General features: G+C 35.3%; 6 protein-coding genes across 8 annotated transcripts; 2 read left to right on the top strand and 4 right to left on the bottom strand.

Moving 5' to 3' along the window:
• Positions 1-22226: 22226 nt before the first annotated feature.
• On the bottom strand, positions 22227-37588 carry LOC128211940 (E3 ubiquitin-protein ligase MARCHF5-like). Its single transcript, XM_052917094.1, has 7 exons — positions 37522-37588; positions 35632-35777; positions 33936-34141; positions 32278-32408; positions 31161-31347; positions 29452-29615; positions 22227-25673 (listed from the first exon to the last, which is right to left on the bottom strand). Exons 2-7 carry the CDS (start codon positions 35664-35666, stop codon positions 25536-25538), a joined length of 861 nt encoding a protein of 286 aa, XP_052773054.1. The 5' UTR covers positions 35667-35777; positions 37522-37588; the 3' UTR covers positions 22227-25535.
• Positions 37589-42758: 5170 nt separating this feature from the next.
• On the top strand, positions 42759-87290 carry LOC128211407 (cytoplasmic polyadenylation element-binding protein 2-like). Its single transcript, XM_052916162.1, has 8 exons — positions 42759-43698; positions 48985-49087; positions 51792-51971; positions 52631-52720; positions 58445-58563; positions 61712-61826; positions 77404-77585; positions 78779-87290. The coding sequence occupies exons 1-8, from the start codon at positions 42826-42828 to the stop codon at positions 79004-79006; spliced, it is 1890 nt and encodes a 629-aa protein (XP_052772122.1). The 5' UTR covers positions 42759-42825; the 3' UTR covers positions 79007-87290.
• Positions 87291-90337: 3047 nt separating this feature from the next.
• LOC128212549 (transmembrane protein 128-like) lies at positions 90338-99714 on the bottom strand. Its single transcript, XM_052918042.1, has 6 exons — positions 99600-99714; positions 94973-95103; positions 94497-94582; positions 93768-93881; positions 93164-93217; positions 90338-92789 (listed from the first exon to the last, which is right to left on the bottom strand). Exons 1-6 carry the CDS (start codon positions 99697-99699, stop codon positions 92684-92686), a joined length of 591 nt encoding a protein of 196 aa, XP_052774002.1. The 5' UTR covers positions 99700-99714; the 3' UTR covers positions 90338-92683.
• A 228-nt stretch (positions 99715-99942) lies between these two features.
• Positions 99943-116033, top strand: LOC128211603 (sideroflexin-1-like). Of its 3 annotated transcripts, XR_008257319.1 has the most exons (12): positions 99943-100034; positions 101189-101357; positions 103856-104026; positions 105140-105238; positions 107190-107265; positions 107620-107705; positions 108057-108184; positions 109674-109723; positions 110170-110219; positions 111497-111544; positions 112846-115260; positions 115307-116033. XR_008257319.1 is itself a non-coding variant. In XM_052916585.1 (11 exons), the coding sequence occupies exons 2-11, from the start codon at positions 101197-101199 to the stop codon at positions 112940-112942; spliced, it is 966 nt and encodes a 321-aa protein (XP_052772545.1). In that variant the 5' UTR covers positions 99943-100034; positions 101189-101196; the 3' UTR covers positions 112943-116033. The 3 variants fall into 3 exon arrangements, 2 of the variants coding, with proteins under 2 accessions (XP_052772545.1, XP_052772546.1); XM_052916585.1 differs by having other exon boundaries at positions 112846-116033; XM_052916586.1 differs by having other exon boundaries at positions 101176-101357; positions 112846-116033.
• A 683-nt stretch (positions 116034-116716) lies between these two features.
• LOC128211605 (acylpyruvase FAHD1, mitochondrial-like) lies at positions 116717-119918 on the bottom strand. Its single transcript, XM_052916587.1, has 3 exons — positions 119821-119918; positions 117568-117664; positions 116717-117290 (listed from the first exon to the last, which is right to left on the bottom strand). Exons 1-3 carry the CDS (start codon positions 119886-119888, stop codon positions 116802-116804), a joined length of 654 nt encoding a protein of 217 aa, XP_052772547.1. The 5' UTR covers positions 119889-119918; the 3' UTR covers positions 116717-116801.
• A 1018-nt stretch (positions 119919-120936) lies between these two features.
• On the bottom strand, positions 120937-122959 carry LOC128210788 (homeobox protein vex1-like). Its single transcript, XM_052915139.1, has 3 exons — positions 122464-122959; positions 122063-122238; positions 120937-121479 (listed from the first exon to the last, which is right to left on the bottom strand). The coding sequence occupies exons 1-3, from the start codon at positions 122957-122959 to the stop codon at positions 120937-120939; spliced, it is 1215 nt and encodes a 404-aa protein (XP_052771099.1).
• Positions 122960-136001: the final 13042 nt, after the last annotated feature.

The raw sequence follows: 136001 nt of genomic DNA, 5'->3' as shown, positions 1-136001 counted from the left end.
ACGTTGTTCAACTGCATTGACGTTGATCCTTCGTAAGGCCTTTAATAGAGTGGACAATGTTTGGGGTTCTTTTCTATTTATATGAACATACACCAGTGACCCTGCGGGTTCCATAATAAATACATTTTTGTAGATGTTCACATAATCAACATATCTGTTACCAGTACTTGTTCCAAGTTTGATTTAGAGTAGATGTACAATGCATGTTGTAGTCATCATGGAGCCACCACCCTGCCATTGGACGTCCGTCCGACATCTATCCGCCCGTCTGTCTGCCAGTAACAATTGGTCTGCTTATGTGAAAGGTTTATGGAAGAAACTAAAACTCTTCACGGGAGCTCAGTAAACCTATTGACTTTGCCATGCAACAGTTCTTTAACATGGATACATTTAAGCTGCACTCTCACAGATTTACTGTTGTGACAACTTTTTTTTTTTTTTTTTTTGTCTTGGAATGAGTCAATTTTGCGTAAGTACTGCAAACCAGTGATTGAAGGCTGCTGGCAAGAGATTGCAGATTTTCATATTTCCGTTCGAAATTAATGCGTTTTGGCTTAAATCGTTGGTATTAAAATGGTTTAAGAAAAATGCATAATACATCATTTTTTACCTTAAAGTTAAAAATCTGCGATCTGATTTTTGTCAGCAGACTTATATCACTGGTTTCCATGATTTTTCGCATAAATTTGCTCGTTCCAAGACAAACTAAAAAAGTTGTCAAAACGATAAATCTGTGAGAGTGCAGCTTTAAACCTCTTAGGTCCAACTTAAGAATTGCAACAAAAATCTGCTCTGTGCCTACAATGTTACATTTTATTTTGTTACACTGCAGTTGCGTACCATTCATGCATGACGAGTACCGGGTCGGGGCGACCGAGGGTGAAATAGTAATACCGAATTTATCATAGTAATTACTGTATAATGCATTTTAATTAATGTTATTTTGTAATTAAAATAATGATGTCGAGCTGCCTTGCACGTAGACCTGGCGCCATGTACGAAAACACGCTATTAAAAAGGTCACCGGCTAAAAAACAAAATACCATAACTTGTTTTGCGTTGTTGATGATATTCACAAGAGCAATTATGCAATTAATCTAAACTGGTTAAATGTTAAGTGTCCCCGAAAGAATGCTGTTCTGTAGTCATTTTCTCTCGACATGTTGGGTTTGCTTAGTAGTACTTCGAACAATTCGACTCCTTGTTCCTGTTTGACCACCGACCCTGCTGTATGTAGGTGCTTTATTACGCTTGAAGAAAAACTGTATCTATAGTTTTATAAGTGAATACATATTGTCCAATGGCTCTGTTTGGCCCGGTTACACACATAGATGATTTGATTGGTAAATAGCTATAATTGGATAACTTTTGACCAATCAATAACCATTATGGTTATCTTTGACCCATCCATGGACTTTACCAGTTTTATTGACCGCAGACAAAGCAATAGAGCAGGTTAATTCGTCGATTCAGTCAAAGTTAGGCCAAAATATATTGATTGTCAAATATTCATCCAATTAACCAATCGATTAATAATATATATATATATATATATATATATATATATATATATATATATATATATATATATATATATATATATATATATATATATATATATATATATGTATTTCAATCTGCAAACTGGCCAAAAACAACTGTGGACAACTTATCAGACAGACAGACAGACATACAGAGATGTTTATTGTCGTAAACGTGTTATTTAACAGTTTCTTGACAACATATAGCAAATATAAACACACATATATATATTCAGTATGGTCACAACGATTCATGGCCTAAATACAAAGAAAAGAGAACAGTATCAAAATTTTACACTAAAGGCTGCAGCAAATGGTCAATATTTATTATTATAATTAAATTAATAAAGACCTTGAGGGTTCGAACTAGCCTTATGATTACCTGTTGACAAGTTATTTAATTTTTCTACAATTGGCTTCAGGTGATTATTAGAAGTACGTTATTACAAAAGCCGTGCTCAACTTTGAAAAAAAAAAGCATTCATAAATTAATGAATTGTCTCAAAACAAAGATTAATATACATTAACAACTCATCTCATTTACAACCGATTGGGCTTCAATTAATTAGGCCAAAATTATTATTTTTGTTTGTTTCGGGTAACATTCCCAAAATTTCTAGGTAGGGTAGGTAGAGATTTTTTTTTTCAAAATCTGTCGTAAGTTCAGAGTGTTTTCTTGCACATGGCAGTCTTTCCTACATTACTGTCATTGCCTGACTTTGATTTATCATATAAACAATAATTCTGATTAAAATCTGCATTTATCCGCCCTTCGTAACTCTCTATTCGCTAACGAATATTTTGTTTGCTCTGAAACGGAAAAAAATAGTTAGGGTCGGCGTATTTTTATAGGTAGGGTCAGGTTACCCGAAACAGACATATTTTTTTAGGCCTTAAGAAACAAAGGCACCGCTCGGTAACTAACCTAAATACAAATAAGCAATGAATCGAGACACTTGTGTTTATCGTTCATCACGTGGAGTGTATAGCATATTGTTTATATAGCGAAAATAAAGCTTGAACATTTTACATGCATTAATGTATTTTTTTTATATAATATATTATAAGAATCAACTTGACATTTGAAAAAAAACGGCTCGATTTCGAGCTGTATATGTATGATGTGAATCATCGACAAATATGATCAGCAAGCAGGGCCGTAGCTAAGCCAAATAGGACGTGCATTCAAAATCTATATTCTTTAATGGCCATGGAAACGTTTACGGTATATCTTGACCTGTATGACTAATGCAGAACTTTTTTCCAGAATGATGTAGAGACCAGTGGTGGTATTCAATATGCAGCTCAAGTCAACCTTATGGTCATACACCATTGACTGAATCGACTGTATAGATCCGTCATTTAGATCGAGCAGTCCGATTAGCTACATCGTTCTTAGATCCAATTAAGACCAGTATTACATACTACCCCGAGCCCATGTACAATGCCGCTACACCACTGTACACGCGGAGCTTCGCCAGTGTCAAGAGCCGCATGTTCCCACCGCCAATAGTTTTTTCCTGCCATTTGAATAAAGAATTCGGTCTTACGGACACTATACTACTTGTAGTATGATCTTAATCAGAATGCTTTGTAAAATACCACGGCGTCTATTGAAAACAGAATTTAAATTAGGTTTATGAACCAGACAAAATATCCGATTATTTGCTATCAGCATGCACCAGATGTAATACAACCAGAGATGAAATACATGTGGTATAATAATAAATTAGAACGCCAACAGAACTAGATAAAACCAGCATTGGTCTCGTTTTTATATCTGCATTATAAAGTGCATGAGTGCAAGGTTGCGTTGTTTTTAACTGTTCCATTTAATACGCGTTCATGGCCGTCTGGATTATTTGAATAACGCCGTTAAGTTGCCGAAATTGTAGTTGGGGACAGGAATAAATATCGGCTATATATATCTTCTGTTGAAAATAAATCAGGATTTTTTGTGTATTTTTTAAAATATTTTTTAAAGAGCGCAACTTTCGTTTCTTTTTTTTAATGCTGTGTCTATCCAAGATACATTGGTAATCATATTAGGTGCATACCACACTATATTATATAAAGATATGAAAGTAGTATCAACACTTAAACAATAAAAATCGTACGTTAGGGCTCATTCAATAGCGTCAGAATTGCCTTTTCTGCCAAAGCTCATCTGTTGCTGTCTTTTTTCAGTCAAACAAGGGCATCACTTGACAAGTATTCAAATCAGAGTTATGGGCCTTGCTACACATGTGCATAATTTGTCACAGGTAACATGTATACAACGTTTCATAGAAATACCATGAAAGTAATTGAGTGATGGCTAATAAAAGCTTTTGCATGACTATCTAGGGACATAACTCCAGAACCAGAGTTATGTACCTTACAACATGTGTGTATTGTCACCAAACCTAAACCATGCAATGTTTTCGAAATATCCAATTGATATTTTCACTGTTGTTATTTCACTGTTAAAACCCCATATTTCATCGTAAAGCATGAAAGAAAATGAATTATACTAGTTTTAGCTAAATACTAGTAAACGCTGAGTATGTATCATATGTGTATGGGCTGGATGTACGTGTTATGTACGTGTTATGGCACACTAAATCATGAATATATAAAACCCATGAATTCTACCACAATGCATTGTAATGAAGGATTGAAAATACATCAATTTCAGGTCCTTGCAATGTGTGTAAATACTAGTTCTCATATTTCTCATCCTCGGAAACCAAGCTATTTTATTCTCATTACAAAATTTATTTGATGCAGTTCTATGTCATGCGAGAATATATTTATCTTTAAAATTGTCATATCAAAGTCAATGATCTTTCAAATATACCTTGGGGTGAGAGTAGTCTCGTGGATAAGGTGTCCACCTCTCACCCAAGAGGTTGTGGGTTTGATCACTCAAAAAGAACACACTACTGGTTTCTGCCCTTCTCATGGCCTCTCAGAAAGGACACAGATATGGTTTCCGCCCTTCTCATGGCCACTTGAAAAGGACACAGAGCTGCTTTCCGCCCTTCTCATGGCCTCTCAAAAATGACACAGATCTGGTTTCCGCCCTTCTCATGGCCACTCAAAAAGGACACAGAGCTGGTTTCTGTCCTTCTCATGACCTCTCAAAAAGGACTCAGTACTGGTTTCTGCCCGTCTAATGGCCACTCAAAAAGGACACGGTACTGGTTTCTGCCCTTCTCATGGCCTCTCAGAAAGGACACAGATCTGGTTTCCGCCCTTCTCATGGCCTCTCAAAAAAGACACAGATCTGGTTTCCGCCCTTCTCATGGCCTCTCAAAAAGGACACAGAGCTGGTTTCCGCCCTTCTCATGGCCACTCGAAAAGGACACAGAGCTGGTTCCCGCCCTTCTCATGGCCACTCGAAAAGGACACAGAGCTGGTTTCCGCCCTTCTCATGGCCACTCGAAAAGGACACAGATCTGGTTTCCGCCCTTCTCATGGCCACTCAAAAAGGACACAGTGCTGGTTTCCGCCCAGAAAATTGACCGGAGAGTGATTCATATCAGCCATCAACTATTTTTGAAATCAGACTTACCGGTAAATTAGTATAAACCAAATACAATGACTTTAAAATGACAGTGCATTTTTCATTGATTACTTTTACTGGTCATTAGATAATGGTTTCTTGTCCTGATGTTTCATACAGTTCATAAATTATGTTATAGACACATGATGTACTATCATTAAAATGATTGATAGCGTGTTGTTTATCTATTTATCAATAGTATGGACTTATCATTGCAAAAACAACCTCCATCTCATTTGATCAGCGTGCATGCAGGCAAGGATGTGAGTTGGTGGTCACCAAGCCTGACAAGTGGGGTTTTCTGAGCAACCAAGTTTCCCCCACAACATAAGACCACTCTCTCGCGGAACACCATGCCATCAAGCGCGTCTTAGCATAAGTTGATATAACTTACTTCCTAATCATCGTTAAATAACTGGTTTAAAAAATAAATAAGGATGACACAGTTCTATGATGTGTTTTTGTATAAGCAAATTATCAAGTTAATTCATGACAGTGCATGTCATGAGGGAGAATAATACACATATACAGAGAGATAAGCTGACGCTGCAATTTAACATTATTTATTTAAAAAATATGCCAACAAACAATGAATAACATAACTACCGCACATTGAATAAGTCTTTTATGATAACATTTCTCATTCAAAATAAACAACAAACAGACCAAAACACACGGTGATGATGCATAGCGGATTCTTTCCGTCCACATTTTTCATTTACTGGTTCTATCCGGTACCGGTGCGGATTCTATCCGTTTTGTTTATATTTTACAATGGTAAGCCGATCAATAAATCGTTTAAATAAACAGCAAGTGATGTAAGTATGCGTGTGATTTGATTTCTAAAGAATAACTCCATTTAATATCGACTAAAAAAAAAATGAAAGTCCCATATCTTTTTATTTATCTAAACGAATGAAAACAAAACAGCGATCATGATTCCGACAGCTACTACCACGCAAAAGAAACGTTAAAATGTATGTATTATGAGATATTTGCATACTGATAAATACGTTTAACTGTTGAAATAAGGTATCGAAGTAGGTATTATTTAATTTCTTGCTTTTGCATATAATATTTGGGATAAAAAATGGAAATGCAGTCCTCCCTTATCGGTTTAGGGAAGCTCCGGATTCTATCTATTATGAGCGTATGTATAGAAATTTGAGCACCGGATACACGGTGATGATGCAAAGCGGATTCTTTCCGTCCACAGTCTTCATTTTCGAGTTCTATCCGGCACCGATGCGGATTCTATCCGTCTTGTTTACATTCAAAAGTGGAATGCCGAAATGTGAATCGGTGAAAATAACAACAAGTGCTGTAATTATGTTTGTGATTTTATACCTAAAGAATAACTCAATCAACTATCGACAAACAAACACAAAAATGAAACACCGTGTCCAATCGATACTGGTAGCGGTGGCTAATGTAACGCCTGTGTAGTGGCTAAATAACGCCAGTGTGCGGCTAATTTTCGGAGGGTAAGGTAAGAAAATTGAAAAAAGTAATCGACAAAGTTTTTCTAATAAGAATAGGTGGAGGATGTGGCCATACAATCATACTTTCAGGTCATATGTTTCTTTTTGCCCAGACTTTTGAGTGTTTCCATATCATCGTGGAAAACCTCACCCTGTTTGGAGTGATATTTCGATTTTCAATTTTAAAATCAAGATTCTAGCATATCTAACCATCTTAGGATTCAATTAAACCCTTTATTTATGCAATGTTTTGCATTGTAGTTATCAATTTGGGAATAGTATACGAATAAATGCACATAAATGCGTTGAGATTAAAATGATAAATTCGTAAATAAATGTCATCTGGTCTTTAACGGGCATTTGTTTTGAGAAATCTATGTAAAGATTGGCGTTTAAATGGAATATTTGACAAAAAATTAAGCTATGGAGTGCAAATATTTGCACCACCTCCTCAGGCGTTACAGAAAAAGCGCACCACTTCACATGCGTTACCACCGAATCGTTATTTAAAAGGGTCTGCCGAAGTAACATTATATTTTATTGGACAATCAGAATGTTGTTTAATGTTTACAAGTATAAATATAAAAACTTTAAAGGGTTTAATTGAATCCTAAGATGGATAGATATGCTAGAATCTTGATTTTAAAATTGAAAATCGAAATATCACTCCAAACAGGGTGAGGTTTTCCACGATGATATGGAAACACTCAAAAGTCTGGGCAAAAAGAAACATATGACCTGAAAGTATGATTGTATGGCCACATCCTCCACCTATTCTTATTAGAAAAACAAAAACTTTGTCTTACCTTACCCTCCGAAAATTAGCCGCACACTGGCGTTATTTAGCCACTACACAGGCGTTACATTAGCCACCGCTACCAGTAACGATTGGACACGGTGTGAAAGCCTTATATCTTTTTATTCACCTAAACGAATGAAAATGCAACAGCGATCATAATTCTGACAGCAAATAGCATGCAAACGAAACCTTAATATTTTCTTACTATCAGCTATTTACATCCTGATAATTACGTTTATCTTTTCAAAGAATGTATCGAAGTAGGTATAGTTTAATTACTTGCTTCTGTATATACTCTTTGCGATAAAAAGTGGAAATAAAGTCCTCGCTTGTCGGTTCAGCGGAGCTCCGGATTCTATCTTGTATGAGTAGTTGTATAGAAATTTGGGCACCGAATATATTTTGACACTCGCACCAGGTTCTATCCAAGATTTGATGTTTTTTTTTATTTGTTTGTTTGTTTTCAGCCGGAAAAGAAGATCAAATCAACACGTATATCATTCCCATGCATTCTAATGACATAAACAACAAAATATACTTAATTATTACTTGTTACTCTTAAGATACGGGATTAGATCGTCTTGTATGAATAAATATGGAGCAAATTCCAAATTCCTTAATTCACATATGAGAGTTATAAAGTCTTGAGAATTATTTGCTTATACAATTTAAAGTAAATAATAATTTAATGCTTCTTTGCTGTTGCCTGAAAACAAATGAATATTTTTGTTTGGTTTAGATTGTTGCAACAAGACCGTTATTTTTGGAGCATAGATGCTTATTAACAAAAGTCCTGAAAAGAAACAAATGGTTGATTAGTTTTAACTACTATCCATTTAGTCATTAATTGGTTTTATTACGTGAATCTAGAAGCTCGCGCATGCGCATCTGCACGGGCAAATATAAAGGCATGCATGAGACTTGTACGATTTCTACATTGCAATACTCCCTGGGCCGTAATCTGTAAACTAAAATACTTCATCCCTACATACAATAACGCACTTTTATTGATTACTTTCATTTTGCATAATTTCAATTCATCTTCCCTTTAAATGACTGTTTCCTATATCAGGAAAAGGCATCATGATTATAAAATTACAGTATCAATGTATATGAATATAGAACTCATACCATATTTGCGACATAAATGAACAGTGAGTTAAACTAATACCTTAAATACACTTCTAAGTATCAGACTAAGACTAAAGAATTGTTTCTGTGTAAAAGGCAACCTGATATACATAGCACCCCCACTCCGGAACAAGGAGTGCCTTCGAGTATATGATAAATGTATGTTTTGCAAACGTTATATTTGACCTTAGTGTCACGACCCTTCTTTTATGTTTGAGACCGCTACGATAAACACAGGTTTTTCTTTTTCGGCCTACTCTAGGCCCAAACCTTTATTCAGTCGAGCATACCAGAGTATACCCTTACTAAATACACACACAATCCTCTAGCATTAACTTCTTACAGACTCCAAAACAATATAACATGTAACGTGCCAGTAGAATCCGGTGACCACAAACGCTAGATTCCGTTGCCGTGTTAAATCGAAAAAAAAGTTCTTAAAACATGATTAAACAATGAATTTAGTTTAACTTGAAGCATGATTCTAAGGATAAAACTGCTATGCGTTAATATAATATGTTAGAATAAGTATTATTTCAAAAATAAAAACAAAAAACACCGTTTCTGCTCGTCGCCTACGTTTTTCATGCGAAATTTCTTCATTTTTTTGGTTAATTTGACACGACATCCCTTAAATAAAAATAGATTTACATTCACTTATAATATGGTCATTCTTTAAAATAAAGATATTTTCCTAAATCCAAAACGATAACAGTAACAATGCGAAGAAAATGCTGAGATGTACTGAACTTTGTTGCGATTATTACGGATAGAATCCGCATCGGTGCCGGATAGAACCAGTAAATGAAAAATGTGGACGGAAAGAATCCGCTTTGCATCATCACCGTGAAACACATTGAAATAAGGGAATTAATCAAATTTTCAGCAACAGCAAAACAGCGTGCTTCAAAATTAAGGACAGTCTTTTCATCTTAAAAGCAACATGGCTACTTATTCAAAGACATCACAAAATAGAAATAAAATAAAAGTATCTCTGTTCGTAAGCCTGAGAAATTGTACATGTCACAGGTTAAGTGCAAGAAGGTCGTAACTCAATACAGTCTTCCACTAAGCCCACGATGTGTTGTCAGGCATTTATTTAACAAATAATTACTTGTCTAATTAAATACTTTATGACTTCATAAAAACAACTTTTTCCACATTATATACGGTACCTGTTTATCAGATTAAATGTCTTCGAATTAAATACTTGATGACTGTCATAAAAATGGCTTTATTTCATGTTATATACCTGTCTATCAGGATTAAATGTCTAACAGCTACAGTGGGAAGATATTTTCTTGAAAATGCAAGTCGTCATCAAGGTACAAGGCTTTGTACAAGAAATATCACGACCATAAATGCACTTTTCAATAACGCCAGTTCATCAGTCGCAAAAAAAATAGTTCTTCCCAAAAGACAGGTTTATGACAGATAATGTATGAAAGAAATTAAATATATTTTAAAATAATAATACATGGTATTAATTTTACAAAGACAAGTATTCTTATTGTATATCTGAAATAATTTTTGTAAAAAACTCTTACTGTTTATTCATGTACTCAATGAAACTGTACAGTAACTAATGGGGAATTGTATTTTTTTTTTTTAAATATAAGCACTTAAGAATCCAATGAACTTAATGTAAATTAAATTACAAGCATGCACTAAGATTAATTATAAAACAACAACCCAAACTAGTCTCAATCTCCGTTATTTACTGAAATGGTGATTAAACTTTGTTTCATAGATCTTAATCACCACACCCTCTTCTGTCTTTTGATTTTACTACAACTAAATAACACATAGAGAATAAAAGAAGCTGTCGAAGCTCAGCTGTTGCTGTCTTTTTTCAGTCAAACAAGGGCACAACTTGACAAGTATTCAAGTCAAGAGTTATGGACCTATGTGCATAATTTGTCACAGGTAACATGTATACAAAGTTTCATCTAAATACCATGAATGGTTATTGAGTGATGGCCAATAAAAGCTTTTGCATGACTATTTATGGCCATAATTCCAGAGCCAGAGTTATGTGCCTTACAACATTTGTGTATTGTCACCAAACCTTAACCATTCAATGTTTTCATACACCGATGATACCAAACCTTAACCATTCAACGTTTTCATACACCGATGATACAAAACCTAAACCATTCAACGTTTTCATACACCGATGATACCAAACATAAACCATTCAACGTTTTCATACACCGATGATACCAAACCTAAACCATTCAACGTTTTTATACATCGATGATACCAAACCTTAACCATTCAATGTGTTCATACACCGATGATACCAAACCTTAACCATTCAATGTTTCATACACCGATGATACCAAACCTTAACCATTCAACGATTTCATACACCGATGATACCAAACCTTAACCATTCAACGTTTTCATACACCGATGATACCAAACCTTAACCATTCAACGTTTTTATATACCGATGATACCAAACCTTAACCATTCAACGTTTTCATACACCGATGATACCAAACCTAAACCATTCAACGTTTTCATACACCGATGATACCAAACCTTAACCATTCAACGTTTTCATACACCGATGATACCAAACCTTAACCATTCAACGTTTTCATACACCGATGATACCAAACCTAAACCATTCAATGATTTTCATTCACAGATGATACCAAACCTTAACCATTCAATGTTTTCATATACCGATGTTACCAAACTTTAACCATTCAATGATTTTCATTCACAGATGATACCAAACCAAAACAATTTATAATTATTTACGCTAATTATTTGCATAATTTGTCTGTGATAATCTTACTGAGTTTACAACTTTAAAACCATGCTTTAATGACAGTTAAACATCATATAAATTGGCTGTATGAAGAGCTGGTTCATTAATATTGACAATTATTTCATCAACATCACATTCAAGTAAAAGAATCTCAACACACATGTAAATACAAGAGAATGAACATTACCGGGTATATTTAAGGAATTAATTGCGGGGTTGGTGTCATTATCGGGGTATGAACGCAATTGGGTTGGTCAATGTGTGTGGAGTCCGAAGGATACTTTATGTATCTTGGCATGAACTTAGATTCCTTGTAGTTGTCTTTAAAAACTCCTACACTTACACAACTGAAATATGTATGTCGCCTGTTTCTTACATATGTTCTTGGCCAGTTTAACCCTTGAACTGCAAATTGCTCAATGGCTTATGACTCCTGCAGTATTCTATGATATTTCTTCTTACCGATCTGTGTGCGTATTTGATGCATAATGATAAATGCACATAATTATCCACATACAAATTCATATTTTGGTTCAATCAATCTCACATTTCACTATAAAACTTACCATTTTGTTATTATCTTGTTTTTGTTGATACTGATTTACCCCATTCATACATGTACATGAGCAGCTTTAAAAATGAGCTTTAATCTTGCATCATTGCTGTACACGATTGTGTCTAGTAATGTCATTGTTGCTTTAATGCATAGCTTTATTGAACTAGTATTTACTGTTTTGTGTTTTGTAATTTCTGTAATCAGATTGTATAGACTGTGTGATATTTTGTCTGTGTTTTGGTGCACCTATATATATAGATAGATCATGATGTGTATGTATGAGTGCAGTTGGACTATGTATTTTAGTTATCAACAAAAATGCATAATCTTTAGACTGAAAGTTCATACAGGGATTGTATAATACACCCAATTCCATGTTTATTATACTAGTTCACTAAGAGAATCTTCGTTCAAACAAACGCCTGAATGCCTGTACGTGTTCGAAGTTTGCATTTGTAGAGAAAATATATGGTTTAGCATGGAACCATTGAAGCCAGTACAATATTGTCAGTGTCATGATTTGAAGGGTTTTTAAAGAATATTTTAGTTTATTAATATGTACATATTTTAATATGTAGGATATATTTACTGTGTTTGAGAAACAATCTGCAATCATCAGAGTTTGTTGTTCTGTTAAAGATCTGTGATGTATGTGGTTGCTTCTCAAATCTGTTGTTATTTCTGCATAAAATGCCGTATGTTTTCAAATCACTCGTTTTCATGTATCATTTTGTATTTGATCTTTTTTAAAAAAGGATCTGATACTGCATATGTACATTGTTAATTTTTAAGAAAATATATATATATATATATAAGAAACTTGATATGACTTTTTTGTTATCTTCAAAGAGTTGTTGTATTGTGACCAGCTTTAATTTCTTCAGGCCGAAGCGTCTGTTACATGGAATTATGTTTCTGCGGTTATGAGAACTGGGGTTACGAGTCCACTCAATATTAATGCATTTCATACTGTAAATAACATGCTGTACTAAGAGTAAGTTTATGGCATATATAGGTGATTGTACTAGAATTTTGCAAAAAGGGTCACAACAAGGGGGTGTTAGGCGCGCACCAAGGTCGAAGAATAATACCAAGGTCAATTTTAAAGTCATTTGTCAAATAACATTGTACTAACATTGGTATCCTGCACAAGACTGATCTGAGTGTTGTATGTCAAGGTCACATTATCAGAGGTTTAAATTACTTTCACTGTAACTGATCCTTTGTTACTGCAACTCGGTAATTCAAGTACAAATGTGCATCGTCATGAGACAGAGTGTTGCTCAAGATAAGCCATGCCTGTTGGTCAAATCAATTTTGTTGGGTTATGGCTATTATCATTGCATAAATAGTGGTTTATCAAGCCATAGTTTGTATAACTGACAAACACAGCAACTACAGTGTAATGCAAGTGTCAGCTGATGTTTTAGCTTGTCTGGACAATAACCTGGCCATGCTTTGGTTGACTGTAGCCTAGTCATGCATTGGTGGAGTGTAACCTGGTCATGCATTGGTTGACTGTAACCTGGCTATGCATTGGTTGACTGTAACCTAGTCATGCATTACCACCGTAACCTAGTAAAACATTAGCCGGGTAAAAGATTCAAGGTCAATGCTTGTAGGGATGCTACTTGTGACACAGACTGCTAGGAATTAGTAAGCCCTACTCGAAGTGTCGAACTTATGTTTCATATATGAGTTGTTAGAAGAATGGGACGGCCAAACGTTTTTTTCTGTTTAATGAAAAACCGTAACAACCGATTCGAAAAAGTTGACACATGTGCAATTTTTCTACTAAGTACAGATCTGTGCAAACGGTTAATAAAAGGTAGAAAATCATCGTGTGCCTATTTTTAGTAATAGTTATGTTAATCCAACCCTTAGATGCCTGGTTGAAATGTTCATTTTGACATCTTCATAGCAACTAATCCTACAAGTTATCATTTGGAGAATAACTTGAAAACTACTGGATGGAATTCAATTAAACTTCATACAATGATCTGGATTTATTGGAGAAAGTGAAGTGTACAAGAATCATAACTTTGTTGTAGCTAATTGAAGAGCAACTGCCGTTTCTTACTTGTCCTTGTCCTGAACATAACTTGAAAACTACTGGCTGGAATTTTATTAGACTTCATACTTTAGTAAAGCACAATATAAGGAAGTGCAGTACACAATAGCCATACATCTTTTACAGCAAATCGCAGAGGCATTGTCCTGTGTTATTTTCCGTGCCCTGAACATTACTTGAAGACTCAAAGGTGGAAATTAAATACACCTTATAAGGCTGAATGAAAAAGCACAATGACTGGAAGTGCAGTACACAAAAACCATACCCCTATATCCGTTATTACGGTAAAGTTGGAAGGTAGTTGGAAGTTGGTAGTTGGGGATTCGAATGATCAACTACTTACCAGTTGCCAGTTGGGGATTCAAATATTCAACTAACTGCTAGTTGCCAGTTGGGGATTCGACAAACACTGTTTTCATTCACTTTTATTCGTATATTCGCCAGTCGGATATTCGACCATTTCCAGTCGATTATTCGCGAATTTTCAACTGCAAACCAGTCAGTAGTTGGGGATTCAGTTTATGTCTTTATGTATGGTTTTAAAGGTCACATATGGGAAAATTAATCGCCAAATGTTTCTGTATGCATGTACACATATGTTTCTTTGCGACAAACACTGTTTTAATTTACCTTTATTCGTATATTCGCCAGTCGGATATTCGACCATTTCCAGTCGATTATTCGCGAATGTTCAACTGCAAACCAGTCAGTAGTTGGGGATTCAGTTTATGTCTTTATGTATGGTTTTAAAAGTCACATATGGGAAAATTAATCGCCAAATGTTTTGTTTTTTAATGCATGAACACATATGTTTCTTTGCGACAAACACTGTTTTTATTTACATTTATTCGTATATTCGCCAGTCGGATATTCGACCATTTCCAGTCAATTATTCGCGAATGTTCAACTGCAAACCAGTCAGTAGTTGGGAATTCAGTTTATGTCTTTATGTATGGTTTTAAAAGTCACATATGGGAAAATTAATCGCCAAATGTTTATGTATGCATGTACACATATGTTTCTTTGCGACAAACACTGTTTTAATTTACTTTTATTCGTATATTCGCCAAAAATAAAAGTAAATTAAAACAGTGTTTGCCGCAAAGATACATATGTGTTCATGCATAAAGAAACATTTGGCGATTAATTTTCCCATATGTGACCTTTAAAACCATACATATAGACATAATCTGAATCCCCAACTACTGACTGGTAAGCAGTTGAACATTCGCGAATAATCGACTGGAAATGGTCGAATATTCGACTGGCGAATATACGAATAAAAGTAAATTAAAACAGTGTTTGTCGCAAAGAAACATATGTGTACATGCATAAAGAAACATTTGGCGATTAATTTTCCCATATGTGACCTTTAAAACCATACATATAGACATACTCTGAATCCCCAACTACTGACTGGTTTGCAGTTGAACAATCGCGAATAATCGACTGGAAATGGTCGAATATCCGACTGGCGAATATACGAATAAAAGTAAATTAAAACAGTGTTTGTCGCAAAGATACATATGTGTTCATGCATACATAAACATTTGGCGATTAATTTTCCCATATGTGACCTTTAAAACCATACATGTAGACATAATCTGAATCCCCAACTACTGTCGCAAAGAAACATATGTGTACATGTATACAGAAAAATTTGACGATTAATTTTCCCATATATATGTGACCTTTAAAACCATACATAAAGACATAAACTGAATCCCCAACTACTGACTGGTTTGCAGTTGAACATTCGCGAATAATCGACTGGAAATGGTCGAATATCCGACTGGCGAATATACGAATAAAAGTGAATTAAAACAGTGCTTGTCGCAAAGAAACATATGTGTACATGTATATAGAAACATTTGGCGATTAATTTTCCCATATGTGACCTTTAAAACCATACATAAAGACATAAACTGAATCCCCAACTACTGACTGGTTTGCAGTTGAACATTCGCGAATAATCGACTGGAAATGGTCGAATATCCGACTGGCGAATATACGAATAAAAGTGAATAAAAACAGTGTTTGTCGAATCCCCAACTGGCATCTAGCAGGTAGTTGAATATTCGAATCCCCAACTGACAACTGGTGAGTAGTTGATTATTCGAATCCCCAACTACCAACTACCTTCCAACTTTACCGTCATATTTCCGTTTTGTAATTTTGCTTGTTAGCAACGTTACTTCTAAATTACTCATGGATTGTTATATAATTTTAACAACACACATTGTGGTAATCGTGATAAGTTGAAATGCATTTTACAATAATCACGGAGTTTTGGCATCTTTTCAAAGAAATCGTTTACTGTTCCAGTGTCCATGTGGCGTTCGGGGTTATTCCTCACTCATGTGACGGCTCGTGTTCTTTAATAATGTTGTTCAACTGCATTGACGTTGGTGCACAGTAAGGCCTTTAATAGAGTGGACAATGTGTTGTTGTTGTTTCTATCAGTTATATGAACATACTCCAGTGACCCTGCGGGTTCCATAATCAATATATTTTTTGTAGATGTTCACATAATCAACATATCTGTTACCAGTACTTGTTCCAAGTTTGATTGAGATCAGATGTGCAATGCATTTTCAAGTCATCATGGAGCCACCACCCTGACATTGGACGTCCGTTCGACATCTATCCGTCCGTCTGTCTGCCAGTAACAATGGGTCTGCATATGTGATAGGTTTACGGCAGAAACTAAGAATCTTCACGGGAGCTCACTAAACCTATTGACTTTGCCATGCAACAGTTCTTTATAATGGATACATTTCAGTTGCACTCTCAGATTTACTGTTGTGACAACTTTTTTGTTGTATTTTTTGTCTTGGGATGAGCCAATTTTGCGTAAGTATCTGCAAACCAGTGATTTAAGGCTGCTGGCAAAAGGTCAGATCGCAGATTTTCATATTTCCGTTCGAAAATTAATGTTTTTTGGCTAATAGCGTTGGTAATGGTTAAGAAAAATGCATAAAACATCAATTGTTGACCTTAAAGATGAAAATCTGTGATATGATTTTTTGTCAGCAGACTTATATCACTGGTTTCCATGATTTTTCGCATAAATTTGCTCGTTCCAAAACAAACTATAAAAAAGTTATCAAAGCGTGAAATCTGTGAGAGTGCAGCTTTAAACCTCTTGGGTCCAACTTAAGAATTGCAACAAAAATCTGCTCTGTGTCTACAATGTTACTATTTTATTTTGTTACACTGCAGTTGCGTACCATTCATGCGTGACGAGTACCGGGTCGGGGTGACCGTGTGTGAAATAGTTCCAGCACATAATCATATACCGAATTTATCATAGTAATTACTGTATAATGCATTTTAATTAATGTTATTTTGTAATTAAAATAATGATGTCGAGCTGCCTTGCACGTAGACCTGGCGCCATGTACAAAAACACGCTATTAAAAAGGTCACCGGCTAAAAAACAAAATACCATAACTTGTTTTGCGTTGTTGATGATATTCACAAGAGCAATTATGCAATTAATCAAAACTGGTTAAATGTTAAGTGTCCCCGAAAGAACGCTTTCTGCAGTCAATTTCTTTCGTCATGTTAGGTTTGGTTAGTAGTTCTTGAAACAATTCGACCCCTTGTTTCTTTTTGACCACCGACCTTGCTGTATATAGATGCTTAATTACGTATGAAGAGAAACTGTATCTATAGTTTTATAAGTCAATACATCTTGTCCAGTGGCTCCTTTTGGCCCGTTTGCACTAATAAATGATTTGATTGGTTAATAGTTATAATTGGTTACTTTTTGACCGATCCATATTAAACCATAATGGCTATCTTTGACTAATCCATATTAAACCATTATGGCTATCTTTGACCAATCCATAGACTTAACATTTTTTTTTTTTTTTTATTATTATTATTTTATTATTTTTTTATTTATTTTTTTTTTTTTTTGGGGGGGGGCGCAGACAAAGCAATACAGCAGGTTAATTCGTTGGTTCAGTTAAAGTTAGGCCAAAATATATTGATTGGCAAAAATTCATCCAACAATTTAAATTAACCAATCTAATACTTTAAATCTGCAAACTGGCAAACTGGCCAAAGAAAACCAGTGGACAACTTATCAAAGTTGTACACTAAAGACTGCAGCAAATGGTCAATTTTTATATAAAAAACCCACACACACTGAAAGGTTCAAACTAGTCTTAGGATAGCCTGTTGACAAGTTATTTAAGTTTTCTACAATTGCCTTCTGATGATTAATAGAAGTAAGTTATTAAAAAAGCCGTGCTCAACTTTGAAAAAAAAAACATTCATAAATTAATGAATTGTCTCAAAACAAAGATGAATATACATTAACAACTCATCTCATTTACAACCGTTCGTGCTTCAATTAATTAAGAAACAAAAACACCGCTCGTTAACTATCCTGAATACGAATAAGAAATGAATGGAGACAAATGTGTTTAGCGTTTATCACGTGGATTGTATAGCGAATTATTTATATAGCGAAAATACAGCATGTTATACATGCATTAATGTAAAAACAATTGATTTATTTATGTTATTAGATTCAACATGACATTCGAAAAATGGCTTGATTTCGAGCTGTACATGTGAAACATCGTCTAAAAATGGTCAGCAAGCAGGACCGTAGATACATTTTGTATGCAAAATAAGACGTGCATTCAAAATATATATTTTTAATGCTCATGGAAGCGTTTACGGTATATCTTGAGTTTAAAACTGTATTAATGCAGCAGTTTTCCAGGCTGATGTAAAGGCCAGGCCCAAGTTCGGTGCCTACACGAGGAGCTACGCCAGTGTTAAGGGCTGCATGGTCCCATCCCTGCCAAACTTAAAGTACACGGTCTTACGTACACTATACTATTTGTAGTACGCTCTCAATCAGAATGCTTTCACGGTGAAATACAACGGCGTTCATTGAAAACGGTATAATGAATTAGGTTTATCAACCAAAACAAAATACAGAAGACATTACCCGATTTTCTTGCTATCAGCATGCACCAGATATAATACAACCAGAGATGGAATACGTGTAGTATTATTAGAACGCAAAAAACACTAGAAAAAAACAAGCATTAGCCTCGTGTTTGTAACTGAATTATAAAATGCACGAGTGCAAGGTTACGTTGTTTTAGCCTTATCCTTTTATTCGCTTTCATGGCCGTCTGGATTATTTGAACAACGCGGCTAAGTCGCCGATTTTGAATTTGGGGAGAAGATATATCGGACAGGAGTAAATATCGGCCGGTCAGGATTTTTGCTTTGTTTTGATATAGTATATTGTGCGTTTGTTGAAAATAAATAAGGATTTTTTTTGTGTATATTTAGTTTACAGAGTTGCACTTTCGTTTCATTTGTTTTGATGATGTGTTTATCCAAAAGAGAATGGTATCCATAACTAACAATTAGTATTGAAAGAAGTTACGACACATACAAAATAAGAATCGAACATTGGCCCTTGCAAAGTGCCCCATTAAGGCTCATTCAATGCGCATCAAGCCTTAGGTCTGTTAGAAGGCATATTTTCTGTTTAACAATATAATTTCAATGGCAGTGAAGTGCTCCAGATGTACTATGAACTGTTTTACATAAATGTTAAACAGAAAAAATCGAAAAAATATTGCCTGACGTCGTTTCAAGAAAATGTCCGTGAACTTCTTCTCTCACGCTAAAAATGATAACATTTGCTATGAATTTCAACATCATATTGAACCTAAACAAATAAACTAAAGAAACAGAAACATACCTGGTTTACTGTTTAAAACAAAGTAACTTATATTTCATCATATCAAAACAGAACTAAAAACGTGTCCGATACCAAAGCTTTCTTTTCAAGAAAGAAATGTACTAGTATGTATGACAAACATGGACTATATATCCAATTGATATTCCGAAACAAAGCTTTGCTCTGGAAGCAAATCTTTACAAACAAAACTAGCCTCATTCACCTGCCCCTAACTACATGAACTAGTCGAGATCAAAAGCGAAAACGAATGGACGGTTACATATATGTCAACGACTGGGCAACTTATTGTGACCTCGTAGTCGGTCAAAGCGAGATAACTCAATGTGATACGGTGTTACCTGTGGAAGGAGACCTTATGGAAGTTATATTGAGGATAATTGTTTGTTTCAGTATAAGGTCGTTATATATTTCACCAAAATGTATATTTAATGAGTGGCGTAGCGATATTACATTTGAACCAACATTTTTTTTCTTGTTATTATATGCCTTAAAACGACATCTAAATGACTGTTTAGTGTGTATTGTAGTTTTCAGAAAAACGCGCAAAATTTTATGCAAACGTAACGTCATTCCAGAAATGACGTCGTTGAAATCGTGTCCTGTGTCCTGTGCGCGCTGACGTTTGATTTGGAACGGAAAACGGGTTAAAATTTCAAAACAGTTAAATATATCAAATTCATATTTTCACTGTTTGAAAGCATATAATGATTTATAATAGTTTTAGCTCCATATTAGTATACGTCGAGAATATATTATATGTGTATGGGCCGGAGATCTTATAGCACACTAAATCTTGAATATTTAAACCCATGAATTCTTGGGAGAGAAGTGGACATCAATATCCTCCTCATCCCCACAGTGCATTGATTTGAAGGACTGAAAATACATAACTTAGGTCCTTGCAATGTGTTGAAATACTAGTATGGTACTCTTCTTTCTCATCCTCGGAACCTAAGCTATATTATTCTGATTACAAAATATATTTGATGTAGTACTATGTCATGCGAGAATATATTCATCTTCAAAATTGGCATATCAAAATCAATGATCTTTCAAATATACCTTGGGGGTGAGAGTGGTCTAGTGGTATAGGTGTCCGCCTCTCACCAAAGAGGTTGTGGGTTTGATCCCCAAACAGGGGTACTTTCTCATGGCCTCCAAAAAAAGGACACCGAACTGGTTTCCACCCAGGAAATTGACCGGAGTGAGTAATATCAGCCGTCAGTTGTCTTAACAATCAGATTTAAATCAGTATAAACCAAATACACCTTGCCTTTAAAATTACAGGGCATTTTTCATTGATTACTGGTCATTAGATAAAGGTCCTCAAGTCAATGTAACATACAGTTCATAAATTATGTCATAGACACATGCACTATCATAAAAATGATTGATAACGTGTTGTTTATTTATTATTTATTAATAATATCAACTTATCAAAGCCAAAACAACCTCCATCTCATTTGATCAGTGTGCAGGCAGGCTAGGATGTGAGTTGGTGGTCACCAAGCCGGACAAGTGGGTTTTTTCTAAGCACCCAAGTTTCCCCCACAACATAAGACCACTCTTTCACGGAACATCGTGCCATCAAGAGTGTCCTAGCATAAGTTAATAACGTTCTTCCTAATTATCGTTAAATAACTAGTTTAAACAAGAGGGCCATGATGGCCCTAAAACACTCACCTAAGCAAAAGGACACAACACAGAGATGTTTTTTAAAGCAAAACAGAAAGTTGGCCAGATGGTTGTTATTGTTGATCAATGTGATCCCTTGTTGTATTTTTGTAGAAGGTTACCTAAGGAAGCTTCCTGCAAAGTTTCATTGAATTTGGACTGGTAGTTTTAGAGGAGATGTTTTTTAAAGCAAAACAGAAAGTTGGCCATTTTGTTGTTGTTGTTGTTGTTGTTGCTGATCAATCGTGACCTCTTGTTGTATTTTGTAGAGGGTCACCCAAGGAAGCTTCCTGTATAGTTTCATTAAATTTGGAGTGGTAGTTTCAGAGAAGATGTTTTTTTAAAGCAAAACAGGAAGTCAGCCATTTTATTGTTGTTGCTGTTGTTGTTGTTGTTAATCAATCGTGACCCCTTGTTGTATTTTTGTAGAGGGTCAACCAAGGAAGTTTCCTGTAAAGTTTCATTGAATTTGGACTGGTAGTTTAAAAGGAGATGGGTTTTTTAAAGCAAAACAGGAAGTCAGCCATTTTGTTGCTGTTGTTGTTGATCAATCGTGACCCCTTGTTGTATTTTTGTAGAGGGTCATCTAAGGAAGCTTCCTGTGAAGTTTGATTGAATTTGGCCAGGTAGTTTCAGAGGAGATGTTTTTTAAGCAATTGTTGACGGATGGACTAACTGACTGACGGACGGACTGACGGACGGACGCCGGACAAAGACTGATCACAATAGCTCACCTTGAGCACTTCATGCTCTGGTGAGCTAAAAAATAAATAAGACAGGCACTGTTCTTTTAAGTGTTTTTGTATTAAGCACATTAACGAGAGAAATCATATCACTGCATGTAATGAGGGAGAAAAATACACGTACGCAGATGATAACTTTCCAGAAGATAAGCTGACACTGCAATTTAACATTTTTATTTAAAAATTATACCAACAAACAATGAATAACATAACTACTGCACATTGTATAAGTCTTTTATGATAAGGTTTCTCATTCAAATAAAAACAAACAAACAGACCAAAACAAGTTGAAATAAGGTAATTAAGCAACTTTTTATTTTATCAGCAACAGCAAAACAACGTACCTGAAATTAAGGACAGTCTCATCATCTATAAAGCAACATGGCTACTAATTCAAAGACATCACAAAATAGAAATAAAATAAAAGTATCTCTGTTCGTAAACTGGAGTCATTGTACATTTCACGGGCTAAGTGCAAGAAGGTTGTAACTCAATATAGTCTTACACTAAGCCCACGATATGTTGTCAGGCATATTTTAAACAAATAATGACTTGTCTAATTTAATACTTTATGACTGTCATAAAAACAACTTTTTTTCACATTATATACCTGTCATTCGGGATTAAATGTCTTCTAATTAAATACTTGATGACTGTCATAATAATGGCTTTATTTCACATTATATACCTGTCTATCAGGATTAAATGTCTAACAGCTACAGTGGGAAGATATTTTCTTGAAAATGCAAGTCGTCATCAAGGTACAAGGATTTGTACAAGAAATATCACGACCATAAATGCACTTTTCAATAACGCCAGTTCATCAGTCGCAAAAAAAATAGTTCTTCCCAAAAGACAGGTTTATGACAGATAATGTATGAAAGAAATTAAATATATTTTAAAATAATAATACATGGTATTAATTTTACAAAGACAAGTATTCTTATTGTATATCTGAAATCTTATTTGTTAAACACTTTAACTCCTACCGTTTATTCATGTACTCAATGAAACTGTACAGTAACTAATGGGGAATTGTAAAAAATTGTTCAAATATAAGCACTTAAGATTCCAATCAACTTAATGTAAATGAAATTACAAGCATGCACTAAGATTAATTATAAAACAACAACCCAAACTAGTCTTAATCTCCGTTATTTACTGAAATGGTGATTAAACTTTGTTTCATAGATCTTAATCACCACACCCTCTTCTGTCTTTTGATTTTACTACAACTAAAAACACAGAGAATAAAAGAAGCTGCCGAAGCTCATCTGTTGCTGTCTTTTTTCAGTCAAACAAGGGGCATAACTTGACCAGTATTCAAGTCGGGCCTTGCTATACATGTGCATAATTTGTCACAGGTAACATGTATACAAAAATTTATCTAAATACCATGAATGGTTACTGAGTGATGGGTAATAAAAGCTTTTGCATGAATATTCATGGCCATAATTCCAGAGCCAGAGTTATGTGCCTTACAACACATCTGTGTATTGTCACCAAACCTTAACCATTTAATGTTTTCATACACCGATGATACCAAACCTTAACCATTCAATGATTTTCATTCACAGATGATACCAAACCTTAACCATTCAATGTTTTCATACACCGATGATACCAAACTTTAACCATTCAATGATTTTCATTCACAGATGATACCAAACCAAAACAATTTATAATTATTTACGCTAATTATTTGCATAATTTGTCTGTGATAATCTTACTGAGTGTACAATTCTAAAACCATGCTTTAATGACAGATAAACATCATATAAATTGGCTGTATGAAGAGCTGGTTCATTAATATTGACAATTATTTCATCAACATCACATTCAAGTAAAAGAATCTCAACACACATGTAAATAGAAGAGAATGAACATTACCGGGTATATACATGTATGATTCTAACATAACACAACTATCTTGTATATACATGTATGGGTATATATGTGTGGGTATTTACGTAACTGCAGACTAATGCACTCTACAGCAATATTAACAAAATATCACTTTTCCAAAACAGACAACATCCTAACAAGTAAAGTTATAACCTAATTTAACAAGAATTTAGCATGACTTAGAAAACCAGGAGAAGTTTCTGAATCCTTACGGAGAAGTTTCAATCAAGGCCTTATTTCTCTTGAGACCTTGAAAAAACATTTGAGTATAGGGCAACGGGCTCAAAAATGCTAGGTGGGATAGGGTTAAAACTAGAAATGTGTCCATAGGACACGGATGCCCCCACTTCGATTTTTTGTCACAGAAAATAAGCCATAATGATTATTCAGGATAATCTGCACATATAGGATAAGTTGAGTTGAGTTGGGTTTTACGGCATCGCAAGACTGTATAGGTTATATGGCGCCATTCAGGCAGGAAAAAACTTGTTGGATCCACATCTCATTTACATCGAGATAAAAATATGGGGTATGGATCCAACAACTTAATATCTGCTGGAAAATTAGATCGGATAAGATATTTTTTAAGTATTGTTGGGAAATAAAGGGCCCTAACTCCTAAATGATTAAAGCGATTTCCATGGCTATCGAACTTGATCAAGATATTATGGTCACAATCATGTATGTAAAGTTTGGTGAGGATTGGACACATACTTTTCAAGAATTAGATTGGAAACATATATTTTTGAAGTATTTTTGGCAAAAAAGGGCCGTAACTCCTAAATGACTAAAGCGATTTCCATGACTATCGAACTTGATCAAGATATTATGGTCACAAACATGTGTTTAAAGTTTGGTGAGGATTGGACAAACAGTTTTCAAGAATTAGATCGGAAACAATCTTCGGGACGTACGTACGTACAGACAGACAGATGTACGTACGGACAAGGGCAACCCTATATGCCGCCACTTTGTGGGGGCATAAAAATTCAAATGAAAACAGCAAAGCAAGTTGCGAATGGTTACCATAAAATTTTGTATATTGTGTATTAAATAATTTATATCTTATGTTTTTAATTGAAATTAAAACAAATGGCAAACAACTAAAAATCAGATAATCAGATTTTTTTTTTATCTAGGGTCCAAAAAACCTCTAGCGTCAAGGAATTTTGCTTGGTAGGGTTGGGTTTCCCTAAACACAGGTAATCTTCTTTTAGGCCTAAGTGTACAAAGAGAAAAACTCCTTCCATAGCTCCAAATTGGGAGAAGTTTGAGTGTTTATGCTTGCTTTATCCCGTGAGTCTCCCCCTCCTTGATCACTGCACTGGCAGTAGAAAGATACACATTAGAATTGTACCAGGCATGTTCGTTAGTATTCACTGCATTCATTATGGCAAGTTTTTATATCTCATCCTGTAGCACTCAACAGTTTTAAAGGTCTAACACCAGCAGTTAAAAAATGCTACTCTTCACTGGCCAAGTGATGGTAGATCTTAAGAAGAACACAGTAATACATTCTGACTAAACACATGAAAACAGAATCCATCCCAAAGCCTGGGGTATCACGAATTACTGACTTCGGCAGGCGAGGTTTTTGGTTCCTCATAGTCTTTAACAATCCTGTTGGCCTGGCGAATGTACTGAACTTGCTTGTAATACATCTTCAATGCTCCTTTGATCGCGACAAATGCAAATCCTCCCTGCAAATGGAGTTGATTGAAATATTACCCTTCTTTCTGACAAAATATATCACAATAATTCATTTTTTAGAACAAACATACAAAATAATTGTATTAAATTACATTGTAAAGCTGTGTGATTGGGCCTGATTAACTATTTTATCTATTCAAAACACAGCTTAGGGAAATACAAAAAGTATAATGCAAGGGAGACAAATCCAGTTTGTTTGAAACCTAGCAGTGTTATTAGTGTTTTTTACTATACCTTAGTTCATTTATTTTAATCACATGCATGTAACATGCCTTGATTATAAATAAATATTGAATCTTGCTTAATACCAACTGTTTGACAAATTCTTAAGATAAATGCAGTTTTATTGCAGCATTTTTAAATGAAAATAAACAGGAAGCATAAATCCAGATGGATGTTGGTTCATGATCTTTATAATACATCAAATAGAAGATTGCCTACTGAGAGCATCATTCTATCACAAGAGCAGCACACATGAGATATTTCCACAAGCTATTTATTTTGCTTTGCATGCATAGTAGTATAATATATTCATTGACCACTCTCTGATGAAGCATTATTCTTAAGAATGTGAATGATCCCAGTGTATTTATCTTAAGTAATATCTCTACAACACTGCGTCTGGATTTTGCTCCAAGCTCGTCAGTGACGCATTCTCTTGCGCTTACCAATTCCTTTACTCATTTAATTTCCTGTGGACATATTATTCCTAAAATAAATTTGTGCACCCTGGGGATACACTGTGTCTTAAGTTATACAGTAAAACTGTGATCGCTTGAGGACGCCGGGGTCCGAGCTGAAACCTCGAGGGAACCAATGTTTCGACCGACCCGAGTTTCAATTTTCCAGTCTGTTATGAAATATCTTTCAGTGTATTTTAAGTTTGAAGTTGTTAAACCGACTGTTTTCTACGACACCGGTTATATGTTGTGTTATGGGAATCGCTCATATTTTCAAAGGCTGTCGTATACTAAATGAAAAAACAATTATCAATGAATAAATAGTTATGTTTAATTTTTCAAAAAGCACATTTTCTAAACAAGCAACATTTATATATGACAGTACATATTATGGCCTTAGTCAGATTTAAGTTTCGCAAAATCAAGAGTTGATGATTGGCGCATCTTGTCAGTCTCGCGAAACTGTCTTGTCTGTCTCGCGAAACTGTTTAAACTCATAATTATCTTCTCAAATGCCCATATCAACTATAAGCGGTTTCGATGCAGCATCGGTATATTTTATATGAAAATAGAAGTGAAAATGTTCGGGACCAAGCTCCGACCTCAGGAACCGCAGGTTCTTGAATGACCGCCTGTTCGAACGACCCCAGTTTTACTGTATGTGCGCCCAGGGGATGCACTATTTAAGAAATATAACACACCACTGAGGATCATATGACATTATAAGGGCCGGCCAATTAGCCACCGAAGGTGTATATGGACCGAGGCGTTAGCCAGGGTCCATTCACCTTCGGGGGCTGACTGACCAGTCCTTATAATGCCATATGACCGGAAGTGGTGTGTTATATTTTTATATTATACCGAACACTTTTCATTACAATCCAATATTTTTAAAGCGATTTAAATGTGTTTTATTGAACAAAGCTAATCATGTTTACATGCGACAAGATTTCGCCGTTGTGAAAATAGCAAGTCCACTTACAAATTGTATGACGTCAGCGGTCCATATTACATTTTTAGCGAGGTCTGGACCGGCCAAAAATATAATATGGACCGCTGACGTCATTAAACTGTGTTTTAAGTTATTTGTGCACCCTGGGGATGCACTGTGTTTTAAGTTATTTGTGCACCCTGGGGATGCACTGTGTTTAAAGTAGCATGTGCACCCTGGGGATGCACTGTGTTTAAAGTAGCATGTGCACCCTGGGGATGCACTGTGTTTTAAGTAATATGTGCACCCTAGGGATGCACTGTGTTTTAAGTTAATTGTGCACCCTGGGGATGCACTGTGTTTTAAGTAATATGTGCACCCTGGGGATGCACTGTATTTTAAGTAATACGTGCACCCTGGGGATGCACTGTGTTTTAAGTAATATGTGCACCCTGGGGATGCACTGTGTTTTAAGTAATATGTGCACCCTTGGGATGCACTGTGTTTTAAGTAATATGTGCACCCTGGGGATGCACTGTGTTTTAAGTAATATGTGCACCCTAGGGATGCACTGTGTTTTAAGTAATATGTGCACCCTGGGGATGCACTGCGTGATATGTGCACCCTGGGGATGCACTGTGTTTTGAGTGATATGTGCACCCTGGGGGTTGCACTGTGTTTTGAGTGATATGTGCACCCTGGGGATGCACTGTGTTTTAAGTGATATGTGCACCCAGGGGATGCACTGTGTTTTGAGTGATATGTGCACCCTGGGGATGCAGTGTTTCGAGTAATATGTGCACCCTGGGGATGCACTGTGTTTCGAGTAATATGTGCACCCTGGGGATGCACTGTGTTTTGAGTAAAATGTGCACCCTGGGGATGCACTGTGTTTGGAGTGATATGTGCACCCTGGGGATGCACTGTGTATTAAGTGATATGTGCACCCTTGGGATGCACTGTGTTTTGAGTGATATGTGCACCCTGGGGATGCACTGTGTTTTGAGTGATATGTGCACCCTGGGGATGCACTGTGTTTTAAGTAGTATGTGCACCCTGGGGATGCACTGTGTTTTGAGTAATATGTGCACCCTGGGGATGCACTGTGTTATGAGTAATATGTGCACCCTGGGGATGCACTGTGTTTTGAGTAATATGTGCACCCTGGGGATGCACTGTGTTTTAAGTAGCATGTGCACCCTGGGGATACACTGTGTTTTAAGTTAATTGTGCACTCTGGGGATGCACTGTGTTTTAAGTAATATGTGCACCCTGGGGATGCACTGTGTTTTAAGTAATATGTGCACCCTGGGGATGCACTGTGTTTTAAGTAATATGTGCACCCTGGGGATGCACTGTGTTTTAAGTAATATGTGCACCCTGGGGATGCACTGTGTTTTAAGTAATATGTGCACCCTTGGGATGCACAGTGTTTTAAGTAATATGTGCACCCTGGGGATGCACTGTGTTTTAAGTAATATGTGCACCCTAGGGATGCACTGTGTTTTAAGTAATATGTGCACCCTGGGGATGCACTGTGTGATATGTGCACCCTGGGGATGCACTGTGTTTTGAGTGATATGTGCACTCTGGGGGTTGCACTGTGTTTTGAGTGATATGTGCACCCTGAGGATGCACAGTGTTTTAAGTGATATGTGCACCCTGGGGATGCACTGTGTTTTGAGTGATATGTGCACCCTGGGGATGCAGTGTTTTGAGTAATATGTGCACCCTGGGGATGCACTGTGTTTCGAGTAATATGTGCACCCTGGGGATGCACTGTGTTTTGAGTAAAATGTGCACCCTGGGGATGCACTGTGTTTTAAGTAGCATGTGCACCCTGGGGATACACTGTGTTTAAAGTAGCATGTGCACCCTGGGGATGCACTGTGTTTTAAGTAATATGTGCACCCTGGGGATGCACTGTGTTTTAAGTAGTATGTGCACCCTGGGGATACACTGTGTTTTGAGTAATATGTGCACCAAGTAATGCTTTGGACTCTTAGATTTCAGGACTCATGGTTGTGAATAATGGGAGTCCTGAGTGATGAACTCAAGCAGATTTAAAAATGACTCCCTGAGTCTGATGGTTATGAAAATGTGTGAGTGTAAGTGACCCACTCAAACAGATAATTCACCAAGGTTTAGTTCCCATACCAGAAGTGTACGTTGAAAGTTAGAGGAGACATTTCCGAACATCGCTTTTCCAGCCATGGTTGCAATGGTCGGCAAAATGAGAGCGCCACACAGAACACGAGTGGCTGACACAGGGTCGGAAAGGGGCATGCTTTCTGCGGGGGTCCTCGACAGCTGGGAAGTTGCTGGAATACACAGACATGAAAATACAGTATTATGTATAAACAGTATTTTCATTGATCCAAATGTAGTATAAGGATGCCAAAGGAGGAGTGCTCTCTGATATAGTATATGAAAGTAGATTTGCTGCTTGTAAACATATAACTGCAGTAGTACCTACAACACAGTCAGAAGAGTTAGTCTTCCCAGCTCCTACATTCTAGCCCCCTGTACTTCCCTACCACCTACACACTCCTTCATGGTAGTTACATTTAAAGAAGAGTTTACACAGTTTGTGTCATCTACAAGAGTACTTCAGCCACAGTTGGAGCAGGTAATTTTCCCAGCCCCAATACCAAACTCTCTCCTGGTACTCCCTATTCCCTACACCTTGATGCTCCATTTATCCTACTATCCTTCCCCTGGTACTCTCCTTTAACTACTAACCACACACTGGTACTACTATACCTACTATCCACCCCCTGGTACTCTCCTTTAACTACTAACCCCACACTGGTACTACTATACCTACTATCCACCCCCTGGTACTCTCCTTTAACTACTAACCCCACACTGGTACTCTCCTATACATACTCCCCCCACACTGGTACTCTCCTATACCTACTACCCACTTCCTGGTACTCTGTTAAACCCTACTACCCTCATCCTGGAACTCTCCTATACCTACTACCCTCACCCTGGTACTCCCCTGTACCCTACTACCCTCATCCTGGTACTCTCCTATACCTACTACCCTCACTCTCGTACTCTTCTTCACCTACTCCACCCTCCCCCTGGTACTCTCCTATACCTACTACCCTCAACCTGGTACTCCCCTGTACCCGACTACCCCCATCCTGGTACTCTCCTATACCTACTACCCTCACTCTCGTACTCTTCTTTGCCTACTCCACCCTCCCCCTGGTATTCTCCTATACCTTCTACCCTCCCCCTGGTACTCCCCTATACCCTACTACCCTCATCCTGGTACTTCCCTATACCTACTCCACCCTCAACCTGGTACTCTCCTTTACCTACTACTCTCCCCCTGGTACTCCCCTATACCAAACTAATCACACCCTGGTACTCCCCTAATCTATTACTGTCATCCTGGTACTCCCCTCATCTATTACTGTCACCCTGGTACTCCCCTATACCAAACTACTCTCACCTGGTACTCTCCTATACCTACTACCCTCACCCTGGTACTCTCCTTTAACTATTACCCCCCCCCCTGGAACTAATCTCACCCTGGTACTCCCCTATACCTACTACCCTCCCCCTGGTACTCTCCTTTACCCACAAATCTCCCACTGATACTCTCCTTTACCCACTACTCTCCCCCCTGGTACTCTCCTATACCTACTACCGTCCTCCTGGTACTCCCCTATACCGACTTCTCTCCCCGGGTACTCCCCTATACCTACTACTCTCCCCCTGGTAATCTCCTTTACCTACTACCCTCACCCTGGTTTTCTCCTATACCTACTACCATCACCCTGGTTTTCTCCTATACCTACTACCCTCACCCTGGTCCTCCCCTATACCTTACCACCTCCCAAGTTACTTACAGCTAGGGAAGAGTTTACACAGTATGGGCCATCTTGAGGAGTACTTCCGCCACAGTCGGAGCAGGTAGTCTTCCCAGCGCACCATTTTCCCGAGGATAAGGAAGAGGGGAATCATGGGAAGGCCTATTAATAGAAACAGTGGATCTGCACCCTCCATTACGTTAAGTCCCTCCTTGTGTCCAAGCACCTTGTATAAAGAAGGTAACAGTGGTTGTAAATACAAGTGATTACATACATGTATCAAATATTCAGTAATGATTTGATGTCAGATGAAGGGATTGGTGTAATAAGGTCCTTCTTCTACCAAGTGACATTAATATATGTAACTTACTAAGGGTTTGGTACTTTCCACCATTAAATGCCCTTGAAATACTCAGATTTCAGGAGAAAAAAAATTCAGGAGAAAAAAATCATTTATCTGTAATGGAAACTTGTGAAACTATGATGGAATATATTAAGACATAATTAGTTTCATCCTTTAATTTGCAACAAGTAGCAGTTAATAACTATATCAGGATGAACCATATTCCTACTTATTAATTTTACAAAAGATGATACCTGTGTTTTCAAAAATTAATACAACATATTGGTTTTATTAACACTTTATCTTCATTGAAAGGTTTAATGGCCAATTACCTTCATTTACTGTTAACTAACCAAACCCTTACATAACTGTATGTGTTATATTGGTCATGGATAATTAAGATGAAGTTTTTTTGTAGCTAATTTTAGGTGATTTATTTAACCCTTACCACGATGCAATGTTGTAATTGTAGTTCAGTTTTTGTTACTCAGACCTGCCCACTGATTTCTTTTACTATTTTCAAATAATCAGAAAATTCCATTAACAATAGTTTTTATTTGATAGTCTGTATCGGCAAAGATTTTTTGTACATTCTCATAAACATTTAAACAGTTATAAAACTTTACATTAACTTGGCAAAATCAAATAACAAAATGATGATTCCCACTGATGTTAAATATCAAAACTTTTCACCTTACAGTTGTAAAATTGTACAGTAAACTGGCACAAAATGAAAATTATTGATTTCCCTTCTCCTGAGTGACAAAAAAACAACAACAAAAATTTCCCTTTTGTCAAATTTAATCTATTTACCTGCATAACAGTTACAGCTCCATATGTTACTGACGTCCAGTAGACAGTTCCAAAGAAGATACCCCCGGCCATATAGGGGCAAGTCTTGTAGATCATACGGTCAAGTATGTCCAGTATCTGGATGATACCTCCTGTGGTAAAGAATATCAAGTTATGAACCTAGAAATGGCACAATTGTGCAGCCACATAGTGACAGGTCTTGAAGATCATTCAGTCCAGGATCCTGATGATACCACCTGTGGTAAAGAATATTATACAAAAGCTGTCAACATAAGTGACGACTGCGACCCAAAGTGCCAGACAGATCAAAGTTATATCCCTAAATTATGGAAGGGCTAATATAAACTAAAAGAATATATGTTAAGTGTGGGGGTGTGTTGAACTAACAGGTAGTGACCAAAAAACAGGTCGAGTAGGTGGGCTTTTTTTTTACCAGGGTATGCTTTTTGTTAGAATAGTATTGTTATCATTGGAGAATGATGCTAAAGTCATATTCTGTATAACCCTTCAAAGGTTTTAATCTACTTATTTTATTTATTTTGCCAACTGACTATAAAAATGGTAGGGTCAGTGTCAATTTTGCAAGTAGTGTCGGGTAACCCAAACCAAATTCAAACATCTGTGCTAGGTTATTTGAAAATCCCTCTACGTATGACAAATTTACAGCATGGACACCACATCCATTCTCTATTTCTATGTGCATATACACAGCAATCCTTAAGGAACAACTTCTATCAGTGACCTTGACCTTTAAGGTAGGGAAGATGGTTTGGCACCCAAGACATCGCCTTTATGTACTGTACATCTTTGCAAATTTATTTCAAAATCCCTCATCGCATGGTTACAGTCTGCATACACATATAATCAGCATTCCATTATGATAAACCTCTTAGTCTGACCTTGACCTTCAAGGTAGTAATGTAGGTCTTGCACGCAACAAATCTACTCTGTGTGCTAAACATTTGTGGCGTGTTATATCAAAATCCCTCCATAAATGACAAAGTTACACCCTGGAGTGGACACGCATATACACATATATGCAGCATTCAAAATAATTAACCTCTAAGTGTGACCTTGAACTTTGGGGTAGGGACTTTGTGTGCCTAACATCGGAGTTCGGTTATTTTAAAATCAAACAATGCATGGAAAATAAATGGATGGAAGGACAGACAGATGGACGCATGACAAATAGAAATGGCTCTATGGAATTCTGCTGAACAGGAGAAAGAAAAATCAAAAACATTTATTACTATATTAATAGTTAACATAAATATGCATACAATTTAACTTTTATAATGCATAGAGATTCTGTCTGAAATGTATGAGACTGCTAAACAGCAAAAGTAATAGTGCCACTAAAATACCTTATTTTACTAACAATGGATTGTCTACATATATTTGATTGAATTACTGCAAACTCAAATTTGAAATGCACATAAAAATGTTGGTTGTAAAACAATTAAAAATAAAAAAAATCTAAAATTATTTTGGAAACTGAAATAATATAATATATATATATATTTCAATGCTACATGTCTGGTGTATAACTATTTTTTTTACTGACAGTAATAACTACACAATAACACACTATTAACAGTACTGGGGATATCCATCATAATTTCTGTTTATAATACACAACTCACACAGTAAAACCCTACCTAGTTTGGGAAAGACAATGATGTATTCTGTGTTACATTGCGGACAGGAGACCTTTGTGGTGCTGTTACCCTTCTGCTTTTCATCTATCCAACGCTGCAGGCAGCTCTGATGGACCCACATAGTTGTTCCTCGACACCGGCACGGTCGAACCCAGGCCGCTGCACGGTCATCCTCATCGGTTGCAAAACACACCCAGCAGGATCGCCTGGTTGAGAGGGATTATAATTTATTAAACCAGAAATGCCTCAATCTAATGAAAACCAGGTTTTCCTAATTTCTACAAGGAGAAGGTATTGGCGAATTAAATAAGTGATGGATCAGAATACAAATGGAGAAGGAAGGCAAAAGGTTTGTATGCTTTCCCAAGTTAAGACTAGAGCACCTTGGTGCAAACTCTGGTGCTTGTCTGTTATTTTACCGTCAGTTTATATATTTCCTAGGTAGAAACCAGAACTATTGTCCATTTTGAATGGTCCTGAGAAAGTACCCCTGGTTGGGCTCAAACCAATAATCTCATGGGTAGGACTTAGAGGTGGACACCAATACCAATAGACCACTCTCGCCATATTTAACAGTTGAAAAAGAGGCACAGCTGGATAGTTATTGAAGCAAATATTAAAGGTCCTGATATACATGTATATACACGAAGATGATCGCAATTTAAATTTTTGCACATTTATACTGTCCTCTAAGGGGTTTTGAAATAATAATTATACAATACAATTATTTCTTACAAGAGTTGATATGGTTTAGTTCTTTTTTGTTATTTGACCGTCTTCTTAAATCCATGAATTCTGACCTAAGTCCCTTAAGTGTGACCCTGACCTTTACTGTATAAGTATGAGTGTTGCTGGTACAAGATTTTTTGACAAATGTCCATTAAGTGCAACTTTGACTTTTGACCTACAGACATGGGTCCTGTATGGAAGTCACGGTGAACATTTGCTATTTTAAAATCCGCCAATGCTTGATGAAATTACAGTCTGGACAAGAAAAAAAACTAGGGATTTTGAACAATGACCTTTAAGTGTGACCTTGACCTTTGACGTATGTGACACACTATCTTGTAATGGCAACCATTTGTACAAAGTCAATGTCACAGTCCAAACACGAAGTACAAAGTATTTTGACCAATGACTTTTAAGTGAGACCTTCACCTTTGATGTACAAACCTAGGTCTGCAATACACCATCTTTTCATGGAGAACATTTGTGGCAAGTAATTTTAAAATCCCTTTATGCATGGCAAAGTTACAGCCTGAACACAAATTGTTGATGCTGCATGCCCGGTGATATATCCAAATCAAATATCATGGTCTAGCCTTCGGAAAAAAAGTGAGACGAAGTGAGATTGGTTTATATGTCCACCTCTCACCAAAGAAGTGGTGGGTTCAAACCTTCATGGAGAATGTTTGCTTGGCCTCATTGTGGACATAAGCTCACAGCTGTTTTCACAATTAGGTAAAATCTGTTTAAGAAATTCATATTAAAGAGATGAAGTTTTTAACATATCTATTCATTTGTCAAGTGCAAGGCTTGCAGGTTTGGCTTATTTAACATACAACAAAACTTTAAAATTAACCATGTAAAGCTATGACTTGCTTTTTATTATTGCATATGTGTGCAAAAAGAGTCAGCTATAAAAAAGAAAAAAAAAACATGACAACTGATGGATTGCTTCACACAAAAGTGTTACCCTCTATCATCCTCTGGCAGCCGTCTTGTTGACATTGTTTCAGCAAACAACAACTCTGTCTCATAGGTTACAACCAACTTTTAAATATCATCTCCACATCTTCAAATTCTTCTGATCTGTTTTTTCATTGTAGATGTGTCCTTTAACTGCAAAAAAAGAAACAAGAAAAAGTAAGAAATTAAGTAATCACTGAGATTATAACTACACATGTTCTATTTCTCTTTAAATATTCAACCAAATAATTTAGACAACAGAATAAAAATTATACCACTGGATTGGAAATTCATTTACCTACAAACTTAATATTGAACTATAATTGATTAAACCAAAAGAAATACTAGAAAAATAAGTTAGAAATGCATAGGGGGCAATTTTTCAATATTCTCCAATAATCTCCTATGCAGTAGGGGTACTTATAGGGGCTTATTATCTATTGGCTACTGGTTATCAATGTACTGATAAGCCATGCAGTGGCAGGCCTAACATGGCTGATTTGACATGAGGGAAAGGGTTAAGACTGATATAATAGAATGTAAACACTTATGTAAATCAACTATTGTGTTTTATAAAAAAAATAATGTCCAAAGCCCATGTCTCCGCTAATGGAATTTCCAGACAGATCCAATTCAATCACTAAGAAGAGCTCTAACAACCAAAACTCCTATAAGCAAATTACAATTTCCATTTAGTAACAAAATAACCGTCAAATTTCCAAATAATCCTGAATTGTTTTTTGTTGGTGAGTTATTTCAAAGCCAGCGCATTCAAACTGGGAAGTATACTGGTAGATGCATTTAATAGACATTTTAAGCTAAACACTTAAGAAAGTTAGCATGTATTTTGGCCGTGCTCTGTTACTGTTGCTCCTATTGTTGTTCAACATTAAAAAAAGTTGTTGTCTTGATATTTCTATTCATTGTCATTATCTTTTCACATCTGATATTGTGTAAAATACTACAAAAAATAATCTGCAAACTATAAAAAATACCACCACTGAATAACACCAGTATGATGACATTACCTGGTTACATCATCATTGGTCATCTATATCTAAATTACATAGGGGTATTATCGCACGTACATTATTTATTATTATATATTTTATAGATTATCATAATACAAGTGACATGATCATCATCAGTGAGCATTCACATACAACTTGTAGCTACAATAATGAGCGATCAGGGATACTCTTTTTATTATTTAGACATTTCTTATGTATCCCTGTAACGCTACAACTCTCTACCATTTAACAACGGGCGAAATGATATACTGTAATAATATGCATTGATGTTGAATAATAATGACAAAGTTGTTCAATTTTTATCCGACAGTGATCTGAACTTGATTAAATTGGTCATTAGAGTTGTTATTTTCACATTACTATATTATGGGTCACGAATACCGTTATACATGTACACAACCAGTCAGATTTGTCCCAGATTTACCGATATCGGGATACTTGATAAACAATCGACACTTGTACGTGTTTTATGATAACTACACATGTTTTTTGGGCATACTGACATAACTTAATATGTGTTTAATAGTAGGCAATAATATTTTCGTAGAAATTTGAATTTATAACGGAGATAATTTAAAATTGTGGCCGCGAGGATTCTCTGCGCAAGGACCGCTTGCTACTTTTTGCTGGGATGGTGGACGTCACGAGTCTGCCATATTAAACAAATCGTCAAAAGACTCGTTGACGGCCATTTAGGTGGACTAATACAACTTGATACTGATACACAATCAGGACACAAGTGACAGATTCACAAGCATCACATCCATGGCTACGTATTCGACAATTGATGAAACGGTCTTTGAAAGAAAACGTTGGTATGGGTCAATAACAATTATTTGATTATCGAAACGATGCCATATGCTCACCATTTCAGTATAAATTGAATGAAAACTTAAATCGAAACGTCAAAAACAAACACCGGAAGTGCCAATCATCTATGAACGAATGAACGCGTCGTAGTCGAAATTTCTTTCAATGAATTAATTTTCTGAAAACCCATCGTTATCGTTCAGGCTACATTCCCATAATAAGCGCGTCATGGTTGCCAAGGTGCACTTGAAGATGTTTAGATCCCTGACAACAGCACACCGTGTGCCACCGCCGCCGCTGAGTTAGGTTAAGTATGGTTTGGCCGCTTTTTCATGTTACGTTTTGTAGTTTGCAACCGGCGGTCGCTGGGTGGCATGGAAGTCGCGCACGTCGCTCAGAGCAGATATATCCAGGGACTTTTCCATAAAATTGTCCCTTTCCAGGCCTATAATCATGCAAGAACGTTTCGGAATCGGAAGCGGTGGGGACATGAATGTAAACTTTATAGCAAAATGATAATAACATTCATTAAGGTATCCGACCTATGTACAATCACTGAATTTTAAACGCCTGGTGACCGGCATATTAGTTTGGTTTCATTTGAAATGGTTTTGTGTGTAGAAAAACATAAAATGTTAACATATGAATAAAAATAATAAGATTTTTTTGATCTTTTAAGTCGTTCCGAATTTAGTTGAAAATAAGACGAATTATTCAACTGTTGTCTGGTATTAAAGCACTTTCGATCATTTTACATAATTAGTAATCACGGTAAGCATGATATCTTGGCGTTGTAATGATACCGACAATATATGGCATCAAAATTTAACATAAATGTAAATGTGGCTACCAGAGAACTAGCTTATTTGTGGGCCAAAGTCCTAAAATTGAAACTGTTTCACGATCAAAGAGGGTGTAAAGCCCCTCCGAGTCAACCCTGCTTCCCTAATAATTCTTCATTTTCGACCCGAATCCCGCGTAATGTTTTTTTAAACTAATCCGAGAGTCTGCCTTTTGAATGGACTACCATTTGATTAATTCAGCTTGCCGCGTCCGCTCTTGATTCCCGATTGACTGTTTTAACAACTTTTTTTGTCAAGGAATGAGCCAATTTTTGCGTAATTGTCTGAAAACAAGTGATATAAAATTGCTGACAAAAGATCACAGAGATCGCAGTTTTAAATACGTTCGAAAACTGATGTTTTATAGCTAAAAGCTTTTCTGTAATGCTTATATGTTTTTTTTGGCAGTTTTCCAAACAACTGAAAAGGCTTTACTGTGAATTGTCTTATATGACTGAATTGAAGGCATTGAAGTCAATATACTGATTTAAAAAACAACAACATATAAAAACTGTTAATATGTAAGAGTGCAGCTTCAAACCAAATTAAACATTTGCTATTTATAGACAATACACATGTAGTTTATTTTATTTAATCACAACGCCACAGTGGCGTTTTGCCGTCTGGGTAATAAAACAAGACTTAAATAAAACAAATTTGATTTGATGTTTTAGAATGCCACTTTTCAGTAAAAATCAAAATGCCATTGGCTATTTACAGTTAAAGAATACATGTCTGAATCGTTAAAGTGACATTGCCAGCGATAGTGCCATAGGAAACTTGAAGTAAAATATAAAAAAAACACGTTTAGTTTCAGTTAATTTGATGACAAAATGGCACTTCTTTGTCTAAAACCCTTATATATATCTGAAATCCAAATCTCATCAATATGATGGTGATAAACTTGCATGTTTTTGGTTTGTCTTTTTTCTAAATTTGTAAAAATTAAAATTCATGGATATTCTAGCAAAATTATAAATACATATAATATTCATATAATGTATCTTGATTGATATTGGTGTATGTGACACATGCATCATGTTTAATTTAATGATGTTTATTGTATATTATATATTGGTGAATTAATGATTTTTTTTCATTTTTGGACGGGACCGGAAAGGGTTTTGTCATGGGTATATATCGTTCTTTGTCTTCACACATATACACCATGCATCGTTTCCATGCATTTAACTTGCTAGCTTTTTACACGCAATACTGTGCCCGAGTTCAAACCTACAACTTCATAGATCTGTTTTAATGCATAGAAATCCACCGAAATGGATATAACAGAATGCATCCCGGTTTCCATTGGTTCTTTCGTACGTAGTATATATATTACCAATGTGACCTCGGTTTGAGACCATTTATATGAGCGGGGATGGAACTAGCGAGTCCGAGCGTGTTTTAATTCGAACACATGTACATAAGTAAACAAACGCGCAACTAATCTCTAGCCCCAGTGTTCTCAGATGAACGTATAAAGTAGATTTTGTACACATTTATTATGGTTATCCTGCGGTTATTTTCGAAACATACAGGCGTGCAGGACGAATTAAATAAAAAAAAAACCCTGTTTATTATATGTATAAACAATTATGTAGACAGCAATTCATGTGTGTAGAGTTATATGTCCTTATTTTAGTTAATCCTAAAAATACTTTCAGGTCATGGGAATGTATTGGTTGTTCAATTGACATAGAGGTTGTTTTTTTTAAAACGCTCTTTATATACATTCAGCTTCGGCAAACAAACAAAGGTCTACCCAAAAAGGAACCTACAGTTACCAAATTTGACTGAACCGGGGCAGGTCCAGGAATTGGCGTAAGGGGGCGTAACTAAAAGAGCGGGCGAAACAAAAACAAGGAACAACAACAATTTTTTTTTATTTCTCAGTGGGATTTTTAGCAAATAACCAATGGACTTAATCTTTTATAGATCTGTTTCATTCTTACGGGTTACAGGACATGCTTCTGCGTTGTTCGATGCCCTACAAGTATTTTTTCATGCATTTTTTCCGATTGTTTGAATGATTGGACTAGGGCACTTGTGGCCTAGTTCATAGCCGTAATCGCGATGTCTGCATTTTCAAGCCGAATCTGGGGGTTCACTGACGTAATGTATTCATACGCTGTATTTTGATTGGATTGCCGTTATTTTTAGAATGTGTTTGTTCAATTTGCTGTGGTCCTAAGAAACATATTGATAGTATGCGGATTTGCATTGGTGAAAATTACATATTTTGAATTTTGGACCACACAAAAAAAAACACATTCACCGTAAATATCTCTTAACATACAACAGAACATAATTCTCTAAATTAAAGTTTATTTTCAAACATTTTCATAAGCCCAAAAGTACTTGAATTCAATAAGTTCAAAGCAACGTCACCAGGGGCGGTTTACGGGTTGACGAAGTCTCCCGGTCCGATAGGATAATATGTGAAAACGTCAAATGGAGCGGAACACGTTATTATCGGGCTATTCTTTATGCGTCAAGGGGCTGTTGATTAAAGTCATAGAATGCAACTGTAAGTTGTCAACCGAAAGTGCAACTGGGCCTAGAGCCAAAGCAATAAAGACATTATATTTTAAACGCGTGGTCCATAAATGTTGAACCATATGTCTATCGGATAAAAAAAAATGTTTTTAAAACAAAAAACGATAATTTATTTTAGGAAAAATTAATAAAAGGAGCATGATTTCTATAAAGTCAATCATCAAAATGAAAATACTCTTTAAAAAAACAGGCATGTTGAGAAATGCAAAAAGCACTCTTGCCTAGAGTATAAGGATCGATTATTATTTAAATTGTAGAAATATTTTATTTAGTTCTCTATGGACCTATTTTTTATTATTTATGCAATTCAGAAAAAAAAACCCAGAAGGTAAAGAGAGTTTTGCTTCGAGCTTTGATAGTTCTAAGACAGTTTAACAAATCTATGAACCCTTCTACCTCTTGAAATAGCTTTACTGTCGTTTGGCAAACTTTTAAAGTCTGGAGTGCAGACTGAAATGAGAATAAGACTTCTTCGTGGGATAAAAACTTACTTCGTGCCAAAATTCATGAAAAGGTTAAATCATTAAACTTTAAATGCTAACCTATTTCGTCAAACATTGGAAATGTTCAGCTAAACTTGTAATTTTGTTAGATAATACCCCGTAGTTCTACTTAGTTGAACATAAATCATTTATTAAACATATTTACGGTCAATGCCCCAAGCTCTCACTTAAACATTTAATATGAGGAGCTTTATTTTGCTAATTAACATATATGCCCTCACGGATAGTCCTAAATACCTGGTGATAATGATGACTGATGCTGCTGCTGCTGATGATGTTGATGATGATGATGATGGCATTGTTATTCCTGCTACTTAGATGCTGCCCCTGATGATGATAATGAAATTGAATTGTGGATACTGGCGGATGATGATGATGATGATGATGATGGCATAGCTATTCCTGCTGCTGATGATGATGATGGTGAAATTGAATTCAGTTTGGATACTGGCGGATGATAATGATGATGATGATGATGATGATGATGATGATGATGATGATGATGATGATGACATACGGCTATTCGTGCCACTTAGATGCTGCTGCTTCCGATGATGATGGTGAAATGGAATTGTGGAAATTGGCGGATGATGATGATGATGATAATGATGATGTGGTGATGATTATGATGGCATAGCTACTCCTGCTGTTAAGATGCTGTTGCTGCTGATGATGATGGTGAAATTGTATGGTGGTAATTGGCGGATGATGATGATGATGATGATGATGATGATGATGATGATGATGATGAAATTGTATGATGGTAACTGGCGGATGATGATGATGATGATGGCATAGCTACTCCTGCTACTTAGATGCTGCTTCTGCTGCTGCTTATGATGATTATGATGATGATGATGATGATGATGATGATGATGATGATGATGATGATGATGAATAAGTAATAAATAAATAAATAAACAAACAAACAAACAAACAAACAAACAAACAAACAAACAAACAAACAAACAAACAAACAAACAAACAAACTAACTAACTAACTATCTAACTAACTAACTAACTAACTAACTAACTAAAATAACTAACTAACTAACTAACTAACTAACTTAAATAAATAAATAAATAAATAAATACTAAACTCGGTCAGTCACATGGCACATGCAGCGAAGCTCCGCCCACACCGTTAAAATATGCCCTGAAACAAGGATAATTTTATGCATTTATGTAAATTAGTTTGGAGATTATTTATATGATTGTTGCTCTAATATCAAACATTTCATGATAATTTATCATGTTTTGTAAAGTTTCATCAGTTATAAGTGAAATATGTATTTTCTAATATGCATTTGTAATGTATTGGTTTCATAGCTTGAAAAAAATCATTTTTATGATTTTGTTAAAGACCACATCCTGTTACAAATTTCGCACAGTTCAGCGAAGGACGTGGCGAAGCAGAACAATATTTTGTCCCCGAATTTGTGGAAACTAACTAATCTTAATGGGGGAGTTCGGTGTTGGATTGCAATCTCTTTCGCCAGTGGATTTTAATCGGTTTGTGAATAACCAGTCGTTATTTTCTCCAGAAAATTCACCCCGTACGATGCAAGATGAGGTCTCTGTCGAAAAGTCGGCTGCTAAACAGCAACTTTCACCTTCAGCGAACCATATTTTTGATCAAAACTGTGAATCTACTGGTTTAAATGAACATTTAATTGTTAAGTCCTCACAAAATGAAGGTAAATCTGTTGAAAATAACATTTTGTCTTCATCCTCACACTCACACTATGAAACAAATTCACAGCTGATAACATCCTTGGCAAACGCCAGCCAAGGATTATGGACGCCCCCACAGGGTGTTCCTGAAGACACATATGGGCAGGGTACATTTCAGAATGTGAATGGCACTGTGAATTTTCAACATATCCCTGCTACTGCTTTGATTAATTCCAGTAACTTAATGCAAAGTCACGTCTCCATTCCTACTCAAAGCCTAAGTCAAAGACGGGCAATAACTGGACAGCACAATTTTCCTCAACGACCATTACAGCAAGGACTTGTGTTTAATAATGCCAAAAATTATCAACAGTGGAGTAATGCACCAAGTCACACTACATTGTCACCATGGGCACAAGCACAGCTGCAACAGCAGCAGAGAAGATCTGTGCCTAACATGAACATTCCAAATTTCGCACAGATGAAAAATATGAAGGGATTTCCTCACACTCAGCAGTCGTTATCTGTTATTGCCCCGTCCAAGTTCAGAAGAAGTACCTCATTTCCGAGCCAGATTCAACAGGCAGGCTATACGAAACCCCAGATGGACTTTGTTGGTCTTGATGAGATTCAGAGGGATAGCATGTTGTCATATCCTGTAAGTTGTGAATCAAGATTTATTGTAAAGATATGTATATATTTATCATAGTCTGCGAAACAAGTTGTCCTGGAAACTTTTTAAGAATGACTCGGAATAAAATATTTAAATGTCAATTTGTGAGTTTTACAGACTCATTGGTTCAATGTGTCCAAATACTATGAGGGAAAATAAAGGAGTGACTGAAGGTTTTGAACAACGTTACTTAATTGAACAAATTTTGTCACAATAATTGAAAACATCCTGACGTCGAAATTTAATTCAGAGTTTGAGGGAGTCTAAATGCAGTGGGGTTTTTTTTGGAATTATTTTTACTGGCTGTACCTTGCAATTTGGGAAAAAAAGTTGACTGGGAAAAATACAAAAATCGGGCCAAAATAGCTAATAGAATGGCAAAAATACATACACTTTTTTATGCGTACACAGGGCTTTTTCTATAGTACCCACGGGTCCGACTATCGGACCCATTCCCAAAGCTAAATAAAAGATATTTTTCCCAATTTTCAGAAAAAAATCCCAATCAAAATAAAATATATATATTTTTTTTTTTTTTTTTTTTTTTTTTTTAGAAAGTCTTTTTACATGAACAGTACTGGATTATTATCAACATCATATCAATTATGTGATGTTAAGTTTTTTTGATAATTGAATTTGGAAATCATTCACAGCGCTCCAGCCAGGATTTGAAAAGGGCAGGGTGGAGTTTTGAAAAGGGCAAGCTACATGAGTCATGTAGAGGTTGGGGTGGTTGGGGGGGGGGGTCCACCCCTGTCACAAGGTGGTTTTTTTTTGGGGGGGGGTCTCATCCTAGAATTTGTTTTGTTTTTATACTCAATTTGAATCATTTTCCATGATTTTCAGACTTATACAAAATGGTGTTGTTTTTTTCTCAAAATTTAGAAGGGTGTGTTTTAATATCAAAATTAAAATTTGTCTTTTTGTCTGTGGTAGTATGATTGTACTTGTTTGGCATCTTCATTAGTGCAATGTCACATATTTCTTTTAAAAGTTTGTAAGATGAAGACAAAAACAAACACATTTAAACATCAAATAAATAGATACACACAAAAAATAATAATGTAGGGGACGAATCTTAGTTTGGTACGATCGGGTTTGGGTACGAATGTTACATTCAGCCTGTTTGTTATTTAATTGTCTTTGGTAAAATAATGTTTAATATGCTGATGTTTTAGAATAAAATGACAATAAAAATCACTACCCTGGTTTAAAAAATCACTTATTAAACATAGAACATTGATAAAATAACTCCGAAAATCGTTCTGACAAAATGGCGGTTTCGGCGAATTTTGACAAGATCGTGGACATGATAAGTAAATACTAAATAAAGCATCAACATAATTTTGTGGATTACAAAGAAATTTTCATCATGAATATTTTATAAATAAAGTTTCAAAACATTTACTGAAAAGGTGATGTATTTGATTGTATTAGCGCCACCTTTCTTATGTTTACATATCGGCAGTGACCGTCTGCTTCAAATCAACAATGTTTAAAATGGCAAGTCTCGTCTGTACAAAACAATAAACAATTATTTTAAAAGATTTAATTGTGCTTCACAACATTTTTCACCATCCCTTCGCATTTTCTATCGCATTTTACGAACTGCATTTTACGAACTTTCATCATTGATTGAACGGGTTCTCAATGTATATTCTGATTGGCTGACATTCAATAGGCACGCCTCCTGCCGATGTTTCCCTATTTGGCTCTTCCTAATTATCGGATTAGTAGATGACCGATTATGAATACACTGGTCGTCTGCTCACTACACAAATAGCTGTCATATGACTTGGTCAAGGCACATGGAAAGATGAAAGGGCAGTACGGCATATTTTAAGCAATCAATGGGGGCATGGTGACACCTAGCGGGAACACTATTATCATAAGTATTACGTAATTTGTCTCAATTATGACAGCGGATTAAGGGCTGTCAATCTTTTTTAATGATTCCAACAGTAAAAAGGGCACTAACGGGATATTTGGGGCTAATAGAGCATTTGTGAAAAGGGCACTACTCAAAAAGGGGGCAGGGCGGTAAGAAAAGGGGCACGGGCGCTGCGCCATTGAAAAACGGGCTAGCTGGAGCACTGATTCATTTTCATCACATTCAGATATCTGTATAAAATATTATCTGTCATGATCGATTTATTGCAATAGATATTAACACCCAAGGATTGATATTTCAGCCATTTTGGGTATTTTAAAGGGAAATAAACTAATATAAAACCATTTCCTAATTCGCTGGAGACTAGACAGCTTTTTCTTTTAACTGTAAAATTTCCCAATTTCGGCATTTTCACGACGCAAAATTTCCCAAAATGTCAAGGGTCTTTTTCCCAAATTGGGCAGAAAAAGCCCTGGTACATTATGCTGTAAACGAGTAAGTCTTGTCAAGGTTTTGTTTATATTTCAAGAAATTCATTGGTTTTTTTAAATCATGAATGTAATCTGCATTTATCATATTGGAAAAAAATGGGAAAAATTGACATTTTTCGCAAGGGGAACAGCCTTTAGAAGGCAGTAAATTGCAACAAAAATATTACTGATTAATGACACCTATATTTTCATGCACTGAATATTTTTTGATTATGAACATAATTTGTCCGACAAGTATTTTTCAGAACTGATTGATTTCAAATTTTGACTCAAAAATTTATAATTTGGTAGTATGTAGTATATATATTATAAATTTGAAATGAAACAATTTGTGAAATAGAGAAATTAAAGTTCTAGAGATAACCTAAAAACTGCATGATTTCAGGGAAATGTTTAAATGGGAGCCCGTCTCTTTGGATTGTGATAAAAATACCATTGTTTTTATTTTAATTATAAAATGTCTATTTATTCACCTTGAATTTTTCACATATGACATATATGTACCAGTGCTCCAGCTAGCCCGTTTTTCAATGGCGCAGCGCCCGTGCCCCTTTTCTTACCGCCCTGCCCCTTTTTTGAGTAGTGCCCTTTTCACAAGTGCTCTATTAGCGCCAATTATACCGTTAGTGCCCTTTTTACTATTGAAATCATTATGAAAGATCGGCAGCCCTTAATCCGCTGTCTTAATTGAGACAAATTACGTAGTACTTATGATAACAGTGCTCCCGCTAGCCTCTATTGACAGCTTAAAATATACCATACTGCCCTTTCATCTTCCCATGTGCCTTGTCCAAGTCATATGACAGCTAATTTTGATTTGTGTAATAAACAGACGACCTGTGTATTCATAATCGGTCATCTTCTAATCCGATAATTAGGAACCGCCAAATAGAGAAACATCGCCAGGAGGCGGGACTATTGATTGTCAGCCAATCAGAATATACATTGAGAACTCGTTCATTCAATGATGAAAGTTCGTAAAATGTGATAGCAAATGCGAAGGGATGATGAAAAATGTTGTCAAGCACAATTAATTCTTTTAAATAATTGTTAAGTGTATTGTACAGACGTGATTAGCCATTTTAAACATTGCTGACTTTTAGCAGACGGTCACTGCCGATTTGTAAATATAAGAAAGGTGGCGCTAACACAGTCAAATACATCACTTTTTCAGTAAATGTTTTGAAAGTTTATTTGTAAAATATTCATGATGATAACCAACAAAAATATGTTGATGCTTTATGTAGTCTTTACCTATCATGCCTACGATCATGCCAAAAATCGCCGAAACCGCCATTTTGTCAGAACGAATTTTGGAGTTTTTTATCAATGTTCTATGTTTTAAAAGTGACTTTTTAAAGCAAGGGCAGTGATTTTTATTGTCAATTTATTCTAAAATATCAGCATATTAAACATTGTTTTACCAAAGACAATTAAATAACAGCCAGGCTGAAAGTTACATTCGTACCCAATTCCGATCGTACCAAACTAAGATTCGTCCCCTACATATTTTTTTTTTGTGTATTTATTTATTTGATTGCTTTAAATGTTTAACTGTCATGGTTTTTACTTCATTTTACATGATTTGTAGGAGAAATATGTGACATTGCAATAAAGAAGACTCCAGACAAGTACAATCTTACAACCACAGACAAAAAGACAAATTTTAATTCAAACACACCCTTTTAAATTTTGAGAAAAAAACACATTTTGTTCAAGTCTGGATATCATGGAAAATGATTTAAATTGAGTATGAACACAAAACAAATTCTAGGGGGAGACCCCCCTAAAACCCCCTTTGTGACAGTGGGGGACCCCTCCCACAACCACCCTCAATCGCCCTTACACGACTCATGTAGCTTGCCCTTTTCAAAACTCCACCCTGCCCTTTTTAAATCCTGGCTGGAGCACTGTGTACGAATTGTGATTGGTTGTTTAACCTGGCAGAACATTTTTGTAGTAAAAAACACATTCTTAAATTTATTTGATCTCTGTCATGTTTGACTGTATTGGACTCTACCACATATCATTCAGATGGAAATTAAACCCTGAACAATGCATGGTTTCAGGGAAATGTTTTGAGGGGTGACCTTGCTATTCTGATTGTTATAAGAATACCATAAAGAAAGTCAGTCATATCCATGTCGATGAGGCCTAAAGGTCGAAAACATTGAGTCTTTGCTCAGTGTATAGGTGTTCATATTGATTTCTTTCTATGCAATACATGTTAGAGAGTACAAGAATATAACAAAGTAGATGCAGAAGCAACAGCTGACTATTGATCTTATCAGTATCAGCTGCCAAAATCAATAATCAAATTATCTCTTCCCAGCTGTTGTACAGTTACATGGCCCTTGCTGTACTAGTGGGTAAGGGGCTGCAGCCCTTCAGCTATTTTTTTTTTTAGTTTTTTTCAACTCATTTTTTATCTGCAGGAATAATAACAAAAAGCAACAATTATTTTTAATTTGTCTATGTCCTGTAGAGTTTGCAATATGATTGCAAATGGTGGTCTGGTCTAATAAAAAAAAAAATCAGTTTTTAAAACACATTGATAGTACGGTAAGTGCCTCTGGAGTTGGTGGTATGAGGGCAATTTGTGTTCCCTGCCAATTGCAAGTGCATGCCATACAATAATGTTAACCATGTATGATTCCTTAATTATTATACTGGCCCTATTCTTTATTGTTTCATAGATTATTAGTTGTAGATTGGTAATTCAATACAGTTTTGAAATGAGTTTTTAAACTTTTTTCTTGAAGAAGCCTGAATGCTACAAATAAGGCCCAATATAATTTTAACAAGACAATGCTCCTGCTAATTTGGATGTCATTTATTGCTTTCTTTTACCAGTTTTAAGTGTTCAGAAACATGATTATATGTTTACAGGATCGGCATAGTTCATGTGACACCATGAAATTTACCAACTTTGAAAGTCAGCTGATGGAGATTATGAGAACAACTGGTATGGACCAAGCTGATCAAATTAAAGGTATGTTTTTTTTTTAAAGATTCTAAATATTGTGATACTTTGAACACTTCAGTACACAAGTCAGTTGGTTTTTATGTCTCCAAAGGGAGAAGTTATTAAGTAGTTGCACTGTAGGATGTCTGTTTAAATCATGTCTCAACTGTTACTTCAATATTTCCATCTTATTTCGATCAAACTGTAGATCTATAGACATAATGGTAAGGTAGGTCACTCATACCATTTGTGCAGTCATTGCAAAGGTCAAGGTCACACTTAATATTCAATGAAACCTGATAGGGATTTCTAAGAAATAATTGATCCAATTCAGACTTCATAGAATTGTTAAGCAGCATAGAAAGGGTGTGTCATACATAGTATCCATGATCTCGGCTCAAAAGTCAAGGTCAAACTTAGTGCCTGAAATGGAGCCAAAGAGTGATTTCTTTGGATTATCTTCTGTTTAAGATCTACAGAATGTGTGTCAAGATGATGTTTACCATAAAAGCAATTTGACCTAATGACCCTTTGCCACTCTCTTATTCTCTTACAATCTGTTCAAATTACTAACATACTATTATATATATATACAATATATATATATATATATATATACAAATGGCTTTTACTCTGACGGAGTCAATTCAGGGGCATTTGTCATATTCCTGTGACAGCTCTTGATGAAAGTACTGAGTTAAGAATGCCAGAATTGACTGTACATGAACACTTAAAATTGACTGTTTCAGCATTATTGTACATTTTTATGGCACATGTACATGTACAATAACTTCAAATCACTTTATGCATTTATAAGATCCCATAATGTATATACAAGTATATTCATGCGCATATACCACACTACAAAATGTTATGAAACTAGATTTGTTACATAATTTTGATGGTGGAATTTACGTTGGATGAACAAAATGTGTAAAAATAAGCATCAAACATTGGAGAAGTATCAAATATGATTTATTTATATAAAATGATCATATAGCCTTGAATAACCCATTTCCAATGGGGAATACGTTTGTATTAACATAAACTGTATGAGGCTTCCATTTTTTATTTAATTTAGTTAACTACTTTTCATTTGTTGTAGTGTTACAGGGTTTCCGCCAGGAATTTCATAAGGCATGTCGAAACGGGAGGGTTTGGGAGGGGTGTCCCCTCCCGACGTCGATTTTTTTTTATTTTCGTATCCAAAATGGTGCAATTTCCTGCATTTTAAACAAGTTTACAGTTATGTTCCTATGATTTAGAATTACCAACTCCTCTTCATTAATTATTGGTATTTCTCAAGTTTTCCGACAATACAATATCGACGATATCGATCGACTCATGTTTCGTTTAATGCGGGTATTATTTTTATTGCCACCGTTGACGTCACAGCAAAACGTGTAAAGCACGCTGCATGCTGGAACACAGAGCCCGGAGCAAAGCGACTGCTCGTGGGTGTATTCGTATTTAAAGCTGCAACAGCTTATATTTTAAAAGCCGGGTCCGCTAAATAATAACTTAAAGGGAATGTAATGTGTATTTTCAGATTTATTTATCTTTTTTCTAAATAAATTAAAAGAACGATAAAATAATCAAAGTTTAATAATAAGCAACACAAAACATAACTTTACACTAAACTAAAGACGGGAACGCGACTCAATTACATACGACGACATAGCATAACCCTTGTTTATAATAACACAGATATCTTAACACGGTTCTCAATAACAATTTAATAATTGGTTAACAAACGGACTCTGGATTAAGAAACAAAATAAAACGACACAGGATTTATGTTACCGAAATCAATTAACACTTATTGTTTACTTTGCGTTCATAGATGATTATAGGGATGAAGGTCGCAATTACGACAGTGGTGTTTTTCACACATTCCCATTTTGATAAAGAATAGGAGTAGTTTGGTTAATTGCACTGTTGAACCTCACCGACACGCCTTCATGCTGTCGTCAATCCTGAATGGCTGATACAAATGCCGTAATAGTCCCGACACGCCTTCTGGCTGTCAGTCAACCGTTGCAACCGTTGCAATCTCAACAAAATTGTGTATTGTCAAAACTGATGATTGTTTTGATAAGGATTGTCGCTACGCAGATTAAAGCATGTCGGCCTAATTAACGCGTGTCGGTAATTAGCCTTGCCAGCGGAAGGCACGTCAGGCCCGACAAGCCATAAAGGGCTGGCGGAAACCCTGTGTTATGAATGTATTATTAATAAGACCCTTTTGTCCTATGTTCTGTAATAGCAAGAAACTTCAGGCAAAAATTGGGTATGAATGTGTTTTTTATATTCTGTTATGTCTAATATGTTATTTTTTGTAGTTTTATTTTTGTTTTTATTGTTTTTACAACTGTTACTATTTTCTTCCATTTGTTTTCTGAATTGTTCTTGATCCAATTTTACTCTATATTTTATTGTTTGTTCCTTAAAAGTGCCAACATACACTCAGTTCATGCTTATCATGGTCGTGAACTATTTTTATAATTAGTGTTTTTACCATGTGTACATATAATATGCTTCTAAAGTAGGAATTATTTGATCAAGTATTAAAGTTTTGTCATAATAATGGATTTTTCATCTCCAACATAACCAAACAAAATTTTGTCATTGCGCATTTCGAAAACATCTGTATTCAGGCAGTGTATTATCTTGCTATAATTTACAATATTTTAATATATCTTACATCAATATGTGTATTCTGCCCTACCAGCCGGCAAAGTTCCTCACCTTCTGTTTGGAGAGGATGGGGCTGGGCTTGTGGAGGATGGTGCCCTTGACCAGACGGTGCCCAGCCTCGGTTCTCCTGCCAACACCTCCCCTGGTAACGAACGCGTAGAGAGGTTCTCAAGGAAAGTCTTTGTCGGAGGTCTGCCTCCTGACATTGATGAAGGTAGGAAGAATTTGGTCGTTTTGATCAGTGATTTGTTAATGAAAGACTGTTCATTATTCTTGTTAAAGGATGCATTTATTAATTGGAAACTGAGAAAAAATGCTAAACGTATGGAATGATATGGGTACATGTATAATACAATGTTCTCATTTCAGTATACGTTTTTATTCCACAATCTTTATCAGCTAATCTTACAAAATGAGTTTTCATTTCTATTTTATAAGAAAGTATTCAATAATACCCTGTATTACAGTTTCAATGATTTTTTTTTAGTTTTCACATTTGTCATCAATTATTCAAAGTCACTGTTATCATTGAGGCTGCCAATTAAACATTTATCACCTCGTCATTGGCTCAAAGTCGGTGGATAACAATGATTCATGGACAAAATGATGCATACCTTGCAGCATCAGATCACTATTGCCTGTAGTCTTTGAATAAGCCTTTATCATTTTTGCATGTTTTGATTAATTTATGTTGGAACTTTACACATGATTGTCGTATAATACTGTCCCCTGGTTCAACAAAAAGGATATTCCTTTTTCTCATTATTTTCCAATTCCATGATCATGTGAAATTCTTTCAGAATATATCTTTGTTTTACAAGAACAGATCTTTTTATGATATTGATATTGTAATATACAAATTACAATTTCCAGAGGAGATAACACTTGCGTTCCGGCGGTTTGGCCCTGTGGTAGTGGACTGGCCCCATAAAGCAGAGAGCAAATCTTACTTCCCTCCCAAAGGTAGGTTTTGCAGACTTTTGGATTTACACGAAAGAATTCTTTCATGACTACCTGGGTTTGAATTGGTAGTTTGGCTATATAATTCAAAGTCTAAATGAACAACCCTTTAGAGGTATTGAACTTGTGCCTTTGTTGGCCAGAAGGCTAGTGTTAATTTTGATCACTCAGGGGGTGTGCATACCTAGGGGGATGGTGAATACCAGGGGGATGCTTGTTCATGACATTAATAATGATTAAAACTATTCATGAATTAAGCCTATTTATTACTATTAGGTTTATTTCTTCTAATTACACACTGAAAACTAAGTTTCTTTGACTAATATTGAAACAAAGTGAAGGCATATTGAACTTAATGAACCAATACTAGGAAATCAATGATTCAGTAATTCAAGTGATTAAAATTCTTCTCAGTTAGTGATTACTCTCAGAGCAATAAAGGTACTCAGACAACATGACTTGTGTCAGTGAGTACAATTTGTGTGCACATCCACCTAGAGTTGTCAGTGAAAGAATCAGCATTTAATCACCCCATGTTGCACTGTTATACTTCTTGATTGTGGTTTCAGGAAAAGCAGATTTCAAATAATTTTCTAATCTTCAGGCTGGCACGGAATTTGTATAGAAAATCAATATAAATTACCCCCAAGTGAAACTGGTGGAAAATACAAATATTTGTATGATAATATCTTCTCATCATTAGCTCAACAGTTTATATTCCAAAGTTCAAACTGTTTTAATGGCTGTGCTATGTGTGTACTTAATATATTTATGCATTTTTGATGTAAATGTATTTGCTGATGCAACCTATCTCAAAGATTTTGCTTTGCAGTCTTCACGAAATTGTTCAATGTCTGCTTTGCCACCGACAGGCAAGTTGGAACTTTTAGTCTGTCCAAAAAAATGTTTGCCTGTCTGAACAAACATGTTATTATATAGTTTACAATAAAAGTAAAATATTGAATATAAACTGGTTTTCTGAGCCTGCAAGCCCTACACTGGTAAATGTCTTCCGGGCTTGCTCAATTTCAGAATTTTATATGGCAGGACTTGTTAAAAAATTTGATGCCAAACAATAGTATAAGAATTCGGGCTTGTTCATCCAAAAGTCTAATTTCAATGACTGTGACATTGAAGCCAAAGCAATTGAGTGTTGACAATTTTGACTGGGTCTTGTTGCAAACCAAGAATCAATTAAATCAGTTGTTCTAAAATGCCGTCTAGGATGGGATCAACTAACTAACAATAAGGAAAATAAACAACGAAAAGGCAAAAGTTTCACATTCATTTCGCTTTTAGGAACCTTTTTTATATAGTCATCTCAAATTATGCCAATGATCTGTCAGTCATTTACGAAAGATCTGCCAGACCCTTACAAAATTTGCCAGACATGTCATGTGAACCGGCACATTGTGGGAAGACTGAATTGTATGATTGAGATTCTTGCAATAGTGGTTCTCAGACTGTTGAACTGCAAAAATACTAAGTTAATTCAGTTGATGTATATTGTTATAAACAAGTGGATAATTATATTTGATCCATTCGCCATGCCAGGGCTTATTAAATTACAACAATTGGACGAAACCAAATTGAAATTGTTTCGCTGTAGCATTTGCATATTAGCTTGAATTTCTTCAGTTCTCTCCTATTGTCCTTGCATGACATGGAATAGATATTGCCTGTGGTTTTGGGTTGAGCTGTTTTGTCATTTCAGCATGTATTGATTGATTGTGATGGTTTCCAGAACTCAGAAGGTTTAGAAATGTATTTCCTGTTTAGGAAGGACTTCCTATAGAACAGGTTCTTTTAGTCAATTGATTATGAACTGATACCACTGATGTATAGGGTGTATCAAATGTGAATTATCCAGTTTTCTATATGGTTGTTTGACTCACTCAATATTTATGATATAGCTGACAAGTCGTTCTCTCTATTATGCAATCAAAGAGCTCATCAGTTGTTTACTGGAATATTTGTCCTCAAATTATGTACATGAATATAATTTGTTTTAGAGTTAAGTTATACACAAGCTTTAAATGGCCAGTCATCAAAATAAGGCTTGGATGAATAAGGTAGATATCTTTCAATTAAATTCTGCTTTCTGAAATCTTGATTTTGAACTAGGTCATAAAACATTTTCCCAGTGTCAGTATTACCGGCTAGTGCCAGTTTTGTGCATTGTCTGATATTAATATAAATATAGTTTTATCATCTTGTTTGTCTCTGTGTCAAAATAATGAGGTTTTAGCATCTAAAATGTAGTATTATGTCTATGAAATTACATTTCCTTGAAATAAAGATCAACCTCTAGGGATGTTGTCAGGAACTGTCTGTACTGCAGAAAATATCAGCCAAGATTATGCAATGTTTTTAAACATACTGTAGGAAGTTTTCCAAAAAGGAATGAACATTTGGTATCAAAGTCAGATGATTGTGGTCCTTTGACTGGAACAAATTGAGCATTAATGTTCAATTTAGCATAACAGTTCTGTTTTCCTGTCCTTTTTATTATTCTCTTGACTATTTGCTTATTAATATTTTAAATCATGCTGTCTTGGGTAACATATGGCAGTAAGAAAAATCAATTGTCGTAAAATCATGTGCAGCACAATCAACAGATTTCTGTCTTTGTAGTTTAGTAATGGCTTCTATCCTTTGACTATTGATTGGTTTGGCAAATGATGCAATAATCACTTTCAGTTGAGGAAATAGTTGCCTTCTCCTCCAAGAATTTTTGTCATTCATTTCTAGAAGTCTTGTCTGAAGTGAAAGCTCAATTTAGGGGGTTTATTTCCCAACAAATTGAATGTCAGACACTAGGGGGTGATTTGACTGCCATAATGTATGCAGAGTTACAAATAGAAAGCTGCATTGAGACTGTCTTATTTCTTTTTTTCTTTTTTTGAAGACTCATGTTTTTCTTTTTTTGAAGACTCATGTTTTTCTTTTTTAAAGACCCATGTGTTCTTATTTTGGAGGAGGTTAGGATAGCAACTTAAAGACAAGTTGTATTATAATATTTTTGTTTGCATGCTAGTTTTGTCCTTTTCACTGAAAAAACAACAGTCATTCTGAATGTCAATGGTTGAAAAAAGAGTAAATGCAAAACATCAAAACATACTTTCTTCTGAAGTTGTTTCAACCCCTATTCAGTTCTGTATTAATATTCAACTAAATGTACCAAATGGTATCTGAGACAGTAAGAACATGTTCCTGTCAAGCCTTAAGCCTTCAACATTAGAATTAGGCACATTCTGGGCAGATTGTTCAGAAATTTGTAAAAGTTAACAATATATTGTAAACATCAAGTTGAATGAAAGTTTAATGAATCTGCCATATTTCTAAAAAGATTTGAGACAACTTTCAGTTGTACTTGTTTATATTTGAATATTTGAGCACATCATCAAATATTTCACATGAAAATGTTAACCAAGATGTTAATCACGTTGATAACTTTAATGATGTTCTGAACAGTTGGCCCATCTTGTTGTATAACTTGTTTATCATAAAACTCTAGCAATGTCCCATTGGCAAGATAAAAAGTATAGCAAATACAAGCTAACAATCCAGAGCAATTAAGAACGTGACTTATTTGGCATGGGGTCCCTGGAGGAGCTTGCTCTTAGAGATATAATTGATTCCTTGCAATTGATAATATTTCTGGTGATATATGGCGGTGGCAGATGAAAGAGATTATGCACTTACAGAAATCTTTGAGGAGAAAAACAATTTTTTCCATTAAAGGAGTGAAGATAACAAATGAGTTTTGAATTTCAGAGAAATTATTTGTTATAGGTGCCATTAAGTTTTTGTTTTATTTTGTGAATGGTTTGCAGGATCAGCAAATACATCAACTTTGATTTGCTCTTCCAGTGTACTTGAAATGGTCAATTCAATTATTCAATCACATTGCTGATGTCTCTGCTAACAACATACCGTAATTCACCTAAGAGTTCGGACACCTTAAAATAATTATTTTTTTCGCTGTCCGAATACATAGAAAATTACCATTTTTACATTTTATTTACATGTTTGTTTAACCTGCCTTTTTTTCTTCATGTTTGCATTTTACCATTTATTAATTTATCCGTAGTAATCAATGGTCATAAAGTTATTTATTACGCCTATAAGTGTAAATCCTTCATCAAGTTAATTAAAACACCATTTTGTACATGCATTGAACTGAATAAACACATTCTATCGGCTTCAGATCAAAGAGTCACACTGTGTGACGTCACATAACTTACAGTTATACCCACGAGGATCTCGTGGAGAGCATGGACATTGCTATGCAGGATTAATGTATAACTGTACGATTATTGATTCTTACAGTCTATAAGTGAGGTACAAGTTTGAAAGTTTATTGGCAGATCGTTTTACAAACATGTCATGTCTATGTTTTCTTAATCCCTTGATTGCCCTTGTTGTTTCTTTAATCCTCCAATAAATATATCACACTTCCTTTTCAACAGGCAATAAATCGTTTAGGATGGGTAGTAACTAATTAACTTGTCACAGTGGTGTATACGGTTAGGTAATCTAGCCAGGCAGTGTAAAGATAAAAATCAATAATCTTCGTCTGTGAAACTTGGTAACTGTGAAAGTTATGATTGAAGTCCTTTGGGTGTCCGAAAATTAGGTACGCAAAATAAATTATTTTGGAAAATAATTGTGGGTGTCCGAATATTTAGAGTGTCCGAACTCTTAGGTGAATTACGGTAAAGTTCTCTGCCTTAGCAACAAAACAATTGACAACATTTTCAGTGTTCTCAATAAGAACTGGCTCGTGGCCAAAATGGACGGCTCAAATAGCAATATGGCTGGTTCAAATTTGGAAAAATAAGTGAATAAGTAGAGCAAGTAGTAGCTAGTCAGCTACTTAAGTATTTTGACAGTTCAACCATAAATTATTGAGAACCCTGCACTTTTTACAGATTTGTCAACAGAGAAATAACCTGTTAGAATGATGCACATCTCTTGTAAAACAGGTAGAGGATGAACATGTTATAAATATTAGAAATCATTACTATTAATACAGCAACTGAATGATTTTTAATAAATTTGAATTTTTCTTCACAAAACGTTCTCACCTAAGCAATGCAGTGTACCCTGCTGAAATTCTAAAGTTTATATAGCAGGGCTTTTTGAAAAAACTTCATGCCAAGAGTTTAATTAAAAGTGTAAGTCCTTCTTAATGTCTGATTTCGATAACTGGACATGTAGAGGCCAAGCATCTACTTTCTGACATTTATAATAACTCAATTGATAGGTGATAAAAGTGTCGCATAATTGATTAATGACGTAATTTTGGCAAGGGTGTTTGGTTAGGGCACTATTTTCTCACCAAGGCGACCCAGTTCCGATTCCCAGCCTTGGTGCATGGGAGTTTGCTTTGTGGTCACCAAGTCAGACAAATGTTTTTTCTCCGAGTATTCCTGTTTCCCCCACAACACAAGACCACACTCTTGCGGAACATCATGCCAACGAGAGTGACTTCGTATTAGTTACATAACCTTCTTCACAGTCGGTGTAAAATATATATTGTTTAAACCAAGTTTTGGCAAAATTTATTTATTGACATATTTCATTGTGATTGTGAATGAAGTGTTTTTTTCCAAATTGAAGCTTCCAACTTTGTGCCAAAAATCCTGTATTTGGTGTACCTAAGAGCCTAAAATAAGTGAACACCTCTGCTGCAGATTCTTTTATTTTCATTTACATTTTCAGGTTACTCCTTTCTGCTGTTTCAAGAAGAGATATCTGTGCAAAATCTGATAGAAGCCTGCATTGTGGATGAAGACAAACTGTACTGGTGTGTGTCCAGCCCAACCATGAAAAACAAACCAGTAAGTTTTCTGATAATCAAGCTTGTCTGTCTTCAAAGTCAAGGCCATGGCTGTGGTGTCATAAACTATGTAGCTCTATTCATTGTAAATAAGTAAGAGCATTGATGTTCAATGAATATAAAGACTTCACAAGTGTTATGTGAAGAATATGAAGAATTTGTGTCATTGGCTATATTATATGTATTAGATTCTCTTTTCTTCGAAGAAAAAAATCTAGTTGTCATACCCTTTGTATTGCCATCGTTGTTAAAGGAAACTTTGAAAATAAGTTCATGAAATTTAAAACACATGTTACTAATGGTGGCTTTTGAGAGTAGAGGAAAATTCAAAAAAGAAATTGTAGACGTCTTCGGCATTCCACAGAATATGCTTTCAACTTGGTTGAAATTAAAGACCAAATAAAGAGTCAGGTTCCTCACAGGTGGCATATAGCCTGAGCACAAGCTAGCGAGGGCGGTGAAGTGACTGGAATTAAATAAATGTGCTGTCTTTATATTAAAACGTTTCATGCTGTCTTTATATTTTATGAGGTATGTTTATATGTTATTCGCTGTATGGCATATTTATTGTTTTCGTATGTATGTGTTTATATTGTTATATTTTATTGCTTGAATAAGTTATAAAAAATCAAATGGTATTGTCATAGTATAGAATGTGTCATGCTGCGAACAGTACAACTTGGGTCCAATAAATACTCTTCAGCTGCAAAGATAACGTTTCAAACAAGGTAGACATGTCTTAATTTAATGTATAAAAAAAAATGAACATTCAGCAAGCATTCTTGCTTGAATCGATATTTGCGATTCTCGGAAGTATTTTTGCCGGTCCCTGGAATATCAAGCTAATGGGTATTTACCCTGCTTTGGCATGCATCCTTCTTACTCAAACAGACCCCAGGTTTGACAATTATCAGTTGTTAGAATTTTTGAGTTTTTAAATGTCCCTTTATCAAGTAAAAAAATAGTTGAGCGTTGGCTTCCGATTGCGGTGCTCTTGTTTACAGACCCTTGGCCATGTCATGCACTGTATTATTGGAAATGTTTGTCTGTTCTGCACTGGGTTCTTTATGTACCTTATGACCCTTGTATGAATATTGTTGGCTAGACTTTTAATGATGTGGGTTTTTTTTTTTGGGGGGGGGGGAATTCAGGTAATGTTTTCTTCTCTGGGAAATTATCTTGTGTTAAAAGAACACATACCAAGACAAACAATTATTTGAGGAATTTTACTTATTCAGTTGATTGTTTGTTTTAACCTGTCAATCAGAAGGATTAGCAAAGAATAGATTTGTGTAAAGTACATTTTAAACCTTAAACTCATTTTAAGCTGCCTTGAATGTCATCAAACCTATGCAGTGCTTTGTAAGTGCCTAACATGTGTACATAGACAAGTTGCATATTGATAGGAAGTCCAATTAGTATGACCAATATTTTAGTTCCTTTATGTCTGTTTGTCAATCAAGCTGTTACATATCAACTCATACTAGCCCAAGTTTGCAGGATTTTGTTCACTTATTTGCAAAGACGTAATTGACACACTTAGAAGCATGACGTCTGAATCCTTTCTTTACCTATTTTTCTTTAAAAAATTATAACAAATATGGCTATTGTTGCGCCGAAATAATGATATAGAACCTATGATTTCGTTTTTCATTTCCCCTTAAATCAAAGGCAAAACTTGGCAATGAAAGACCACAGTGTTTTTAACAGGAGGCATTTTTCCTTTATTCAAAACCTGATCTTTAAGATATACATTGATGAAAAATTCCTACATTGTATTTTTAGCTGGATTTACATTGAAAAATAACAGGTTATAGAATGGCGAAAGCTGGGCGTGCGGGCGGTTGGGCTGGTGGGCATGCGTTAACAATTTTGCATTAAAGTTTTCATTTTATGTAATAAAATCAAGAGTCTTTATCCAATGGTAATCAAACTTCATACCATGGTAGAGCATAATGAGAGGAAGTGCAGTGTACAATAACCATAACTCTATTCTTGCTTATTACTGAGTTATTGCCCCTTGTTACTTTTTTTGTCCGGAGTATAACTTGAAAAGTACTGGATGGAATTCATTGGAACTTCATACAATAGTAAAGCACAGTGAGACGAAGTGCAGTGTACAATAACCATAACTCTATTCTTGCTTATTACTGAGTTATTGCCCCTTGTTACTTTTTTTTCTGGAGTATAACTTGAAAAGTACTGGATGGAATTCATTGGAACTTCATACAATGGTAAAGCACAGTGAGACGAAGTGCAGTGTACAATAACCATAACTCTAATCTTGCTTATTACTGAGTTATTGCCCCTTGTTACTTTTTTTTCCAGAGTATAACTTGAAAAGTACTGGATGGAATTCATTGGAACTTCATACAATGTTAAAGCACAGTGAGAGGAAGTGCAGTGTTCAAGAACCATAACTCTACCTAAGCTAATGAGTTATTGCCCTTTATTTGTTTTTTTGCTGTCATTTTTTTTTCCAGACATAAACTTGCAAACTACTAGATGGAATTTATTAAAACTTCATACAATGGTAAAGCACAATGAGAGGAAGTGAAGTGCACAAGAAACATAACTCTATTTCAGCTTATTACAGAGTTACTGCCCTTTGTTACTTCTTTCTTGTTTGGAGCATAACTTAAAAACTATAGGATGGGATTTAATAAAACTTCATATAGTGATAGATCATAATGAGAGGGAGTGCAGTGTACAGGAACCGCAATTCTATTTCAGCTTATTTCATAGTAGTGCCCTTTGTTACTTTTTCTTGTCCGGAGCATAACTTGAAAACTATTAGATGGTATGTAATAAAACTTCATACAGTGATAGATCATAATGAGAGGGAGTGCAGTGTACAGGAACCGCAATTCTATTTCAGCTAATTATTTTGTTTAAAAATACTAGGTCACTAGCTCAAATCCTCGGTTTGCAAAATTTCATCGTCAAATAAAAATGCTCAAATCCTCGGTTTGCAAAATTTCATCGTCAAATAAAAATCTGGCTTTAATGTGGCGTTGCCGCAATGGCGTCTTGTTATGATATATGTTAATCAAAATAATTTGATGCTCAAAAAAACAATTTGGATCAATCCAAATAGCATTGTCAAACATTCAAACACTGCTTTAGAGACATGTTTATTGTATTTGCAGGTACAGATCCGTCCCTGGAATCTCAGCGACTCAGACTTTGTGATGGATGGGTCTCAGCCCCTTGATCCAAGAAAAACCATCTTTGTTGGTGGTGTGCCACGCCCACTCAGAGCAGGTAATGCAGGTGTACATGATTTTAAAGTTCAAGATGCTACAACTTTATTTATATATCACAAAATGGTCATTGGCACCAGTAATAGGTTTAGTTTCCTTGGGTTTTGGGGCATAATTGCAGAGACATAATGTGACTGTTCATTAGAGCTACTCCTGGCTGCTCAACATAAACGTAACACTGACTTACAGGACAGAAGTTTAGGCTCATTTCTGTAAGACCATTTAGTCATAGTAGTGTTTAATAAGTGATTTGAACTGGCAAGTTCAATTGATATTATCAACCTCAGGTCTGCAATAATGTAATTAATAAACAATCTTCACTTAGGTCACATTTTGTTTGATGCATACATATTTGAAGTTGTCAGTGTCAATGAGTTCTGTTCAGGAAAAGTGACATTTTCATTTTTGTTGATTTCGTGCCGCATAAGCAGGCAATCATCGCCATAATTGTACATAATATCGAAAAGGTTCTTTAGTTAAATTTTACATATTGTAATAAGTTATGTTGGTTATCATATCTTTTGGTTAAAATTTTTTTTTGTTGTTTACGAAGGATATCTTGTTGTTTTTATTAACTTTGGAAATGCCCAAGCAAACACAGTGAGGAGTGAAGAATACTTTTAGAGAAATAACACAGAGAGGCATGCTGTACAGTATAATTATTCCAGAAATAGCATCCACAACAAACATTGGACCAAGAAAATGTTGATCTGAGGCCTTGTTCGGTTATGTGTGTATGTGCTTTAATCTATTTTGTATGACACAGTCGCATAACCATTTGATTTTGGTAAATCCTTAAACCAGCTTAGTGTTCAAGTTGAAATATTGTCTACTGGCCAGCCTCTGTTTATTTCTACTGTTTGACCTGATGACAAAAAAACAAAAAAACTCCTGATTATCAATTTAACCCTTTAGCGCATGTATACGAGATTGGCCGACATAGCTCATTACCAGATGTATACGCATTTGGCCGACCGTATCCATTACTGGATGTAAACGCATGGCTCGCATATTTCAATAGGGTCATTTCAATATTTCAATTTTGCATCTTTCTTTTTGTAAACAATATCCCGGATGTTTATAAAATTAAAGTTTAACCTTTTGTGTATTGATTTACCCTTGAAAATATCGTCTGCTAAATTGAGAAGGTGTTTATACTCCCAATCGCAGGTGTGATATCCCATTGTGACGTAATAAGACCACGAGCTAAGTACTGTATGGAATTTCCCCCAAATTCATTGATGCGTAAATCATTAAATATATTACGTCAGTTCAGTTTACCATTAAAATCAATTGAGATTATATTTACTTAAAGGTAATATTTTGTTTACAAACAAAAGAAACAATTAGTAAATGAGAAAATGATGGGTAAATTTTCTGTGAAGCTTATATAATGTCCATCATAGTTTTGGCTGTAAAATAGGTCATGTGCAAGCGTTTTGTTTGATCTAGATCTTTTTATTCATACCGGAAAATCATTTATCGGCTTTCTTTTTTTGTAAACAATTTTATGAGGGGGTAATAAAGTTAAACAGACACCTTGGACTGGATCTCTCAGCTGGATGACACCGGATATTCCTGACATATTTCTGTGTATTAATACACAAGAACATAAATTGTCGGCTTTTTAATCCAGATGGGTCTTTTTTATGATAGGGGTAATAAAAATTAGATCGATCCCAGCATTTTATTACCCTTTGATTTAATGCAATTATGACATTTCAAAGAAATGTTACAAATCCATCTTGAAAATACATTCACAGCTGAAATAAAATAATTTAATATTTCATCATTGACACCATTTATTAGATAATTTAATTATCTATAAAAAATGAATTCACATAAAAAAGATTTGGACACAATTATTTGGAGTAACATTGATTTTAAGGTCATACTGCTGTATTCATTTTCTCATTTTCAAATATCCAGAAAAGTACCTATGCAGATAAGGACTGCTTATCAGTAAGATGGCTATTGACTGGGAGGTGTAATCTGGCCACTTTTCTATGTGCTAAAGGGTTAAATGTAACCCAAATACTGCTATCCCATTGGACAACTTTTCAATTCAAACACTAAATAACTATGAAACTATCACTCTTTTTGTCTTTTTTTTAAAACACACTGTAAAACCCCTAGATAGCTTTTGAACAAGCCCTGCTATATAAAATTCAGAATATGAGCAAATTAACACAAGCTAGTAAGCCCTGCACTGGTAAACTGTCTTATGGACTTGTGTTAGTTTCGACCACTGAAAACCTGTTTAACTGTTAAGAACATAGGATTTTATTTGGCTAACATGTCTCATACTAGGTTGTAGGTTGCTAGTTTTTGGACTAGGGCACTTCTGGCCTAGTTCATAGCCATAAAAACGCTATCTGCATTCTCAAGCCGCATCTGGGGGTTCACTGACGTAATGCATTCATACGCTGTATTTTGATTAGATTGCTGTAAGCGAATTTGAATAATCGAAGTTGTATCAGAACTGATTACAATGAAAACATCCAATAAAAATAGTTCTCCTAACAATTCAATAATATGAACATATAGGAAAAGTATGCATCGAAATTTTTCCGTTCAATGCTCTGTATTAGACTGGTACCCTCTTTCTCTTTTGTTCGAAAAGAAACTACTATCAGCTAACCGCGTTGCGCGTCGCGCATTCGAAATGTCTTGTGAATTCATACGTAAAGCGAATAAAACGTGCGGTCTAAGTAGAAAACAACCAGGAAAGTTGGTTTAAAAAAAGTATTGTTATCCTTTGTATACAATGTTGGTATTCCGATGTCGGTCCCTGTTCTTTTTTCCGACATAATTTGCATGTTTCCGTGATATTTTCTTTTCGATACAAAGTTTTTTTAACTAATCATCGCATGGCACTTAGCACTTTTTTTAAATACAACATGATTTTTTTTTGTATTTATTGTTCAAATACTATTATTGTTAACTAAAAACCATATGCCGCGTACCTGTATAACTTTATATTTTTGAGGAAAAGTAAATCAGGGTACCAGTCTACTTATTGACCTCAAATTTACAGATCAGAGTGGCCGAATGATTCAGACATGTATGTTATCACTACTTCAGGATGCTAATGATGTGAATTTCATAGTGTTTTATTGAGGAAATTTACCAATAAAGCCGCCATTGAATGATTACCACCATCAAACCAATTTATTTTCATTTTACCGGCAGCATTTTTAATTTTACACGTCAATTTTCAAGCAATACAAGTTCGATTGAAAAAATCATGTGATTTCAATTTTGCAAAATGGAGATAAAAAAATATCAAATATGCGCATACTTATTTATGAAGTTTCATTCTAAATGAAGCCAAATGTATATGTGCACAGCATCTGTGAATAAGATGATTGTTTACCTATGTGCATAGAAAAGTCTTGGAGCCACTCTCAGTGTTAGTACATGACATTGTGATAAACCATCGCCATTGATAAAACAATCTTGCATGCTCAATTTTGATTTCCTCTCTTATAATACACCAGTCAATTGTTACCACCGCCCCCTCGGAGATATACCGGGGGGAAAAGGGCTGTGTTTTTACCTTTCGGGTGTTCTCGTAGCTAAAGAACTTCAGCGAACACATTATATATTACCTTTTTTGACGTGTTGTAAACATCAAAAAAAATGAATATCAACATTAAAGTTATGGAAGCCAGAACTAGTGTCCTCATGCCCGGTGATTGCGGTGGTTTTGTCTTCCCTCAAAATATATCAGGGAATTGCTCTTACCTTAGATCCCCGGGTTGCAGGGTTATTCACGTGATTTTACCACCAGTTCGTTCTCGCAGGGCAGGGATTTTACCGGGGATTGGCTGGACGGAAAGTCGGGGGAGGGGCGTGGTTACAATTGACTGTTGCATACTTTACAAATTCTTTTTCTGAAGACGCTTTGTGCTCACTTTTTGTTTTCTAGCCAAGAATGAAAATCAAAAATCAGTCAGAGATACAGTACTGTATGGTGATGCATTGTTGTTGATAGATCAATATAAATTTGTGAAATATTTGAAGGAAATGTATTTGGTTAAATAATTTACAAGTGTAACTTTTGAGTTTTATTTAACAATGCAGTGCCGAATATAGAGGAGATAGAATTGAATTTGTATTAATTAATCAGTTGACTTGTGGCGTTTAGGGAACAAAATTAATATCAAAATATTCATTAAAGTTCCCTTATCACCCAATGTTGTGGAATAGTAAAGTAATGAAGATTTAACATCACTACAGTCTTTCTCAAATGCTGTCCAGGCTTTTTTATGCTTAAGAATAACTAACCTCGCGATGTCAGACCAGAAATCATCTTGGCATGAGATTGGATCACTATGGATCACTATGCACCAGTCAATTGTAACCACAGCTCTTACATCCGGGTGTATACCGGGGATAGCCAGCGAAATGGGCCATGTTTTTACCTTTCAGGTGGCCCCGCAGTGCCAGGTCTTCCCGGAAAATACAGTGTGGATTGGGCTTAACCTAATGTCCCTTGGGTGCGGGGCATTTGGTGGGGACTTTACCATCAGATTATCTCCGCAGGGCAGGGATTTTAGCTGGGGTTTGCTGGACCGAAAGTAAAAGTGCCCGCTATTCCGGGACCGGGGGGCGGGGGGCATGGTTACAATTGACTGATGCATTAGCTTGTGTATTCAGATAAAGTTAAGACTATATATTTATTTATATAAGTTATACTTTGCAATCTAAATCAAAGATTTGAAAAAGGTATTCTTTATCAATAAATGCAAGTATACATAAATGACTAAGCAAATCTTTATGTATCATCCAAATATGAGTAACTTGCAGGGTGAATGTTATTTGTAAAAATTATAAGTGAGTTTTCAAGATTACCCTTCCAATCGCCAACACAATTCAGTTTGAAACCTGGATAATTACAACAAAATCTTGGTTGTAGACCATTACTATTAATTATTTGATAAGTCACAGACATTATAAGGTACAGTTTAAAAGTCTGTACTCGGTTAATGATGAAAAAGCAAAAAATGAAAGAAAATTGTAGAAAATTGACATAAACTTGGTATCGATGTGTACAATTAATGCATTGAAACTTACTAACTGATGATCCCCATAGTTTACAAATGATTTTAATTTTATTAATAGCAGTTATTTCGTGTTTTTCCATTAAAAAAAGATTACTAGGTATGTCTACCGAGTAGAATTCATTCCTTATGCGTGATCTGCCGTTGATGTTATTACATGATATTAGCGAGTTAAGTATATATCTGGAAAATTCCTCCCAGTAAAAGTAAGTCTTCATAGCAAAGTGGATACGACACTTCACTGCATTTTTTTTCATTTTGGTATTTTATTTACAATAACGATATCAAAGAGTAAAATATTTTATTAAAAAAGTGTCCTTAGATTCGTTACAGGAAAAAAACTTTTTTGGTGCCAATCTGGTGTACAGTCCCTTTCATAAACAGCAAGTGAAGCCAGTGCTGTATTAATTTGAGACAAACAAAAAAAGACAGCACAAAGTTCAAAAAGTGTGACCAATGTGAGAATACCTTACATTATAAATTTTCATGCGATTCAGACAATTTTAATGCTAGAAATCACAAAAAATCATTCCCTTGAATTATTCCTGTCATAGTTTAAAGCTACCCTCTCACAGATTTACCGTTTTTACAACTTGTTTTTGTCTTGGAAAGAGCAATTTTTTGCGTAAACATCAATGATATCAGATTGCTGACAAACAATCAGCTCGTAGTTTAATTGTCATATTTCCGTTCGAAAATTAATGTTTTATGGCTTAAACCGTTACTAACAGTTTAAGAATAATGCTTAAAACATCAATTTTTTAACTTTAATATAAAAATCTGCCATCTAAATTTTGGTCAGCAGTCTTATATAACTGGTTTTCATGGATTTTCGCAAAAATTGGCTCGTTCCAAGACAAAAAATAAAAAAGTTGTCAAAATGAGAGTGCAGCTCCTCATACCGTAATAAAATTTCAATGCACTACATTTGACATAATTTTAAACAGATGAAAAAATGTTATTTTTTTAAAAAGCACAATATATCCTTTATGTAACCTTACATTATAATGAATTTATTCAGATCATAATTAAGTGACTTTTCTTGCACTTAAATTGAACAAGAAAGCTCGGGATTGAACACTAAATGAAACAAGAATGAAATTAAACGAATCACAAACTATCATCAAAATGATACACACAAATGTTCTTTGATATACAAAAAAATGAAACTTTGTAGACTTTCAAAAAATTTAACATTTACTAAATACTGTTATATAAAATGATGAATACATTTGTAGGATTTGATATCCTACTAGATGTAACTCAGCTTCGTTTATTTTTCTAAACTTTCTCTCAGTGATGAGGAATAAATTTTATTCACTGCAGTTGTTTTCTAAGTTTATGAAAATAAGAACAATTGAAACAATTCATTAACTACTGTTGATCAGTGCAGATTGTGGGAGGTCATGGTTGATTTCAATGAACCACCAATAAGCCCTTCCAAAATTGGATACTGATTGGTCAGTCAGGTGCTTTTGGTAGGCATGATTAGCATGAATGTTAATTTTAACCATCATTTATGAATGTTTACACAATCAATGGATATTGAAATAACAAGCGAAATGTTAGTTTGAATGATGAAAGCCATGAAATATGTGAAGTATTCAAAAAGAGACCATTTTTTCAGCTTGTGGAAAAAATGAGAAAATGGTTAAGTAACATTATTTATTGTTTATCAGGAAAATGTTGAAATCTCATGTTTAGGCCTATAGTGATCATACTTGATTGCTATGTCATTGGCACTTATTGCAATATGTTTTATTCATTGCAATATTTATGTAAAACATTAATTATTATGTTGACTTAAGTTTGTAGATAAGAACTAATGGTAAAGGTGATGTGAGAATGATCTCGTAAGTCTTTAAAACCCCTTTTGGTATTGTGAGTTCTTTGCTCCAGTCTTGTTCAGTTTAGCTTTTGAAGATTTTCAAAGTAACTGCAAAACAAGTCCAGCTGTCTAGAAAGACTATGTCAAACCCTGACCAGATATAATTTCTTGTCTTTTCAAATTACCAACTTGGCAATGGTTTTATCATAACATAGGATATTGGTTTTAAAGAGCATGTTAGTGTTTATGTATGTGGAATGAAATATCATAAGTGGCACTAAATTGAACATAATTTATAGTTCTCATTGATATTACACATAGCCCCAAGTACATGTTGATCTAAGATTTAAGGCTTGGATGGAGTCAGGGCAAGAAAAATACATGTTTATACATTGTACTTTTCAACGCAAGAACTGTTTGTTTATTTAAGTAAATAAAGCAATCCCCACACCAAGGAACTGCAGTATTGCATAACCAGCTTAATTGACATTATGAGTTGGAGTTCAAATTGCTGCAATTAAAGGCACATCTAGTTTTCAGAATTATTCAAACTATGATTTAGCAACCTTAATATAGTTATATGAACTACTTTTGCGAAATGAAAGCTTTTTTAGATTTAGAAGGACGGATGAAAAGTATTTGCCAAATGTACTGCAACACCTGATACTTGTTGCCTAGGAATCCAACAAATTCTTGGCACTCCAAATGTTACAGTAATATTCAATTCGGAGTGCCTGAAAAGAAAGCTTCTTGATTCTACATTCAACATCTTCTTTCTGTATGACATATTGGACCAGGAGAATCATGAACCTACAACCTTTTGCATCTATTGAGATAGGGAGCTCTCAGGACAGTGACAGAGGACAATACAAATGGCCAACTGCTGCATTTATTGAGTTATCTAATGCATACAAACTATGACGGAGAAAATAATTCTTAATTTTTCCAAACTACTTCCTTAAGCATCTTGTACATGTATGTAGTTGTCTTTTACAATGATTGTTCAAAGTTACAATGGCCCTGTGTGTTAAAGATGCTCTGTCCACGGGGTAACAGGTTTTGTACATAATAGGGTTATAAGTACTGTGTTTTGATCCAGGAGGTTGTATTCGACTCAAGTAGATTTTTGCAGATTCGGATTTCACAAGGCACAAGCCGAGTAAAATCAAAATCTACAAAAAACTACCAGAATCAAATATGACATTCCGCCATATCCGGATCAAAACGCAGTACTAATAACCCTTTTATTACATACATTTAATACTGATTAGATCACTTAGAAGCCACATCTTTGCATAATAAATTTCATTTTAAGGATGGACTCATTGGTTTAATGACGTCAATTTAATATTGCGCAACATACTTGTTATGACGGACGTCACAAGAGCGGTATATGGCCGTATTGCACCGGAGCGGAATATGGGTTAATGTATTTTGTGATTACATCATTGAAAATCTTCTCTGAAACTGCAAATAACAGGCCTTTGATATAAAAAGATTTGATCAAATTAAAGAAGTATGTGTGCCAACCACGTAAATTAATTTGTACAAGTCTTATTTAACGACTTTGAGAAATTCAAAAGAACTATGACGTTATCTGATTTAACGCTTTAGCCCCCCCCCCCCCCCCCCCCCACTCTACACACACTTAACTAGATTTTTCAAATTACCTTTGCAGCTTGCAAGCAGTTTTAGTCTAAAGTTTAAGCTAGCCCATTAAACAGTGACCCCTTGTGATGTGAGCCGATTTTTTCAATGCTTAGAACATGGTTGTCAACATTCCCCTGAATGAAGCCCTAGTTCATCAGTGCTTTCAGCACTTTGATCCCTAACAGCTTGATGTCTTATAACAACCATAATGCAAAATTAACTTGGCTGAATCTTGATCAACTGATTTAATTCCAATTCACCCTGAACTTAAAGTCCTATCCACAGTGCTGTTGTTTTATACCACTGCCTCACAGAAATCATTACAGTAATTACTAGCAGCTCCCTGTACTTATGAGTCAAGTGGTTGTACTGGGATAAATCTGTAATAATGGCAGCATGCATAAAATGCCATTGTTACAGTGTAATTATGACATTGATTGTTTGCATTGCTTGCATATGTCAGATTCCTAATGGGGAGGGGGGGGGGGCAAAGATTCCTATTTTTTCTGATCCATGCCAATGACATTCCTCCCCTTGAGACTTCTTGTTACACAATTTTGTTACGTAATTTTGTTGTTGCACTTGGATGATTGATTCTTAACATTTTTAACGCTAATTTGAAGTTAATGTAAGGAATAAAGTGTCTGTAACCTGTATCCTGTAGGCCATTCCAACAAAGAAATGCATTATTTTTCTTTTTACAATGCCATGCAAGGAATTTCATTTGACCTATTTTGTATCAGACCTTTTAGAATGTTTGTAAATAGTGCATAATTATGGCAAAAAACATAGGTACATAACGAAGCATTACATATACAATAGTATTCTGGCAATAATGCATTTATGTATCATTGCACCAGCTATTATAATCTATCAAAGAATCATTACCTAGATCACCATTGTCCATTGTCTGAGTGCCAGACTTGACAGTTTGTTTCTTGTAGACTTGCAGTTAGTACATTCCAGTCATTCAAGGAATTTTTCTTAATGTAAATACCATACTCTCTCTCTTCCATGCTGTTCTCCAAGAAATTATGGAACCCCCAGGCATGCTCTTCTGGCAGTTGCCTAATGTTCGTGTGTTGGAATTTTAATTCCCCTGTTGAAAATGGAGAAATTCTGCCAACAGTCTAATTTCTGCTACTTTAAAAACAAGCAAAAAAAATACTCACACATTGTGATTATAATTTTCGTTTCATGTGAGACATAAATTTTAAGCATCGTCTGTTAATGCTGAAGCCTTATTGATTGTATAAATGGAAATATTGTTACCAGTTTGTAAAGTTGTAATTAGCATTCCTTGATACATCAGGGAAACATTTGCTTCTAATTGTTACCAAAACATGTTGGCATGCAGCATCTTCGCTCGATATGTTTCTTATCAAGAAAACATTATCACAATAAAATGGCTACATTATATTTAATGTTTATTAGTACTTTTGATTTATCGTTAAAATGCACATAGCGTGTTATGTATTTCCTTAAATTTTATTTGATGTGTCGTCGTTTTGATGCTAATAGTTGATCAGTTTAATAATAGTTGTATATACACAAGATTATAGTCAAAATCATAGCTTAACTATGTAAAATATATATAAGTTTCTTCAGAAGTGTTCCTTAAAACATGATTAAAATAAGTTGGATGTTGTGAGATATTTACAATATTTACACTTGATGACATTACAAGTCACAGGGATACTGCTGTGCGGTTTTACTGAACATTTCATGTTATTGATGCAAGACATATGTTTTGCCTTTAAGCAGATTTATACATGTACTAGATTGTGTGTTCCGCGTGTAAATTCAAACAATATCACTACATGTATGAAATCAATGTATACTCTATTAAACAGATGTCATTATTGACAAAAATATAAACTTTCTACAACAATAAAAGGTAATTAAAATAATATCAATAAACTTTCTTTAGGCATTCTTTTATCACCTGTATGATCATTAGCAGTATAGGTATATTAGCAGTATAGTTATATAGCTTTATTATTAAGTGCAGATGTGTGACAATGATTGTTTCGACAAAGCTAGTTTGCAGATCGAAGAGGTCACAGATGTTAAAGGGACTGTGTCACAGATTGGCACCAAAAAAAGATTTTTTTCTGTAACGAATTTCAGAACAATTATCTAATAGAATGTGTTACGCTTTGATATCATAATTGTAAAAAAAGTACCAAAATGTAAAAAAAAATTGTGTCGGGAGACCGGATTCGAACCCGTATTGCCAAAATTGAAGTCCAGTGTCTTATTCACTGAGATACAAAGGCTTATACTAATCGGGTAACATAATTAAGCTATGCACCTACCTCGGTAATAACACGTGATAACACCGACTAGCCAATCACACATTAGGAATGAATTTTACCTGGTAGACATACCAAGTAATATTTTTTAATGAAAAAATACAAAATAACTGCTAAACTTAAATAAATTCTAAACTATGTGGTACTTCAGTTAGTAAGTTTCAATGCATTGTACACATTGATGCCAAGTTTATGTCAGTTTTTGACAATTTTCTTTTTCTTTCGCTATTTTATCATACGTGAGACAGCCCCTTTAAATGTCCATCTATGACTTTTCTACATCAGTAAGATAAGCGCAACAAGCAAGCCCTGCATTTAAGTTTTTTTTAGAAGAATAAACATGCTTGCCTAGTGTTCAGCCAAGATTAGGAGAAGGTAGATAAGTAGTATTTAATGGACTGAAATTTTGTAATTTGCATGTGGTCCATGGTACAGACTGACAGTCTTACAAATAGTTAATATCAATACATGCATCTTATATTGTGTGTGCTTATTACACAGGTAATAAAAAGCATCATAATGTGTTGCATAATGTATTAATGTGGTAGTAAGCCTTTTAACTGCATAGGAGGTGTGAGTTTAATTCCCACTCAGAGAGTTTCTGGCAGCATAAGAATACAAACCACCTCAACCTACACTTCCACTTTTACAGTGTACAACATTGACCTACCTAATACATCATACAACATTGACCTACCTTATACAACCTCAGCCTACCTCATGCCACCTCAACCTACGCTACCACTTACATCATACAACATTGACCTACCTTATACAACCTCAGCCTACCTCATACCACCTCAACCTACACTACCACTTACTTTATACATCATTGACCTTCCTTATACAACCTCAGCCTACCTCATGCCACCTCAACCTACGCTACCACTTACATTATACAACATTGACCTACCTTATACAACCTCAGCCTACCTCATGCCACCTCAACCTACACTACCACTTGCATTATACATCATTGACCTACCTTATACAACCTCAGCCTACCTCATGCCACCTCAACCTATGCTACCACTTACATCATACATCATTGACCTACCTTATACAACCTCAGCCTACCTCATGCCACCTCAACCTACCCTACCACTTGCATTATACATCATTGACCTACCTTATACAACCTCAGCCTACCTCATACCACCTCAACCTACACTACCACTTGCATTATACATCATTGACCTACCTTATACAACCTCAGCCTACCTCATACCACCTCAACCTACACTACCACTTACATCATACATCATTGACCTACCTTATACAACCTCAGCCTACCTCATACCACCTCAACCTATGCTACCACTTGCATTATACATCATTGACCTACCTTATACAACCTCAGCCTACCTCATGCCACCTCAACCTACACTACCACTTACATCATACAACTTTGACCTACCTTATACAACCTCGGCCTACCTCATGCCACCTCAACCTACCCTGCCACTTACATTATACAACACTGACCTACCTTATACAACCTCAGCCTACCTCATACCACCTCAACCTACACTACCACTTACTTTATACAACATTGACCTACCTTATACAACCTCAGCCTACCTCATACCACCTCAACCTACACTACCACTTACTTTATACAACATTGACCTACCTTATACAACCTCAGCCTACCTCATACCACCTCAACCTACCCTACCACTTACATTATACAACATTGACCTACCTTATACAACCTCAGCCTACCTCATGCCACCTCAACCTACACTACCACTTACATTATACAACATTGACCTACCTTATACAACCTCAGCCTACCTCATACCACCTCAACCTACACTACCACTTACTTTATACAACATTGACCTACCTTATACAACCTCAGCCTACCTCATGCCACCTCAACCTACCCTACCACTAACATCATACAACATTGACCTACCTTATACAACCTCAGCCTACCTCATGCCACCTCAACCTACACTACCACTTACTTTATATAACATTGACCTACCTTATACAACCTCAGCCTACCTTATGCCACCTCAACCTACGCTACCACTTACTTTATACAACATTGACCTACCTTATACAACCTCAGCCTACCTTATGCCACCTCAACCTACACTACCACTTACTTTATACAACATTGACCTACCTTATACAACCTCAGCCTACCTCATACCACCTCAACCTACACTACCACTTACTTTATACAACATTGACCTACCTTATACAACCTCAGCCTACCTCATGCCACCTCAACCTACCCTACCACTTACATTATACAACATTGACCTACCTTATACAACCTCAGCCTACCTCATACCACCTCAACCTACACTACCACTTACTTTATACAACATTGACCTACCTTATACAACCTCAGCCTACCTCATACCACCTCAACCTACCCTACCACTTACATTATACAACATTGACCTACCTTATACAACCTCAGCCTACCTCATGCCACCTCAACCTACACTACCACTTACTTTATACAACATTGACCTACCTTATACAACCTCAGCCTACCTCATACCACCTCAACCTACACTACCACTTACTTTATACAACATTGACCTACCTTATACAACCTCAGCCTACCTCATACCACCTCAACCTACACTACCACTTGCATTATACAACATTGACCTACCTTATACAACCTCAGCCTACCTCATGCCACCTCAACCTACACTACCACTTACATTATACAACATTGACCTACCTTATACAACCTCAGCCTACCTCATGCCACCTCAACCTACACTACCACTTACATTATACAACATTGACCTACCTTATACAACCTCAGCCTACCTCATGCCACCTCAACCTACACTACCACTTACTTTATACAACATTGACCTACCTTATACAACCTCAGCCTACCTCATACCACCTCAACCTACACTACCACTTACTTTATACAACATTGACCTACCTTATACAACCTCAGCCTACCTCATACCACCTCAACCTACACTACCACTTACTTTATACAACATTGACCTACCTTATACAACCTCAGCCTACCTCATGCCACCTCAACCTACCCTACCACTAACATCATACAACATTGACCTTCCTTATACAACCTCAGCCTACCTCATGCCACCTCAACCTACACTACCACTTACTTTATACAACATTGACCTACCTTATACAACCTCAGCCTACCTTATGCCACCTCAACCTACGCTACCACTTACTTTATACAACATTGACCTACCTTATACAACCTCAGCCTACCTCATACCACCTCAACCTACACTACCACTTACATCATACAACATTGACCTACCTTATACAACCTCAGCCTACCTCATACCACCTCAACCTACGCTACCACTTACATCATACAACATTGACCTACCTTATACAACCTCAGCCTACCTCATGCCACCTCAACCTACACTACCACTTACTTTATACAACATTGACCTACCTTAAACAACCTCAGCCTACCTTATGCCACCTCAACCTACACTACCACTTACATCATACAACATTGACCTACCTTAAACAACCTCAGCCTACCTCATGCCACCTCAACCTACACTACCACTTACATCATACAACATTGACTTACCTTATACAACCTCAGCCTACCTCATGCCACCTCAACCTACACTACCACTTACTTTATACAACATTGACCTACCTTATACAACCTCAGCCTACCTCATGCCACCTCAATCTACACTACCACTAACATCATACAACATTGACCTTCCTTATACAACCTCAGCCTACCTCATGCCACCTCAACCTACACTACCACTTACATTATACATCATTTGACCTACCTTATACAACCTCAGCCTACCTCATGCCACCTCAACCTACACTACCACTTACTTTATACAACATTGACCTACCTTATACAACCTCAGCCTACCTCATGCCACCTCAACCTATGCTACCACTTACTTTATACAACATTGACCTACCTTATACAACCTCAGCCTACCTCATGCCACCTCAACCTACACTACCACTTACATCAAACATCATTGACCTACCTTATACAACCTCAGCCTACCTCATGCCACCTCAACCTACGCTACCACTTACTTTATATAACATTGACCTACCTTATACAACCTCAGCCTACCTCATGCCACCTCAACTTACCCTACCACTTACTTTATACAACATTGACCTACCTTATACAACCTCAGCCTACCTTATGCCACCTCAACCTACCCTACCACTTACTTCATACATCATTGGCCTTCCTTATACAACCTCAGCCTACCTTATGCCACCTCAACCTATTTCCCCATGGTGACAATTGTTAACATGAGAAACAATATGCGAAGTCAAATTCTCTTTGATGTTATAAAACAGCCAATTAACACAGAGCTAAGTTATCGCCCTGAGAAAAGTTAGCAAAGTCTCTGTGATATAATAAAACAGTGTATTTAACAGAGCAAAGTTATGCCCCAATCACCCTGATTATATTACATTTTGGTTCCTTCAGCATTGTCATGGCTCCTGCTGAAGCTTTGTACTTGGCTTCGAATGGACATTGTCATTTCAGTCATCAGAAGGGAATTTCTGAAATATTTCAGTTGAGCTTGCAAACAGTTATGGACCCTCAATATGCAGCTGTCTGCTCACATTTCTTGACAAACAACTAATTGAATTATTACAATGATTGCATTGCAACACTGACATAATGACCATAATGTTATACTGTCTTATCTTATCTAAAATGGTCTTTTTCAGTTGAGCTGGCTATGATAATGGACCGTCTGTACGGAGGTGTCTGCTATGCAGGCATTGACACAGACCCAGAACTCAAGTACCCGAAGGGAGCCGGGCGTGTGGCCTTCTCCAATCAGCAGAGCTACATTGCGGCAATCAGTGCAAGATTTGTGCAGCTACAACATGGAGATATTGATAAAAGGGTAGGTGAAAGGTTATGAACGCCATTTAAAGGCAGGTTTTTTTCTACAAAAAGTTTGTCAATTGAGATAAATGCCTTTTAACTTTAAACTCTGTATTCTGTATAATAGCTGAATATATTCATGAGGGGGTAGAGGGAGTCATTACAGTTTAAGTGGCCAGCTTTAATTTTTATTTTGTGTTTTGCAAAAATATATATATCACTGTCTTTAAATGCTTATACAAAAAATGATTTAAACACATTTCGCCAGTGGAATCCGGTTCCAGTGAACTCTTGTTTCACTGACCATTTAAATGCGGTTATCCCATCAGAGCGGTAAAGCAATTTTGATGAGTGTGTGGAGTTTGTATTTGTGTATATGGTGTTAATGTTTGTGTCCCTAGTTCATTGTTGTCTGGGTCTTGCCTTGTGCCCCTAACCAGGGTTTATTTTTAATCAGGTTTTTACCAGGGACCCCTATGTGTCAAAAACGAGGGTCCCAGGACACTAAGCTGAAAAATCCTTGTGAAAAAACCCTGGGCTTAGTTTTGAAAATGCAATGTTCAAAGCTCTGTCATAATATTTATCACATATTCTGAATTTAGCACAAAAACAACTTGATAATTATGTTAGCCATAAAGTTTAAATCAATATTTTTTAAACCCAAAGTTTGTCACAGTTTTTTTTTCAAGTGAAGCAGCTGGAACTGTTAATATAGATATAAATTTAATTTCAAGGCATAAATTGTTTTCCAATGAAGAGCAATTGCGATTTAGGGTTGTTTATTAGCAATTAGGCCAAGAGCAAACATCTATATGTAATGAAAACCCCCATAGTTCGATTGATTCATGGGTCTGTTTTCTCTGTGCTCTGTTATTATTGTTATTATGAGCTTGTCTGTCAGGATAAAAACAATTGAAGTAATTGTATTGTCATAGCCTTTGGTCTCGTTCGCGAGGCAGCAACTTCATGTGTAAACTTCAAGTTTGGTCCATGACTCAAATGTTGAAGATTATCACATAATACAAAGTAAACATGTTACAACTGACCAGTAAGAATGCTAATTATGTTACAACTGACCAATGACAATGCTAAGCATGTTTCAATTGACCAGTAACAATGATTCTGTGTGTCTCAATACTCTGGTTTTAATAATTGCCAAGTATTGCTACTTTCCCTGACTGTTTTTCAACTGTTTTAATCCTGTCCCTTCAGGTGGAGGTTAAGCCGTATGTGCTGGATGATCAGATGTGTGACGAGTGTCAGGGGGCGCGGTGCGGGGGGAAGTTTGCCCCATTCTTCTGCGCCAACGTGACCTGCCTCCAATACTACTGTGAGCACTGCTGGGCACAGATTCACTCCCGACCCGGCCGAGAGTTCCATAAGCCTCTTGTGAAAGAGGGTGCCGACCGGCCTCGCGCTGTACCCTTCCGCTGGTGCTAGCCTGTTAGTGTTGGGGAAAAAGTGGAATATCAAGAATTTATCGATAATGGCCCTTTGTTTAAAGGTGCAGAGTTATAGATGATTATGATTCGTGCATTGTTACAGATAGTTGTTGGAGAGTTATATTTGAGCACTATTTACCAAAACTGTATAATAGAAAACATCTAGTAAATGAAATATGATGTACATGGTATAAATTTTGTTTACTGCTACTGTGGTTAAAATCAGAATGCAAAATGCTATCATATCTAGAACCTTGTCAGTAATTAAGGTTAAGTTTAACGCTTTCACATGATGATTGATAAAAAATGAATTTTCTACAATAGTGATGATGGTGTTGGTTTCTTTTAATATTATTATTATTATTATTATTATTATTATTATTGACATGGTAATGTTATGATTATTTTTTGGGGATTTCATTTATGTATTATGACAGTTTAAATATATTTTTTTATATTTCTTTTCTTTATTCCTTTAATTGTATGATTTGTGACTGAAATGATTGAGAAGAATGTGATTTTGGGCCTTTTGGGAGCCAAAACAATAACCACCAATAAGTGATAGTCTCAGAAATCCCTTTTGTACAACAGATGATTTTTTATGGTGAATGAGTGCATTTTTCACTTTTATATTTGAAAGCAATAATCACAAAAAATGAAGAAAAAAATTATAGCATGATAAATCATGTTTTTTTTTGTGTAATCAGCTTCCAATAGATGTTGAAGTGATTTTTTAAGCGTAAAAATATTTATTTTTGTACAATGTGAGCATATTTGGCCGTTTTGAAGACAAATTTTGTATTGTAGTAGTAGGATCAATCATTGTATGGCCCAGTGGTATTGTTTTGTATCAGTTTTATCTTGTACATTCCATTTTGTGAAACTAGTCATCCCACGTAACGTGTGTTCCACTCCTGCCATTATGATTCGTCACATTTTACAGTAACAGTCTTCTTTCAGTATTTTAAACGTTAAACTTCAGTTGGGGACATTGTATTGTCTTAATGTCATATATGCACAATAAAATACGACTCTTTTGTATTATTTTAGTTTGTTTATTTTTATGAAGTTTTTCTTAGATTTTACTCAATTTCTTGCCATGTTTGATTTTAGTCGTTTTATTTGCCTTCAGTTATTATTGTATTATTTTTAACATGTTTTTGATAGACTGTTTGTATTTATTTTCTTTTGATATGCACCTATGTTATAGGGCTTTTGTGTAGATGTTTTGGTTGTTTCTTTTGAAGTTTAAGTATAATTATTTATATCATAAAAATGTGCTGTCGTTTGTTGAGACATTTTTAGCTGCATTGATTTTTTTTATTTTTGTGGGTTTTGTTTGATTCTGCGGTCATGTTTGCTAATGCAGTCTGTGACATTACTTATTTGTGGAGATTGTCACATCGGGCAGGTCACCAGAAATTTTTACTTGCTCTCACTACATGCCTTTATGGCAGGCAAATTACAGAAATAATTTATTTAGTTTAGTGAACATAATTTTTGGAAAAAAAGTAATATACTCTGTGGGGGTATTTTATACACATGTATAATATATATTTCTAATCAACATTACATAATAAGTTAATTACCATATAAACAATTACCATTCTTTGATTAGTTAAAACATTATCTGATCTCTTTTTACCCGAATCCGAAATCTGATTCGCTTATGAAAGGTGTCAGGCAAGTGGTTTAGGTCGCAGTCTGTTGACAATTGTTATAATTATCAATGAATTATGTACCTAATTTGGTACGTTAAAAGTCTCGCCATCGAATGCTTAGTTACCTACTCTATTCTTCTTTATCAATTTGAATTCTTAGCATGTCTCATGTAATTGTGTGCTACTAATAGAACATTTTACTTGTCTTATTATTTTTCTTAAGTGTATAATGAACTTATGATATAGGCTCTTGGTTTTTAAAATTAACATTATCCGATGATTTTTTTTAAAAGAATTGTATTGATTGTGTAAGAAATTAATTATGGAATTGCATGATAGCGATAATGTAAGAAAATATGTAAATATTAAGCATTAAATTGTCATCATGCAGGGGCACCCTGAGAAAGATTTTTATATATGTTTAACCGTTCGAGATATTTTCTAGTCACATAATAACCTTGGGCAAACAAATCTACACAGTCTTGTATGTATGATATATTATTTTGTTTAACAAAGAATGTATTTTAGAGGGCGGTTGTAATTTGCATCATTTCATATATATATATATATATATGGAAATATAACGTATATTGCATTTTACTTAAATATATCAAAGCATCAAGTTGTACACATTACATGAGACATGCATTTGTAATTGAGGGTTAATGATTTTAATACATTAAAATTAATACATTGTTTTTGCTATATTCATCTTGTAAATTTAGGAGTAGATCATAATATGTTGAGAGATTAACATTTGAGTGAAGGAAATCGCCTCAAAATCGTGAATAGCGAGTCGTGCGATGAGAGGAGGCCATCTTATCTACGATTGACAAGAAAATTCAAGATCAAGAATTTCTGATAAATATTAAACGAGTCATAAACCAAAGAACATTTTATTTGAAAAATCCAACAGACTGTCAGAGGCGATAACAGACTTAACCTAAACTGACCAATCAAAGTTTAAAAATAATCAAAACATAGTAATTTCTCAGAAATATTAATTTGAAAAAGTGATCGTACGATTCATGCTTTGATAAAATGGCCGCTGTGTTCTTTGGGATATCATGGCTGCTGAATCATTGGGGTTTTATTTTTGGTTTTATTTTTGTTCAGCTTATTTTGCTTGTTGTAGAGGTTATTGTTTAGAAAAGGCATTCAATGACAACTGCCTTTGTGATAATGGTTAGTTTCAGATATAATATCGGATAATTTGGCAGGAAAGCTAAGCTCTATTTGGTAAAATTTGGTTACAACGCGTCTTGGATGTTTATATAATACTTTGAAAAACATATTAAAGTATTTATTTTAAACAATTTTTGATGGTGAAACTCTATTAGTATGCATTTTCCACAATAAATGTATACAGAAGTATAATATTGTATAAAGGCTCAAGCTTGAAGAACTAATGTCTCCACAAAATATGTATTTCATATATAATATAACTTTCATATACAAAATCAAGATTATGTGAAGTGCAATGTTGTTGTGTTTTTTGGGTTTTAGTATACTTGGAGTTCTAGTTTGTTTTAGATTTTATTATTCTAGATTCTTTAGACATCGTTGCTCAAAGGGAAACGTACGTACTTTAGATATTCGCTTCAGGTTTTTGTACTTAGCGTGTAGATAGCTTCACATTTGTTGTTGGATTTTTATAGTGTGAGCAACATAGTTTTGGTAGAATTCAATCAATTAGTTTAATGAGCCAGTGCAATTTTGTTTTACATAGAATACTTGTATGGTTTCTAGTCAGGATTTTGCCATAGAAAAAGCTTATTTTATTTATTTTCAGTCAAAACATCTAGTCATATATGGTTGTAAAGGAGTAATGCTTAATTATCAATTATTGTAAATTGCATATTTGTTGAAAATATGCACACACGTAGTGTGTAAAAGAATAATTGGTCGATTGCAGTAGACTCTTAAATGATTTCACAAACAAATAGTACAAATGTTTGCGAAGGTGTTGGTGTCCATTTGCATATTGGAGTGTATTTAGAGGGGTTTTATGCTAGACTCAGTAAAAAAAATAACAAAGTTGTTTTGAAAGTTTGCAAAGTTTTCATATAACTTCATCATATAGAGGATTTGATAACATTTGGTACCATGAAGTGATGGTGGAAGTGCTAGAGCATTGTTTTTGTATTACTGGGGTTGGAATTTAGGAGTCAGGTTGTTTAATACCTATATTGTTATTGTAGCATAGTCTGTTGCCTATTTATTAAAATTTGTTGTTAATATTATTCACCCTTTTCTTGTTATTTTTAACTGCACTAGTGATTCTTATTTAACAATACATATTTCATTGTTTGAATACTTTTAGTTAATGTTAGTGTTTTCTTGTTCATTTCTTATTTTAATATATATATTTATAAAAAAAGTACAAAAATATGAGCTTTTTATATTCCAATGTTGTTCTATTTTGCCAAACTGGTAATATTGTATAATATTGTGTCTGTTGTACATTTGCAGATAAATTATGTAAATCTTTGTAGGTTGTGGATATTCCCTGTAACATATGGAGGTGATTAAAAAAACAGTTTTATTGAAATACATTATACTTGTCATGTAGATTTTTTATGCTTAAATTAGCAAGGTTAATGAAATAAGAAGTGTCATGCTTGAACAGCGGTACTTTATGCACAATTTTAATTTCATCCCATTAATTACTGTTGAGTTTTTTGTTGAGATAAGCAGCATAATGAAATGAAAATCCATGTGACATAATTTAAATTATAAACTGGTTATACATGAAAAAATAATAATTTTCTTCATCGCTCATTTGACAAGCACACATTATGTCCCTGAAATTCATTCCATATAAGTTTAGAAGTTATTTTTGTACACATTCAATTTAGGCCCTTGGTGTTCACTAGTTCAGCTAGATTTACCCCATAATTCTTCATTTTATCCCATCCTTCATTAAAAAAAATGAAATGCTTTTCTCTAAGTTACTACATATATAGCAGGTTGTAAGTGGTTACTTCTGAAATTATGATAATATGTACATTTGCTTGTAAACTGGTATTCTAGGATATGTTATCCTAAATTACTTTTAATAAATGAAATGGTACAAACCCACTAACTGCCATACAGTCTTTAACATCTTCCAAAGGTAATATTATACTTGTAAATATTTAGGCATACACTGAAAAAAAAATTCAACACACTTTACTGGTATTTTGCTGATAAGAATTTTAAAGATAGCATGAAACCATAAGTTCATATTATGGTTATAAAGTTTGTAAAAATGGCATAAAGCTGCACTCTCACAAATTGACCATTTTGACAACTTTTTTTTTTTGTCTTGGAATGAGTCCAATTTTGAGAAAATGTCTGGAAACCGGTGATATAAGACTGATGATATAAATATCAGTTCACAGTTTTTAAAACTTTTGCTCGAAAATTGATGTTTTATGGCTAAAAAAGCGTAAGAAAAATGAAAAAATCGGCAGTTTTTCCAAATAATTGTGATCTGTTCTAATGCACGTTATCCTATATGACTGATGCCAATATCAGCTGATTCTCAAACAACAAATGAAAAAGTTGTCAAATCGACCAATCTGTGATGGTGCTGCTTTAAAGCTAAAGTTTTAGAACCATAATTATGAACCTTTGTGTTCTCATGGCTTTTTATGGACATGAGACACTAGGTTATGTAGGCAAGGTTATGTAGGCAAAGACAGAAGGGAAAATAGCCTCTGACATTCTGTGACATTTTTAAAAATGTCTGGTATTTGACTCATTTGAAAGCTTTCATTTTTCATGCACAAATTTTTAAGAGCTGCAGCTTTTTTTTTGAAAATGTGTGGGTTATTTTCATACTATCTAGTCGGTCAGTGTTGTGAATTACATATATAATATTTATATAGAAAGTGGGTTGTATACAGTGTTGTGAAATGTTGTTGTGTTTTTATTACTTAGAATTTGGGACAAATTTGTTAATTTCAATGTTGGTCTTTTTTATTCACAAATCAAACATGTTTCATAATTTTATCCTCTACTGTAATTGAATAGTGTCACAAGATTGTCAAACAGCAGGCCCCAATATTACAAAAATACTTCAGTCAGATCTCAATCTCAATCTCAAATCATTTTACCATATAAAACCATTGTATGATCCAAATTCTTGCGGGTAAAACGATTTTGTCAATATTTGAAAAAAAAAACAACACTAACTCTAGAGCATATCTTATACTTGAGTAATTGTTTAAAAACAAAGAATTGTACACAAATACAGTTTTGGCTGTAAATTATTCATCCATTAGAATCTTTACTAATGGCTTTAACGGACATGTTCTATGATAGAATGCTCATTTACAAGGTTTAAAACATACATGATTGATAATAACTTTTAATGCTATGTGGTAAAATAAGTTGAGACTGAGAATGAGATTTGAATTGAGTATTTTCGTGATAGTGAGGCCAGAAATAACATGCACATAAATCGGTTTAGCTGGTGTAATTATGCGTAATGAAATTGAACAAATTACACATTGTACATTTGACAATCTGGTGATCGTTGTTTTGTTGAGAACCCTACCTCAGAGATCTTAAATTATAATGAAATGAGAATATAATTAAATGCATTACTGTAGATGGTTTGAACTGCGAGTTTAATTTATACTCCTGATGTTTCTCGAATCAATTTGGTGTTCCGTAATAGGAATCCCTGAATCCTTCGATATTTTTTTGTGGGTCCCAATATAACGGGTAATAAACAAGCATATTTATCCCAGGGATGCACAGTAACTTGAAAATGGTAGTCCCTAGCCCCCATATTTTGTTTGGGAATTCCTTTTGTGAATTTGACTGCTAGCAAAATATCAATTTACCCTTGTTTGCAGAAGATAAAATATTAGCTTCTCAATTGAAAACCTTGCAAACAATGTCAGGACCATAATGTCATGAAAAAAGGACCTGTGGAATTTATAAAAACTTTAAGTAATTTCGGCACTATTAAATTGATATCTGTAGAATATGAGCAGAGTTATTAACAAATGCATCTGTTCCAAATCATAAATTTAAAATTGTCTGCTTCTGCCTGTATATTTTTGACATTTTCATTTAAATTTTATCAGCTTATTAAAGGAATGTGTTGGAAATATTTATGCCTGGAGAAACTAATTTTGTGTACTGCTTAACAAAAGGTCATTCAAAGCAATAAATATAAAAAAGAAATAAATTCTTGTAAAAGTCAGACATTAAGTATCAATGAAACAGCTGTTCTTAATCTTTGCGCTTAGTAAAATTTGGTGCACAGAAATGATTTGCTCAGTTATACTACAGTTACCCGCCTTTACAAATAGTTCAAGTAGCACCCAGCAAACTTATGTTTTCTTCATATAAACTAGGTCCGAGAACATGCTTGCAAATTCATGTCTGATAGTTACTATATATCTCCTCATTTAATTTTAAGAAAAAAACGTTCAAAGTAATCAAAACAGAAATTCTTCGATAGATATTCAAATGAAACTTGGTACACATGTTGCCTGACGCAGATGATCCTAAAATCAGGATTTAGAGCTTTTAACTTCAGATTATTATACAGTTAAAAAGATTGTTTAATGCTTGGACTTTGCATCAAAAACAGTATCAAAAACCTTGGAATGAATATAAATGACCTCCAAAATAATTTCAAAAGGGATCTTGGTTCCTTAACTCTGGTTTGGGCATGAATACCTCATGATATTTTAGAACATTCAACATGTATAGCAAGTTCCATAACACTGTCTTTATTAATTAACCTAGAAATGCGCCTTGTTTGACTGAATTTCTTTCTAGAGGAGATTTGTTATTCTCGCAATGGCTCTCTTGTTGATGTTTTTTTCTGGGAGACAATCCAGTCGGTTTAAAAAAAGCTTTATATTTCTCGCATTCACATTCATCCCAGCTTTGTGTCCCAGTAGTATTTGTTTTTCTTCATCTGTGAAGCACAATTCAGCTTGAAAAGTAATGATGAATCTTGAATTTGTATTTTCATATTTTTCTACAGAAGACATGATTTTATTTTAATAATTATTTTTATAGATTTTTGGTACGGTGTTGATGTTTTTGTAAAGAAAAATAAATATTGTGTTTGTGTTAGTGAACCTTTCAGTAGTCAAAGTTGCTCTTCTAGCTCTATCAAAGACCTTTACAGCATTTTTTTATGTTCTTTGTATTAAAATAAAGCAGAAATGTTAATATCGTCTTAGCTCACAAAGCATTGCTAAATAATGTGATTATACGTAACCTTTCTCAAATGCTACTTGATCTCTTATTTATTTGTGACTTAATGTAAAAGTAAGCTTTAAAAAATATGTTTTGCAGTTGAAATGAATTGGAAAATGTTGAAATGAATTTAGGGATTTAAGGGAAAAAATTGATTACATGTCTAGATAATATCTTTAAAAATGTTTTGTTGATGAAATGATTCATCGACACTTTAAAACTGGTTAATGTTTATTAAAACTGTCATAAGATGATAGATTAACAAACATGTTTTTTCTTTAAGCACCTTTGATATTACAAACCACTGTTATAATGTTTTAAGACACATCTACAAGATATTTCTTGTTGAAAGTTTTCACCATTTTTAAGCATTATAATTATGTATCCAATTCTTCAGTAAAGTTTTGTTTGAAACATGTGTTTGTTTTGCCTTTCAACACTGGGTTTGCCCGTCTTTTAAAGAAAATACAAGGTAATGCCATAGTCCTTGTGTCAGGGTCAGCATTGAGTTAAGACGAGTTAATGTCATAGCCCTTGTGTCAGGGTCAGCATCATGGTTAGACGAGGTGATGCCATAGCCCTGATGTCAGGGTCAGCAACGTGGTTAGACGAGGTGATGCCATAGCCCTGGTGTCAGGGTCAGCAACGTGGTTAAATGAGGTGATGCCATAGCCCTTGTGTCAGGGTCAGCATTGTGGTTAGATTTGGTGATGCCATAGCCCTGATGTCAGGGTCAGCATTGTGGTTAGACGAGGTGATGCCATAGCCCTGATGTCAGGGTCAGCAACGTGGTTAGACGAGGTGATGCCATAGCCCTGGTGTCAGGGTCAGCAACGTGGTTAAATGAGGTGATGCCATAGCCCTTGTGTCAGCATTGTGGTTAGATTTGGTGATGCCATAGCCCTGATGTCAGGGTCAGCATTGTGGTTAGACGAGGTGATGCCATAGCCCTTGTGTCAGGGTCAGCAGCTTTAGCCAAGGTGTCAGGGTCAGCATTGTGGTTAGACGAGGTGATGCCATAGCCCTGGCGTCAGGGTCAGCATTGTGGTTAGACGAGGTGATGCCATAGCCCTGGTGGCAGGGTCAGCATTGTGGTTAGACGAGGTGATGCCATAGCCCTGGTGTCAGGGTCAGCATTGTGGTTAGACGAGCAGATGCCATAGCCCTGGTGTCAGGGTCAGCATTGTGGTTAGACGAGGTGATGCCATAGCCCTGGTGTCAGGGTCAGCATTGTGGTTAGAAGAGGTGATGCCATAGCCCTGGTGTCAGGGTCAGCATTGTGGTTAGACGAGGTGATGCCATAGCCCTGGTGTCAGGGTCAGCATTGTGGTTAGACGAGGTGATGCCATAGCCCTGGTGTCAGGGTCAGCATTGTGGTTAGACGAGGTGATGCCATATTCCTGGTGTCAGGGTCAGCATTGTGGTAAGACCAGGTGATGCCATAGCCCTATTGTCAGGGTCAGCATTGTGGTTAGACGAGGTGATGCCATAGCCCTGGTGTCAGGGTCAGCATTGTGGTTAGACGAGGTGATGCCATAGCCCTGGTGTCAGGGTCAGCATTGTGGTAAGACCAGGTGATGCCATAAGCCCTGGTGCTACGGTTAGCATCATGGTTAGACAGTACTTAATTGAAATTTTTAAACTTTAAATATATTTTTGTAGGCATGTTCATAAGACAGTCCCAATTTCATTCCATGGTCTAACAGTTTTATTCAGGACACATGTACATGTATATACCATTGACAAACATCACGATGCAACGATCAAATGTCGCCTGGTATGTTTTATTTACCCGGTATATATCACCAATTCTAGTCATTCTAGGCTACTTGACGCAACAGTAAACATGTATATTATTGTGGGAATAACATCCATTACATACAGATTACTTTAATGAAAGCATGTACAGTTTCTTATCAATTATACAATCTTTAATTTTAAACATAAATGAATGTATGTAACGTTTGTAACGTATTGTAATATATTCCATGGGTAGAGAGAGAAGCAACACCGTCTTGGTCTCTATACCTTGACTAACTAACCTTTGTACAGCTGCCAGTTGCCAGAGAATCTTATAGCTTCGCCCACTAGGGGTTGGGCCTATAAATTAAGAGATACATTGCAATGTAAATGGCATATAATTCTATCGAAATGTAAATAATGATACAAACACAAAATGGAAAATAATAAGGGAATTTTGATATGTGAGTGTAAAATACATAATGTGATATAATGCAGCTTGCAATGGTATAATGGGCCAACTTGATTTATACAGCATTACCTTCTTCGACGTAGGCCGGGTTGAATGACTTGGCTCATGCAGGTGTTTTTTTGCGAAATGATGCTGAACAAGAGGGCCATCTGTTGCCAAAAAACAACAACGCCCATCCTACATTTTGGTGGTGAGTGATGTATATTTGCCAAAGTCAAGGAGCAAACACCACTGTCAATAGTCAATTATGGTCAATTCAATTCAGCCATAACCTGGCGGCAAAACAGAATTTCCATTTATTTATTGATCTTGGTCCAGGTAATTTGACCATAGTCATCGTGACCAAACTTATCTAAGATATTTTTCCCACAATCATTGTGACCAAGTGTTTATTTGCCAAAGATGGAGAACAGACAGCTTTTGTGAATGCCACCCCCTGCCGAATCCACATGACGCAAAAACCTTAAGCCTTTCACAGTTGTGTATCTTATTTCATTTTACCAAATTACTGACTTGTTTTAACAAAAACAGTTGTTCGTGATAATGTTAAAGCTGCACTCTATCAGATTGACGGTTTGACAACTTTTTTGTCTTTGAATGAGCCAATGTTTTCGTAAATGTCTGGAAACCAGTGATATAAGACGGCCGACAAAAAAATCAGATCGCATATTTACCTTTAAAAATTGGTGTTTTTATGCCTTTAGCATTACTAACACTTTTAGAAAAATGAAAATGAAATTATGAAAATTTACATTAAAATTGGCGCATTTCAGACAAAACATAAAAAACGTCAAAAGGGTCAATCTGTGAGAGTGCAGCTTTAATAGAATTTAATTTAAAAGTCTCAAAACAAAAAGAAAATCTTTCATAGTTTATTCCAATATAAAAACAGCATGCCAATCTCATCCTGTTAAAAGGGACATAAGATTTTTTTAATAATTAAGACAAGGCATTTCAAAAATAGATCCCATCATAAATATGACCTAAATGTATTAAATATGGTGGCACTGATCCAGTAGCTGCTGTTTTATGGTTGAGTGCTGTCCAGCGTAAAAAAGGCATAAAACAAGTGATTTTTGCCAGCTTTCACATTGTAACCCAGCTTATTTCCAGCGTTTTCTATTGTACTGCTGGCTGCATAGCGTTGTGCATATCAGGCAAAATAAACACCAGTTATGTATGGGAGGTCATCTGTATGGAGATTTGGCATTCAATTTACTGGCCAGGGGGTATCCACATTAAGATAACACATATGTAAAGTATTTGATAATTTATTAAAGAGAACAATTATGTATAAAACTATAAATAAATAAACAATTTACTGAGTGAAACATGAACAGACAGACAGACAGAAAGCATAACACTTTAAAACATGAACAGATTTTTTAAACAAAATATGAGGGTGGATAAAAAAATATGTGGATTTGATTTCTAAACAACTTTAATAAAACTTTATGTTTTTATGTCATATTTTTTTCACTGAAAGCAATCTTTTTACAAAAATGCAAGGAATATGAACAAAATGCAGCAAATATATGGTATTTGATGTTTGTATAAGCAATTAACAGCTGAGACGGCAGACACAATAACAATAAGTTAGGAAACCATATTCAGGTTCGAGCTTCGCTCTCACCAGATATGGTTTCCTTTGCCTCATATATCCCATATCGCGTCACCTACTAACCCCGGAACTTATAATATTGCTACATTACTGTGACACTGTATGCCCTTATGTATCAGAAGTAAAATGTTAAAAAAAATCTGAATCAAGATTTCTAAGAATCAGACTTTAATGCACGAATGTAACCACAAAAAGAAAGAATGGTGTCATGTATATGTATGGAACAGGAATTTCTTGTATTTTTTCAGTGAGAGTTGGATTCAAACATGATACATGCAGATGTAGCTATAACACTCATCAATTTGTTAAATAAATTAGGTTAGCATTGAACAGTCCTGATATTTCTAATTCACCAATAAGACACCCTCAAATGCAAATGGAAAAACATAGAATTACGGTCTTCTCTCAGTCAGCATTGCATGATATGTAAGCATGCACATTTGAAAATAATGGAGCTTTATGGGTAGTAAAATATTGCAATGGTGTTGTGGCTAAAACATGTTTTAAGTTGTAATCTAAAAATATTTAAAAAAAATAATAACGACTACTATCATTATTTTAGAACAAAACAAGACGAAGTTCATTTTGCACTTTGATTAAAAAAGATAACTCACTTGACGCCGTTGGGCATGCTCAACCTCACCTTTAAAAGATATTACTTCATCAAGAAAAATCAATGTACATTGATGAGTTTATGCACTTTCAAAAAATAGGCCCTAATACTGTTTGTGAAATACATAGATTTAACTATCATCTAAATTGAATGTTTCATATATAGAGTCCACATATTTTCTGATATGCCCTCGTATAAACATGTACATGTACAATCAAACATGATCTATGAGCCGATACAGGCAGTTTTCCCCTTGGTCCCCATTACAAAACAGCCAACAGGTTTTGTATTAACAAAGCAAAGTGTGCTATTTCTCAACTGACATATTCCACATGAAGAAAATGTTTTGTAAAATATACAGAACCAGGTAAACGTTTATAACAATCTTATGAACCTTGGGATGCTTCTGGTTCAGATAAATATGAAAGTTTGAATTTATGAGTCTGGTATTAATGTGTGCCAGTTGCCCATAACAAAGTATAAGATGAAATGACTATATTTACATTGTTAATAACATTTCTGCACTCTCACAGATTGACAGTTTTCACTTTTCTTTTAACTTTTGTCTCAGAATCAGCTGATTTTAGCATCAATGCCTTCAATAGAACAGATCTCACTTGTTTGAAAAACTCTTTTCTTAAAGCATCAGTGAAGTTTTAAGCCATAAAACATAATTTTCTGACTTAAATATTAAAAAAAAACTATTCGATCTTTTGTCAGTAGTATTATTTCACTGGTTTCCAGACATTTATGCAAAAATTGGCTCATTCCAAGCAATATTATAAAAAAGTTTCATGACGGTCAATCTGTGAGAGCACAGCTGTAACAAACATTAAATGGTGATCATTTAAATATAAAAAAACTACTATCCGATCTTTTGTCAGCAATCTTATATCCCTGATTCCAGACCTTTATGCAAAAATTGGCTCATTTAAATAAAAATAAAAGGGTCAGAACGGTCATTCTGTGAGAGCGCAGCTTGAACAAACGTTAAATGGTTATAACAGAGGTTCTTCTTAGTTTGACTTGATATAACTCATTAATTAAAACAATTAGAACACACAGAGAGGTTGAAATTAATTATAGGGAATTTTGACCAGAGCATTCAAGATTGCATAATATATGAACATGAAATACATTTTAATCCTTAAAAACATAACAGTGAACGGACAGAACTATGTGAGTCCATGTATACCTTTGTATGTCAGAAAGTGGACATCATGGTCATGATGAAAAACTATGACAATTAACACAAGATTAACGACTGTGTTACTTGCTCATTACAGTGAACAGAAAATGAAAGTGCGTATATCATAAATGTAGCTCATTCCAGTCTGCAAGTTGAAATGTCCAGGTCAGAAGTTCGGCATCATGGCAATGAGCACCACAAAGCCCATGAGGAAAACAATGAGGATGGCCGGAGTGAAGATCCCCCACACGGGCCACAAGCCAACTGTCATACTGAAATGTGGGAAATGTGCGCATACATAGCTGGTTATAAATGATTAGTGGAAAGTTAAGGGAAAAATTGAAAGACTCTCTTTCAAAGGGATGAGACAGATTAGAATTTATGTATATACATAACATGTATATAAAACAACAGTTGGAATACTACAATATACACATGCATTAATAGTTAGCCATTAAAATTCCATCTTGGATCAACAAGACCAAATTCTTACATTTCCATTTGATTTTGAAAATTTGTAAAAAGTCTGGGTATGTTAAAAGAAACAAGTTTGACACCAGTATTTTACTAATGCAGAGCCTGTGGGCTTATGCTTATTTCAACCTCTGTGAATGTTTAACCAGCGTCTTGTATACAATATACTCACAAAATGCCCCCAACAACAAAGGCAGCAGAGGCAACTGGTATGGCGGCAGGATATCTGTAACACAAATAATAATTTATCTTTATTGTCTTAAGGTGTATATTGATAAGTTTTAAATCAATGATTTCTTACTAAATGTACCATTATTCTACTAATACAATGGAACCAACTTAACGATTAGAAGCGCTTGGTGCATTGCACACGTTTAGAATGACATGTACAATAGCACAAGGGAAGTATTTTAAGTGAGTACCAGTGAGTCTACAAGTAAAAGTTTTAAGAGAAATTTGCAAACAAACTTTCAACTAAACTGCAAATTTTACATTATGTGAAGCTACACTTTAAAGTACATGTTTTTTTCACAACTGCTCTACTTTATGAACTATTAATGAACAAAACAGTCCTGTCAGAGGGGTATAAAAAGAGAGCAGTCAGTGCTCGAGGCCTATTTCCAGCTACTAAAAGGTTAGGGGAGACCCTATTGCTACAAAAACATACTTTGAATGTTTTTGTTTTATTTGGTTATTTAACTTTGAGATGCTTTGATGAAAAAAAGATTGAGGTTTTTAAGGCTTGTTCATTTACGGTACTCTAATTTGTTACATACCGACTCTCCCATTCATCAGAGTGGACCTTCTTGATGAAGGACAGGTAGACGATGAGGAACAGGGCGATACAGATGTTAACGCCCACCAGGACCACGCCCACATTAAACCACAGCCTACAGGTTAAAGTAAAGGCAAGAATTATTTAACACCACAATGATGAACAAGTGACATAAGCTATGAAGCATTTTCATTGCAATGAACAAAACTATGTACAATTTTACAATTTGCAATGTACCGGTAATGAGAAAAGAATCATTCCTGGGTAATCACGAGTTCAAATCATTGACAAAACCCTCACTAGGGATCAATCTATGGACCCTCTGATCTAAAGTCAAATACTGTAACCAGAGTTATTGGCCAAGCTGCACATTTGTATAATTGTCTCTGGCAACATTTTGGCAGTTTTATTTTTTATTTGAATATGTTGTCAAGTTTGTTTTTTTATAGCAGAAGTTCAAGGTTTTCACCATGACAACACAGACACTGACAACACGCCTATCACAATGCCTGGCCTTTTGTCCATTGTAAAAAAGATAAGCTAAAAATGTCAAAATGTTTAAAAGCTTCCCTAAATCAACATTATTGTTGTTAAACAAGTCTTCAGCAAAAATATTTTTATTTTTTTTGAATATAAAGAAATCTGAAATTGAAAGCTCTCAATCCAAAACTTGATTCTCCCTGCCTCATAACGTTACAACAGATTTTACCTATAAAACCAAGAGTATTACCTGAGAATTCTGGGGTCATATAATACTGCTCGATAGAAGTCTGTGTAGTAAAACACAGCCATAGATGCAATCAGCCAGCAGACATTCTGAAATCACATGTCAGAGTTATTGGCATACCTACTGGTACATTGTATAAAAATACAAATTTTAATCTCAATGCATGTACGCTTACAATCTCAATGCATGTACGCTTACAATCTCAATGCATGTACGCTTACAATCTCAATGCATGTACGCTTAAAGGAGAATTTCTAGACTGTGTTTGTATATCAAAAAAACTTTTTGTTCCAACAGCTAAAACACTTTTGCGAAAAATACTAAACTGGGGTTTCTTAATAATATATGACAATATTTTTTTCAATTTCCTTTTTATAACACTGACAACCTTAATGTTATTAAGGTTTATCTAATGATAAAAGGCTTACTGGTATTCAGACATCTCTTATCTCATATACTAGTACTATGGTTATGGTTACCTGTATACTGTACGCTGACTCAGACTTTCTGTATTTCCTGTGTTGAATATCAAACTTCTTCTTTGTGTCACTGTCAATCTGTTTGAATTCTGCTAGCTTTTCTGGGAAGAATTCCCGAACAAATACACCATCTGCAAGAGATAACACCTTCAATTAACAGACATTTGTTATAAGATCATTTATTTAGATGTAAGAGGGGTTTTTTTATTTAAGAGTGTACTATTAGATAAGGAAATCTCTTTTCCGAAATGAACTGAACAACATATTTAGTGATTAAAGTTCGCATTTGTCTGATAATAAAAACAGATTAAAACAGTTTTTCTATGATTTATATACCAGAGGAGAGTGGAACCAAAGACACCTTCCTCAGATTTGTTGAGGTTCTTACTTAACTGAGGACACCATTTATATCCAGTGTATATTGTATAGGGAACAGTAATAAATTATGGTTTGTTCAAATTTTGATTCACTTTTTATTTCTTAGTTGTATATTAAACAAATTATATGAGCTAACTTCCTAAATACAAGTTAATTGATATACATTGTTAAATACAATGAAACGTTAGTTTATATTCATTCGAAGATATAATACATAACAAGCACTTGGATGATTTTCACCAGGCGCATCTTGGTACATAACTTTTAAAATAAGGCTAAAATCAGGACCATCCCACATCAGCTATCAAACTGGTAGATTGAGTTTAATCATTTTTTATTCAAAAGAAATATGTATATATTTATATCAAACATCAGATTGCAACATTATATGCAGGCCTTTTTTCTATAGTTCCGATGGATCCGACGGGTCCAACTAACAGACCCATTCCCCTAGCAAAATATATGATATTTTTCCCAATCTGAAGAAAAAAATCCCGATCAAAAGTAAACTCTTTTTTTTTTATGTAAGTCTTTTTACCTGTACGGTAATGGTTGATTCAACATCCTAATGGATTCTGTGATGTATAGTTTTGGGGATTATTGAATTCAGAAATTGAAGTTTTTCATCACAATCAAATCTCAGTATGCAATATTAACTCTCATGATTTATTGCAATAGATATTTTTACTCACAAAGATTGATATTTGAGCCACTTCAGGTCTTTTGAATGGGGAAAAGAAACAAATATTTTTATATTTTCTTTATTTGCAGGAGACAGAAAAGCTTGTTCTTTAAAATTACAGTTACTGTAATGCACCAGTCAATTGTAACCACATCCCCCCAGGACCGTGGAATAGCAGGGACTTAGACTTTCCGTCCAGCCAAAGCCTAGCCTGAGTAAAATCCCTGTCCTGTGGAGACAAACTCTGGCCCCACCAAATGCCCCAGCACTGCAAGCCCCCTGGAAGGAAAAGACACGGCCCATTTCCCCCCTATCCCTGGTATATCCCCTGGTATATCCCCCGGGACTGTGTGTGTGTGTGGGGGGGGAATTGACTGGTGCATATTTCCCAATTTTTTATGCAAAGAGATTTTTTTCTCAAAATTGCATATTTCGCGACGCAAAATTGGCAAAAAGAGGCCTTGTATGTTATACATATTATACATGACTGGAAGATTACCTTCATCATAGAAATACACAAATAATGAAGTTCCGGTTAGTGGCTTGAACCTTAAGATTGAATATAACATAGATTGGTGTTTTACATATCCGTTTGTAGCAGCCCACTATCAAAATATACCATATCACAATATGTGCCCACACAGCCGTGGGGTAGTTATTTATGTTAAAGAGACTATAGTTGCAGATTATTGTGAAATTTTGTGTAAAGCTGACTTTTCGGAGTCTGTTTGGTGTGAATTGAGACTTGCAAATGCTAAACAACTTTTAATAGGGGGAATATATAAGTTTCCTTCAAGTAATTTGGTGAATCAGAGGAATTTGAATCAGCTTTTATCACAAGCATGTAGTTTAACTTTTGACCATCTGGTGATTTTGGGTGACTTTAATTTTCCGGAAATAGACTGGTCCACATGGACAGTACACAGAAATGAAACACATCCTGCTTTTTCTTTTGTTGAATGCCTCAGAGATAACTTTCTTAATCAACATGTACAGGGTGTTACAAGGTATAGACAGGGTCAAGACCCTAGTTGTTTAGACTTATTACGGTACTAACTGATAACCAGACTGAAGTTGAAAACTTAACTTTGAGTAGCAAACTCAGCGCAAGTGATCACATATCAATAATCTGTGAAATTCCATGTGTAGTAAACAAGGACAGGGAACCAGTAAATAAAGTAAACTTCTGATTATTAGGGTGATTATGTTGAAATTAGAAACTATCTAAGTAGTGTAAACTGGAAGGAGATGGCGGATATGAATGTTGAAGATTTTTGGTCCTTTCTATTGCGACATATGAATTTCTGTGTTGAAAATTTTATTCCAGAGTGTAATACTAAGGGGGGATGTAAAAAACCAAAATGGATGGACTATTACTGTGTGAGAAAGGTCAAGAAAAAGTATCATGCATGGAAGCGTTACACCTACAGCCGTAGTTATAGGGACTATCAATCATACTGTAAAATAAGAAATAGTACAACTAAAGCTATTCGGTTCTCTAAAAAGAAATACCAAAAAGGTGTAGCAGAAAGTTCAAAAACAAGTCAAAAATCGTTTTGGAGTTTTGTAAAAGGGAAGACAAAAACCAGGAGTGGGATTGGTGATCTAAGAGATAAGAACGGTAACATTGCTACTGAAATAAGACAAAGTTAACATTTTGAATGATTTCTTTGCATCAGTCTTCACAAGGGAAGATAACTCTGAAATTCCTAATTTTGAGGATAAGTTGGAAAGAGAAAATTTCATCTCGGATATTATTGTATCACCCCAGTTGGTGTTAAAACATTTAAAAGCTCTAAATGCTTCTAAAGCGTGTGGTCCAGATAACTGCCATCCTTTCTTTTTAAAGCAATGTGCTGAAGAAATCTACATACCGTTGAGTGAAATATTTCAGAAGTCAGTTTCCACCGGGATCCTACCATGTGATTGGAAACTAGCAAATGTAACATGCATTTTTAAAAAAGGTGACAAAACAGACCCAGGAAATTACCGTCCCGTGTCATTGACTCCTGTGATTTGTAAACTGCTTGAGAAAATAATTTGGGCTGTTATAGTTGAACATTTGTCCCGTTATAAACTTTTGTCAGACTGCCAGTATGGCTTTCGTAAGAACAGAAACACTATTATCCAACTACTGTCAGTATTGGAGGATTGGACTGAAGCAGTTGACAATAATATTCAAGTTGATACAATATACCTTGACTTCAGAAAAGCGTTCGATAGTGTACCTCATCGTAGACTTCTTAAGAAAGTAAATGCATATGGTATTTCTGGACAAATTTTGAACTGGCTTGAAAACTTTTTAAATGGACGCAAACAAAGAGTAGTTGTTGATGGTCAAAAATCTGAGTGGAATCCAGTTTTGTCAGGAATTCCCCAGGGCTCCATACTTGGGCCGATTCTTTTCATAATTTTCGTGAACGATATACCGGATGTAGTTGGATGCCTCTGTAAAATGTTTGCAGATGACTGTAAAATCTATAATAATATTCTTTCCGCAACTGATCAACAACAGCTTCAGGAAGATATTGACCGTTTATGTCAGTGGAGTAAGGACTGGTTACTGAAATTCAATATTAAGAAATGTAAAATTGTGTCATTTGGTAATGAAAAATTTCACAATGACTATAACATGATAGATGAGAACGGAAATGTTCACAAACTTGCAAGGGATTATTCTGAAAAAGACCTGGGTGTGCTCTTCACAAATAATTTGAATTTTGAAACTCACATTAATAATACAGTCAACAAAGTAAATAAAATCATTGGGCTTATTAGAAGGAAATTCACCTTCATGGACAAATCCTTGTTCTTAACATTGTACAAGTCTCTTGTTCGTTCCCACTTGGACTATGGAAATTTAATATACTTCCCATACACGAAGAAATGTAAGCAAGTTCTGGAGAATGCGCAACATAGAGCCACAAGACTAGTACCTGAATTTCGTGGACTTTCCTATCAAGAATGATTGAATGAACTGAATCTCCCAACATTGGACTACCGTAGAAAAAGATTTGATATGATACAAGTTTTCAAAATTATTCACGAAGTTGATGACATCAATGCAAGTGTATTTTTAAATTTTACGGACAATAGTGGAAAAAGAGGTCACTGTTTGAAGCTTGCAAAGCCTAAAGCTCACAAGTCTATTCGATTAAATTCTTTTGGACATCATACTATATCCAATTGGAATGGCCTTCCACATAATATTGTTACATGCAGCACCATGAACAGTTTTAAATCACAACTGGATAAGTTATGGGAACACAAATGTTTTGATCTCAGTGATGTGTATTAATTCATCAGTAAACAATCAGACCGGAGTTAATTCAATATTTTCATTGATAAAAAAATCAGATCGGAGTGGAGATTTGCATAGAAAGTAATCTAAAGGGATCAACTAGCCTAAAGGGCTAAACATTTCCCTAGAAGACACAAGGTAGGTAGGTAGTGCCTGTACTTATCCGAAATGTTTAATCCGAAATCCATGCTCGAGAAATAAATGTCCCTTTCTGGACTAAAATACAATCTATATTACACTTGCCCATATACAGTCATAAAGAATACCTGGGTCTACATGATCCAAATATTGTCCGGCAATTTTCTGCTGTACTCGTCTGTGAATTTGCTGTTGTTTACTTTGTACTGTGTTTGTTTGGGTCTCCATTTTATCGCTTGTGCTTACTTTAAACCTTATATTAATACACACATACTTCGAACCAGCAGAAATGTATTCAGGGGCTATGGTGTTTTAATTGCAGTTTAACTGTTGTAAATTTTCGACCTCACGCTAGCATGACGTGTTCGAAAATTTAAATGTTCCGATGAACAAAATAAACTCCATACAGAATATTATTCGTACTCAGTAGTTTTGAGTAAGTATAATATTTATAGCCAATCAGAAATTAGGCTGAGGTACACACCTCCAAAACAAAAGGTCAAGGACTGCATGTATAGGTCTGAAGAAACCCTAATTTGTGAATTAAACACTGTGATTGAAAGGTAAAATAACATTTGATTAGTAGGACAATTAGTTAAGATCGGCCAAGTGTGCACCTTTTTGTCTGTCACTGTGTTCTGGCGCAATAAGCCCCCTAATCAGCTTAGTTAATTCATTCAGTTAAAGCTGCACTATCATAGATCTATATATACTGTACTGTACCATTTTTACAACTTTTATATTTTTGTTCTACAGGCATCCTTGCTGAAGCAAACGATATGGCCCATCACTGTTTTGGCCCAGATAATCATATTATGTCAAGGCCAAACATTGTGGACCAGCCCAGATAACAGTAACAAGACAGCATGGCATTAAATACCATATGGCCAAGATTGGGCGGACAGTATGGCCCAGATCAAAATAATTATATAACAAAAAACAAACAATCTCATTTAAACAAACAATCTCATTTATGATGGTTTTGAGATCTAGACTTGGTCGTAAGGTCTAGTGAATCTGGCTGTATATAACTTTTAATCCATGTTCTTTGGTCTTCTAAACTGGGCCATATTGTCAATGACATTTAAACTGGGCTGTATATAGTCTGCAAACATCTGGGTCCTATAACTGATGGGCAGTATAGGCCACTTATCATCAAAATTTAAATGAGAACACCAGTATTTTTTGTATGTTTGGAAAGTTGACTATTATTTAAAAACCCTTAAAGCATCATACAGTAAAACTGCAGTTGTTCGACCAGGCGGTGCCTCGATGTAGAAGCTTAGTCCCGAACATTTTTCCTTCTATTTCCATATAAAGTATACAAACTCGGCATCAAAACCTAAATAAATTGAGGAGTCAAGCACAATAGCCGGTCCCAAATACACAAATGATGCACAAAACAGTATGACTCGCTCGAGGTCATTATTTCACACTTTTCCCAAATGCCTGTTCCAAAATAAACAAGCAATTGCTAAGTGTTAAAATTTGTTGTAAGAATTTCAATGACAGTTGAAAGGAAATTTGTAAACATTTGGTTTGACGACCTCAAACATAAAATACAATAAAAGGCAATTCATAATAGACTGGGAAATTGAAACTTGGGTCATTCGTAACATCAGTTCCTTCGAGGTTTTAGCTCGGACCCTGGCGTCTCGAGCGATGGCAGTTTGGCTGTATTTGTTTTTTTTATTTCTTACATAGATCTATTTTCCAGGCTTTCAGATGACTAACACATCTACGAGAATCAACCTTGATGAGCCAAGATATGACCAAAGTACTTTCAGTGGTCGGGCCAAGCATTTCGTTATCACTACAAATCCATTCAATATTTTTGCAACTAGTAAGCAGCTAGATGAAGCTAAATCCATTGTGGAAAGATACAGGTTAGTGAGTCTGTCTAATTATATTTATACTGTAAATGTTCATTTTGTTTGCATAATTGGAGGAATAATTTTTATATTCTGTGACAGTGTCTCTGAAAATGAATTATAGAACCTTAGGCTTTTGTCAGAAATATCATTTTGGTTTGGTTATTTCAGCTCACCTTATTTGAAGAGACTTTAAGTCAGAGTTTTGCCATAGCTTGGGTATCATAGTCTGTTGATGCAACTACGGAGTTATGATAGCCTTACGTACAGAACTGTTTAAACTATTGCTATGAAACCTGTTATCTTTAACAAAGTAAGAGTAGCATGTTCAATCACTCTGGCTGGTATGAGTTAAATGAGTATTAAAGAGAGCTCCGAATTACTCACTTGATAAACACTTTAGTCTGTAGGTAGGACCTTTCCTGAAGACAGGGAATAATTTGAATGAATTTAACTGTAAGATTTACTGTCATATATCAATTATCAAGGGCATGTGTAAAGAGAAATAAACATTTTCCACAAGAAAAATACACAGCAACATTATTTTGTTTTTCAGTTTGTGCCAGCTTCCTTATTTGTTTGTTCAAGTTTAATGGATTTTTATGCCCCCCAAAGGTGGGCATATTAAAATCGCACCATCCTTCTGTCCGTCCATCTGTCCCTGTGTGTGGCTCAATTTTTCGTGTCCGTGCTGTAACTTTTTCTTGTGTAGACAAATTTTAGAATATCTTGCCACATGTGTTTGGCATATATATATAAAGACAATGTGTCGCGTACAAGACCTTTGTTCCTACCTTTAAGGTCAAGGTCACTCTTAGTGGTTAAATACTATTGAATTCTGCATATAATGAAATAGAGCATAGGTGGTTTTTCAGGCTGTATCTTTCTCATGTATGGACAGATTTTAAAATATCTTGCCACATGTGTTCGGCATATAAAGACAATGTGTCGCATACAAGATCTGTGTTCCTACCTTTACGGTCAAGGTCACACTTATTGAAAGTTATTGTTATTAGACAAAAAGTCATCTTCTCCCATGTAGAGTTGTTGTTGGCAAAGTACATGTATGTTAGAACATGTAAGATCACCCACAATAGAACAGACCTCAATTGTTTGGAAAACTTCCGAAAGTTACATTTTTCATAAAGCGTAATTAACACATTTTTTTTTAATGTAAATAAGAAACATTGTGATCTTATCTTTTGTCAGCAGTCTTATATCACTGGTTTGCACACATTTATGCAAAAATGGCTCATTCCAAGACAAAAGATCAAAAAGTTGTCAAAATGGTAGATCTCTTGACATTTTTATTTTTTGTCTCAGAATCAGCTGATTTTGGCAAAAATGCCTTTAATTCAGTCATATAAGATAACTCACTATAGAACAGATCTCAATTGTTAAAATAATTGGCAGAAAACTTCAATTTTCTTAAAGCGTTAGTAACCATATAACACCAGACCATACATATTAAAAACTGCAATCTAAGCCTTCAGATATCACTGGTCTTATGACATTCACGCAAACATTGACTCATTCCTAGACATAAATTAAAAAAAGTTGTCAAAACAATCTGTGAGAGTGCAGCTTAAACTTGTAGGAAATGCATACACCTGCTGAAGAACAGCCGTGTCTACAAGATATTTTTTCTGCTACATGTAATTACCAAATTTTTCAAGGTCACCTTTATCTTTATCACACTAAGCCTTTTCTTTAAAATTGGCATAAGTAGAAGAAGAGCTCTGTTACCAGTATGATAGAGAACTTTTAAGGCCTGATTGTGATACAAAGATAATGCCTTGTGAACGAGTTACTCGCATTGTCTGCATACTTCTCTCGAAAGGTATATAATGTCATTCATGGTATAATGCATGTTCAAGTCACTGTAAGACAGTATGTACATGTATTATTGGAAGGAAATTAGTAAACCTGTCAAAGAACTTGGAGCAGGAAGTTATTTAAGAGCAATGCTATATACTTATAAATATTATTTCCATGTACATGAATTATAAAAAAGGAATCAATCTGTCTTTCAACTTTACGAGACAATTATTGGTCAACATATTGTCTGATTGACCGTGTGCAGTGTCAACTATCTTCTAATGACAACTATAAAGATGCACTCTTACTCCCAAATAAGCTTTTCCAAAATTAGTACAATTGTTTAAATATACCAAAAAGGATGAATAAATGTTGAAAACAATGGTTCTTATGAAGTTCTCTGAGTTTAATTTGAAAAAAGGTTCAGAAAACACTGTATTTCTACCTTATGAGATGATAGTAGATCACACATCACAGTACATCTTTTAGCACTCACCAATCATTTAATATTTGTGTGTTTTTAGCTATTTAATATTCAGTTACAATCTTGTTATCAGTAATTGATATTTTCCATAAATGCATTATTTAGTAAGTAGTTAAAATTTATCACTCAAAATTGATCTTTGTTGTGGGTGTTTATGTATTGATTTTGAATAATGGTGTCACTTTAACACAATATGAATTTCTCCTCACAGGGCTGGTGAGGAATTGCAAGGCATGTCAGAGGATGCAATTTGGGCAGCGAAGAACCTGTATGACTCCGCCTTCCACCCGGACACGAAGGAAAAGATGTTTATACTGGGAAGAATGTCTGCACAGGTTCCTTGTAACATGTCAATCACCGGCTGTATGCTCACATTCTTTAGGTAAGGTTGTGTTGTAAGTTGTGGTATTTACTAGTTATCAAAAAATAAGTAAAAATACCCAAACTCTCACCTCCTTTGTAACTTGATGTTTTTTTTTAAATTTTAAATGTTGAACAAGCATCAATAATTGTTTAGGTCAGGCATGCAAGAATGTTCCATTTTTACTCTGTACAAATGCAGTGGGTTTTTTCACCTTAAATGGGTTTGAAAATTGGCCCTGTTCACAATCCCTAAAGTATATTTTTTCAGTATGTTGGTGTCAGAATTCACAGTCCAAAACAGTCTTATTCTCTTAAAATTATTTAAAGGGGAATTTGCTTTTTTTTATTACTATGGTAAATAGACAATTTTTGGGTATTTTGTAGCTATTTTCACAATTCTAAGGGTTCTGGCCTAATTCAGAAAAAAAGGCGAAAAAACGCTTTAGATGTGAAATGAATGAATCGCCACATGTAATTTTGTCGTACAAATATTGAAATTAGTACAACAGTATCTAGTAACATTGCACAAATTGCAGATGAAAAACTGTATGGAAAATTTGCATTTGATAAATTTTTAGGTTTTTTAACAGTTGTCTTGCAGTTCTAACATATATACGTAATATAAACAATTTTTCTAACATATAAACAATTTTGCTCTGATTTAGATAAAATAAATTGTTGATCATTGAATAAAAGTAATGATATATTTCCAATTTCTTGTAACAGAATAAAGCCCCACCTACACTGTATTGCTATTGTGTATATACATATATGGCAACACTGTTGAGAGGCTGCATGCACAGCTACTGGTCATGGGATTTATTTCCAGCAGATGCATTTAGCAATAATACATTTAGTTTAAATAACCATATATATTTTACAACGATTGTGAAACAAGTTATTACAACATTATATTAATCAATCTCATTGGCCGAATTTTATGTGAGAGTGTTGTCTTGTGTTGTGGGGGAAACCAGAGTACCCGGAGGAAACACACTTGTCTAGCTTGGTGACCACAAACCGAATCAAGCCTGGGTCTCCTAGGTGACAAGGGAATGCCCTAACCACTGCACTATCCAGACAACCTGTAACAAATAATTTGTGCAGTCCATTTCATTCTTTCCACGTTCAGGACTACAAAGGAGGTGGTTTTCTGGCAGTGGTTTAACCAGACATTCAATGCCATTGTGAACTACACCAACCGCAGTGGAGAAACCCCGCTGCCTAACAGGTATCATAGCTGACCTGGCCCCAATTTCTTGAAACTTCTTAAGCTTAATAGGCTTAAGTGGCTTATTTCAATTAGCCAAAATACATACTAATGGATTTTAATAGATAAAAATGGTTCCTTCTAATTAGCATACAGTATGTTCTTATACAATTTATAAAACCTCTTAAAGTAGTAAATATAACGCATATTATATAACAACAAATATAGAGAGTTTAGCTTAATCCTGTTATAAGGGACTTAAGAAGTTTCGAGAAAGTGGGACCTGTAAATATCTGACATGTCTGCAAAACATTGTTCTCAATAAAGGGGTCATTCCTACACCTTAACATGTCAATATCAGTGGTTTGATTAAAAAATGGTGGTCTAAATAATATATGAAAGTCCAGTTGGAATGAATTTATGAATATTTTCATAGAGTTTAATCGGTGAGTGCATGTAGTATTTCCAACAAGGAAGTCAGTACCAGAGGTATTGTTTACTCTTGTTCACTTGAATAAGGAAAAGAAAACTGTTTTCAAACAAGATTGTATATGATTGACAAACTTACGGTAAAACAGTATGAGTCCTGGATCAAAAGTTGGCAGTCTGTGAGCACCACAGTGACCACACTACTGGTTATTTTGAAGACTGATTGGACATTTTTTGGAAGTAATGTAAGTCAGAGCCTCAAAAATCAAGTCAATATTTCAAAGAAAAAATAATTTGATGGCAAATAAATATATACAGTGGAAACTCACTAAACCGGATCTCCACAAAACCGGAATCCTCGGAATACCGGACTTTTTTCAGAGTCCCGGTTTTCCCCTTCTATTTTCAATGTAAAAAAATCCCTACAAAACCGGAACCCCGGACAAAAAAATTCGAGAAAGTTTGTTAGTTGTCAACTGAATTTTACCTCACAAAACCGGACGTTCATTTGTTCAAACATGTCAAAATGATGGTGTGTATTAGGAATTCGCGAATCGCGTGTCACTGTTGGGCCATCACTGTTTTGACAGCCGGTGCGTTGTTAAATATTGCACCTGTGATGTTTTGTTAACTCGATAATCGATAATGATGATTGCGCTGTGGATTGACTGTCGCGCGATAATCAAACGATAATCAAACTTGTGAAAAAAAATAAATTGAACCATTAATTTGTTTGTTGCAGAAAATAAAGAACTAGAAACGGTTATTAAGTAATCATTTTAGAGAGTTGTTTTATCTAAAGACTTCTATGATTGAATCAAATTAGAGTGCGTTAATTAAACTATCAAGCATACTTTACAAGCATTAAATTACGTGTTAATTACGTTAAATTATGTGTTTTAATTTAATTACAGTTTTCAACTTCCCTTTAAAGGTTCACTCAGTTTAAATTTTGAGTAAACTTACTCCGTACATCAAATCCTCACTAAACCGGAATCCTCACTAAACCGGAAATTTTGCCCAGTCCGGACCTTGTCCGGTTTAGTGAGTTTCCACTGTACTTGATTTTTTTTATTAAAGAATAATAGATTGTACTCCAACACTATTTTGGCTGTAGAATATTTTGTCCATAGGAATCTTAACAAAAGGTTTTTATCAACATATTCCATAATAGAATAACTCTTAAAAGGTGTTCAAACATATATGTGTTTTTAAATAACTTTTGATGATATACGGTAAAATAAGATGAGATTGAGATTTGATTTAAATATTTTTGTGATATTGGGGTCTGGTGTCCACCCCTCTTGGGTTTAAATCTATACCACTGGAGTGTTCTTTTTGCCTCTAGGTCAGGTTTCTTTCAAGAAATATTCTACTTGAGTGTAATTCAGATCTGCCATAAGCTGTCTTTACAATCAAGTTTAATAAAAAAAAAGTAAAAAATAAGTTTGCTATAGTACACGTCTTTGGCTAATACTGTAAATTATTGCTTTTTTTCAATACTAACAAAGTGTTTAATATGACTATCTGTGTTGTTCTACAGTCAGCTTGCCCTGTCCTATACGCTGGCCACTGGAGGTGCGGTGGGCACGGCTCTCACCATCAACAAACTGGTCAAAGTACGTATCGCTTCACAAATACTCAAATATGGCCTAATGGTAAAATATGAATTATGATAGCTTCGATATCCAAGAGTCAAATAAGCACCCTAACCATGAGACAATGCAGTGGGGTGGGCTCCCTCCTTTAAGAAAGTTTAAGTCATTGTGGGTAACAGCTAAAAGTTTAAAGAGAGCAAGACAAATCGAGTGGCACAATTATATGTTCGCCACACAGTTTTAATATCGGATAATAACTTTATTTTATCTTGACAGAGGTTCCCATCAATTGTAGCAAGGTTTGTTCCATTCACTGCGGTCGCAGCGGCCAACTGATATTCATGAATGATAACTCTGCCTATTTGACCTTGACAGAGGTTCCCGCCCATTGTAGCAAGGTTTGTTCCGTTCACTGCGGTGGCAGCTGCCAACTGTATCAACATACCTTGTATGAGAAGCAGGTAATTGTAACGTCAAATACTTATATATCTGATCCTTTATTACTTTATTTGCATTTGTTCACAATGTATAGTACTATTACTATCTTCTATTTCAAAATTGTAGAAGAGTTAATTCTTGTAGGCCAATGAGTGAGGTGATCATTTCCAAATTTTAAATCAAATAAATTGACAAATTGATTTATATGGTCGTATTTAAAAGTTACTTTATAGGTGAATAGGTGATAAACTAATAAAATAAAAACTAAACACTTAAATAAGGTAATTAACAGCAAGGGGATGAGGTTGTTTAATTTCAAATTTTAAACTGGTCCATTGATTCATCGCCTTGAGTTATTGCTGATCTCTGTACAGGGAGTTGATTGACGGAATCCCGGTGTTTGATGCCAATGGTAACAGAATTGGTGACTCAAAGCGTGCAGCAGAGTCCGCCATTGCACAGGTCATGTTCTCCCGAATCCTTATGGCTACCCCGGGCATGGGTGAGTATGCACTACATTCAAGTCATAGTTTTATTAAGGCTCATCTGTTTATTCAAAGAGAGGGTAGAGCTGTGATAGCCTTGGAGTTGCTGTCTGCTTGGTTGTCGCCAATAGGTGTCGTTGAGTAACTTTAAACTTGGTCGTTACTCAAAAGCCATTCTAGATTTTACAAATATTATAAAACCTAGTAAACATGTTGTCAGGGACAAAACCTACAGTACAGCCTAAACCTTGTTTAACAAATAAAACAAAAGAAGAACGTTTGTGTTCAAAATGCTTGACTTTTGTTTAATTTTCATATATACGGCTAGAGAAATATTTCTCAGTTCTCTCCCCTGCATGCCTCTGGCTGAAAACTCAAACATATTTCAAACATCAAATGAATGCCTTTATTTTTTTATAAGGTAAAACAACCAAAAACTGTTGACCTTTTCTTTATATTTTAAAAAAAGGATGTAAAGAGTATTTAAAGATTCCATCTTTGGTAATGACACCTAGGATGGTTAACTGCAACCATGTATTATATAAATTTAATTCCTAGCTTGGGTAGTTAAGCTTTTACCAAAAAATAAAAATAAGTTATTGTCATAGCATTGGCATAGTTGTTGGCGGTAATGTGGCTGTAAAACCTTACCCTTGGTCATGACTCATGAAGCATTCCAAATATTGAAATGAAACTTGGTTAAAATGTGGCTAGAGGCACTACACAAATGAACAGCAAGGTCCACAACTCTGGTTTCAATAAATGTTTTGTAATGCTTCTCTGTAGACTGAAAAACCAAGGATAGGCATTGGCTTTCCTTCATGTTACTTTCTTGTTTGCTTTACTAGTAATACTTGCATATCTGCTGTATTAAGATAATTTTGTTAAAACTGTTTTCACATATAGCATTATACAATGTATAGGACGCTAGCATAGATAGGACGCAGGCAAAAAAATGGTAAAAACCCTTAATATATAAGATAGGATGCTGCGGAAAAATGTCAAAATCGGAGCCGTTAAAGTAAAAACAATAAAAAAAAATGTATATAAGGCATATTTCGGTAACTGTCTTGTGTAATTCAGTAATTATCGTCGTATTTCGGTAATTTAGCGTATTTCGATAAGTGCAGTATCCACCATATTTGTTTTGACGATTTATTTTTTGGGATCATAATGCTGTATTGTTGTAAGATTTTGCATACAATTGTTTCTACCGGTAGTCTGAAAATAAGTTGTGGTATTGGATCAGTTGCTTTGGATTAATAATTATTGTTGGCCATAATTTGAAAACCATTAAAGATTTTCACATGGAAATTAGTACACACATGACATCCCCCAGTCATTGAAATTGGACTTTTAGATGAATAAGCCTGATTTCTGGTAGTTCTTGGTTTAAAACAAAACAACAAGTCCTATCTATGCAGGGCTTGCAGACTTGTGCTAATTTCGACCTCCAATCCTCTTGCAGTGCTGTTGTTGAGATTTCATGATTGTTGTTTATTCCAGTGATCCCTCCTGTGATAATGCAGCATTTAGAAACTAAGAAGTTTATGAAGGTAAACAAATAACCAGTCAAAATATTAACCAGACTAATTCATCTGTTGTCTATTATGTAGGTATTGTAGATTTTTTAAAATTTGCGGTTTTTTTGTGTGTGTTTTTTTCAAATCCACCACGTCACAGCTATAAAACCAAGTGAAATATTTGATTTATCAGTGCTTTCCAATGATTGAATTAAGTCACGTAAACTTTATAACTTGCAAAATTGGCTAAAAAGAGGACCTCATGACATAATTTAAATATTAACACCTTGTTGAATGTAGCTGGTTTTCTATCGACTTGTAAATTGAAAACATAACCTACAAACTGAAACAAACTTAAAAGTACAAACTTAAATAGAAGTACTATACAATTTTGCTTATAAGTATTGTTTAATTGATGACTTATCAACATTATTTTGTCTGCAAGTATTGGTGCAAATTCTTTTATTTTTGATTTTCAGGCCAGACCATGGTTGAATGCCCCTCTACAAGTGTCACTTGTAGGATTTGTGTAAGTGTCTTGTTCATTGTTTAAAGAAGTCTTAAAAGTCAATGAAGTTTGAATTGTGATGTTAAATGCCAGGGCCACATTATAAAAGGGGCGGATCTTCAGGAAATGTTTACTATTTCAGTAACTGTTATTTAGTTATCTAGAACTCGGACATTTTTTTCCACATTTAAGCCCACTGCCTTACTTTAGGTTAAGAGCTTTGCTAACTCCTTTCCAGGTTAATGTATTCTGTAATTTTGAAGGATTGAATGTTTAAGAATTGTGTTCTATCGGTGTATGAAAATATTTGGTGAGAGCATGGGTAGTGAAGTTAAAGGAATTTATGCTTTTCTGGCACTAACCAAATGTTTTCATACAGAGATGTGATAATCCATCACAATGCTAAAAAATAATGCTTCAAAGATTAATATTTACATTTCCTAGTCCTTTTTGTAGATAAAACTTGTCATTCATATTGTATAACATGCAAGGAGTTATGACGTCATTGTTTACTTCAATATTGCGCTCTGATTGGATAAGCGCAATATCATTTAACCAATGATATACAACGTTACAAAAATCAGCTATTCTTTTCTACAAATGTATGTTGTCAGTGACACTTCTTTAAGAACAAATACTCAATTGCAGAAGACACTGCTAATTTTTATTAGCAATGAATGTGTTATGTAAATGTAAATATAAGTATTGATCACATTTTTTCTTGCATTTATGCTGTATGAACGCAGTAGTGCAAGTGAGCAAATGAATTTGCTTGCAACTGCGCTCATACATCATAAATGCAAGAATAAAAGCAATCAATCCTTAAATGAATGCAGTATAAATCTGTTTTAACAGCGACATTGTCAATGACCCTTGTTTCATAGACGTTACATACATTTTTTCTGCAATAAAGGCATCGATTGACCAATCACAAACCTCATTTTATATAGATCAGAGGTTTTCCAAAGATGTTGCATTCATAGGAAACTGGAATTGTAAAAATATGCGTTCATCAAACGAAGCCCAATATGAGAGTAAATATAAAGTTTGAATTTTCAAAACATGCAGACTTGACAAATGAAGTTTCGGGTTGTTTCTTTTTAGGTGATATAAACTTTTTTCAAACATTTCAACAATTGCTCATTGTTATTAGCAAGAAGAAAGCCTCGTTGGTTTAACTTTATAAATTTAAGTCATACTTACGCTTGCGATCCCATGAGCTGAAAGACATGTATGTAGTTGCTTGGCAATATGATGATTAATATAATTTCGCTTTTACTTATGTTATTTTATTTCAGTCTGATATTTGCCACACCACTTTGCTGTGCATTATTTCCACAGAAAAGGTAAATATTTGTACCAAAAAGTCTTAACACTATATGTCTTTGTAGAAGTGCATGACCTTCAAGAGTCATAGATTGCTTTTCCGTGCCTCAAATTGTACAGATTGTTGGACCTTCATATTGTTAATCATGAATCAAAATATCAAAAGAATTGAGCGTGTTCAGCTGTAAAGCAATCTATTTGTCACTTTTTTGTTTAAGCACACTGAAGACTTCATTACTTCAGTATAATCCTGTGTACTTGGTTGGTACTCACAGGTTACACACAACCAATTTTATGCAACACTTTTTGTAAAGATTTTTAGTGCTAAAATGATGCAGGGGTCGTCTATTGGAAAATGTATTTTTCTTTCTTCAATATGTTTGATCAAGCATATCTACTACTGATTTTAATAAAGCAAAACTTCAGATGCATGGTATACATTGTACATATAGAAAATACATATAGAAAGACATAATGTATTGTTCATTTCTTAATTTATAATAAAACAACAGCAAATAACTCTCTTGTTTGATAATTGTTTTGCTTAGGGAAAAAAATACCATGTGGTCCTATTTAAATTATGTCTGACATTTACAGTATCATTCCGAGATTAGTTGTCGCTGGTTGAACCTGCCAATGTGCTATATTGTTGTTCAGTCGATCGATTATATCGGCAAAAATCAATCGTGGAGGTCAACATCAATGTCTATTAATTGTTGATAAAAGATCATTCATTGAAAAATATCTGTTTTTGCTGTCTTCATGGTTGTAGACCATTTCTGTCCTATTTCTGTTCTTTAAATTTAGAAACTTCTCACTGAAATGAATTGTCAAATTTAACAGATAAATGAATATGACAAAACAGAGAAGTCAATCAATAGTAATTATAGATTGCTAAGAAACAAGAGTTTATACAAGCATGAAAATCGATCTGCTTTTCTATCAATAATTGATAGTAAAATTTGGTCCAATTTCCATCTCTGATGTGCTGACTACCTGCATTGAATTGCAATACCTGCATTGAACTCCAGCTGCATTCATAAATCTTCAACTTGGTGAAGAAACGTTGTTGTTTTTCTAAGTTTCATAGAAGACTTTTAATGTTTTAACCAAAAATATGAATAAAAGAAAGGATAAGATTAAAAAAAACTAAATCTGGTGAAAAAATGAAATTAGACTTATCCTTTTTTAAAAATTGCTCGAAGTTAACAGTTTTTTTCACTAAGAAGCTTTATGAATATGGCCGGAGGGAGCTGTGTACTTCGAAGCATTAAAATAGATTTACGTAATCATGTAATGTATGCATTGTATTTTGTTTCAGCTCCCTGTCGGTCAGTAAGTTGGAACATGATCTGCAGGAGAAAGTCAAGACTCTGCCTCACTCAGTGGACCGCGTTTACTTCAACAAAGGCTTATAATGATCTTGGTTTTCTAGGAGCTTGATCTGCATTTCATCATTGCCAGTTGTTTCAGGGTTTTTGGCTTGATGACATTGTGATTATGGTCTTTATAAATCAAGATAATACTTACTTACAATCTGACAGAATGGACCTTTGATGACTGCATGGACACTTTTTAATAAAGAATTATTTAGATATCTAAATGCATTGAGAAAGATTTTGTTCACGTCCATGTTATTATGTTGCTTAGGAAACTGTCATATTTTAGAGTCTGAACAGACCTTAAATCATATTAAAAGTGATCAAACTTTTATTAAAGATGCAATCTTACTCCCAAATAAGATTTACCACAATTAATAGTATTGATTTAATATTCCAAAAAAAGATGAATAAATGTTGAAAACAATGGTTCTTATAAAGGATACCACTTTTAATTTGAGAGAAATGAGCATAAAACACGGTATTTCTACCTATGAAACTATAGTAGACCACAGTAAATCTCTTAGCATTCACCAATCATTTTAACACTTTCTGCTATTAAATACATGGTTACAATCTTGTTATCAGTAATTAATTTTTTCCATAAAAATTAAATGCATTATTCAGTAAGTAGTTAAAGGCTTATCTGTCAAAATTGATGTTTGTTATACATATCTATGTATTGATTTTGAATAAGAGTGTCACTTTAAGTATTTGAGTTTGCAGTGGACACATGTTAAAATATGCTAGTCATAAAAGGTGTATGTACATTTTTTCTATTTTATTGTACACCGCTGTTTTGTGTCTCAGCCATCCAGATATACATTTTCAGCTTGTCTGTAGTTGATTTTACGAAAAATGTTTAAGTATTGTCATAGCCTTAGTGATATTGATGCGCAAAATCTAACATATTCCATTAATTCAAGATATCCACATGAAACTTATGGCAATACACATGTTGGGAGCCTTTACAATACACATACATGTACTGCTATATGTAGCAAGGCCCATAATTTCTGCTTTGAAAGTTGTCGAGTTATTCCCCTTTGCTGAGATGAACAGTTCAGTGTTGAAAACCTATTACTCTTCTCTTGTTAAGTATGTGTAAGTTAATTTTGTAGTAGTCATGAAAGAACGGGCTGGAGCCTTAAGCTTAAAGAGATCAAAGTTAGAACTGTGTCTTGTTATGAGACGTTTTTAGCTTGTTGTTTTTTCCAGAGATAATATGCCCATGAAGCAAAGCCCTCAGCTCTGGCTTTAATCATTCTTAAATTGTGTTTGTTAAAACAGACAAGTGTTGGCCCCCGCTCTGCAGTGCTATTGTTTTTGAATTTGCCTATGAATTTGTTTCATACATACAATTCAGATTAATTGTTTGTTTCATACATACAATTCAGATTAATTGTTTGTTTCATACATACAATTCAGATTAATTGATAATGTTCCATTTATTTTTTTCTTCCAGTAATATCTGTGAGCAATTTTGCTTCAATGTAGAATGGACATGCAGCACTGGCAGTGCACCAATTATGAATCAATTATCTTTGAAGGTTTTCACTAACAATTATAAATTTTTTTTAAATTGAATATTCTTTTAAAGAGGTATTAAATTTTGTAATGAAACATTTAATTATAAACTTAGAAGAGGCTCTTATTTTATTTCTGATTTATACGGTGAAAGGTTTTTACATACTATACCAGTAATGTATACATTGTATTGGGAGCAATACTTTATGTACCGGTAAGCACATTTCATTCCGTTCTCTTGTTTTAAAAATAATTTGCAAAAATTATTTAAATTTGACCATGTTTGATGTATGGTGGGGCTGCAGTAGGTGTGTTCTGTGTTTCTCATTTACCTTTTGTCTTTTGATTAGACCAATAAGGTAAGAATGCCACAGTTCAATACAATCTACACTTTATATTCTTCAAGATGGTATAATCAGACTAATGTAATCATATTCAAGGTACTGGCCATTGTTTGTGATGGCATTTTATATTATATATAAAAACTGTGACAAGTAGATATTGGTCTTATAAAATAAATGACGTAAGCCAAAAAATATGATGCTATGTAGTTAGTGTAACATATTTAGAACACACTAAGAGGCTGTTATATTATTATATTGAACCCAATGATTCAAAATGGAAAGCAAGATACCAAGGTTACATATAACCAAATGTATGACAGCTTGTGACAACAAAAAGAATGAAAATCTTTGCCAATGGGGTGAAGAGGATGAAGGTCAAGTATATGATCAAGGTTATGTATGGAGTGAAATGGGTTGAAGGTCAAATATATCTGATTAAGGTTATTTATGGGGTGAAATAGGTTGCAGGTCAAGTGTATGATCAAGGTCATTTATGGAGTGAACTGGGTTAAAGGCCAACTATACAATCAAGGTCATTTATGGAGTGAAATGGGTTAAAGGTCAACTATACAATCAAGGATATTTATGGGGTGAAATGGGTTAAAGGTCAACTATCAAGGTTATTTATGGAGTTAAATGGGAAGAATATATGATCAAGGTTATTTATGCTTATTTTTATGTAAAACATGCATGGACTATTTCAAAGATTAACTATAAGACCTATTTTTACTTATCACAGATCATATAATGTGCATTGTTGGTGACTATGTATACAAGTGTGATGTGACCAAATAGAAGTTGTTTATGACTTTATTATTAAAAGTTGTTTGATATTATTTTGAATAGCATAATTTTTGTGATCTGATTCATTGGGTACAGTGAAATTCTAATGATTGTGCATTATAACAGAAATTCAGCTTTTTAAATGGTTGTCAACATAGTAAAACAATGAAAGCTACACAGCGTAATTTTTCTGTTAATAATCACAGACATTTGATTCATTTTACGTGTCTGTCTAAAATGTAAAGTTGCATAATTTTATATAACATAAAGCCTATATTATATAAATTATGTTATATATTATATGCATTCTATGGCATCATTTGTGGTGTTTATCTTACATGTCCCCACAATAATATTCTATCACATTTTGACAATGAGTCAAGATGTCTGTGTTAATAATATACACAGCATAATAAGCAGCACCACGATCATGAATATGTTGTTGTTACTTGAACAAATAAATCTGGACTAACATACATTGTTTTGTTCTATTAAACTTCAGTTCAGGCTCAATTAAGATTGGAAAACACCTATGTTGCCATGTACAAAATCAGTTGCTTTTATTTATTTTTTATTCTCAGATAATTGTTTGACTCGGAGCATTATTATTTAGAAGCATAATCCTTGTGCTCTCCACTCAATATTCTATGTCATTCTTGGTGGTATTGGTTGTTACGGAGAGTCGATCACAATTTTGGTGACTAAGCCATAACTTTGCTCCTGGGTATAATACTGCTATTACAATCAAACTTTACTTGTTGGATAAAAAATGCAGCATAGCATTACTTTGTGTATACTTAACATGGGCATTCAGTCAAATGCGACTGAATTGTACAGGGAGAACAATTGTGGATCTCAATGCAAAGGTCAAGGTCATATTTGGTTGTGTTGGTGGGCAATGCATCGCCCAATGATAATCATAGCAATATTGTATGTCAAGCCCATAACGCTGTTGCTATAAATGGATTCATCTTTCTGCAAGCAAAGGTCAAGGTCACATGTTATGATGGTTTAAAGGTTTAAATACAGTGCAGTATGGATCTACAGATGTCCATACATGTAACCATACTTCGTGACCTATATATCAAAGCTATTTAACGTATGCCATCCGTCTGACACATTCCCGTAACATGTTCTAAATGTTAAGTTAAAAAAGTACTGAAATTCAATGTCTTTATTTCCTGCGTATTCTCTGTGTAAACATACTACATGTACTATCTAAATAAAACAAAGTTCAGAGTTCGCTACGACTGTTCCACCTGAAATTTCATAGTGACCACGTCAGACAGCCCGGCCTCGATAACATCCCCACTCCCTACCGGCCCGACCCCCTCGGGCGTGCCCGTGAGTATCACGTCCCCCTCCTCAAGCCGGAAGTAGCGACTAATGTAGCTGATCAAGTGTGGGATTGAGAAGATCATATCGCCAGTGTTTCCGTCCTGCTTCAAAGAATCGTTTACCTTCAACCACAACCTCACCTTGGAAGGGTCCGAGATCTTATCTTTATCTATAAATCCACTCACGGGGCAGGAGGTGTCGAAGCCCTTAGCCAGTGACCAAGGATGACCTTTTTTCTTCGCCTCCTCTTGAAAGTCGCGGGCAGTCATATCCAGGGCGAGAATGTAGCCGCCTATGTGACTGGCGGCGTCCTGCTCTGATATTCGAGACCCGGGCTTACCAATGACGATGCCCAGCTCGACTTCATGGTGGAGTGAAGTACAGCCCTCTGGGATCTGCAATAAAGTGACCAAGAAGACTAGTTTATATCGAAGGTAACACAGTGGCTCGCAAAGCAATATTCAAGACCCGTGCCGATCATCACACAAATCCCCCCACACACATAATGCAAAGCGCCGGTGTTGCGGTGTCGATTTGAGCGATTCCCTTTCACTTCACATGGCTAGTGCAACATCTTAAAATCGCTTTAGCGAACATACAGTTGTGTATTTTTCAGTTGCCATTTACCAACGCATCCCTTTAATTAAATAGGTAACAACGTGAACTACAAACCCTGATCTTTTCACCCTCCGCTATGTAGGAAGAGGTTGGTTTCAGAAACAGCATCGGCTTGCTTGGCAGCGCATTTCCAAGTTCATGTGCATGCGCTCTGCAATTGGGAGGGGTACCAGCCTTATTTTTTTATCTGACAAGTTCCAGTATAAGTATCTGGAATGTTTTTTGTCTTATAAAATTATTATTTAAATATATGCGATGCTGATCAATAATAGTTATCCGGTATACTGATTTAAAAAATAAGTATGTGTTTTAACATGTTGTCTAAAACCCTTAAAGCTTTATAGAGAAGATTACTTTAACACCATTGTACAATGATGGCAATAACGTTCTTGCTATAATAGCCTAATATCCTTCTTTTTTTTAAAAAAAAAACCTTCGTACCCTACCTGTTTTTGAAAAGGATGTAACCCTAACCAAACCATATTTATTTATTTATTTTTATTTATTTATTTTTTTTTATTTTATTTTATTTTTTTTGGGGGGGGGGGGGGCTACGGCGCTAAAACTTGTTGCTTGACCCAAACAGTTTAATACTCCTACTCGTAGTCGGACGCCTAGGTAACTAATCTTACACGAAATAGAAGTAGTATAGTTAGGGGATATTCATAAAAGCATTTAGTAACATTTTCACATCATGAGATTCCGCTGTGGACCGTATAACCAAAATATTGTAGTCCAATCCTAAATGTCTATAAAACAAGGTCAGTTCATTAGGAGCCTTGACCATTTCATATCTACCAATGTCGTTTATCTTTGTGTAACCCAAATTTAGATGTATTTAACTTTGTCAGCCCACTTAGATTAAGAAGATCACTTTGTTTTGATTTGTCCGAAATATAATGACATTAGGAAAAAATACATAACTAAATTTTACTATGCAAGACCAAGCATGTTTAAATTCATTCAATTATTAAACTCAGAAAATGCTGCATGTCTACGAAAACTAGCTTTGTATTGCAAACATGCTTTTAAGCTACGATATACTGCTTTGAATAATAATGCTTAACTTTTAACATGTTGAAATCATTGTTAGTTCATATATGTATATATGTATAATGCACTCTCGCATTTATCAACTATTGCCATGCCATGTGTTATGTTATTGTAACAACGATGAACTGTATATGTTCAAGTTAACAATAAATTTTCTGTTCTGTTCTGTTCTGATGTTAAAACATAATTCACACCTTCCAGAGTCCTTCACCAAATGAAAATTTATGATCGACATATAAGCTTTAAAACAATTAATAAATAAAAGAATAAAACATGATAAACCGTATGGTCAGAGAAATTAAAACACATGATAGGTATATTATAGGACCATAGTTTTAGTTAAATTACCTACAGTGGAACTATCTTGATAAGCTGAAGATACAAATTGTATCTATGCGCCATCTAAATGTGACTAGACATTGAAGCCGCTAATAACATTTCTTTAAGTGGTGATGGGACAAGCGGCGTTTTCACTTCACAAAGCAGTCAATATGGGCGCGGACAAACCTTGATGATGTAAAACAACAAAACATATGTGTTGTGATGGACCCTTGGTCAGGTGGTAAGGCACTTGACTATCCACGGGTCGTAGGTTCGCTCACCTGCCTCAGAACTAACAAAAGTAACAGTCTTTCGGGAGAGACGTTAAGTGGGGGGTCACGGTCGCTGATGCACGTTTAAGATCAAGATTGCTCGTTTGCCCACCGTGAAACCAGGGCTACATCATGTCTATAACATATGGCAAACAATCTAACCAGGGCCACATCATGTCTATAAATTATAGCCCACAATTTAACCTAATCTATGAACACAAGCACCCCCCCCCCCCCCCCCCGCGAACAATAAATTACATGAATCGGTAAAATGTGTTTTCCGGTAATAGCTGTAGTGTTTTAGACCTTTTTAGCCCCCCCCCCCCCCTTCGACTTCCCCACCCATTCCCATACACATACATAATATTAATATTCACTCTTCCCACACAATATAGTATGAACTCCAACCACATCACCGCCCTCGCATACTCGATTGTAATATGAAATTTAAAATGTTTTCCGTTTTTTCCGGTAATTCCACCAACCGCTCAGTAGTACTTCAAAGTCGGAACACATTTTGGTAGGCCCCTGTATGGGGTCGGGTTAAAATTTAGAATTAGAGAATTGCCAACTGGCAATGCGCTAAAAAACATTAAAGTTCTAGATTTTCTTTCTACGTTAACTTAAAATTGTATAACTAAACCAAAGAATAAATGATTACTTGTAATTCCTTCCGACAGCAACTATTTTCCTTCCCAGTTGCATGAATTGTGACACTTTGGAAGCCATTGTTTACCAGTTGTGTCCCTTGCGATAACTACAGGTTGTGTTCAAAAGATGAACCGTCAGGGTGAAAGGAGCAAACTGCTTGTATCAGAAGCTCGAATAAAAAAGTTTTGTTCATAGGTAATTTGGAATTGGGCAAAAATTGTTTCGCTTTGATAAAAAGCGCTAGTAACTTGTATGAACAAAGCTGTACATGAAGTCAACAGTTAACTTCTGGTGTTCGTTCAAATCAGCATGAAATGAAATCGGACGTTTAAGTTGCATTCTCCACTTTTGCAAAATAAACTTCGACTTGATTTTACTTGTATATTTGAATGAATACACACTATCGAACATTGACTACTGTTTGCTCCCAATAAAGTAACGTTATCATATTGTATCATTTTGCGGCGTAACTAAAATCTACGTGAATGGCCAATAAAGTGCTATGTTATAAAGGTTCTAATATACTAAGTACAATTATTGATTTTACATATTTTCCCTGCACATATAATATATTGAAAAGATACGTTTATTTATTCTGTCACTTTTGCCGTCGACATGGTTTTAAAAGTGATGCCGATTTGAAAAATTTAAAGAAATATACGATCAAAGTTTGTTTAAGATTTTATTTCCTTCGCATTTTATAAGAGTATTTGTAACAAAAATATAAATATAATCTATGATAAATTCGTAAGGATATGTACATATATATACAAACATACACATTCACAATGTAGTCACTGTAATTAACAAAATTCAAGAATAGTCTTCATCGTTTTCGCTCAGTCAAGCTACATATTCTGTTTAATCAAAATTTAGAAATTTAAGTTATAAAACTTTAAAAACATAAAACGAATACAAAACTTTTTTGGATAGATGTCACATGATAGCACTCATGATTCGAACAAAGCAATATAAATATTTATCTCAGTCTATATGTACTATAGTCCATTATATTTTATTTTATACCAAAACTGGTAAAATCCTAAAAAAATACATGCATATGAAAGATAATCTATGTGACATACATAATTTACAAATAGCTACATTTATGAAACTAGTGTGTCAACTATGATCTAGACCCCATAAGGTCATATGGGGAAATCGGTGAGACACTGCCGACGGCGGAAGTAGCACTGGGGTACATCAGAAATGGGGCATGTGGAGAGTATTGCGCCCTACCGGGGTTCATGTGTAGAAGGGAAGGTTCGTTTGGCGACATCCGGTGCACCTCTGAGTAAGAATTCGGTCGGGAACTGTAGTTCAATGGCACAGCATATGGGGAGTTCATGTTCGCGTAACGCATGGCGCTTGGTGCTGCAATTGTGTCCGGTCGACTTGGGTGACTTGTGTACTGACCGGGGGACGGGATGCGGCTATCACGAGGGAATACTGCAGATTGTCGCCGGTCCTGGTCGGCAGGCGACAATTGTGGACTGTAGGTCGCCGGCGGGGAGCTCGTGGCTAGATGGAACGGCGGTGGGCAGATCCCGAGTGCCGCCAGCTGAGAGACGTCCACGCCGCCCGTGGGAAGATGGAACTTCCGGCCTTCCTCGTCATCCCGCTCTTGTCGTTTCTCCTTCATACGCCGGTTCTGAAACCACGTTTTCACCTGTGGAATGTAAACAAAAAGTTAAGAACGACTTTAAAACCTGATTTTTAGCATGTGATGGGGAAGGAATAAACTGTGCTTTGACCCATTCAGGAAGCAGCTTGTCTATTTTTATTATTTTATGTCTATTGTGCGCAAGCTGACAGCCATTAAATGATAATAGATCACACTCGATGTCGCTCCTGATGGTTCAAGGTGTATAATCAAACACTATTGTACACTACTTGTGTCCTGACAACTTATTTAAGAATATTTATGTGGTGTTTTCACACTTACTAAGAACATCTGTCAGAGTTGACACTGAGCAATTATCGCATCAAGACATATTCTGGCAACATCATTTGAAATCTATATTGGTCCCAGATGTTATTTGTTTTGCGTTATAGACAAAAACAAATACTTGTATGAAAAATATATTATCTTAATAAATAAGGAGTATCGGATCAAGTGGAATTCATCGCCCAAGTAAAAACGAACAATTCCATAATTATATACATGTCAGTCCTTTAAATCATAGATAAGATATAATTATAGAAGTTTTTATTAACCCCTGACTGATAGTGGCATTTCCAAAAGAACCAACCTGTTGTTCCCTAAGTTTTAACTTCTTGGCCAGCTGTGTGCGGTCGGAGGCCGTCAGGTACTTGCGCGATCGGAACTGCCGCTCAAGTGCCTGCAACTGCTCGCTTGTGAACGCGGTCCGCGCCTTCTTTCGTCGTTCGCTGGAGTCTGTGCTGCACGTGCTCTCGTTGTCACAGTCTGTAAGAACAAAAATCGAACGTTTCAAATATATAACGAATATATCAAGAACAATATTGACATAGTCGAATACCAAAGTTACAAAGTAATGATTTGTTAGTTTCCTATTTTTTTAAATTGAATGTCGATAAATGTATAATGATTGAATATTCTTTTGACAATGTACTCATACACACATATAGTTATGCACTTTCAAGCAAACACATGTAGCATGTCCACTGATACACGAATTCTTACCGGAAGAAACGGAGCAGTTGGAACCGGAGGTGGGACTGGCCTTTTCCAGGGTCGGGTAGCTCTGGTTGCTGTTGTCGTCCGTCATCATTGCTGCCAACTCAGTAGTCGATTCGTCCGAGGACGATGGAGACGTTGATGCAGACTCCAGGCGTCGACGTTTCGGTTGTGGCAGCGGCGTTGACGTTGCAGAGTCGGATAGACGTTCGCTACTTACAAACGGTCTTTCCACTCCTTCGTCTATACGAAGCGATACATCATTCACGTTGTACATATCTTGGTAGTTCATCCATCTTCGAGATAATCTGTTAGCGTTATTATCAGCGTCCGCTGACGTCATAACGTGAGTAGACAGGTAGTTGAGGTAAGGGGAATCTGTATCACGTGCATGTTCCGCCTCACGTGCAGGTTCCAAGTGGCTGCTGACAGCGAGGCTGTCGATGGAGAAACTTTGCCGCTTTCTCGACTGCTTCGTTGGTGGCAACATTTTCATTCCAGCAGTATTTCCAAAATTACTCGAATAATTTTTCACAATTCAATACACACTTAAGTCCACGCTACCTTAGTACTGTATCAGCTCTTTTTAACTATCACGTTACTAAAATGATAAAACGTCTTAAAATTGTTGTGCTTTTCTCCAAATCCAAGACAAATCTGATGCGGAGAACTGAAGAAGCGATATAAATATATAGCCGACACCTTGATGTTAATGGGTGTTACAAACAGGTTTTACTCACCACTTTGTGTCGCAATGATTGTGGGCTTGGGGTAATTTACTGGACCAAACATGTTAACAGGAGTCGCCAACACTGCCATTGTTAAAGCTATTATCCGTTAATAACTGTCTTGAGTAAGCGTTTTGTCTCGCAAACAACCGTTGACAGATTAGCGAAAACAGACATCATATCACAATACGAAGGCGCAAAAGTATTGAGAACATTATAGCACTTTTTACTAAGAATTAACTCCTATCTCAATGACGTGATTAGGCCAAACAATGGCATTATTGGCTTACAAATACCTGGTCAATTAGCTATCAAAACCAACAGAAAGAAGTTAATGTACTTGTTTATTTAAGCACTTTGCCCCGGGGCGAAGTCGCGTGGTCTATGGCACAGAAGACGTTGTTTTTAATACATATCTATTGCTCCTTTCATGTTTTAACATTTGGAATTAGCTTACAATCAAAGTCATGCCGTAGAGGGATCAGTCTCAAAACCACTAAAGTAAAACTTTGATATAATCTGATTGGCTCTTTACATTAATACCATAATACTGTTTTATATATTTAGCTCGCAAAACACAATTACTGATGTTCCTTGTTTAATGATATTATATTTTATCATTAATATGCAAGGGTGCTTGAATGCTAAACACTTGAAACGATCATATAAAGTACACACCACAATGCCGGAATAAATCATGAGACGCACCATGTACAAACATAAATGCATCAGTGTTTTTATTGGTGCAATTTACTGCCTTCTAAAGGCTGTTTCCCCTTGCAAAAAATTCTCCATTTTTCCCAAAATTTAAAAAAAAATCCGAATTTTATATATGCAGATCATGTAAATAAATAAAAATAAGCATTGAATTTCTTGAAATATAAACACAATTTTGACAAGCTTACTCTTACACAGAATAATGTATGCATAAAAAGTTAAACATTTATATTTTCCATTATATTAGCTACTTTGTATCATTTCCAAAGTCGACTTTTTCCCAATTTGCAAGGCACAGACGGTAAAAATAATTCCAAAAAAATCACTGTGCATGCATTATTTTATGATCGCGAACATGATTTTGGTGAAAACAATGATATAAATTAGATCTGAATATAATGACTGGTTAAATAGTCTTTTGCATTTTCTGGAGAATACTTCTGAACATTTGGATGTTAGAGGTTACATGATATGCATCCAATTGTAGTATGTTGCATCTATAGGTTGACAATATTGCACGTATACATTTATGTTGAACATATTACTTCCCCTAGTTGATATTATACAATGATACAAGTTTAATATCCGAATAATCAGATAACAGTTAAAAGTATTATTCGCCGGATTAATGTTCATGTAGAGGGGCATGTGAGGAAGTAATTCATTAGCGTTACACAGTGTTATCACGTAAGCTTGTTGTACAAACGTGCATACATTTTTTATGTATGTTTTATATACATAATGTTCCAATATATGTAGCGTGTTTTTACACAGTATGCGCTTTATATCACGAGTTTTGGGCAGATGAAGTGAGAACATAGTTTTGGGCTAAGCTGGAATGCACATATTCGGAAATGTAGTTACAGCGAATGTCGTCTGGCACTGCTTTACATCATGTGGATTGAACATGGGCGCATGTGTCCGCCATGAACCATTCAAAAACCGTGGCGTTATAAACCATTTAAAATACCAATCGTCTTCCGGGAGAGACGTTAAATGGGGGGGGGGGGTCCCGTGAAATAGTGCAATATACTTGTGGACGTTAAAGAACTAGGGAAGCTCTTACCAGGATTACATTCTGGCTCTGCAAAATGCTTCAAAAACGTAATATAAACAACAATTTTATCGGAATGTAGGACAAAAGAACCCATGTCATTTTTGACCAGGGTGACAAAACCTTCCCTATCATAATGACAGGGAAGACAAAACATCCCGAATCATCTGAAATATTTCGAAAATAGGAGAATGTGGTACCGTACGTGTAAGAACGCTTTTACTACAGGTTAGGTACTATAAAGTACGAATTGTGATGCAAGGAGCTTTTCGCCCAATTTGGATTTGTGACTATTTTGAGATCTGCTAACATTTTAACTACATCACGGTGCAATGACATACCGTATGCAAATTCTGACGTATGTAAATAGAACTGTTATGTATAGTACTTACACCAGCACACATCAAAGATTACAAGCTCTTCTTAATAAGGAAATATCCACATATTCTGTGAGTGTATTATAGGTCCTAGACATATTTAAAGAAGTGATGGCGCTGTTGCACTAGTGATAGCGCTGTGAAGTAGTGGTGGCGCTGTTGCACTAGTGATAGCGCTGTGAAGTAGTGGTGGCGCTGTTGCACTAGTGATAGCGCTGTGAAGTAGTGATGGCGCTGTTGCATTAGTGATAGCGCTGTGAAGTAGTGATGACGTTGTTGCACTAGTGATAGCGCTGTGAAGTAGTGGTGGCGCTGTTGCACTAGTGATAGCGCTGTGAAGTAGTGATGGCGCTGTTGCATTAGTGATAGCGCTGTGAAGCAGTGATGGCGCTGTTGCACTAGTGATAGCGCTGTGAAGTAGTGGTGGCTCTGCTGAGTGTGATTTACTCTGAATGTTGATATGATTTAAAGCATTTGGAAGAAATGCAATAGGATACATTGTTAAGCTTGTTTTGCCTATCCGTTGCGGATACAACAGGCTATGCGAAATCCCTTGACCAAAGTGAAAACAATCCCGAAAACAGCGAGGCTAAAAGAATCATGTACTCTCTATTTGAAAACTTCTTTGAATGACTTAAAGATGCACTCTGACTCACAAATAAGATTCACCACAATTAATACATTTGTTTTAATATACCAAAACAGATGAATACATGTCGAAAACAATGGTGCTTATGAAGGATACCGAGTTTAATTTAAAAAGAAAGGTGAAAAAACATGGTATTTTTACTTCATGAGACTATAGTAAATTACAGTAAATATTTTTAGCACTCACCAATCATTTAATATTTTTGCGTGTTCATCATATGAAAACAAGGTTACAATCTTGTCATCAGTTATTAATATTTTCCATAAATGCATTATTGAGTAAGCAGTTTAAGGTTTATCACTCAAAATGTTTGTTTGTTATACATGTGTATGTATCGATTCTGAATAAGAGTGCCACTTTAATAACAATAATGAGATTACTTTCAGATACATAACTAAAGCCTATTGACGAGCAATCGGTAGGATTTTCATTAAAGATCGTACTGACAGACCGGCAAACTAATCGGATTAATCGATAATTATCAGACTATTTTTTAAAGTATACATTTTGTGGCATTTCGCATCTAGTTAGTAGGTACTGGTAATTAAAATCACAATAATAACTTGGCTTAAGGATCAATTGATATAAAGAAGTGAAATATTTATGTAACTTTGTACCTTTCCCCAACAAACTGCCAAGCATATGTATTTCAAATTTTCAACAGTGACCGGGAAGAAATAATATCATATGGTTTTAAATAGGTTACATATTGGAAAAAAGTATTAAAAAGGCCGTTTCTGATTATATTCATGCAGACAATTACACCAAATAAGATGGATTAGAGCACTATATAAAATGATAACATAAACTAGATTCCCCGACTGTGTGACCATTCCACACGCGCAATGGCTTACCACTAAACAAGTTAGTTATTTTAAGATTATTAATTAAAAATATTATTGGAATATATTTTAGAAAGATAGATACACATGTTATACTACACAGGCATTGCCAGTATTAGTTTAATTCTCAATAATATTTTATATAATTTTAAATGAATTTGTTTGAACTCTTTGTATATGGTGAACCCCCAAATCTCTGCTGCGTAATTTAAGATGAAACCACTGCTGCGTAATTCAAACTATATATTCTCGACAATGGTTTTCAAGCAAAGAAATAATAAAACAAATATATTCCATTTTCAGTGAAGTTGCGCGATAATATACTTGGCAAAAAAATCCATTATTTTTTTTCAAACACAATTGTAAACTTTAACTCTTATCTACCCTAATGTGTACTTGAAAAACTATCCCTTAATAATTTACAGCACCCAAAACATTATTGATAATGGCATTTAAGTACTAGTATTCGGTGTTAAAAGAGTCTTTGTATTCTTTGTTATTATAAACCCATAGGGTGCCCATTCACTTTAAATATAAACAAATCAAAACGTTTTATTTTCTGTGTTTTTGAAAACACCACGTTCAATTTACAACTTTTGGAGCATGCTCTCACGCAACATTCGATCCAAATGATGTGTGTGCAGTTGGCATCTCGTTAAAAAAAAATGGCTTGACATTGTACTTACTATATAATTCAAATATAGACTGTCGACTGCCGATTGCTGAGCCAACTCCACACACTTGTCCAAATATGGCTGTTAACTTATAGCATGTACTGACATTTTTTTCATTATAAATTGTATTCAATTTATTTGCATATTTGTGAGCAACTGAAATTAAATTGATTAATTTTATCGTATTTTGAAAACGACTATATGCTTATAAGAATCGCCCTGTGTCCATTTTGATAGGACTACAAGGCGTGCCCAAAGTAGGTCTCGAACCCTTTTAGGACACCTATATCACCAGCGCACTGGGTTGTTTTAAAGTTTGTAAGGTATGATACGCCAATTGGCTGCATTTTGGTTTGACCACATCGCAACCCCCGTGCAGTGTTAAAAACGAATTTGTAAGCCTAAATAGTGGGAATACCCTCGTCAGGGAATTCGATTTAAAGCCGGAGAGAATATTTTGAGCCGAAGTAATAACTACGAGATAACGATGAAAGTCATTTCCTTGTTACCCAACCGAACATTTCGAAAAGGAAGAGAAGCCAAACACAGTTAAATGGAGACCAACAAGACTATGTGCGTGTCACCTTTCTTCTATTGTACCAGTGCAATACATTACCCTCAAGGTAGTCACAAAACCTTGGCAGATGACCATCACTGGACCACACTCGCCCTAATAGAAGCAATTTGTGACGAAACAAGATATACAATTTAGGATAAACACAGTTTTATTGACATATGATGACAAATATAAACGTTTAGCCGGTCGGGCAATTCTTGCACGTGTTAACACAGAGACTCTTGGCGACAGTAGCGTCCGTACAGACGGAGTATCCGGCCGCCTGAAGCTGACTGCACTGGGGAGTGTCGTTACACATGGACGCTGGGAACATAAATTTAGACATAACATTGTGTAATAAACATTATTTAAGCTATATACATCGTCGTCGTCGTCGTCGTCGTCATCATCATCATCATCATCATCATCATCATCATCATCATCATCATCATCATCATCATCGTCGTCGTCGTTATCGTTGTCGCCGCAGCCGCCGCCATCATCATCATCATCATCATCATCATCATCTTCATCAACAACATTCACATATTTTGGTGGATGTGATTATTTTTAGACATCGCCGAACACTAGACTTCAGCACCAGTGGTAAACCAAATCAAAACCAGTCTTGCTATGATATGGGTTATACTGCATTCTGGTTATAGCGTTACACCAGGTCTTTAACGTGCATCAGCATATAGCACGGACACACGGAAACCCTGTTTAACATCCCCCGCAAGACGGTGAGTGTTTCTAGTCAATAGTTGTGGAGGGGAGATCGCACCTGCAATCCTGGCGTGGTAGTCAAGCGTCTTACCACAAAACAACTTTACTACGGAACGGCCACGATAAAAAAACAAAATCAAACAAGCGTACCTGTGGTGGTTGCGGGAGGGGGCGTGGTCACCTTCTGGTAGCGGGACAGCGGACACAGCTGGTTACATCGGTCACTAAGGCAACAGTAGAAACACTCGTTGGTAGCCGAATTCTGTCCGTAATCGCATTCCTGCAGCATTTAGACGACACGTGAAGTAAACTCAGCAAGCACAAATATGACTGTCTGCATTTAATTTTGCATTGTATATTAATAATTAGTGCGAAGATTATGAAACATTACTCCGCTGTCAGTACGATTTAAGAATCTTCGGACCACAACTACAATTTTCGTTAATAAATTCCTTTTTCTCGCTTTAAAGAACATGTACGTTTTTGGTAAAGGCAACCCGTAAATAATGCACGAGTTTCCGCCCTGTTTGAACAGGTTGCATTAAGATCATTATAGTGTGCCATTGCTTTTTAATTATGCGACTCATATCCACCTATCCACATCAGGTGAAAAGATTTGTCGAAGTGCTTTAAGAAACTAGACTCCAAACCAAGCTGTAGTACGGGGTTAGATAGACTGTGCCATGTTTCATTTATTATGGTGAATTGATTGTCAAGTTATCTTTGATTCAAGTCTTCATTTGAAGCAAAATATTGCCTTCCGACGAAGCATTTATTTCCAATGTCGTTATTTATGTATATATGGAAGAACTTTCGCACTATCAAAGGTTACGTACCTGTTTTTTCATGCATTTGTGGAAGAAACCTTGGGTGTCCTTAAATACCGAACACAGCTGAAATACGAGAGATGAGTTTTAATGTTAATGTTTAAAAGATGGTGGTGGTTTTGGTGTTGTTGTTGTTGTTGTTGTTGGTGGTGGTGGTGGTTGTGGTGGTGGTGGTGATATGGTATATGTATATGCAAAATATAATCACCTTTAATACCATTCATTGCATTGTTATAATGTTGATTATTGTAAGTTTTGGTATGTTATTTGTTGCCTGTAATGCACGAAAGTACATACATGTATATATGTATGAATATTTAGACATGTTTTTTACTTGTCGCCATTTTCGTATGAAATTCGGCCACATGGGTCTATGATTTTCTGGTAGATAAATGTTCTGTTCTGTTAATTGTTCTGTAAATTTCCGGATTCCAGATGAAATACTGTTGTTCATAATGAATGCAATGGAAGGTGTATATAAGATCTTTAACGAGATGTCGTTAAATAAAACTCACCAATATTCAACAAGATTTAGAAAACTTTTCCGCTCCATGTATTGAATGGCTCATGTCGTACGATCCTTTCTTATCATAAGACAATGGTCGTCAAAAAAAGTTGTTTTTCGGTCAAAACTTTCACGCTAATAATTAACGCTAATTAATAGGACGAAAAGACTTCAATGTCAAGTTTTATAATACATTGTATACTGCATATGCATTATAAATCTCCAGGCGACTCATGTTGCAAAATACCCTTTTGCTTTGAACTTTGAAGGTTGTATTACAAACCTACGAGGAATTTCGAGCGATACAATGTATTCTCCCACCGCAGAAAAGTAGACTCAAAAATGTGAAAAGATAAAACAAGTACCCGTATGGAACTCCTTTTTTCATTGAAATCACACAATTACCTCCCTTGATGAAGTCTGTATCATCATCACATGATTCACATCTATACGCACATTATTTTCATTACGCAGAGTTCCAGCGAAAAAATACACTTACTTTATTCTGTTAACTGAGGTGGGAGAAAAAGCATCTTCTATAGCCGAAAGTGTAAGATAGGTTCATAGGGATGAAATATTGTTTGGCGTACATCTTCCCCCGAATTTCTTAGTAATTACCCGTTCTTTACAATGAAAAATTTCTTTCATATCATTGGCAATAATCTGTTGATGTATACTGGTATTTTTTTCACAATTATTCTTAAGTATATTAAGGACTTTCCAGTGGCTCAATCACTTCCTATTGTAATTGCAATGCTTGAAACGCGAACCGATATTACCATAAGCTAGAATTATAACCACCAATTATAACAATTGCAAAACGTTGTCATATGTTTGAAGCTTTCTCAAATTTCTTCTGTACCTTGCTTTACATAAGTTTTATTCACAAAAAAGTGTTTTTTTACTTATTCCGATATCTTCTATGCGACTTTAATAACTGATAAATACACGACTGATAACCTGGATTCCAATTGTCGTCGATATGTTTTTATTAAGTATATGTTAAAGTCCATTTTTGGCGATCTACAGAAAATGTAGTGAACGCAACGATGCCGCAGATTTGATAGCTTATTGCACATATATTTTTAAATTCGGTTTTAGGAAGCTTCAACTGCCTGGAGAAAACGGCACCCTTAACTGTCAATCATAGTTACTTCGCGCATGCGTAGAGGGCAAAGAGATATATGAAAAATAGATGACTTTACCAAATTATATAGATCGACAAAATACACAATACGAAACTTTATGTTTATATGCAACGTCAAATCTGCTCTACATGCCATGAAGCTGCAATACATAGGGTAAATCCTCAATTGTCATCGGCCCACAAATATGTGCGGACATCAAATGGAAATGTTGTTCAGGGTCGTGGTGCATTCTTACTTGTTTAAGCCTATTATCTGTTTGTTCAGTTATCTTTCCTCGTTCAAATCAGTGAGTGTGTGATAATGGTTAAAACACAGAAAGGCTCATAGCTTAGACAACACTAGTTGAACAGTAACAGCTGTATAATGTCGACAACCGTCCGATAGTAGTGCAAAACAATCTGAACATATGTACTTTAGTATGGGCCAGTGAGTTATGTAGGATTGTATACATCATGTTTTCACCTAATTTTCAAAAGGCAGCCATGGGTATATAATTCCACAACTTCTAATGCACATAAGCTTTAAGGAAAGGATTAATGAGGTCGGGGGTAATTCACAGTTTACCTCTCCTTGGTTACACTGCTGGAGGTGTTTGCATTCGCCATCATTTTTGTCGTGTTGACTGCACTGGTAGCACAGGGGCCCAAGACCGCTTGCCGTGGTGAGGACCGTCGATCCTGGCAGTAGACAAGAGTTAGTTTAAACTCTATTTTTACATCATTGTGAAAACTCATTGTGAAGATATTGTGAAAACTCACATACGCCTCGACTTGGAATCGAGGCCGGGACGCCTTTGAGAGGAGCGTGTGCGATAACTACTGACTTAGATAGGTGCCACATGATACACTTAGTTTTGTCAAGCTGGTAACATTGGTAATGCATGGGTGCCAGACCAGTCGCTGTTGAGCAAGATAGATTCATTATAAATAAACTATAACCATATGAGGACTTGCCCGACCTTTATCACAAAATAAAAACCTTTTAAAAACAGAGCCTAAACGGTAGCTACTGCAATACGGAAATACCGAGGCAATACGGAAAATCATAAACTAAACCGGAAAATACTAAATTTAACAAGAAAACACTAAGGCAAAACGGAACATGCTGAGCAAATAAGTCAATATGGAAACACGGAAGCGATTCATTTTGACTGTTAGGAATCTGTGGCAATACGAAATCATTGCCTTGAAATGTATTTTACATCAATATAAAAATACAAATAAAATATCAAAAGAAAAGAACCTGATTGCACAGTGACAAAATGTAAACCTGAAAACTTATGTTCTCAATTGACAGTTACAAAAACATGTGAACATTTAAGTACTTGACTGCGCATTGATAGCATAGTGAAGGCATAAAAATGAAAATTTGAGTACTCGATTGGACAGTGTCAGAATAATATGAAACGTTAAGTACTCGACTGGAAAGTGTCAGCATTAATATGAAAAGTTAAATACTCGATTTGACAGTGTCAGAATAATATGAAAAGTTAAGTACTCGATTGGACAGTGTCAGAATGATATGGATAGTTAAGTACTGGATTGGACAGTGTCAGAATAATATGAATAGTTAAGTAATCGATTGCACAGTGTCATAATAATATGAATAGTTAAGTACTCGATTGCGCAGTGACAAAATAATATGAAAAGTTAAGTACTCGATTGGACTGTGTCAGAATAATATGAATAGTTAAGTCCTCGATTGGACAGTGTCAGAATAATATGAATAGTTAAGTCCTCGATTGGACAGTGTCAGAATAATATGAATAGTTAAGTAACCGATTGGACAGTGTCAGAATAATATGAATAGTTAAGTACTCGATTGCGCAGTGTCAGAATAATATGAATAGTTAAGTACCCGATTGCGCAGTGTCAGAATGATATGAAAAGTAAAGTACTCGATTGGACAGTGTCAGAATAATATTAAAAGTTATGTACTCGATTGGACAGTGTTAGAATAATATGAACAGTTAAGTACTCTATTGGAAAGTGTCAGAATAATATTAAAAGTTCAGTACTCGATTGCGCAGTGAAAGAATAATATGAAAAGTTAAGTTCTCGATTGGACAGTGTCGTCAGAATAATATGAATAGTTAAGTACTCGATTGGACAGTGTTAGAATAATATGAATAGTTAAGTTACCGATTGGACAGTGTCAGAATAATATGAATAGTTAAGTACTCGATTGCGCAGAGACAGAATAAATATGAAAATTTAAGTACCCGATTTCGTATAATCAGAATAAATATGAAAATTTAATTACCCGATTGAGCAGTGATCGGTTGCATTCCAGTGGTTGATGGCTTAGTTGCAACAGTCGACGGAGTGGTGGTGACTGTTGTTGTTGTTGTTGTTGTTGTTGTTGACGTCGTTGATGGCATAGGGGTTGTTGTTAGAGCAGATGAAGTGTTATTCGTCTTAAGAAGCAGACTTAGTAAGAGAGGTAGATCTAGAAAGAATCATTAGTAACATGCATTTTTTGAGCAATAAAATAAAACGAAAAACACACATAAAATATAGCAGGTTAGACATTTTATCAGGTGATTCGACTACTCGAATAATATTTTTTATTGTTAAGATTTTTCACAGACTTTGACCTCGCTAAGAATTTGACATTTAGAATCGATATGAAAAGTTCTGACATAACAGTGGCGACATCACAAAATACATATTTATTTCTAATTTTATTCAAATTATGACATTTTTTTTATTTTTATTTTATTCTACAGCTCGCGAAACAGTCAACGATTTCTTAACACAATAAGCATTGTATTATAAAACATAATAATTATTAATATGGGTAAAACTAGTTATTAAAATATAATATTAATAAATAATTCCTTTACTCAAGTTTCCCATCTGACTGTTAGAAATCAGCGCCTGCACAGACGCCGAGCTGAGTCCCATGTTGGACAGATTCACGTTGCTGGGACCATTCGTGGTTTGCTGTCCACAGTTGCCCACACACATGGGGGCGGGCCTCGTTGATGGGGGTTGTGTGGTGTGCGGGGCGGTGGTTGTTGGAGGCCGGGTGGAAGGGGTTACTGTCGGATTTACCTGGGATCCCTGCAACTGCCCGTTCACGTACAGACCGACGCCGCTGTGTGGGCTGAGTATAAAGTTACATTTTGTGATTTATCGTATGATGCACCCTACCTATGTTAATTATCATGCCCATAACTAAGTGATTCGTTTCAGTTATTATTAGAATAAACGTACATATAAGATGTATTTGCTAGCTCTCAACTACTACGGGTCTTCTCTACTCATCCTTCAAACCTGAACCTTTTTCCCCCTTCATTTTCCTGAAGTCCATTCTTATACATTTGAAATAAAACACTTAAATAAACTCGACAATGACGCTCAACTCTGGGTTTATAGTTATCTGCAGTCCAAAGTGGGCAGTTGATTTTTTAAACGCAAACATATTTTTTTTGTTGCTGTATGACACATACAATACAATACAAAAGTTTAATCTTGATAAATTGCTGTTACTGACCTGGGCCATGGTGAGTTTTAGAGGAAGTGTATGAGATTCCAGTATATCAAATATGTGACATTACCTTTGAGATACATACCTGTGTATGAGATAACGGTATATCAAATATGTGACCTTTAGCTTTGACCTACATACCTGTGTATGAGATACCAGTATATTAAATATGTGACCTTTACCTTTGACCTACATACCTGTGTATGAGTTACCGGTATATTAAATATGTGACCTTGATCTTTGACCTACATACCTGTGTGTGAGATACCAGTATATTAAATATGTGACCTTTAACTTTGACCTACATACCTGTGTATGAGATACCAGTATATTAAATATGTGACCTTTACCTTTGACCTACATACCTGTGTATGGGTTACCGGCATATTAAATATGTGACCTTTACATGTGACATACATACATGTGTATGAGTTACCGGTATATTAAATATGTGACCTTGACCTTTGACCTACATACTTGGGTGTTTTGTGCGAACTATAAACCTCCTGAGGTTGATATGTGTGTATGCAACTAACACGGTATTGGTTGCGCATTTCTTCCAAGATATATATATATATTTGTTTGGTAGTGTTATATTGAATATGAAGAGCAGAAACGAAATGAGTAGCTTTGCCACACCGCACAACTTCAACTGTTGGTAAATATTTTGTCCACTTTTTAATTAATCCAACCATACAACATTGCGAACTATATAAAAGGCGGATTTTACCGGATGTAGATAGATACATAGATAGATTGATAGATAGATAGATAGATAGATAGATAGATAGATAGATGGATGGATGGATGGATGGATGGATGGATGGATGGATAGTTTGTTTAATGGCAATCCTAAATTAAAATATATAATTGCACAATCTAAGTGACATACTGGAAACGACAAAATCACAGAATTGTAATGCTAATGAGTCAAAATTTGCAGCGAACCATGAACATAAAAAACTAACAAAGTTATACTAGTATCACAGACATTGTGATACAAATTAATGAACTAATAATAAACCTATCTATGGCAGGAAACCAAATTAAAACAATGAAATAAAAAGAAATAGCCTTCGTCCAACAAGTACGCCCTAACTGTGGACTTAACAGTATTTATGGACTTCAAATTCCTTATGTCTTGTGGCAACTCATTCCACAATGAACAACCACGATAGGCAAAGGACTTCATACCAAAACACTTGACCTTTAGGTAGGTAAAGCAACCTCTATCGAC

Source organism: Mya arenaria, chromosome 12 (genome assembly GCF_026914265.1).
Source record: "Mya arenaria isolate MELC-2E11 chromosome 12, ASM2691426v1".
NCBI lineage: Eukaryota > Metazoa > Mollusca > Bivalvia > Myida > Myidae > Mya > Mya arenaria.
Note: the sequence above shows the minus strand (reverse complement) of the source record. Positions and strands in the feature narration are given on the sequence as shown.

Excerpts from the sequence above, each read along its gene's own strand:
- LOC128211605 (XM_052916587.1), bottom strand. The coding sequence starts at position 119,888 with ATGGCTTCCAAAGTGTCACAATTCATGCAACTGGGAAGGAAAATAGTT. Across the intron at positions 117,665-119,820 it reads GCTGTCGGAAGGAATTACAA|AGCGCATGCACATGAACTTG; the intron begins GTAATCATTTAT and ends TCCCAATTGCAG. Across the intron at positions 117,291-117,567 it reads CGGAGGGTGAAAAGATCAGG|ATCCCAGAGGGCTGTACTTC; the intron begins GTTTGTAGTTCA and ends ACTTTATTGCAG.
- LOC128211603 (XM_052916585.1), top strand. The coding sequence starts at position 101,197 with ATGACTAACACATCTACGAGAATCAACCTTGATGAGCCAAGATATGAC. Across the intron at positions 101,358-103,855 it reads TCCATTGTGGAAAGATACAG|GGCTGGTGAGGAATTGCAAG; the intron begins GTTAGTGAGTCT and ends TTCTCCTCACAG. Across the intron at positions 109,724-110,169 it reads AAACTAAGAAGTTTATGAAG|GCCAGACCATGGTTGAATGC; the intron begins GTAAACAAATAA and ends TTTGATTTTCAG.
- LOC128211940 (XM_052917094.1), bottom strand. The coding sequence starts at position 35,666 with ATGTCAACAAGACGGCTGCCAGAGGATGATAGAGG. Across the intron at positions 31,348-32,277 it reads GAGCTGTAACTGTTATGCAG|GTGCTTGGACACAAGGAGGG; the intron begins GTAAATAGATTA and ends TCTTTATACAAG. Across the intron at positions 29,616-31,160 it reads GTGTAAACTCTTCCCTAGCT|CAACTTCCCAGCTGTCGAGG; the intron begins GTAAGTAACTTG and ends TGTGTATTCCAG.
- LOC128212549 (XM_052918042.1), bottom strand. The coding sequence starts at position 99,699 with ATGGAGACCCAAACAAACACAGTACAAAGTAAACAACAGCAAATTCAC. Across the intron at positions 95,104-99,599 it reads TTTGGATCATGTAGACCCAG|ATGGTGTATTTGTTCGGGAA; the intron begins GTATTCTTTATG and ends TATCTCTTGCAG. Across the intron at positions 93,218-93,767 it reads TCTGATGAATGGGAGAGTCG|ATATCCTGCCGCCATACCAG; the intron begins GTATGTAACAAA and ends TTTGTGTTACAG.
- LOC128211407 (XM_052916162.1), top strand. The coding sequence starts at position 42,826 with ATGGGGGAGTTCGGTGTTGGATTGCAATCTCTTTCGCCAGTGGATTTT. Across the intron at positions 43,699-48,984 it reads ATAGCATGTTGTCATATCCT|GATCGGCATAGTTCATGTGA; the intron begins GTAAGTTGTGAA and ends ATATGTTTACAG. Across the intron at positions 49,088-51,791 it reads CCAAGCTGATCAAATTAAAG|CCGGCAAAGTTCCTCACCTT; the intron begins GTATGTTTTTTT and ends CTGCCCTACCAG.
- LOC128210788 (XM_052915139.1), bottom strand. The coding sequence starts at position 122,959 with ATGTTGCCACCAACGAAGCAGTCGAGAAAGCGGCAAAGTTTCTCCATC. Across the intron at positions 122,239-122,463 it reads TTCTTCCGGTAAGAATTCGT|ACTGTGACAACGAGAGCACG; the intron begins GTATCAGTGGAC and ends TTGTTCTTACAG. Across the intron at positions 121,480-122,062 it reads TAAAACTTAGGGAACAACAG|GTGAAAACGTGGTTTCAGAA; the intron begins GTTGGTTCTTTT and ends TACATTCCACAG.